General features: G+C 39.7%; 1 protein-coding gene across 1 annotated transcript; it reads left to right on the top strand.

The window, feature by feature from the left end:
• The first annotated feature begins 48,679 nt into the window (after window positions 1–48,679).
• Window positions 48,680–125,497, top strand: C6 (complement C6). Its single transcript, XM_052742809.1, has 18 exons — window positions 48,680–48,782; window positions 57,174–57,336; window positions 62,057–62,213; window positions 63,577–63,721; window positions 68,224–68,365; window positions 78,754–78,892; window positions 84,466–84,666; window positions 88,617–88,857; window positions 92,054–92,176; window positions 100,068–100,234; window positions 101,884–102,109; window positions 103,756–103,927; window positions 104,203–104,314; window positions 108,714–108,846; window positions 109,988–110,176; window positions 115,780–115,870; window positions 118,660–118,901; window positions 125,109–125,497. Exons 2-18 carry the CDS (start codon window positions 57,194–57,196, stop codon window positions 125,288–125,290), a joined length of 2,805 nt encoding a protein of 934 aa, XP_052598769.1. The 5' UTR covers window positions 48,680–48,782; window positions 57,174–57,193; the 3' UTR covers window positions 125,291–125,497.
• The last annotated feature ends 18,682 nt before the right edge of the window (window positions 125,498–144,179 follow it).

The following is a 144,179-nucleotide window of genomic DNA, read 5'->3' as shown; positions in this document are numbered from 1 at the left end:
TGATAATAATCAGTGCCATGTTCTGTGTCTGGGAAGACTAGAGATTGAGAAGACATGGGACAGAACAGGAAGAGCTTGCTTTTGTACACTGAAGGTGGCTGTCCTTTAGACACTGAGGGGTAGATTCTCTGTTCAATTGAATTTGGCTTTTGTGCTTACAAGAACCAGAGATGTTCCTTAAAGCCATTCAAATGAGTAAGATTGCCTCAGGAATATTTGAAGACCAAAGATAGTAAGAGACTAAGAACAGAGTCATGAGGAAAATCAATATTTTAGGGTTGAGTTGAGAACAAAAACATCACAAACACATCTGGAGAGAGAGAGAGAGAGAGAGAGAGAGAGAGAGAGAGAGAGAGAGAGAGAGAGAGAGAGAGAGAAGGAGCGCAAAACTAGGAGGATTTATGTAGTAGAGGGCTAGTCAAGCAACAGCCTGCTGGATCTTATTTCAGCCTCTGAGACATTAGGTTTCACCTTCTGACCAAGGTATAGCTACCAGGATGGGATAAAATCTTGGGGATAAAGGCTACTTTCAAGGCTACTGTAGCAGGCCCTCTCATAACAAGCTGTCTTTTTCATGTAGTGGTTCAGCTATCTGGAAGCCTTCTTTCCTCACTAGGGGAGAACACTTTTGGGTTTCACATGCAAGCAGAATAATCTTCTCCAGTCTCGGTGCACCAAGAGTCAGGTTTCTGAATTCCAACAGAAACATTACCTTCTTCTATGTAGTGCGGTTCACAGAAGCCAAAAGTGGGATTCCTGCAAAAAGAAGCGTCCTGCATTCCTTTTCATGATAGACTTGGGCATATCTGTGATCTATCTAGGTGGGCTTCTGTGGAGGCTGTTTCTTCAATCACAAATCAATTTGATGAACATGACAAACTTTATCTATAAATATTTAAGATGTCCTTTTTCAGTCAAAAACTTCTGATTAGATTTTCATTTATAGACTGGGTTCTCAAATATTTGCTGGAGCTTTGAGCTTCACTTGATTTGGATAGACACTTATCTAATCTGTCAGAGAAAACTTGTTACCTACAGAATCAATCAACCAATGGCTGTTTTAGCTGATTACTATGCCTACTGTGAATTCTCTGAGCTTTCTATATCAGTATGTCTTCTATACATACTGAACCTTGATATGCATATATTTTATTTCAAATTTTAGTATATATAAATTATTTAAAATGTGAAAGCCCAGAATCTCATATCCAAATGTCCTAATTTAGTAAATAAATCCCAGTCTTACTAAATTGCACTTGCTAAAGACTGATCTGCATCTAATAGAAAGCATTGAAATCCAATTTTGCTCTAAAATAAGGGCTATTACTTTCAGCACTAAGCATCAAAAAAATTACAAGAATCAGAAAAGCGTTTTTGTTATAAATGAAGAAAAGAGAATTATAAAAAGCAATGAGATTTTTCTTCCTTTATAAACTCTCAAGTATTATTTTCCAGTATTTCAGACATGCTCTCTTCATTATGAGATTTCAAACAAAATGTTAACTCAATGCTGAAGTCTCCTTCCAGAGCCCCAAAATACAATAAGAGGGTGAGGGGTGACATGGTAAGCTCCTAGATTACTTTGCTGCATTATGAACTCATTATGAAGGCAAGAATAATTTCCACTAGTCTTCAGATTCACAAAAGGCAGCTGAGGATAATGCCACCTGCTGCATTCTGATGGTGCCTGGGGTCTGTGCTGTAGACAGCTCACAAGCAATGCCTCTTCACATGAAAAATCCATCTGCTCCCATTTTTCTATGTGGGATGATTTCACCAATAGAGAAGTAAACAACTAAGCCTTTCCAAAATGTACATGAGAGGTACATGGGGTCTTCATATCTTCATTCTTGGCCTGGACTTGGTGAACAACTAATCTTAATAGGCAATCTAATCTAGGAAAAGAAAGGGGAGAGAGGAAGGGAGAGGGTAAAAACTGGTTACCAGTAACCAACTCCAAGTGAGCAGAATAATCAGGTTAATGACATGAATCTATGCAGACACTATAGATCATCACACCCAGAATCGCTTCAAATGGAAAATCTATTAATGACTTAATTAAAAGCTTGAAAAGAGGAAAAAGTATCCCAAATGAGTTGAAAAGTAAATTGGTTAGACATATAAACATACATGGCAAAGTTTAAGTAGCAGTTCTTACCAGGAAGGTTGTGTGCTATCGTCTGCACGGTAGCCTCATTCTAATAAGATTCTGTTTCTCAGTAGACTCTCAAGTTTTCTCTTTTCTTAATTTATTTAAGAGAGAGGACTTCCCTCCACCACCCAGTTGCCCAGTTCATGTCCTCTCAGAGTATTAATCTACTGTTTACTTATTCTGTTAGGACCTCCATTTCCTTACTTGTAAAAACAAAACAGATGGTAGCAGAACCAACCTCATTGTTGTCCTGAGGATTCACTAAATTAATGTGTATAAAATGTTCAGGAGAAAGTGTGTGGCACTTAGTGTCATCCAGATGTTCAAGGACAGTATTAGGCAGGGATATTTCAGCCGTATCATAGCAGATAGATGGAGTTTCACATTTTGCCAAATCATACACTAAACCCAAAATCATGACCCTCTTTTTGACCAAGGCACTAACAAAACCAACAATCCCAAGCTCAGAGTAGCAGAATTCAATCCACATTTACCCTAGAATCTGATCACATCTGAGTCTTGGAACCCTGAACTAAGGCTTTCATTTTGGCATTGTAGGCCTAAAACAGGCTCCTTCATACGGGCCAGTTATATCCAAAGTAGAAATATGACTGGAGTTGGCTTTTTTTAATTGTTGTTATTTTTTTCAATGCAGAGAAATGTCTTTGCAGGCCCTAACCTTCACTTTGGGTTTCTTTAGGTAAGGTAGCACACTGAGTGCCATTTGATGGCTCATGAGGCCATTTACCAAGTCTTGAGTAGAGACTTCCAATTTTCTTAAAAATATTACTGAAAATATCACTAAAGTTTTATTTTTTTAATTGTAGAAACTTAGCCAATAAGAAAAATTGCATTTTGCTCAACTTGTCTCATAGGTTATGCTAACATCATCCCCCTAACTACCAGTTTACAAGAGGTGATTTGCATTAAAATATGTATTACAGAAGAATAGACTAAAAATAATGAAAACCTCAGGGGATCTGAGAACTGTGTTGTAAATTTTTTCCTTATAGGTACAGCATCCCTAGGTAGTCTTTTCAATAGAGTTATAGGTAATAAGAACTAAATTGCTAGGGACTAACCATCACTGAAGTTTGGAACATGGGGTGTGTAGACCTCTGCCATATAGTAAAGGGCAGTCAGACAGGTTGTATCTAGCTAATGTCTTAACCAGGGAAGGTACCCATGCTGTTTTCAGTGCCTTTATATCTCATCCACCATAAGAGAAAGAAATAAAACTTCACTCTGAGCCTCAGATGATAAAGCCTTGTTATTATTGTGGTTTTCCTTCATTTAGTTATTACTCATTGCTTGTTTTATCCATTTCTATTAAACTGTGGAAGAAAATAAAAAAGAACTTCTAGTATTATTCTAAAGACGTAATTGTAGGTCTCAGATCTTTGGAGGGAAATGAATGGGACAATGCTGCTACGTCCACCATCATAGAGGCCCTCACAGTCACGACTGGACTCCTACAGACTTTTGGCCATGCCCACTCTTCCTGCCCTTCAGTGACCAGGGCAAATAGAAGCGAAGAACAGTATGGGTGAGGCATCAAACACTGTACTGTGAGCAAGAAAACAAGTGTTGTGATGTTTTATTAATCTTTTCTAGTACATGCACAACCACAGCTTATGTGGAAGAACTCGGCAAGCACATTCTGAGTATCCTGAGGGGGTAAATATCACATTGCAGCACGTGTCTTACTCCTCTCCATCTTTCCACAGCCCTCTGCAATGCACACTTCTTTGAAAACTTAAGTTAACATTTGTGCTAAGCTGTTATTTGTCCTCGTTATAGCTTGCCTTAAAGCCAGAAGTAACTGTGTGTCCACACGCTCACTTGATCCAGTGTACAGTACTGCATTGGAAAGCAAGAGTATATCCCAGAAGACAAACGTCTGAGTAGAGAATCTGCTTGGCCATAATCAAGTCAAAAGATGAACAGAGAATGGAGAGATGGGTGGTTCGGTTGATAAAAGAGTAAGGACCTTAGTTTGAATCAGCAGAGCCCATGGACAAGATGGATAAGCAGCAAAATGTCTGTAATTCCAGTACTCCGAAAAAGAGATGGGAAGCAGACAAGAGATTATATAAAAAATATAAAATTATACACAACACGATGCTTTCTACAAGAACCACAGACAAACAAACCACCAGAACCACAAGCTCACAAAAACCCCACTACCAGGCATGAGAAAATTCCTTTCAAATGGCTGATCAGGATAATACAAACATTCCCCCCCCAAAAAACAGACTTTTTTTTTCTTTTTTTAGATGCCTGTTTGTTTTCTGAGAAAGACCAAAAAAGGGTGTGGATTTGGATGAGTATGGGGTGGGGTGGGGTGGGTCTGGGAGAAGCTGTGGATGAGGAGGCCATAATCAGAATATATACTATAAAAAAAGATCTATGTATGTTTCTCTTCACAGCAAATGGAGACCATCAGAAAAAGCAAGAACTTGACACAATACAGAGATCAATGGATTGTGGGGAGTTCAGCCTTAATGAATGTACCTCTGTCACTGCTCCTAATCTATGACTCAGGGAACATGACAGAAGGCCCAGAAGAGTAAGATCCAGAATACCAGGAAGTCAGCTCTGAAACAGTCTGTTCTAGAAATAGCAGAATTAACAAGACCAGAACAATGGTGCTAACAATGGACATGCTAACAAGGAAGGGGGAAAATTTCATGGTGTTTCACCACTGGACAGAGAACTACAGGCAAATAATGACTCCTGGGAAAGGGAGAATTAGCTTCTCCTAGGCATGAAGCCCATAGTTGGTTATCCAATACAAGGTGGTCATCCCTGAAACAATATATATTCAAATAACAAAAACCATGTCAGCAGGTTGTATTTTTGTATTTGTGCGTGCTTACACACATACACACACATACATACATACACACATATACACATACATGCATATATACACACACACATAACAACGATGATCAAAGGAAAAGAGGTTATCAATGTAAGAAGGGGTCTTTGGAGGGGTTGTGGAGACGAAAGGGAATGGGAAAGTGATATAACTACATTTTAATTTAAAATGCGTTTTAAAAGAAAGGGGACGGAGAGGTGGCTCAGTGGTTAGGAGCACTGATATACAATCTAGAAAGGTCTTAGTGGTCTTTTCCTTATATGACTCCTATTGGTTCCTGTGACCTGGTGGTCTCTTGGCTGACCCAGAGAAGCTGAGAATACCTCATTTTAGGTCTTCTTCTCTTCACTGCGCATTCGTGGTAGATACAGATGATGGGAAAAGCTCCAAACTCTCTTTGCTCTATATTATCTGGGCCCTAGCACAGCTGTGGTACCTCATTGGACTCTGGCCTAATGGACTTTATGGAGTCAGATAATTATTCACAGGACTTATCTTCATTGAACATACACTGCAGAGAAAAAAAATAGCTGGTTATAGGAAACATTATCTGCCTCAGATTCAAAATAAGCTTCCAGCTATTTGGTTCTGGTTCATGTTATGAAAGAGAAATGAATACTCTGCTTTTTGTTGCTCTGAATGCTTTTCCTTAACCCCTCCTCTATAACTTCAAATTCAAACAGCATAAAAGAAAACCAGTGTTTTGTATTATTTCCTTAGTGATGCATTGGATAAGATCATAGAAACATCTGAGTTGTCTCTAGAGTAGATGATATCTGTACCTGAGCTTAGCTTACATGCCCTGGCTCAAGGTAGCCTCTATGAAAACACATGAATGTACCCAGAAGAGTGACTTGCCGATTCGTTGGACCCCCCAAAGAATATTTTCATGAGTTTAGGATTATGTCATCTTAATTCAATGCCACAAAAAGAGGCAAACATTTATTACCAAAGAATAAATTAAGGAATATTTGCTAGCTTTTCATATTTCATGTTCTAAAATATGCACAAATATGTATGTAACAGTTAATTAAAAAAATAGGTCATGAATCTGAAAAAGAACAAGGAGGGGTATGGGAGAGGTTTGGAAGGAGGAAAGGGAGCAGAATATGATGTAATCATATTATAATCTCAAAAAAAATGAAGGAAATTTTTAAGTAAGGATGTTTTCACTTAAGGACAGACCCTGAGCATCTCACTAGTGTTTAGAGAGAACCAACCCAGAAGACAGAAGGAGGAGAACCATGCTAGTGACTCAAGGGCTCATCACAGTAAGATAGCTCCAAAAGCAAGCCCTGCCTGAGATTCCCTTCAGTTTAAACTTTAAGAAAGTCAAATAACCTCAAAAAAGTAAACTTTATATCTATGCCATTTAAAATGTGGATTTGGGTTTTTTATGAGTTAGATAACCTTCAAATGAACAAATAAATGGCAACCAACTTCACTGGAAGTTTTGACTTATCCTTGTCAATGAAGACAGTGGGACTCTCAGACCAGAAGTCCCCAGTGGTCATTTATTCCTTTGGTCACTTTGAGACTTGTCGTTTCCTCCTATGGTAAACGTTGGGAAGCCAGTACCATGAAATACCCTCCTATCACACCCCTTGGTTTCCATTTGAGACATTTGGCAGTCTCATTGATGACTTCATAGTTTAATCTTGCCACAACTATAAATCATAGTGAGCTACATGTTCCAGTACATAATATCACAGTAACTGTTTTAAGTTTTCATTGAAAATTGATTCTTCTCTCATATATTATATCCTGGCCACAGTTTACCCTCCCTCCCCTCTTCCCAGAATTCTACAACCTCCCCTCTCCCCGAGATCCACTCTCCCTCTGTTTCATCTTCAGAAAAGAGCAGGCCTCCAAGAGACTTCAGCCAACCAGGACAAAACAAGACACAAAAAGACAAGGCAAAAGCTCCCAAAGGTTTTAGCTAAGACAAGATAAAAACACTTTACTCAAAGTGAAAAATAATCCATAAATCTCCTGACCATGAATAAAGAATCATGTACATTGGAGAAATCTGTCTTGTTGAAGGAATGATATTCGGGGAATGAGGAAAAGTAATTTGCTTTGCAGCCTATACCATTAATAGGTGAAAATAATTAATAGGTGATATGCTCAAACAGTGATTTTACTGACAGTTTGAACATATCACTTATTATTTTCATATCATTATTAACGATTTTCCTGATATTGCTCTGATGAGGTATCTGGTCATATTTCTTTAAACCATAGTTAATGGTAAGTTTTCCAATGCTTTCTTCTTATTATTTTATCTGTAGGCACATGTGTAAGAGTTGGGTTCCTTGAGAAATCTGTAAAAAAATTTTACTAGACAGTTACTAAACACTATAGACTATATTTTATGGATCATAAGTCTGTAATTTCTTTCATATTTTTGTTACATAATTTCTAGGTAATGATGTCTGAAAGATGAACAGAAAGTTCATTTTCACATTTTAAAAGTAAACCTTTGCAGGCAGCTTTTTCCACTACTAGTTGGAATAGAGCCTTGTTGAGCTAACGTGCTTATATTTTCCCTTAGGTCATTCTGTTTTCCTCCTATTCTCCGTATTCACCCGGTTTCTACATGGGACTGTCGCTTAAAATGAGAGAAGTGGTAGTGTGTTTTATTTTTATTATGTTTTCTTTTGTTTTGAACAATTCTGCATTTACTGAATGAGGAAGCCTAAGAGTTTTGTGTATTTATAACTCAGCAACTCAAAAATTTACAGTGTATCCTTTTTCTGAAGAAATTTAGGCAGCACCAAAAAAAAGCTGATGTGCGTGCACACACACGCAAGTGTGTGTGTGTGTGTGTGTGTGTGTGTGTGTGTGTGTGTGTGCATGCGCGCACGCCCAGACCTTAAGATTGTGAAAGAAATCCTGTCTCGAAAAAAAAAAAAAGATTGTGAAAGACATTCTATTTGTGCTATAAAGGTTATAGCAAGGTTGTGGTAGAAGAATTAGCCTGAATTACTTTGCAGGGGGCGGGGAGGGGAGTAAACCTGGCTGTAAATTATGAATGCTCTAGAAACCGTCTACCTGTAAGTGGTTAACCAGCCGAAACATTTGTAAAAATTAGTTCTCCCTCCTCAGAGACTTCCATCTCCATCTGGGAGTGTCTTGCTCCCCAAAGGACATCTGGAAATGTGTACAGGAAGCTTTTATTGCCACAATGTTATTGCCAGAGGCAGAAATGCCAAATAAGTTTCAATCCTTAGGAGGCATCATGGATTAATGACAACTTGTCACATTATGATGCCAATAGCACCCTGTGATAAGCTGATGCTGTCCCTACCTGTAATAGGAGCTACATATGAAAGATATTAGGAAAAGAAAGTAAGATAGTTAGGAAACGGGAATGTCCCGAGTTAGTACATACTGAAAGCAATCAGTGCCTTAAATTCTCAGACTGTGTACTAAGGGGCTTGGTGCTGGCTGTCTGTCAGAAATGTCTTAATTATTATGGACAAACAGCACTATTATTTCATAAAACCAAGGATTTCTTACAAGTTTGAGGGCTCCAAATTGGGACAACTATGAAGTTTTTAATGACATTGAGCCTGACTTGAAAAATAGGATTTGTAAGTAAAGATTAATGTCAATAGCCCCAAACACCATTATTCAAATCGATGGAATAAATATGAGTCTCTCTCTATAAATGCATAAATATATCGAGGAATGGAAAGTAAAGTAACTTCTGTATTTAGTTCACTCTTAACAAACTAAATATTTTACCATTTGTCTTCTCCATTAAGAACTATGCTTGATTGAATATCATTTTTAAATCTCATCAAATGTTTAATGGCTTTTAAATTGAAGAGTTATTTTTTTTCAAGTCCATTAGAGCAAAATCCCCCAAAGGCAGCATCAATTTATTATGCTCTTATTTTTTAAAGCTTTTAAGATATAATTTCTCATCTACAAGAGTGACCCAGAGTCCAGTTCTTTATTACTGAACTTAAAACCCATGAACATTTAATATATTTTTACCATAAATGTACAGCTGTGGCTACATTCATTCAACATGTCTCTAGATTTAAAATCTGTTTAATGAGAGCGAGAAAGAAAGCAGAGAGGAAGCAGAGTAAAGAGGGGAGAGAGGGAGGCCAAGGGAGAGGTAGGAAAAATGATGAGGGAGAAATGGAGGGAAAAGGGAGGGAGGGGGGAGGAAGAGGCAGAGGAGGGAAAACTTCATCAAGAAAGGAAGAGGTGTGTTGGACATTTGACAGTTAATACTATCCACAGAAGAAAGAACAGAATGAGGGCACACAGCTTCAGGTAGCTGAAGAGGTGTGGGAGTGGTCTGAGGATTTACTGTATTGATAATCTCTATATTCTTTTCTATTATTAATTTTTTCCCTACAATACATTTTGACCATGTTTTTCTCCTCCCCCAATTGCTCCCAGATCTTCCCCACTTCTCTACTCACACAACTCTCTGTTCTTTTTCTGTCTTTAAAAAAACAAACAAAAAAAGAAACACACATTAAAAAAAACCCACAAAAACAGAAATCAAAATAAGCAAGCAAAAAACCAGTAGTACAAAAAGAAAAATTCTCAAACAAAGAAAAGTGAGACAAAAAAAAACTATAAAAATACCACAGAGTTCTCTTTATGCTGGCTAGCTACTCCTGATTGTGGAACTGGTCTTGAAACGTGGTTAATGGACCCAATGGCACCGATTTTTCCTTTACCAGTGGGTATCAATTGGAAATAGCCTGTTAGTTATAAGTAGGAGTTCATATCCACTTCTCCCTCTCAGTGCTGAGACCCCATCTGGTTTGAACCTGTATGGGTCTGGTGTGCACCGCCATAGTCCCTGTGAGTTCATGTGCATAGCCTGTTAGTTATAAGTAGGAGTTCATATCCACTTCTCCCTCTCAGTGCTGAGACCCCATCTGGTTTGAACCTGTATGGGTCTGGTGTGCACCGCCATAGTCCCTGTGAGTTCATGTGCATTAACGTTGTTGTGTCTGGAAGACACTGTTTTGGCCTCTATATTCTTAATATAAGCTTTGCTTTAAACTTTTAAAAAATTGTTTGTATTTAAGACATTTTTTTATTCACAGATTCCCTCTCATCCCTCCTCCTGCTCCCCCTCCCTAGCCTGTGGTGATATTTTATTTGTGCTGAAATGTGGTGATATTTTATTTGTGCTTTAATATAGCTTGCCTGGAGATCGGGGGAAAGTCAGCCATTTTAAGTAAACAAGAAGTCAGGCAGCACACCACCTTAATCTGATCATCAGGCAGGGTCTCTGTATGTTCAAGGCCATACTAGGGAACAGAGCCAAGTGTGGTGACACATGCCTTTAATCCCAGTACCAACCATAGAGACCTGGAGGTCTGTATAGACAGGCAGTGACAAGGAAGTGAGGTAGTTGCGCTAAGATAGCCAATGAGAGGGCAGAACAGCAAGACAATAAAGGCATGGGTAAGGCAGGAAGTAGCTCACATAGTTGGTGAGGTAAGGTTGGCTGGTGGCTTTCCTTATTTCCCTGATCTCTGTAAGACTTTCACTCCTGTGTTTTTTATTTAATAAGACCATTTAGAAATTTGCCTTTCTCCCTTGACCCACCTTCCAATCCCTCCTCCAAAAGGGTAGGGACTCCCATGGGGAGCCAGCATAGGCTTTGCCTTACACTTAAATCCTGTGCTCTGTCATTCAAGAGGAAGGCATAATAAATAATAAAGACTAAAGTATTAACCTCTGTATAGTTATGACAAAGATGAAAGCCATTATTTAAATGGTGGAAAGAAAGCCCAGCTCCTTTGTACATGAAATGCAGCTGAGTTACACTTGGAGATGAAGGATCACCACCAGAACCTTCCACTGTTAGTAAATTTGGCCACAATTGTTCCTTTACCCACTTACATCAACGAGCTGGTTGTCCTTTGGCACTTTGAAGAAGTTGATCTTACATATAAAGCTCAGCCAATAAAAAACAAAGTTTGGTTTGAAATATGCAATTGTCGTTAAAATTATTTTCACAGAAGCAAAACTTTCTTGAGGAAGGAAAAACGCTTTATGTCATGACATTTAAATCCAGGATTGGGAAATCACTGTTGAACAAAAAAAACAGCTGTGCGGGCCCACAAAAGTTCCTCTGCAGTGCAGCACCAAGTGGGGTAGGCTGGGCCTTCTGGAGGATGAAACACAGTCTAAAGCCTGCCATGTCTGGCATCCCAAGCCCTTGAACCACACTGAATTTTTGTTCTTATTGCACAGCAATATTGTGATTTAAATTTCAAACTGATCATACAATTTCCCCTTTCTATTAATATGTCTCCATTCAGATATACACAGATTTCACAATGATTTTTCTCTTCTTTAGAAACTGTTCCTTGTGTAGATGTTAACTGTGGGGTGCCTTAGTTTCCTCTACCTACCTTCTGTATCCTTCCTGAAAAGCATAGAATGTCTTGATCAACTCTCTGACTTAGCCATCTGCAATTTTCCCCCATCAGGTTTGAGCTCAAACTGTGACCTTCATCATTCCCAACAGTTAATAAAGGTATCTGGGTCTTGAGAAAAACACTGAAAGAAACTAGTCCTGGCCTTGAATCAAATTCTTTAAAGCATCCTGTAAACCCCTTCCTTGGCTGTCTTCCTTAAGACAGAAGGAAGTAGAGCAACCCTCTCCTCCCACTGCATACCACAAGGATATGTAAACTCCCTTAGTCTGCTCTGACTTGATCTTTGTGGTTTCAGTGCTTCTTTCTTTGACATCCCAACAAACATCATTCAGCCACTTTTGGAGCAATCAATGTGGGTTTAAAATGGTGAAACACTAATTCACAGGGATGGTTTCTACATATCAATTTCATCTTTCCTTTGAACCATTAATGAACAGAACAAATTGGCCACTCATCTTCTGTCCTTTGGGAATTCTGAATTAGATTTGGGGATTTACCTTTATTCAACCTATCACATGCAAATTGCTTTTTGGAGTGCTAATTTCCCCTCAATGATTACTTAGAGGGAAAGGAGGTCAGTGCAGATGAAGAATGCTTATGGTAGGCAGAGAGGGGTCCATAAGCATTAGCCTTCATGGTTTCTTATTCCCTGGTTGAAATTTCCTGCCTAGGTGTGGCTTGCCATGGCACATTCCATGACTACATACCATTTCCTTCAAGAAAGCTATAGTTTCTGTTAATTGCAGCCAAAGATGGTCAACTTCTTTTCTACCAAGAATATCAAATAATGAGAACGGATCGGTCAGAAGCATGTCAAGATATTGACGGTTTTAAAGAGAAATCCCTGGGTGAATCCTCAAAGTATTCATTCCTTAGGAAGACGATGGGGATTAGTAAGAATGGACTCCCCACCCCCGCCCCCGTTGAACTCCAGGTTGTGCTCCATTTCCTACAAGGAAACAAGTGACCCACTGTTTCCTTCATTGACTTTTGTATTTATTATTTCAAATTTTATAGGTAGAAACAATGGGTTGTGATCACATTCAGTCCCTCCACACCCCTCCAATGTATATCTCTATCTCTGTTTCAAGCCCTTACTCTTATTAATGCTGCACACGTATAGAGGGATGTGGTACCATCCACTGGAGCATGTGTAACCTACTAGGAACTACATACTAAAGAAAGCTCACTACTGCCCCCTGAGTCTCCACTCACCAATAGCTCCTCATCTAGGGGTGCAGCACTGTGTGTCCCTTATGCTGGAAAGTGCAGAAGCAACCGCTGCTGTGGGTTCCTGAGCACAAAGGCTTTGGTTTGCACCAGTACTTGGTGACCTCTAGGCTTTAGAGACTTTCTGCCACCTTTCCCATGATGCTCCCTGGCCCTTGGCATAGAAGGTATATAGATACCTATTCAAGGGTGAGTGTCACTTACCCTCTGACCTTTGACCAATTCTGAATCTCTCTGTTAACTACTGCCCACTATGAAAAGATGCTTCTCCGATGAGGACTGGGAACTGAACTAATCTATGGGTAGAGAGATAAGTATTTAGAAGGCAGTTCAATACTGTGTTCACTTAGCAAAATAATAATAGTAGGTTCTCCCCTTGGGCTTTTGAACCCCTCACTAGCCTCAGACTCCTGGCCAGGAGTTGCCTCCTCTGAAGTAGACCTTTAATCCACTTTTTGAAATTGTTAGTTAGCCACATGATACTCATACCACTAGTGCATCAATGAGCATAACTTTCCTGGTTGGTCATTATTGTAGCTCACAGCTATGTAAGCATACTGATGACTTTTCTCCCTAAGCAGCCTGCATATCACTTTCTGGCCCAATGAAACCAACTTCTAGTTCAACATCAGCTTAATTTCTCCACATTGCACAACTAAAGTCTGCGGTGTCTTCCTCAACAAGATCATACCATCAAGGTCTGGTAAGCAACCAAGAACCTGTACTGTTTTGGAGGTCTCTGTGACTTCCCTGGTGAACAAGATCCCACACCTGGCACTGGGATCTTCATTTTATAATTTATGGCTTCTAGGAGGAACATTAACCATCTGGGTAGGGTACCTGTGCTGGAGAGGTCTATGTCAACTTGACACAAGCTAAAGTCATCTGAGAGGAGGGAATCTCCAATAAGAAAATGCCTCCCTGAGATCATCTCTTAGCAGGCCTGTATGGCATTTTCTTAATTAGTGATCAATAGGAGAGGGCCCAGCCCATTGTTGGTGGTGCCATCCCTGGGCTGGTGGTCCTGGGTTCTATAAGAAAGCAAGCTGAACAAGCCATGAGGAGCAATCCAGTAAACAGCACTGCTCCATGGCCTCTCCATCAGCTCCTGCCTCTAGGTTCCAGTCCTGTTTGAGTCCCTGTACTGACTTCCTTCGATGATGAACAATGATGTGGAAATGTAAGCCAAATAAACTCTTTTCTCCCCAGTATGCTTTTTGGTCATGGTGTTTCATCACAGCAAGAGAAATCTAAGACAGTATCTTCATTTAAAATTTTTAGTGAGTTTATAAAACAGTAGGTTTCTATATTTTTTTAAAGCTCCTTAGTGTTAGTTGTCCCCTTTCAATTCCGTTCTCTGCTTTACCATCCTTCTACATACCTTAAGCCCTCCCCACATCATATTCCCTGTGCTCTACTAACCCCCCTTCCCTACTTAAGATCTTTCATGTTTGTGAGCATGTGCATGAGCGCACACACACACACACACACACACACACACACACACACACACACAACTGTCCCTTGCTTGTTTTCTGGCTTCTAAAAGTTGATTCTTGGCTACTAATTCATAAAATCTCTCTAAGAAATCGAGATTCTGTCATGAGCCTCAGAGAGACAGAAATAGCACAGTGATAATGGAATTGGCCAGTGTATGTTCTTTACAAATCATGCTTTCTGGGTTGCTGCTGTTGTTCAGTCAAATATTCACAAAATTAAATATTCCCAATGTGAATAAAATGTATAACAATAATATTTTGTGATTTATTTACCAAAGCGCAGTTCTTCAACCTTCATTGCGAGTAAACATATATAGTGATAAGCTCTGATCCACTGGATGGTGATTTTAAAGCCCCCAAAGTGGCATGGATGACAAAGCTAAGTTTGCTTTTCCTAAGTAGCAACAATGCTGGACATATAATCTATAAGTATTATCTTAATTAGCCTCAAGAAGATGAAGCTATAGATGTAAGTCCTATAGAAGCCCTTAGAGATGTAAGTCCTATAGAAACTCCATTGTCCTGGCTGAGGAAAACATTCTTATTGCTCTCCTGTGTAGCAGTCACATTTACTATAGGCAAAGATTCATTTTCATATAGAAAGTTTCTCTAGGAACATACGTTAAATAAAGCCAACTTGTAAAATTTGCCCATATTTGCAACTTTTAAGTTTGAGGAGAGCTAAAACTACAAAAATCCTAAATTACACATCCCTTTGAGCATAATTATCAATTATACATTTTCTCTGTTCTATACAATGCAATTTTGAAATTCTAAAATGTCATCTGTTGGTTTAATTACAGCTTCAGAGAAACAACAAAATGTTTTGTTTTTAAAATACACGTTCTGTTATCAGTGTTGCTATGGACAATAACAATAGTGCAAATTATTCACTCAATTACATCGTTCTCAGGGCCAAGAAAGAGCAAGAAGTATCACCCAAAACAGAGATTGCACAGGATAGTGATCTATAGGAGAAAAAAAAAACAAATTAGGTGATTCTCACAATTGCCCTAGTTTATATCCTAGGTAACATTTTATAGAATTCAAGAAGAAAAAAATCCAACCTGGGAATCTCCCGGAGCCAAGGAGACGGTAGGAGGCTGGAGATCTCAAGCAGCCTGGAGTTCACAAGACTGCACACTAGACAGAAAGAACTCTGAAGGGCAGTCTGACAAGGTGTTCCTCCCATCTTCAGCAAGATGCTGATCAGCTCACATGAGAAAACCCCATCTGGCCTTCCAATGAATCACCCAAGACAGTAAAAGGGCACTAATCAATTATTACACATGATGAGTCTATTTTAATCCATAACTTTAAAGGATTTTTTAAAATCCTTACATTAGTAAGCTGCTCTGGTGAAATGGCAGAGAAAATGTAAACAATCTTATTCACTAGGCTTTATACTCAATTATGTAACATCCGTACACAGGTGCTGTGTTTTACTTAAGCACTGGTTTAACTGGCAAAACGTGAGATTGAATTTATAAATATTTACAAATAGGAGGTAGCCATCCTGATGGAAGGCTTTAAGGCATGTTGAGGAGTAAAGAGAATATTCTGGGACTTAGGGAAGAGTAGTTTACTTGTAGAATAATTGCCCGGCCAGAGAGATTGGGGGATGTGGGGACGGAGGCAGACAGAAAGACAGAGAGATAGAAAGAGAGAGAGAAAGAGATACACACAGAGAAAGAATATATTCTAAAAGACAAACATTCGCTACAACAGAGACATGCCATTTGTAGACAAAATCCAATATGGAGATGTCATAGAATTTTGGTTATTTGATCATAACAACTTCTCATTTCAGATTATTGCATTAGGTTTTACATAACCAGTTGACTCCTATTATGTGTTCCTTCAAAACTTGATCCAAAATTTAAATTTTTGCTAATTACTCAGAGAGAGCCTAATATGATACATTTACAGAGACAGTCTATTGATTAAATCTCCTTTGTCTCTGATTCAGCTTCCTTAAAAGCTATCTTCTAAAATGTTTTCAATGACCCCCAGCTTGATCAAAATTCTTTTTGGACAAGAAGGCTAGTTATTGTATCATAAACAGATTTAGGTGTTTAGGGCTGTTTTTTGTTTGTTGTTTATTTGTCTGAACAGTAGGGAAGACTTATTTAAGAACATCAGAATGAATTATTAGTTGCCAGATTCTTTTCATAAAATTTCTTCAGAATTATTATTTTAATAAAAAATTAAGGTTCATTTTCTTCAAATTTATTAAATATTTTGAGTAGATAAATTAACTATCTAGATCTTTTAAAATGTTATTTTGTTAAGATATTGTACTCATGCTCAATATAAATTTGAATTGTTTGTCTTAGTGTATTTACCAATGGAGCTCTAAAATTAATCTTTTTATTCGCAATTTTAAACAGGAAAAATAAAACACAGATTTGGAGAGATTTAGTGTACTGTTTCAAACAGCTACTGCATACCTGGGTTTTCAGCCTGTCCATTGCCTCACTGAGTTTCTCTAAGAGCTTGGATGTAAAATTCAGTTCAACACATAATAACTAAGATACTTATGCTTGTCATACAGGAGAATAACAGGTAAGATGAACACAGAGTTTGGATCCAAAGTCAGAATTACTAGATTTGAACCATAACTTTATCTATTCTACTGAGGTGATTTCAGGCAAGTAGCAAACCTTCTCTGAATCTTAATTTCCTCAGATATAATTCATAGAAAGTAGCATGATGAAATTACTGAGGGAATTAAAATAATTTAGTCCTAACTAGTCTAAACTAAATTTTTATCATGTCATAAATATATTTAAGCATGTGATATTTTTACGTTATATTATAATTATTTTTTAGAACATAACATTTTTGTCCACTGGGTTGTATAATCTACTGCATTAACTTCTGTACAACAAAATTCAAACACAAAACCTCACTTACAGGACTAAGGGTTGATAATGGCCTGGTTAACATATCTGGGCAGGGCTTAGAATCTGAGATGATCCAAGGGGTGTTCATGTTGGGTCAGATAAGTGATTGATGGCCCTTAAAGAGGAGCTAATTGTACTAGTCGGCTTTTTTTGCTGCTGTGATAAAACACCATGACCAAAGGCAAGTTAATAGAGCGTTTATTTCAGCTTACAGTTGCAGAGGGATCAGAGTCTGTGACGGTGGCATAAAGGGATGGCGACAAGAGGTCATGGTGGCAGGAACAGAAAACTGAGAGCCCCAAGAACCTCAAGCGTGAAGCAGAAAGAGTGAACTGGACGTGCTGCAGAGTCTTTACACTCTCAAAGCCCCTCTCCAGTGACACACTCCTCCAACAAGGCCACACCTCCTAACCCAGTGGTTCTCAATCTTCTGAATGCTGAGAGAGACCCTTTAATACAGTTTCTCATGTTGTGGTGATCCCCAACCATAAAATTATTTTCATTGCTATTTCATAACTGCAATTTGCTACTATTATGATTTGTAATATAAATATCTGATAGGCAGGATGTCTGATAAATGACCCCTGTGAAAGAACCAGTCCAACCTAAAGGGGTCACGATCCACAGAACCAGAACTACTGTAAACCTTCTCAAACACCAACTACGGACTGGGCACCAAGCCTTCAAATATGTGAGCCCATGGGGGACATTGTCACTCAAACCTCTATATTCATTGTATAGTGGATCGTAAGTGTACAAGAAGCCAAGGGAAACATCGTGACACTGAAAGCCTGCTCGGACGTGATGGTCAGAAGGCACTGACCAGGCACAATGTGCATTCCTCGTTACACAAAGTGGACATAGGCAAAGTCAATGTTTGTTTAACAAGAACACATCCTGACATGCTACAGAAAGCATCTGTAGCATTTTTTGTCTCAGCATCTCAATCCTAAATTAGTATAAATTAAATGTTTAAAGGATGTTTTCTCAGTAGAGTCACAATTTCCAGACCTATGGGTGACTAGACAATCACTGCGGAAGAGTTATTAGAACTCACACCATCCTTCCAACCAACTCCTTTAAAAACTGAAAGCTGAGACTTAATGTGGTCTGTGACTGTATACTAACTACCCTGACATAACCAATTTCATCTAATCTCAGGAGATTATGTAACAAATGCGTGTTCTTAGCTAGTGTCATGACTGTCTTTGTTGGTGATTGAGTACCAGGTAGCATGACTTCAGCCTCTACCTGTACCACCAGTACTCCCAGCTTGGCAGAAGGATTGAAGCAGAAAATACCCATTCTCTGATGCAAAGCTATCTAAGCTAAAGAATATCCAATATCATTAACCCAAACCCACTCCCCCATTACTATACACTATGGATAATCATTCCTTGGTTACAATCTGTTCTTGACAAGATGACAATGATGTGACTCCATGCACAAGTGTCGTTGGGTAAATGCAACTTCACCACAATTTAAAGAACCAAGGGCATAATGGCAAAATCTGATTGCTGAAGACACTACTCATTTTGGTCATAGAATTTGAAGAAATCAAGCTGGTACTGACTTGAAATCTTCATCCCTCATTTCGTGGTGTTAGAAGATACTATGGAGGCTGCTTGGGGAGAAAAGTCATCAGTATTCTTATCCAGCGGTAAACCTTGCAAGCTGTGGTAACAACCAGCTTAGTAAGATACGCCCATTAGTGGAATACTGCACTGATGTTAAAAAGTAACAACTTTCTGATTGAGTCTAAGGCCCACTCTATAGGAATGAATTCATGCCTGGTACATAATCCTGATCATGAATCCTAGGCTGGGCACTAGGAAGTCATAGGTGCTAAAAGAGAACCTACTACTATTATTTTGCTAAATGGACATAGTATTGAACTGCCTTCTAAATACATATCTCTATACCTATAGATTAGTTCAGTTCTCAGCCTCCATTAGAGATGCTTCTTTTTTTTGCAGTGGATAACAGTTATCATGAAGAGTCACAGTTGTTCAAAGTGCAGAGAAGTGCAAATGATTATAGAATGTTTAATCCTAAGTGAGACATATATATACTGCACCCCTTCCCTCAAGGCTCACAGAACATCAGAGGAGAAGGAGTCAGAAATAGAAGAGGAAAACTGTGAAACAAGGCCTTCTGGACATCCCAGAGCCCTTGCATTCATCACCTCACAGCTCCTGTGGTTGCCTGAAAAAGACTCTACAAAAATCAAGCCATGCACAAGACTGACACTCCAATATGGATGGAGGAAATACTCATGAGTGTCCACCATGGCCAAGGAACTATTTGCAGCTGATAGTTGCAGGGGAGGGAAAGTCCATTTTCTTCAGGAATGTGACTCCATGGTAGGTTGCTCATGCTCTACAGCCAGTCAATAGCTCTATACCCAGGCATGTTTGGGCAATATAATTGGAATCACTGGGTTATAAAAAATGAAGACATTAATTTGAGAAGGCAATATGGGGATGTGTATGGGGGAGGAGTGGAAGGAAGGAAGTGGAGCGGATGGATGTGATCTAAACACACTGTATGCATGTATGAAATTAACAAAAAATAAAAAAACAAGAGCACACAAACATTACTGTCTAAGATATTAATAAATAATGTGCTGGTCTATCTTATTATTATTGCTTCTTTGAAACACCCTGGTTAAAAGCTGTTACCCATAAGACTGAAAAGACGTGACTCCCATTTTCTTAGGAGTACTCTTGTATGTTGATCATGCTATCAGCTGAATTTCAGACCAGCCTATTTGTGTAAAAATTGAATCAACTAGAATGTACAATATGCATGGCTTTATTCGATCTGAATCCTAGATCTCAAACAAAATAATGCTTTTTCTTTACATGCAAAACTTCAGGCCATTAGCAATGAATAAAACAGAGGGTATGACAGATCGCACGCTGAGGACAACCAACCTGGGATATGGAGCACAACTGGCTAACCCCTAATGTTAGCATCTCTCATATGCTTTGCTGGAGGGTATGGCAGAGAGGTTACGGATAAAGGTGGTTTCTCCTCTGGTCCTCAATATTTGAGATTTATAATTCAAAGTGATTTATTATAGCAGAGAAAAGCAGAGACTTGGTACCCTGTATGCATCTGTTTTATATGTAACAGCAAATACAACGGGATAGCTCTGCTATCTTTGGTGCTTTCAAAAATCTGATTTTAATAATTATTTTACTGTTGAAAAAGTAGTACTCAAATATAGCTGCTCCTTTTTTTTTTCAAATCTTCAATTTCCGCCTCTAAAAAAGAAGAATCAATCTAAATTTGATCCACAGCCCAGTCAGTATCTTATTTGGCTTCTAAACACAAGGGAAGTAACAAGGTTATTTGCAATTGATTTAAATAAAATTAGAGGATAACATCTCATCAACATCAAATCCTTGGCTGATATCTGTCATTACTGCATGGACTTAAATATTTTTGAGTCTGGTTATACATTTATTGTCTTATGTCTATTGGTAAATTGTTTCATTGCTATTTGTCTCTAGAATGTAAAGATGTATTAGTTGATTTATCCTAAGTTTTGTTTTTTAAACTCAAACATCTTGACATGATTTTAGCATTCATCAACAAGTTTGCCTCTTTGCAATCACACTGGGGTTGCATTTAAGTGCTAGGAATAGAAATCCAATCAAATTAGGTTAATTACTCTATTCCAGTGGTTCTCAGCCTTCCTAATACTGTGACCCCTTACTACAGTTCCTCATGTTGTGGTGACCCCCAGACATACAATTATTTTCCTTGCTACTTCATAACTGGAATTTTGCTACTGTTATGAGTCATAATGTAAATATCTGATATGCAGGATATCTGATATGCGACCTCCCAGGGGGTTGTGACCCACAAGTTGAGAACCACTGCTTTAGGGGCTTTTCTCAGGACAGATCAGCCTAGAGTTAGATTTCACAGGACTGGTTTCAGGGCTCAACAGTGTCTCCAGACTCCTTCAAGAATTTCTTATTTTTGTTTCTTTTTGAGAATATCAGACATGAATACCATCATTACATAATTTCCAAGCTGCCCTTCTACAACTCCTTCTCAATTTCACAACCACTTCTTCTTTAGTGATTATTGTTACACACCTGCATGAGCATGTGCACACACACACACACACACACACACACACACACACACATACCACATGTCCTACTAAGTCCATTTCATGTTGCTTGTATGTACTTGTGTTTAGGCTACCCACTTGGAACTGGATAACCTATCAGAGGGTTCATCCCCCAAGAAAATTGATTCTCTCTCTCTCTCTCTCTCTCTCTCTCTCTCTCTCTCTCTCTCTCTCTCTCTCTCTCAGAAGGCATTGATTGCCTTTACCTCTTCAGCTAGGGGCAGGACCTTGTAAAACATCCCCCTACACACACCCACAATGGCATGTCAACTCCTTCAAGAATTCTTGTATAGAATTAATGAATGAGTCACCTCCAACTTATTTGTGAATCTGATATAGAATAGATTGCTTTATGGTCGCCATTAAATTATTTCCTCATGAAGATAACTTTGAACATTATTGACCTGCACATATGACCAAAGGGGTTATGTTACACTAGTGCCTCCACCAAGAATTACAAGGACACCTGATGTCACCTCAAGAACATTATGCATAAAGCATCAGTGAGGGTGTGAAGGACTGAGACCCCAGAGATAGCAAAGTGTAGAAGTGAATCTCGCCTGTGACCCAGCATTGAGCTAGCAAGCTTTCTTGATTTGTGTGCAGTGCCCCAGAGATTGAGACTACATCAATGCACCAAGAAATACAGAAACCAAGAGGAAAGCAGCCCCAATACCTAAGAGACTCAGAAGGATTTCTAATTGTGGGAAGAGGCAGACATTCAGGGTTTGCCACAAAGGAGACTCCCAGTAAACAACACAGCAGTCAGACTAGTCTATGTTTCAAACCTCCTGCCTTGCAAAAGCCTAAGACTTAGCTGTGGTGATATTGTGTTCCCTAACGGGAGCCATAAGCCTAAGTGACCTTTGACACACATGCTGCCATATTTAGGCTTCTCTCCTCTTTTCTTAGATCTAGGCCTTGCTTAAGTCTCCATAGCACCAGAACCTCTTCCCACAGATACCAGAACCTCTTCTCAGATATCAAGTGAATGAGCTGCAGTTAAGCAATTAGGCAGTTAGACAAGGGTAGATAGATAACCCTCAGAGCAACATTTCCTGCTGGCTGAACAGCCCATAATTAAGTCCCTTCCTGCTTGCAACCCCCTTTGCCTACCTATATATGCCCTGAGAGAAAAATAAAATTTTGGAGCTTGATCAGACGTCCTGTCTTGCTCTCATTCTTTGTGTCTCTTGTCCCTCTCATTCGCCCGCCCTCCCTTTAGGTCCCCGTTGAAGACCCTGCTAGCCGGGGCAGTTCCTCAAAATATTGTGTACCCTAATAAACTTATCTGGCGTCAGAGAACAGAACAGTCACTAGATATAGAGGCAAGAAAATGGTGGCACACACGCCTTTAATCCTATCACTTGGGAGGCAGAGATCCATCAAGATCTCTGTGAGTTTAAAGCCACACTGGAAACAGCCAGGCATGGTGACTCACACCTTTAATCCCAAGAAGTGATGGCAGAAAGCAGAAAGGTATTAAGGGCATGAGGACCAGGAACTAGGGCTGGTTAAGCTTTTAGGCCTTTAGGAGCAGTTCAGCTGAGATCTATTTGCATAAGGACACAGAGACTTCCAGTCTGAGGAAACAGGATCAGGTGAGGAATTGGCAAGGTGAGGTGGCTGTGGCTTGTTCTGTTTCTCTGATCTTCTAGCATTCACCCCAATAACTGGCCATGGGTTTGGTTTTATTAATAAGAACTTTTAAGATTCGTGCTACAACTGGTGCCCAACATGGGGCTCGAACCCATGACCCTGAGATTAAGCGTCTCATGCTCTACCGACTGAGCTAGACTCTGCCATGATTGTCTTTCAGAAAAGCTGCTGTCTTTCTCATCATATCAGGGTGCCAGTATAATCCCAACACCAAGGCTACAGTGAATGATTACAAAAATATAAGACAGCCCACTCTTCCTTGTGAGCCAAAATACAAACTCCTTACCAAAATATGATCAAACAAATTTGTAATAGTTGAAAAAGATAATACACACAACCAAATTTGGTTTGCTTTAGGTCACTAAATTTGGCATAAGGTGCAAAAGTCAACCATGGTAATTTGCCACATTATAAAGCAAGAGAGATAATACAACTGACGGCAATAGGTATTCAGTAGAAATTCCTAACTGTTCATCAATCTTCAAAATTTCTAAATAAGGGTACAACACTTGAATTCTTAACTAAAAACATTCTCAAACAATAATTTCAAGGTTAACATAGTGGTACTGGCATATTGTATTGAAAATTTAAAGAAGAAATAGTGTTGAAATTATACAAGTCTTTCACAAAACTAGATAAGGCAGCAGCATTTCCAAGTCATTCCATGAGGTCAGCCTTACTATACAGACAGCATGAGAAAAGAAGATATAAGAAAATCAATGGATAAATGAAAATAAAAATGTATGCAAATGCTGGGACTTGGAAGATGGCTCAGCAGTTAAGAGCACTTGTTGCTAATTGTATCACAACGCAGATATGATCTCTTCTTTCACGACGCTCATAATTTTGCAAGGAAACAGGAGATACAATGAAATAAATCATAATGTATGAAAGCAGCCGGCCACTTCAGACAAGACAGCATGTTCCAGAATTAAGAAATTTGAGTTTGAGAGTGAAATAGCAGGTGTTCTGACGATGCCACAGAGGTCTCTCTACAGTTTTTTATTTTTTATTTATTTATTTATTTTTTTTTTGGTTTTTCGAGACAGGGTTTCTCTGTGTAGCTTTGCGCCTTTCCTGGAACTCACTTGGTAGCCCAGGCTCTCTACAGTTTTGATGTGGTTATTTTGGCCCAAGACTTCATGGGTTGGCAGTGTGAGGCCCATGTGGGGATGGTAAGGGCTGGAAGGATCTAGCAGAAGATGGCAAGCTTGGCCACTTCCCTATACTTTGTCTCCATCTTCTGCTTTGTGGTGTCTTTCCTGCTGTAATACCACACAATGGAATGATTTGTCCAGGGGCCCTATTTCTGGAGTCAGTACCATATTTGGACTTTTAATCTGCAAAACAGTGAACTAAACAAATTTCTTTTCTTTCTGGATACCCTGGTTCAAATATTCAATTATAGTGGCAGAAAACGATCTAATAACAACTGATAACTCTCAACCTTGCAAAGGTAGACTGTCTTCATTTGCAAACAGAACAAACGTAGCCATTGTTAGGAATCAGAGGAGCCTCAAAATTGTAACTCCTTTTCAGTAAGTCTTCCTTGGCTTCCTGCCCCTATTCCAATGATTGAGAGAGAAAAGAAAATCTCAAACCTGGCAATTAGTATTATTCAAGTAACCCTTTAGTTAACTCAAAATTTAATGACCAAGTTTATTCTGTTCGCAAATGAAGAAAGTCAACCTTTACAATGTTAAGAAAGTTACCCACTGTGCTCGATCATTTTCTGCTACTATGATGAAATGATTGAGGCAGGGTACTTAGACAGAAAATGGATTTGTTTAGTAACAGTTTTGAAAGTCCAGTTCCAGCTCAGGATTCTTGTAATCCTCTTATGGTGTTTCTATTTGACTATCTGTGTTTCAAAGCTCATCTAAATATCCACAGTAGTATTGGGACAGGACTTCTGGCCTACAGACTGGCCCTTCACACTATGCTGGCTGCGTGGTATATTTTGTCCTGGCAAGGCAGCAAACATTCTTAACAAGCAACTGAGCCTCACCATCTGGTCTTGTAGGTTTTATAGTAACACTCTTGATGAAAGCCAGGTTTCCTGTCACAACATTGAGTTGAGGCCTTTTCTCAACATTTTCTCCTCACCCCAGCTGGTCACACAGAGCTTGTGGATATGACAAGAAAGTATCATGTGGTGGATAAAGCCATTCTGGCTATTTCCAGCACGGCTGCTTTTTGCTCTCAAAACCATGTCTTTTATGGTGCCATTCTGAATTCAGGGTTTTTCTATACAAGTCTATAATCATCTCGATTTTTATCTAGATAATGAGAGATTAATCTCTGATTTTTTTTTTATTCTTCCAAACTTAGTTGGATATTTTGCTTTATTCTAGAAGTTAAACTTTGGAAGAAGAGTGAATCCAGGATCCAGTAGGGATAAGTGAGCTCCCAGCTCATAAAAGCTGACTACTGAAATTTGAGTGGTTTTATCAGCCATCACTGAAACACAGACATTGTTTTAAATTAATGAACTTGGGGCTGGGTAAATGATTCAGTCATTAAAGTGTTTGCCATACCATCATAAGGACCTGAGTTCAACTTTTCACAGCTGCATAAAAAGCCAGGTGCAGCAGTGGTCCACACCTGTAATCTTAGCACTGAGGAAGCAGAAACGGGGATTCTTGGAGCTCACAGGCCAGCTTGTCTTGTGAAATTGGTCAGCTCAAGGTTCACACAGTGAGATCCCCTGTTTCAGAAGGTAAGTTGGAAAATGATAGAAAAAGACACCTGGCATCCGCATCTTACCCACCCCCCATAACATTCATACACACCTGCACAGACAGGTACACACATACATAAACTATACACCACACATGCATTTAAGCTTTTTTTTTCCTGGTTTTTCGAGACAGGGTTTCTCTGTGTAGCTTTGGAGCCTATCCTGGAACTCACTCTGTAGCCCAGGCTGGCCTCAAACTCATAGAGATCCACCTGCCTCTGCCTCCCGAGTGTTGGGATTAAAGGCATGCGCCACCACCGCCTGGCTCATTTAAGCTTTTAAACAAGCCATGAGTTCCTGAGTTTGGACCACTAACACCCACTTATAACCTAGGCATAGTTGTGCCTGTTACCCAGCTCTGGATGGGAGTAGAGATAAATGAAATTAATCTTTAAATTCAATGACCCATCAATTTAACCTAGTTAATGAGTTCCAGGATCTTGTCTCAAAAACAAAAACAAACAAACAAAAAAACAGTAAAAAACAATTAAGACATGCAAAGTCAACTGTTGTTAGCCTCCACACACACACAGATACAAACGATGTGTACCCACATGTGTATGTACATATACACACAAAGAACAACTGCATGCAACACACACACACACACACACACACACACACACACACACACACACACACACACACATCATTTTCCCTGACTGTACAGACATTAAAGGGAGGATTCGTGCACAGCAAGGATGGTGCCCTCCATGTGCTGTGTGTCTCAGGGCCCCTGGGCTGCTTTCTTAACGCTAGAGCCTCTGTAGCTCCAGTTGCTTCATGTTCTCTTAAAAGCCACGGTGAGCAGATAAAAATCCCGAAGAAAATGAACAGTCTTCTTGAAAATGCCCTCTTCTTTTTAACCTAATTCTAGGACTAGGTAAGTTTTATTCAGGGTCTAATCCAACTTTCTGTTGAAACACAGCAAACGTAATCGGTGGATGCTACGCTCCTCATCTTTATCTTGCAGATGACCTCCCTGACATAGAAATCCAATGATTTCACCTCATTTTCCATGAAATTTATCCTGATTCCACTTCAGCTAACAACTCTCAAGACAATAACCTGATTCCTCAGAAAGCTTAAGAACTCTGTGCTCTAGCAACATCCTACTCGCCTTCCACAGACTGTGTTTCTTTCCTTTACTTATTCCCAGCTGTTCCTGCTTTTCTTTCCCACAACCCATAGTGATTCATTCTTGCTTGTCTTATGTCAAGCCCAAATGCCTATGGCCCACTATTTGGATCACTGTCACCCCCCTCACATACCCTTCACACCCCTCACAACCCTTTTCTTCTGTTCCATGGGCTCTACAAAGGACCCCACAAATGTAGATTAATTCCAAAATCTGCTCCTAATCTTGATTTTCAAAATCTGTTAGAAAGACTTCAGTGAGTGAACTAGGGCCCCTTCAACCCAAACAGCTCCTCTTCCATTTCCACGTGCTGGTTCTTTACTCTCAACACAATATACTACAAGTTTTGCCAGTGATACATGTGGGGGCACCTCTTTGGTACCCTAGCTAGCACTTATTCCTCTTCTTTTTACTCAAGATTCTGAAGACAAACTCTTGCTTGATTTAATCTGAAAGAGAGGTGCACACAGTACTAAGACAGAGAATGAAGCTTATGTGGGGAGGATTAACAACACAAAATAAGCAGAACCAGTTGTCCAAATAGAGCACACCCCAGCAAGCAAACACGGATGGAAATAAGCGTTAGTGGGAAGCGACTTCTTTAAAGCTTTTGTAAGGTTCCCAGCGGGTTAAATTCCTCAACATAAGAAACTTGTTCCTCAACACTAGAGGGGAAAGGTAAAGAAAGCACCAATGCAAGGTTCTTGGTTCAGATTTGGCTCAAATGATGTAATAAAAACTATGAAGTTCTGATACTGCATTCAGTGTCCTTTAAGAATGCAAGGTTCTTGGGTGGGGGAGACAGATTACCTTACAAGCATGAGGACCTGAATTCAATCCCTTAGAACCTAATAAAAAGCCAACCATGGTGACATGCACCTGTAATCCCAGTGCTGGGGAGAGATAAACAGTCAAATCCCTGTGCTTCACTGGCCAGCTAGCTAGCCTAGCATACTGGTGAGGTCCAGGCCAATGTGAGATCCTGTCTCCAGGGATGTGGGTCAAAGCTCCTGAAATGACACTTTAAGCCTACATGTACAACACATAAAGAAAACAAAAGAATGGTAAGATTAGGAATTAGGAATTGTAATGTGTCTTGTTAATTTCTCTTTTGTACTATGATACAGTTCAGACTTCAGATTCACAATGTGAATTGAAGCACAATCATTACTATAAATTTTTTAATTTAAAAATAGTTTAAAACAACTGTATTTCTTAAATCAAATGTCATAAATGTAAAACAATACCACTTGATGAATTTTAAAAAGTGCTTCAGTTTACCACATCTTAATATCTTTCATGCATCCTTGGGTTTTTGGTATTTTACTGTTGAAATAGCATCCACTATGACCTATGTCATTGGGATTATTTGTGCTGTGTTTAGTTTTTGTCTTATCCACTCAATAACGTTGAACTGATAGTTTGAAATCATCCAGTACACAGGAAACTACAGCACCAAAGTCAGCAAAGGTTGTAACTGTTGAACAGTTACCAGCACATCTATAGTCATGGGTCAGCACTTCTCTCTTGTGATCAAAGACCACTTCTTTGACCTTCCTCTCTTCTTCCTCTCTTCTCTCCTTCTGCATGGTGTTCTAGCCATTGCTTTATTTCTGCTTCATGGTTGAAAAGACATTTCTTCATTTTCTTCTTTACTTTGATTAAAAAGACAATGACGGCGTTTGTTATTTATTAATAAAGGAAGGCAGCAAAGAGTCCAGGCTCTCTAAATTATTCTCATTGTTCAAACACTTCCTTGTCTTTCAAACCTCGTATTCAAAACGAATAGAAGAATAACTCCTAACCCAGACTTCAAACCACCCCAAACTTCAAATTAATGGAGTTATGTTAGAAAGGATTTACAAAAGCATCAAGTAGCAATAACTTGTTGGTTCTGAGCTTCGAATAATTCACAATGGCAACTGTGTCTCCATATTTTACTTCCTTGGCATTTATTCTCAACTCATCATAACCATCGTCATAACCATACCAATAAACTGTCCTGCTTTAATTGGTAATTAGTGAACATGAGTCATTGTGTCCCATTGACACCTTCTGTATCTGGACTCACTTCAGTACATAAATATAAAGGCGAAGAATTTTCTAGCTGTTTTTCTTATTGGAAAAAGGGGATTTTTTTCTCTCCAAACATTATGAGTGGGGTTTCTCTTAGTAAAAGACTCTAATCTAAGAGTGCTCAGCATTGATACAGTAATTTCTGTTTCTTTTTGAAAAGAAAGAATATGGAAGTCACCTGGAGAAATAACCTATGTGGGAAAGGGTTTCATTGGTGCATATTTTGAAAGCTTTGGTGGTGGTGGTGGTGGTTAAGTGAAGTCCTCCTATCCAGGTATCCCAAGTAGCAGCACTTAGAAGCTTTCATTTCAATCTCGGGAATTTTTCATTGAAAGAGAAATATTTGGAAAAATTACTGAAATGAATTTTGATGCTGACAATGCTGTCATATACTAAGATAACAGAATAATTGAATGAAAGGATTAAATAAACTGTGAGCATACACATGAATGAGGCTTCCTTGGTACACGTCAGCGGAGCTGGAGGTGCTTTGTTATTTTTCTTACAGTATTCCTTCAGGTCTTCTAAGATAGGATTGTTCTTTAGAGTTTGGGGCCTTTATTAATGATTGTAATTATTTTATCAATCATTGAGAAGCAACTCTTTATTATATCTTTGCTGATGCATTTACTTCCTTCCAAAATGCTCCAAAACTGTCTGCTTTGTTGTAGCAGGCATTAGAGCATCTTGTTGAAGTTCTCGCTCTTCTTTTCTCACTCAGCTGCTCAGTCATCCTTCCACCAGGATTTAATGTCTTTGCAAGAAGAGTTTCTTCATCTTTGGTGGAAAATGATAGTTACAGCTCCTTTTTAAATCAGAGGTGAACCTGGATTTCATCGTATAGCCCAGTTCTCCTTTTTAACAGACCTTCGTTGTTGCGATGATGATAACAACAGTTTAAGCTACCATTGCTAACCCATTTTATATCAACGACTTTTATACCACAAGTCCCTTGAAGGTTCATCATTTGCTTTGGAGGTGAGCAGAAGGAGCGATTAGAAAAGGGGTCTTTGGACTGTTTTACCATTGAGGAAACTAACTGCTAAAACATCTAGTTGATATTTTTCAAAGTCAAATAATTACTGACTAGGCTGATCTCAATAGCAAGACCTCAGGGCTGGAGATGTAGCTTAACTCTGTAGCACATAGCTAGAATGCAAAATCCTGGGTTCAGTCCCCAACACCTATCTGCTAATTTAAAAAAAAAAAAGCATGGAAAACCCCACATGACTAGGCATTGTGGTACATGCTTGTAATCACAGTATTTGGGAAGCAGTTATCAGAAAATCTTGAGTTAGCATGGCTACAGAGTTGAAGGCTGGGTGTACAGTGGCATCATGTCTTTAAAAAACAAAATAAAACAAAAAAGTGAGCAAACATCATACAGATAAATGGCTATATGTCTTAAAATATTTAATGCAAAAACTACAAAATTATATCCAACAATTTTGTAAATAATAGACTCTTAACTGAAAATGTGCATAAAGAACAGAAGTGATTGGGGGGAATGCACTTCATAAATTGCAGGGACGTACTGCACCCTAGGCTTTAGTACATACTGGGTTTACCGAGATGAACAGGCATGGCCCTCAACAGAGGCTTTAATAATTTAGTAACAGAGACAAATGCTAATCAAATAAACACAAAGCAAATACATAACTGCACATTGTGAAAAGTGTGAATAAAAACAGGCTGCTATGAATAGCATCTCATTAGTACAAATGACAACTGATGTGGCTTTGTGCAAATTAACTGAAGCTGAAAACCATTACTACAAATTAACCCGGTTGAAGGTGTTGGAGAAAAAGTTCATGAATGACTTTTTGAAATGTTTTCTTTCCCTTTCTGACTTAACAAATCTCTGCAAAATACATGTCATGTTGCTAATTAGAAACGAGGTAAAGTAGCTGCTTGGTGAAGCAAACTTGTCTGATTTCTAATTTCGTCTGAGTGCTTGGTAGAGAAGAAACCTCTTACCATAAATAACTCCACAAGCTGTCATTCAAAAGACTATATCCAAGAAGAAGAAGAGAAGGAGGAGGAAGAGTTTAGACACAAAGAAACATGAAGATGAAAAAATTCCATTATGGTAAAACAAAATAAAAAGACCCGACATTTTCCTTTTGTACGGAATTTTGAAGCCTTTAGCCTATGTTAGCATGGAGACCTCACAGGAAACAGCAGGTCCAGGCTCCCCACTGTCTACGATGGGATGGCAGGAAGACAAGGATGAGTACCGTTGAGGACTCAGGATGGAAGAGTACACAGGAAAGGGACAGCAGGGTGCCCAGACTCCACTCAGCTCTTCCTAGTCAAAGGATTCCTCCAAGGTTTTTATGATAACTGTTAGAGAAAGCAAAAAACTAAGAATTTTCAGAAATATTATAGTTCCACTGATAGTTCTGGACACATGACAAGGAATCTGGAGTCCTCACAAACAAAACGAACTTTAAAACTATTATTGGTGTATATTTGTACAAAGTAATGATTTGGGGACATAGGTCATAGTAGAGTACTCATCGAGCATGCATGGGGTCCTGTGTTCAGTTTCCAATACAAAAATAAATAAACATCTCTGCACATCCTCCCATCATGATCTCGACATCCCTGGCCTGCAGTATCTCTCCTCTCTCTCATCAATTGGATTCCTGGAGCTCAGCTTGGTGCCTGGCTGTGAATCTCTGCATCTGCCTCCATCAGTCACTTTACAAAGGCTCTATGATGACAGCTAGGTTATTTGCTAGGCTGGTCACCAGAGTAGACCAGTCCAGGCACCCTCTGGACCACTGCCAACAGACCAAGTTGGGGTCAACCTTGTGGATTCCTGAGAGCCTCCCCAGCACCCTGCCTCTTCCTATTCCCATGATGTCCTCATCTATCATGGTGTCTTCCTCCCTGCCCTCCCACTCTGTCCCTGTTCCAGCTTGACCCTCCCATTTCCCTATGTTCTTATCTCCCACTCCTCGCCCTCTGCCACCCCACCATATCCAGTCTGCTCATGTAGATCTCATCCACTTCTCCTTCACAGGGTCACCCATGTGTCCCTCCTAGGGTCTTTCCCTGTTAGCTTGCCACTCTGGAGTTGTGGGTTGCAGTCTGGCCATCCCTTCCCTCCCATTTAGTATCCACTTATGAGTGAGTGCATACTATGTTCTTCAGAAGAGTCTGGGTTACCTCACACAAGATGATATTTTCTAGATCCATCCATTTGCCTGCAAATTTCATGATATCATTGTTTCTTACTGCTGAGTAGTACTCCGTTGTGTATATGTGCCACATTTGCTTTATCCATTCTTCAGTTGAGGGGCGTCTAGGCTGTTTCCAGGTTCTGGCCATTACGAATAATGCTGATATGAACATAGTTAAGCATGTGGCCTTGTGGTATGATTGAGCATTCCCAAGGATGGTATAACTGGGTCTTGAGGAAGACTTATTCCCAATTTTCTGAGAAACTGCCATACTGATTTCCAGAGTGGTTATACAAGTTTGCATTCCCACCAACAGTGGAGGATGTTCCCCTTGCTCCACATCCTCTCCAACATAAGCTGTCTTCAGTGTTTTTGATCTTAGCCATTCTGACATGTGTAAGATGGTATCTCAGAGTTGTTTTGATTTGCATTTCCCTGATGACTAAGGATGTTAAGCAATTCCTTAAATGCCTTTCAGCCATTTGAGATTCTTCTGTTGAGAATTCTCTGTTAAGCTCTGTAGCCCATTTTTTTCATTGGATTGTTCAGTATTTTGAAGTCTAGCTTTTTGAGTTCTTTATATATTTTGGAGATCAGCCTTCTGTCAGATGTGGGGTTAGTGAAGATCTTTCCCATTCTGTAGGCTGTCGTTTTGTCTTATTGACCATGTCCTTTGCTCTACAAAAGCTTCTCATGAACTGTGAACTGGTGGCTGTGGAGCCCCCATGGGACTGGACTAGGCCCTCTGGATACAGAAGACGCTTGTTTGGCTCAAACTGTTTGGGGGGCACTCAGGCAGGGGATTGGGATCTCTCCCTGGTCTATGGGCAGGCTTCTGGGAATCCAGTGCCTGAGGTGTGACACCTTGAACAGCCTTGGTGCAGTGGGAAGGGGCTTGGACCTGCCTAGGCTCAGTGTGCTGGGCTCTGCTGACTCCCCATGGGAGACCTCAGTTTGGGGGATGTGGGGATGTGGGGTGGCTTGGGAAAGAGGGCTGGAGGGTGGGAGGAAGGAGGAGGGGGGATCTGTGGATAGTATGTGGAGTGAGTAGAAAATTTCTTAATTAAAAAAATGAAATAAATAATTAACAAAGTAAGATATATTTTATCAAAATAGCAGAAATTATGAACAAAATTGAAACAGAAAAGTAGCAGTGGATTAGCTGATATATACATACTGATTATATAAAATAACTCCTGTTTTATATAGTGTCTTAGATTCTTGTCCACTGCTGTGATAAAGTAGACTGACAAAATCAGCTTAAGAGACAAAGCATAGTACCCCAGACATGAGATCTTTTTGCCAAGTGGGCAGGGCTCCCCTCCTCAATTAATGTAACTGGGGACATGCCCAAAGACCCACCTCCCAGGTGACTCTAGATTCTGACAAGTTAACAATTAACACCATCACAAGGGGCAAAACAAAAATAAGATCTTGTACAACTGAAATTGGGCTGTCATCAGTTTAAAAGCAGCTGACACAACTGTAATTTATTGTTGAGGGGATGATTGGAGGAGACGCGGTTTTGGGAGTGAAAAGCTCGGAAGAATTTACCGAATTAATTAAAGACATCAAATCAGTCAGACAAAATTCAACATGCTCTAAATCTCAGGAAGAAAACACCCCTGGGCAAAATGAAAATATTAAAGCACATAAAGAAAAAGACACATTGCCTCCAAAGAAATAACAACAACAAAATCCAGCTGCATTTTCAACGGAAGCTATAGAAGGCAGAAATAATGACATGATGGTTTAGATGTCAAAAGTGATGAACTGCTAAGCAAGGATTTTTATAAACTTCTAAAATATACTTTAAAGAAGTATTTTCAAAAGAAGAAAAATGGAATTTTAGGCTATGGGCTATTGTTAAATAAACTAAAAATGCTTGTTTAGACATAAGGAAAGTGATTCCAGATAGAAGCACAAAAAGACAAGATTGGATTGAAATAGTCCGTATACAGCTGTATTTGAGTAGATACTAACTGGCTAAACCAGAAATAATAATAGTGTCTTCTCAGACTCAGTGTGTGTGTGTGTGTGTGTGTGTGTGTGTGTGTGTGTGTGTGTGTAAGGTAAAATAAAATACAACATGCTACAAATGCTAATTTATGTTAACTTAAGAAAAGCAAGAGGGTATGTGATGATTCCTTAGTGACCATTAAAAGAATAACAAAAAAAATTACAAACCTAATAAAATAGTAAAAAATATTCAATTTTTTCAAATTGCTTCTAAAAGAAAATAAAAAAGGGTATACAACGAATAGAATAGTAGATAGAAACTAAAATAAAAATTAAATCACCCCTTCAAAGAAAACCTAACAGCCTAGACAGAAAGCCTTAGAAGAGAACTCTTTTTTTGTTTTGTTTGGGGTTTTTTGTTTGTTTGTTTGTTTTTTATTGAGTTTTTTTATTCATTTTATATATCAACCACAGATTCCCCTGTCCTCCCTCCTCCCACCCCCCAGCCTTCTCTTAAAAAGTATAATGCGGCCGGGCGGTGGTGGCGCACGCCTTTAATCCCAGCACTCGGGAGGCAGAGCCAGGTGGATCTCTGTGAGTTCGAGGCCAGCCTGGTCTCCAAAGCGAGTTCTAGGAAAGGCGCAAAGCTACACAGAGAAACCCTGTCTCGAAAAACCAAAAAAAAAAAAAAAGTATAATGCGGATGCTGAAGTGTATCTGTCCACAACTGATGGTTTCTGCAGGGGAGAGGACTCAGTTCTGTTTAAGAGCTGGCCACTGAGAGTCTGACCGTGCTCCAGTGAGTACAGAGGCAACACAAAGTGGACTTTTTTGTTTTCCCTTGTTCTTTATTCTTTTTTATTTTTATTTTTTGGGTGGGTCACAAGGGTTGGGGGCAGACATGGAAGAACTGGGAAGTGAGTGTGATGGGGTGCTTGATATGAAATTCCTAGAGAATCATTAAAAATATTATGTTAAAACATGATTATATTAGATGTAAGCTGCATGAAAAGGCCCATTTGAATAAAAGTGAACTACTCTATGCTACTCTCAAGAGACATTACAAAAAAAATCAAAATAAAAGATATGAAGTAAATAGGTGGAAGAAGTTAGTTACTTAAAGAATGAGCAAGGAATTCCTAGATATTATCACTTCATTGTGATAGAAGAGCATAAGTTTCTCCATAACAGACTCCAAATGTGCAAACAGTGTAAGAACCCAAATGGCAAAAGAGAAGGGAGAAAAGAACAGAACATACACACTATGGAGAATTTTGATGCACTCCTTACAGACCTTTTCTAACAGGCAACCGAATTCATACAGATGCTAATATTCAAAGAACACCACACAAATTTGAAGGAAAATAAAATTGATATGAAACTGTGGCCTGAATTCCTCACATATGCTGTGACCAGACATTGAGTTCCTGTTTACATCTCCACAGCATATGGATCTGTGCATATTCTCAAATGCCAGGGAGATTAACTATGTGTATTTATCCCCAAATGTGTGCAAACTAAATTTCAAAATTATGAATGAATCTATGAGGGAATAGATATGGAAATTGGGACATATTTTAATTTGAATAACAAATCAACACTTCAGATCTTAGAATAGAGGTAAATCAGTGGTTAGAAGAAATTTAAAACATAATGTATATGTTAATAAAAAAGAAGACCTAAGCAAATGACATGAGTATATAATATTTTAAAACAATTAATTTTAAGATAAATTAAAAGAAAACAGAAGGAAGAGTGAAAAAAATTTAAAAAGGCAAAATGCTGAAGAGACAAAAAATCAACAAAATCTAAAGTTGGAGATTTAAAAATACTAACAAAATTGAGAATAAGAGGCCAATTAGTAACAATTTAAAAATCAGATAATTATATGATCATATTTTTGAACAGTTGTGAGCAAAATAGGCTGAAAAGATAAATGTAGCTAGAGTTTTCCTGCCTGGCCCACAGTCAGGGCAAATCTCTCTCACCTGCCAGTCCCACAGCCGTCAGACCCGACCAAGTAAACACAGAGACTTGTATTGGTTTCAAACTGTATGGCCATGGCAGGCTTCTTGCTAACTGTTCTTTCAGCTTAAATTAATCCATTTTTATAAATCGATACCTTGCCACATGGCTCATGGCTTACCGGCATCTTCACATGCTGTTTCTCATTGTGGTGGCTGGCAGTGTCTCTCTGACTCAGCCTTCCACTTCCCAGCTTTATTCTCCTCCTTGTCCCGCCTACACTTCCTACCTAGCCAATGGCCAATCAGTGTTTTAATTATTGACTAATCAGCAACACATTTGACATACAGAACATCCCACAGCAGATAAATTCTCGGAAAACTAAAATAAATTATTGAAAATGCCACAAGAAATAGGTTATCTGTGTGGTATTGTTTCCTGTTAGATAGAACCTACATTTGACTAAGTCTTGAAACTCTTCTAGAAAAGAAAATTTAAAAACCTTCTTCTTAAAATAAGGTCACCATAATCTCATATTAAATTCTGACAAATATAATTCAAGAGTAGAACATTATGGGACAAAGATACAAAATTCCTAAATACATACTGGAATATTAAAGAAAATAGGATCAAACTGTACTCATTCCCAAAATGTAACAGTTGTTTGAAATTCAAACTTCCATTGACATGATACTCTTAGACAAACCCAAAGGGAAGGGCTAGTCTAAAAATATCTGACCTTTATTTTTCAAAATGTCAAAGCCTTGAATCAAGACAGAAATATAGCACATCTCTCCACATGTTGAAGGACATAGAGCAACCTTTTAAGGAAATTAAACATGTGACCCTGAGCTAATCCTGCACAGAACAGAAAAAAAAGTCAATAAAAGATATTATTCCAATCATCAGTTCTAATGAAATATAAATTATACACTAAGTAAATGTTGTTTTTCCTAAATTTGTTCACTGTAGTTAGACAAAGAGTAGACTGGTAAACTGTGAACTTCCTATGGTATGACTTAACTTTGCTGTTTTTGATACATCTATCAAAGGAAAACTTACAGATTTAATTGTGAGTCTAATTGGCTTTTCTAGGTGCTTCAAGAATGGAGCCAGCCCCATTCTATAAAACTGAGTTCCCCATGGGTAACAAACAGTAGTGTAGCTGGAGAGTTTTCTCTCTAGCTCCTGCCAACTCTGCTAGTCTCGGAGCCCACTTATAAAATAAACACACAGAGACTCTTATATTATTTAAACTGTTTGGCCTAATGGCTCAGGCTTCTAGCCATCTACTTCTTCTATCTTAAATTTACCCATTTCTATTAATCTATAAGTTGCCACATGGCTCACGGCTTACCAGTACCTTACATCTTGCTCGTCATGGCGGCGGCTGGCAGTGTCTCCCTCCGCCTTCCGGTTCTCTCAGTTCTCCTCTCTGTTAGTCCCGCCTATACTTCCTGCCTGGCCACTGGCCAATCAGTGTTTTATTTATTGACCAATCAGAGCAACACATTTGACATATGACCATCCCACACCACAGTAGAACAAGCAGAGGAGGCACTAGGAGAGGGCGTGAAAACTCACTCTAGGTTACTTTTTGGTAAGGGTTCAAGCTGAAAGGGCTTCCTTGTTACCTAAATGGGGAGAGCAAAATCCCATTTTCAGGAAAGGGGGCAGTGAGGAGTTGTTTTGTTTTGTACTCCATCTGCTTTCATGATTATTCGACATTTAACAAGTATGAGTTGGTTTTGTGTGTTGTCTGATGAGGCCTTGTGCAGCTCATTCTAAAACAAGGGCCATTACGAATGTCTGCCTATGACTTCCAAGCCTAAAAGAACACATTGATTATATTATAAACTATTCACATCTACCTTCAACTTGCCAATTGGAAAATTGTGAGCCAATCTAAGCACATGCAAGGTCATATCAGGCGTATTCCATACTGCCAAGAAAAGGGATGAGCAGGCCTCCCTTCCCGTGAGCAGGGCTATGAATGTACTATGTCCAAACCATCTTGTGAATTTTGCATGGTGAGTTGGCTCTTGAGCTTTCCCACCCACCCTGTCTAGCGTATTAATGTTTTTCCCTGTTGCTTTTCTCTTGAATTACTCCCAAGACAGAAAAGGCATTTTTATTCAAGGACATTTTCATTCAACCATCCAGCCCTTGTAGAACAATGAAAGCACAGTTGTGTGACTCTAATTCTCTCGTGCTTCCTTTGCTTTCCTGCCTCCTCTGACATATACCTCCCTAGTGCCCAATGTGGGAATAGTACCTGCTAATCGCTAAATGTCAGCTAGAGGAGAAACCATAGAAACCAAAGCATTTGTTTATTACAGCAGTGCCTGAGGCAAGTTCAGCTTCAGGATAAACATGTATCTTTCCCTCACAGTAGTGTAAAGTGTATGATATATATAGATAGATAGATAGATAGATAGATAGATAGATAGATAGATAGATAGATAGATAGATATAGATAGATATAGATATATATAGATATATATATAGATATATCTTTGATCAAAATAGATTAGAAGACCTACTTAACAATAGAGGGCCAAAATAATCTGACCACGTGAAAGTAAGTGGCTTATGATGAAAGAGGGAGATAAGGGTGTATCTGCTTAAGTGGATATAGTCAAGAGATTAAATTCATGCCTATCGAAAGGTTGATATGGTATCTGAACACATGGACTCATGCTCATCAATCTCCCATTATAACAGAATGGGGAAAAAGTGCTACAGACCCAAAAAGACAGAGAGAATAGAGGAAGTCTCAACTGACATATTCCTACAACTTTCAGAAGGTAGAAAGCAAGCGGATGATGCTATGTGGTGCCTCAGATATGGGAAAGTACATGTTAAAAGGTGAATACTGAGGGAACAGTCGGTTTTCACCTGCTGACTGCTGAGACAAGGGACTGGGTTATCTGATTCAAACAGGCAATTACCTTTCCATCTTCCTCCAGCAGCAAATGCCAGGCTTGGAAAGTCAGATCTTACCCATGTAATGAAGAACACCAGAAACAATTTGAAAATTGCTGTAGTTATCACTCTGTATGCTGTGAATGTATTGCTCTGATTGGTTAAAGAAATGCTGATAGGCCAGTAGCAAGGCAGTAAGTATAGGCAGGACAAAGAGAGAGGAGAATTCTGGGAACAGGAAAGCTGAATCAGGAGTCACCAGCCAAAGACAGGAAGCAAGATGTGAAGGCAGAACTGAGAAAATGTACTAAGCCACGTGGTTAAACATAAATAAGAATTATGGGTTAGTTTAAATGTAAGAGCTAGTCAATGGTAGGCCTTAGCTAATAGCCAAGCAATTTTAATTAATATAAGCTTCTGAGTGATTATTTTATAAGAGGGATGTGGGGCTGTGGGGGCTTGGTGGGACCCAAAGAGAAACTTTCCAGCTACAGAAAATAATCTATAAAAATAAATGATTGTCCTTGTTAAATTTTAACAAATACAAAGAAATAACTAACATCAACTTTTCAACCTTTGTTATTTCCCTAAGGAGTCTTGACATTTTTCTTTTCTCCTAATCACCATCCTCCCACTTGGCAAGGACAGGAATGGCTGGGGAAAGAGACTGGCTATCCACAGAATGGGTGTCATCCTATCCACTTGATTATTGAACTCCTCCTCAGCTGAAGTCACTTTTGATGTGCATTTAAATGGGTCATGAGTATCTTCACATCTTTGGCCCATTTAGAGAGATCTATCCACAAACTTCTTCCCCCAATTTTCCAATCATGCTCTTTCTAAGTCCCTGACCATCCAGCCAATCCTTTGGCTACAGCCCATGAACCAGTGAACATTTGCTTATCTGGCCATTTCTCCTTCCCAAAGAAAATATATAGTCATATATACTGACCGAAGTTCTGACCACTGTAAAGATTTCCCTTTGCCAGTGCCTTTCAGGACTATGCCAAAAAGGGGTTGCAATGCTGCAGCTGCCTACTTCTGGGTAGTACCTGAATTGCATGGAGAATCATCAGTAAACCAGGCCCTAATCATCTCTTCCTCAACCAGCCAATCATAGGGCACACCCCATGAGGCTGTAGGTGCATGTTTGGCAGCAAACAGCATTTTAATAGGAGGAGAAACCATAAGCATTTGAACAAATTCTTTACTTGCTTGTGCCTTCAGGACCTGTTCAGGCCTGATCACAAACATACCACTTCCATTTGATAGTAGATTGCTGCTGTGCACATCCTACTTTATAACTTGATAGGTCAGATAATAATACCCAGCTCATGATTGGCAGTTCAGGTTGCATGGTAACTTGGTGGTCCACTGTCAATCATTCAGTTTCCACTAAGGCTCAATAGCAGGCCAAGACCTGTTTCTTAAAGGGAAAATAGTTTTTTGCAGATGATGTCAGAGCCTTGTTCCAAAATCCCAAAAACTCCTTTCTGTGATTCACCAATAGGAGCCTGCCAAAGGTTCCAAACAGCATCCCCATCTTCTATGAACACCTTAAGTTCTATCAGGTCTAATGCATCATATGGTCCAAGTGGTAGAGCAGCCTGTAGAGCAGCCTGGACCTGTTGAAGAGCCTTGTTCTGTTCCAGGCCCCACTCAAAGTAGGTGGCTTTCTGAGTCACTTAATGAGAAATATGCTATCTCCCGAATTTAAATAGGCCCACTAAATGTTATGCTTCTTTCTTGGTCATAGAAATGGCCAGGTTCAGTAACGTGTCCTTCACCATAGAAGGAATATCTCTCTGCATTCCCCCACACCACTAGAATCCTAAGAATTTCATAGAGGCAGAAGGTCCTTGAGTTCTGGTTGTATTTTTTTTGTTATCCTCTGATGTGTATATATGTTACCAGGAAGTCCAGAGTTGTTGCTACCTCCTACTCACTTGATCCAATCACCATTATGTCATTAAATGAGTGGACCAATGTGATATTGTGTGGAAGACACAGACGACCAAGGTTCCTTCTAACTAAATTATGACACAGAGCTGGAGGGTTAATATGTCCTTGAGATAAAAGTGTAAAGGTATAATGCTGGCCTTACCAACTGAAAGCAAATTGCTTCTGGTGATTCTTATATGCAGATACAGAGAAAACGGCATTTGCTAAACCAATATGTTTATACCTGTACCAGAAGGTATGTTAATCAGCTTGAGTAAGGACATCACATCTGGTACAGCAGGTGCCTTCAGAGTCACTACTTGACTGAGTTGTTCAGTTGTCAATGGTCATTCTCCGTGATCCATTTGTCTTCTGCACTGACCAGATAGGAGAGTTAAAGGGAGATGTGGTGGGAACCACCAGCCCTGCATCTTTCAAGTCTTTGATGGTGGCACTAGTTTCTGCAGTTCCTCCAGAGATGTGATACTGTTTTTGATTCACTGTTTTCCCTGGCAGAGGTAATTCTAATAGATTCTATTTCGCCTTTCCAACCATAGTAGCCCTCACTCTAAGTCTGAGAACCAATGTTAGAATTCTACCAACTGATTCTATCTATCCCAATTATACATCCTGGGACTTGGTAAATAGCCACAGGATGAGTTTGGGGTGCACTGGACCTACTGTGAGTCAGACTTCAGCTGAAACTTCATTAACCACCTGACTCCATAATCCCCTACTTTAACCGGAGGGCCACAATGTTTCTTGGCATATCCAGTAATCAGTGTCAATTCAGAACCAGTATCCAGTAGACCCTGGAAAGTCTGACTTTTTTTTTCCTTTCCCCGAGTGTACTGTTACCCTTGTAAAAGGCCTTAGGTCTCTCTGGGGGAAGGACTGGAAAATGGATAACAGTAAAACTCATGTATTTTTAGCTAAGTCCTTTCTCAGGGCTACCTGAACTTCCCTTTATTCAAGGGCTTCTGGGTTTGCAAACTGGCTCAAGTCTGGAAATTGGTTCACTGGCTGAGATTCCCTTTTAGCACAATCCCATGTAACCTGTCTTTCACTTGTCAGAGAATTTTACTGTTTACACAGATCAAACAAAAATGCAGCAGGCTTCTTATCTATTTCATGCCTGAAAATAACATCATTGATTAGCCAGTACCAAAGGTCCATGCTAATTGTGCCACCATAAAAATCACTTTGCCTGTGCTGCCTGTTACAGGTCAGGCCATTATGGACATTACTTTGTCTATGTTGCTCATTATGATAACAATGATCACCTTGCCTTTGATGATTCGATGCTGCCACCTGGCTCCTGCTACTTAGGAGCCCAATTAAGCCCATTCATCCAACTGAGTAGCAGTATCTCCAACCATAAGGTTGAGGGCTACAACAAAGCTCTTCAAATGTGCTGGTGCCCCTCTCACAAGTTTGAGTCTTACAGAATTAGTGAAGGGCCTGTCTTCTGTGCCTTCCCATTGTGGGGGATTAAGTTTTACACAGTGTACTCATTCTTGCATTGCAATTTCCCTGAACCTTAAAATCCCTTCATCAACACTAAGCCAAGCCAAGGGCTATCTGGCATCTCCAGCTCCTTTTCAGTAGGCCATCTTTTGACACATATTTCACCCAACCATTCAAACAAACTTTTGACACCTTTTTGAACAGTGCTAGTTTCTATAGTAAACCTAGAATCTCCACTCAGTGGGCCCACATCAATAAACTCGACCGGATCAATCCAGTTTTATGTTCCATCCACCATTATTCCACACCCTTAAAATCCATTCCCACATATATTCCCCAGACTTCCACTTGAATGAATTAGCAAACTCTTTAAGCTCTCTAGGAGTCTAATGCACTTCCTGGTGGACTAAAATTCCTACCTCCCCTCTAGGAGCCTGCTTAGCCTTTAGCCTGGTTATAGGTCTAGAGGCAAATATTGGTGGGCCCTGGGGGAATTCCATATTGTCTTTTCTGGCATTTCCTTCAGGGAAAGTCACTTCCGGTTTAGCAAAGAATGAAGTATTAATTTCTCAGTCATAAGCAGAAGAGATAATATTTCAAATGGTAGGAGTACATCTTCCACTGAGAGTGGAAAGACTACTTCCCCAGGTGAGATAAACTCTGAAAAATCTGAGGGTTCAAAGTTCTCAGCTTAAATCAGGTACTCCCACACATCTCCACCCCCTAGTTACAGAGTCTATTTACCAATTAACATCCTTTCTTTAACTGCCAGCACCCTCCAAGGCTGGGACTTGGATTTTCTTTGTAATTCAGACAGTCTTACAATGAGAGTTTCAGTTTGATTTTCTTCAACTTGAGTTCTGTGACTCCTTGAGAGAAGATTCTCATCCAGAGGGCACTTAGAAACCTTTAGACTCTCTATGCAAATCTGGAACTGGTCAGTTTCATCACTGAGTTCATTGTTGTCCTTCACCATATTCTGAGATGCTAGAAGCTGGTTAATTTTACCACATTCTTCTATTTGTCAGGGTATCCATAAATACTAGGAGGAATAAACCATCCTCATCATTTTGCTTATTTTCCCACAAATTGTCAAAAGTTTTATATTTAGAGTCACCCAACCCATTGCCTCTTGCAATTGGTGAATCATGTTAATCAAAGGCATTTGTCTCCTTAACTTTGTAAAGTAATTTACTTTATGGGCTTTCACTGCTCTCTGAGCTTCTAGAAGAGACTTCAGGAACTGGAGAGGCTACAGTAACTGCAGGTGTCAACAAATTGGAAAACCTATTCTAGATACTTTTTAAAAAATCTATTGCTCTAGAACCATTCCTAGTACCAAAATATGTATTTTCATGGTTCTCTAGAGGAGAAAGAATGGACTTCCCAGAGAGAATGAAAGCAAACGGACAAACAGCAAAGCTCCTTTCTTCCATATCCATTATGTAGGATGCTACCACAAGGTGGGACCCAGATTAAAGGTGGATCTTCCCACCTCAAAAGATCTGGATTGAAAGAGGGTCTTCCTCCATCAAGTGATTTAATTAAGAAAAAATCCTTTACAGGTATACCTAGCAACTTGGGCTTTAGTTAATAACAGATGTAGTCAAGCTGAAAACCAAGAAAAAAAAATCATAAATTATAACAGCATAGTTTGCAGTTTTCATTAAAGCTCTCCAAAAGACATGGAAGCAGGATAAATATAAGCATATGGTAGCAAGTGCAAAGAAACGCAGAGAGAGACAAGCAAAAAGAAATGTGCAGCTCTTATTTCAAGGTCATGAGTACTCGGGAGAAAAACTGAAGTGGAAGAAAGATTTGAAATAGTAGCTGTAGCTGGTTTGTTCCTTTAAGACTCATGTTTGTGTTCATTTTTACCTACATATATAGATTCTTTTAATAGATACTTTAATCAATATTAAAATCAATCTACTAAGAATGCACATTATACTTATTAATTTTATCTAGCTTACATAAAAGCCATAGCTCTGATTGCATACAATATGTTTCAAGTCTATTGAAGGAAAACAGCGCAATAGGCTAGCTGGTGTGACCAGGGAATACTTAAAGACAACGAGGAACAAAATGAAACAAGTGTTCTAAGAAACCAAGGACTTATAAATCCTCTCCTACCACTTATTTGTTGTATAATTTGGTTAATTGCTTAGATGTCTTGGTTCTTAAATTCTCCTTTATCAATAATATATACCTGCATAAAATATAGGGACAATCACAACAAAACTTTCAACAATTCTTCCAGCTTAAAAAGCATTAATTCTAGGAAACTTTGATCTTTCTCTAAATCCAAGCCACACACAAAAAAGGCTCAAGATCAAAAACAATAATTTACAAGGTAGTCAACCACATGCATTTGTGCATTGTGTTGCTTATGTGAGATTCAGGAAAACTCAACCAAAGTACTCTTATTTATTAAACACTATTGCTTAGTATCTCAGGTGGAACGTTTATCCTCTGTGTTTCCTGACCTGTTCCAACTCCATTCTGTACAATGTCTGTAGCATCCTATTATTTCATAGCCCAAGTCAAATTTATCATATACTTTTCATAAGTGCTTCTTTTTATGTAATCAGTTTTAACTCATTTACTATAAGTATGCCCACCAGAATAGTATTGATTTTACTCACAACTTATTTAAAGTTTAAAATGAACCCAGGCTTTCAAGATATTTTAATTTTGGACACTGAAATGGCTCTGCTCCTTAGTATTGGCCTGTGTAACATTGGTGGTTTTGTTACACTACGTATGCTCCTGCTGAGATATACTCCTTCACCAGATGCCCAAGGCTAGAAGAATAATCAGTCACAAATAGAGTTAAAATAAGCTTTCTCTTGTTATTACTTGCTTCAGATATTTGTTACAGGAATGGAAAGTTATCTAAAACAGAAAAATATATATATGATAATATATTCTTTCCATCTAAAAGAATTGCCAAAGCATTGACTATTTCCAATATTATTTGTTGTTCAAATTTCAACAACCATGCAAACAAAAACAATTCTTATATTACTTTGCTATATGAAAAAATGTTGCATCATATGCCAAATTTAAGAAAACCTACTTAGTGGAATCTAAATGAGGGCATGTATGTATACATATAAAGCAAACAGCAAGTTTCTCATAATTTGTTATGTTCAATTCAATCAACATTTATTGGATTTCTGTGTTAGTCAAATATAAAGATTATTACTATTCAGACCTGGTCTTTAAGGGACTTAGGCTCTGTTTAGTGGCGTGGAAGAGAATGATAACTAGTAAAGCTTCCAATGGTCATAATAATTAGCAAAATTAAGTGTGTTCCTAAGAAACATTCTAGAAAGCTATACAAGTTAAAAAATATAAAAAATAAGGTATTTGATCTAAACAGTAATGATGAATATGGAATACAGAAAGGATGTGAGAAAGAAACACATTTTAAATGGTCCATCAGGAAGAAATACACTAGCCTGATAAGATATGCTTACTGCTGCAATAGCGGCATGAATGTTATGGGAATAACCACTTTCTGATTGGATCTAAGGTTCATTCCATGAGATGGAACTAATACCTGGTACTGTTGAAAGGAGCAAGAACCTATGGCTAAATAGGTCATAGGCTCTATGCAAGAACCTACTGCTGTTATTCTGCTAAATGGTTACAGGATTAAAATTACTCCTGATGACTTATTCCTGCAGCCGTAGATCCAATCATCTTTCAACCCTCATCTGAGAAGTTTCTTCTTGAAGTAGATTATAATTAACACAGAGATTATAGTTAACACATAGACTGACAGAGACTGGACAATGTACAGAGAAGAAAAGGCTATGCAGTACTCAGTCCTGAATGGGATATCCATGTCACACTTGTCCTCACAAAACTCAGGTATCTTCATGGAAGAAGGAGAAGAAACATTGCAAGAACTAGAGGTGATAGAAAACAGTGCTTTCCAAACACATCAGGGCAGTTAAAATACCAACTCACAGAGATTGTGAACACACACACACACACACACACACACACACACACACACACACAAAACCTGTGTGAACTTCAGCCAGACAAAATCCAGGCAAAAAGAGTGAAAAGGGGACAGGAAATACATCATTAGCCAAGGAGCTTTTGGCACTTGACAGCTGCTGGGAGAGGAAGAGTCAGTTTTCTTCAACAGTATGACACCTGGTGGGTCAACCACATGCCAGGGCAGGTCCCATTCTGAAGACTAGCTGGTCAGCACAAACTGGACTTGATGGGCAAAATAAATAAATAAATAAATAAATAAATAAATAAATAAATAAATAATAAATAAATAAATAAATAAATAAATAAAACTTAAAAATCTCAAAGTTACATGTGAAAGGATGGGAGGGAAGTAATGGGAGTAGTTGAGAAGGAGGTGAAATTTTTCAAAATACATGATATGAAATTCTTAAAGAGTTAATTGAAATGTTTAAAAATAATAGACACATAATTCATTGACATTTTAAATTATGGAATTGGGAAAGAAAAATATTCAAGGAAGAAACACAGTTACAATGAAAAGCTGTAGCAATCATAACAAACAAGTTGTCCAACTTGGTTGGATGGAAGAGTATGCAAAGGAAAGGAGAGACAATGAAGAGGTGACATGGGACCAAAGTGCTCAAGATCCATCACTCATGATGAGTCTATTACTGTGGTGTAGCTTCCTTTAAAGATGTGCCTTGAAATTTTGTATAGGGCTGTGGTATTCATAGATGAGCTATAAAATATAAAGCCCTCAGGTTGGCAGATTTTAGGAATTAAAAGAGCCTTAAGGCACAAAGAGTAGGTAAGCTATTATGTGACCTCCAAAGTGTGAGTCCACAGGAGCTGGAAGTGGAGATGTAGCCACAGATGTGGAAGTAAATTAGAATAGACAGTGCAAATGCAGAGATTCCAAAAGAGGAACTACAAAGGTTGGCATCTGAAAGGAGAGGTGGGGTAGGAAAGGAGTTATGGCTCTGATACCTTTGTCTTCTTTTGATGTTATTAATGGGCACTATAATACTGAGACTGACGAATTAGGGAGCAACAGAGAAAAAGATGAATTGTAAAACTAAGAAATAGGTGGAATCTCACAAAGAAATAAATAGAAAGAGAGGAGGAAGGAAGGAGGGAAGTGGGGTGAAGATAAAATCACAGGTAGTTAAGGAAAAGGATCATAGGAGGGGGTAAAGGGAGTTTCTCACGTGTTCGAAGAAATGCAGACATTGTGTCATGTCTAGGAAACACAGTGGGTTAACAAGGGAGTGCTTTGGTTGGTAGTTTAAAGTTAGTGGAAGCCATTGAAAAAATGGCATGCAGGCTAATTGTATCAATAACCTAGCGCCAAGTGTGTGAGTGGTTGGTGGTGACATTAAGTGCAATTAATTTAAACTCGATTTCTGGTCATTTTAAAGTAACACCAAGAAGGGAAAGAACATGCCGGCACTTCTGTTTCCTCTAGGTGAGAGTTGTGATCTATGGTTTCGCGAGCAAAATAGTTCAATTTGTCACTCCACTTTACCTACTCCCATATTGACCAGCAAGGTGCACTCACTGGACAAATGAAGTAGAGTGATCAGCATTTTCTCTAATGAGAACCTATTGTATTTGTCTGCAATAATGATCAGTTGGCACGTGAGTACACAACAGGTGAAAAGCTTAGTAGATAGACTCAGAGTTTCCACTGTTCCTTGCCTTATATTTGGGATTTTCTTGGCAGAAAGTAACCCTTGGCTCTGAATCTATTGTCATTAGCAGAGAAATAATGGTTTGTAACTGAATGCATAGTCTCCTGGGGAGGGGAAGGTAATTGTTTCATCTTAGCTCTTAATTTCCTTTGCTGCCATTTTCTTCCTTTAAAATTATAGGTTGTGTCACTAACCAGTTGCCAACAACTTTCCACATTATGAAAATACAGGGCATTTTATATGATCTAGATTCTTTGGACTCTGTCAACACTTGAAACCTTATATTTGACTGAAACAGCTCAGCAAGTAAGTTTCCGGGTATGTTTGTTTTTCAGTAGCAAATATCCAAATATGCCTTACAGAGTACATATATTCATTGTACACACAGCTTCATACAAGCATTCGACCCCCATCCCTTGAGCAATCACTCACTCAACAGAACACGTAGGACCATGCTTACTTTCTGATTTCTCAGCAAGAGTGATTGCAACAACCCTGAATGTGGAAATCACTGAAACATTCAAGACCTTGTATAATTTGCTATGCTTAGAGTTTCAGGGTTTCTGTTTATTGGAGTAAAAATTAGTCAGAGTTTCAACACAGTGTTTATTTTGACAATGGTCTAAGTCACTGTAAGGGCTCTAGGACAGCACTATCTGCTGTTACCCAGCAGAGTAAAGAATGCCTTTCTGGACCATCACACAAACCCCTTCTCATCGTCTGCTCCTTTTGCTTCCTCGGCCATTCACAGCTTAGGTTCCGGAACACAGCAAATCCATTTAAAGGTAAGTGACCTAATCACTTCTATTTCAATTTAAATACTTCAAAATTGTAGATCAGTTTTCCAAGAAAATCCCAGGTCAAGAGTGAAAGCATATCCCTCAGACTATCACCATTTCTTTGTCTTTCTTTTGATCCAAGAAATAACTACTTTACTTAAATCTCAAAAGAAACAAAGGTTCATATACTTTGAAGAAATGTCCTTTTTTGGGGATATGTGAGATTAAGTCGCTTTATGAGTCAAACCACATTAGAAGAAGAGCAAATACACCCTTCAGCCAAGGTCAGCTATGTGTCTGGACTCCCAGCCTACAATCAGCAGTGTGAGTGTCTCTTTTTGAGCCTCTGGGGCACACACAGGAAAACATGCAAGAAATAAGAGATTCAAGAAGTCTGCAAGCAATTGAAAAAGGGGAAAGCACAGTTGAGGTTAAACTATAGCATCTGTTGAGATCTGCAAGGTCAGATTTGCTTGAACTGCCTTCCAGATACGTTGTTCATGTGAGTAAAGTGTGACCAAAGGTGACAGGGTGTGATGAACTTCTTTCTTAACCAGGATTCTCTAATGTTCACAAAGTCATCTTCATTGGTACAGCCAGATTGTTGACTTTTGGAGAGGTCAAGAGGGGAGAGCAATTACCAGAAAACTACAGAACAGCTGCTCTTCTACCATGACCTGGAGTGGAAGTTTCCCAACTATTCTCAACAATTCTCTCTCTCTCTCTCTCTCTCTCTCTCTCTCTCTCTCTCTCTCTCTCTCTCTCTCTAATCCTACTGAGCATTTGTTAATTTGATATTTCCATAAAAAATATGTGCCAGTGAGTCAAATATTTGCATTGACTATTAGCTACCCTAAAGCATTTAAAGAAATTGAGAATCAACAAACATGGAAATATTTGGTGTATGTTCAGCTGTGATGACAATAAATTAAAGAAATAGTTCTTTTTGTTGGGATGAGAATTGTCCTTTAAACATAAAATCGTATTTATTTCTAATTTATCTAGTGCTTGAGGAGCATACCCAGGGTCTTGCACATGCATGCTAGGCAAGTAGTCAAATGCTGTGCCACTGATTGACACCCCAACCCCAATATTGTTTCCTCAAAACAAAACTGTTATAAAAGGAGATGCTGCCAGCCAGCTGTGTTACTACCAGCTCATCAGATAAGTTCTGTTGCCACCATCTTCTTTCATGGCTGTCCAAATTTCCCCCCAGAAGAGTTAGAATCAAATAACAAGTCAGAATATTTTATATGAACCTTGTCCTGGAAGTTGTGACGATAATTGGTATGAAAATCCACCTATGATTTCAAACTTCCATAAATCAAGGCAGATTAGCATTTGCTGAGAGCAGATCTGATAACGTCCGTGCAGTTCCTCTTATCTCAATCCTTTGCGTGCTAGTTACACAGGAGAGTTAAGGGTTTTTTTCTTTTTAATATATGGGAAAATTCTGTAAGGCGTATGTCTCTGCAAAGACTGACTATTTTATACTTGCAGCATTTACTCTGATAACCACCCAGAGTCTCTCTGTTACCTGTCATCTCTGTGCTTCTGTGATGCTGGGGTGGGGGTGGGGGGAAACAGGAAATGTGAGAAGGCAAGTAGAGGCGTCTGTAAAGGAGACCCATTTTATTATTGAAATACGCTAAGGCTACAGCGGTTTGTGAGTTGGATTAAAGGAGTCTGAACAAAAGTGTGAGTAAGATCTTCAACATCTGCCTACCCTCTGCAGCCAGTGACAATGGATTCTGTTTATTTGTATCATGCTCACTGCCTAGCAGCATTGGATATCCATTTACATTGAGGCAAATATTTGGCATGGGCCAGTGGGTCTGGTTGCTGACTCCAGCCCTTTCAGCTAATCTTGGAGATAAGGTAAAAGAGTTTAGCAACTTCTTAACAGGAACTCCTCATTTCTGGAGAAACAATTCTAATATCCACCCTTCTCTATTGGCTTAAAATAAGATTTATTAAATAAGTAGCCCTGTCGTATTGTTCTTGACATATCCTTTTATCACAACTAAGAAATATAAGCTCACTACATTAAAACATAATCAGAAACTAACCCTCTGAGACAGTTAAAAGAACTATAATTCAGTAGGATAATTGGGCAAGATTAAAAGCTGTGTATTTAAAAGTAACTTGACAGCAGTTCTGCTGCAAGGAACATACTTGCTGTCTCTGTGGATATACATCTAAAGTATACTAACGCCTAATTACGAAGTCAATTGCTTACACTGACTCTCCACAGTGACTATAACGTTCAGTGTAATTAGAGCACCCATGTGGGTTAAAACTATGCATCCAATAGCAACAACAAAAAGAAATGTCCAGCATAGTGGCCCAAGCTTGTAATAAGAAGTATTAACTGTAAGAAGTCTAAGGCAAGAGGATCCTAAGTTCAAGGCCAGTCTTAGCTATAGAGTTAAGTGGGTTTAAGGCTAGAAAGAGTAACTTAGTGAGACCTTGTCTCTAAATAACAAGTAAAAGGAGCTCTGGAGGCATAATACAGTGCTAGAACATTTGTTTAACATACATGAAGCCCTATGTTCAATTAACAGTTCCAGAAAACCAAACAAAAATGAATGATATAAGTATTTCCCTATTAATCAGAAAGATCTTCCAAGTGTATTATGTCTTAAGAAAACTAAGCAGTGTCATAGGACTTCTTTGGCTGGACATGTTCAGTGCGTATGTACGCACACATATATGTAAGCAGATATATGGCAGAATTTTCTCTCTACTGAACACTCGTAAAACAGAGGAATCGAGGGTGGTCCTCTGGAGACAAGTAGAAAATATCCTAAGTTTCACACTTTTCATTGATATTTTATATTTTTCAAACAAAAACAGGATTGTATGTCTGTTTTAATGTCAGCAGAGGTTTTTCTATCTGGTTATAATGTCTTAAATTTCTTTGTATGTTTCTATATCTTATATGTGCGGTCTTTCTATCCAGTTCTGGCAGGCAACAAAGAGCAATGCCAATAGCCTGGTGCATCCAAATGGTGGCCCAGCAGATTCAGCAGGCCTGGCTGGTGCATAGGATGTGTACTGAGGGCCAAACTTCTCCACATGACATTGAAGTTTTTTTTTCTATTTCTGTGAAGAATTGAGTTGGGATTTTGATTGATACTGCATTCACTTTGTAGATTATTTTTGTTAGAACACACATTTTGGGGGTTAGAGAGGGAAGGAAAATGTTTACTCTACTCAAAGATCCCAGTCATAGTCATCACTGAGGGAACCCAAGGCAAGAAACTCAACCAGTAGGCAGGAACTGAAGCAGAGACCAAGAGCAATGCTGCTTACTGGCTTGTTCCTCATGGCTTAGTCAACTTGCATTTTTATCACTTGCTTGAGGATGACACTGCCCCAGTGAGGTCACTCCCACATCAATCATTAATCAAGAACTACCCTCACCCCTAACAGGCCAATCTGATGGAGGCATCTTCCTCAAGTGTGGTTCTCTTTTCTTTTTCCCAGATGACTCTAGATTGTAGAACACACATTTTTACAATATCGATCCCACCAATACATGACCATATGAGGTCCTTCCATCTTCTAGTGTCCTCTTCAATTTTTTCTTTCTTCGGTGTTTGGATATGTTCATGATAAAGAGATTTTACTCCATGGTAAGATTTATTCCAAAATTATTTTTGAGGCTATTGTGAATGAGATTGTTTCCCTGGTTTCTTTCTTAGTATCTTTCTGTCTTTTGGTTTGGTTTGGTTTGGTTTGGTTTGGTTTGGTTTTTTTGAGATGTGGTCTCTCTATGTAGCTTTGGTGGTCCTGAAACTCACTCTGTAGACCAACCAGGTTATCCCCAAGCACAGAGATCTTCCTGCTTCTGCCTCACAAGTGCTGAGATCAAAAGCATGGGCCACCACACCTGGCCTCATTGTGTTTCTTATTGGCATACATTGAAACTACCGAGATTTAATGTTAATGTTTTACTCTGCCACTTTGGTGTAAGCATTCATCAGCTATAAGGGCTTTTGTTGGAGTATTTGGAGTCTCTTGTGTATAGAATCATGATATCTCTAAATGGGGATATTTTGACTTCTGGCTTTCCTATTTATAACCCTTTTATTTCTTTCTCTTGTCATATCAGACTAGCTAAGATATCAAGCATTATATTGAATAGGAGTGGTGAGAATGAGCACCTTTGTCTTGTTTCTGATGTGAGACAGCTTTCAGGCTTTTCTTCATTTGACATGATGATGGCTACAGGTTTACAACATCTACCTTTTAACAAGTTGAGATATATTCCTTCCATCCCTGGTTTCTACAGTACTTTTACCATGAAGGGATATTAAATTTTGTCAATGGCCTTTTCTGTATCTATAGAGATGATTGTATGATTTCTACCTTTGAGTACATTTACTGAGATGAAGCCAACTTGATTATGATGGATGATCATTTTGATGTGCTCTTCAGTTTGGCTGATAAAGTATTTTATTGAGATTCTTTTCTTCTGTGTTCATCAGGGAGATTTGTCTGTAATCTTGGGTTTTGGTGGTGGTGGTATTGGTGGTCTTTGCCTGAAACTGGAATCAGGATAGAAAGAAGCTTGGATGTATCTCTTCCTTTTCTATTTTGTGGAAGAATCTGAGAAACGTTGGTGCTTGTTCTTCTTTGAGGGTCTAGTAGAATTCTGCACTGGATCCGTGGGCCTGGGCTTTTTATAGTGGAGGTTTTAGAATTTCTGCTTCAATCTCATTAATTGCTATAGGGCTACTTAAACTATTTATTTCATTTTGATTTAACTTTGACAGGTCACATGCATCTAACATTTATCCATTTCTTTTAGATTTCCCAGTCTCATGGAATATAAATTTTTAAGTTATGCCCTCATGATTTTCTGAATTTCTTTAGCATTTATTATAATATCTCTCTTCTCATCTCCAATTTTATTCATTTGCATCTTCTCACTTTTATTTGTATAATTTGGTTAGGAGTTGGCCAATCTTACCTATTCTTTCAAGAATTAATTTTAAGTTTGTTTTTTCTTGTTTTCCCAGTGTCTTGAATTGCATCATGGGGTTTTTTATTTGAGATCATTCTGATTTTTTTTTAATGTAGGCAGTTAGAACTACAAACTTCCCTGTTAGGACTGCTTATATCCTATCAAAATATGGTAAATTTGTTCATTAAACGAATGCCTTAAAATTTATTTTAAGTTGACTTAAAAATAACGTACATATTAGAGCAGACTGTATAAAAGAAAAATATAGTGATAGTAAAAGGGGCAGAAAACACTCAATGAGAATAGCAAATTCAAATATGATGGTCAGGAATCTTATTTTATTTGTAAAATGTAAGTGCTTCATACCATATTTCTAAACAGTTTGCACACAAATGGCTTTATTTAATGTCAGAATGTATTTTCAGTCTTCCTGTGCTGTACTTTGGAGAGGCCCTAATTTTGGAAGATAGGAGTGAGTAATAGCTGCTGAGTCTGCAAAGGTCGTCAAGCTATCAATCTGATAATTTAATATTTGTTAAGTGGCGATTCTACGCTAAACATGTTCTGAGCATTTTACATAAGCTTTCTATTGACATATAGCAAGAGTTAAACTATTTTTTTTTTTTTTTTTTTTTGGTTTTTCGAGACAGGGTTTCTCTGTGTAGCTTTGCGCCTGTCCTGGAACTCACTTGGTAGCCCAGGCTGGCCTCGAACTCACAGAGATCCGCCTGGCTCTGCCTCCCGAGTGCTGGGATTAAAGGCGTGCGCCACCACCGCCCGGCCAAGAGTTAAACTATTATTCCCATTTTACAGATAAATAAATTGAGACACAGAGCAACTAAGTCAATGTCCTTTTTTTGTTTTAGATGAAAGTGGCTGTATTAATTGCAGCAGCATTGTATACATGTTGTGTGTATTATTAGGTCTGTCAATATCCAATTGTGACTATCAGGGAGCAGTGATGACCTTGTAAATAACTCCTAGATGCTCAAGGCCCCACAGCACTCCAGTGGAACACACTTGTCATGGTTTTTATTCTAACATTAGATGTGTAAAACCTTCTTGTGCCCAGGGTAGTATAACTCTGTAAGTCTCAATGCTCCAGTAATCTGATAATTAGTGTTACTAGAAGAGTCCGGATTGAGTTCTTGTCAGGCTGACTCCATTTTACCTCCTTGAACATCACTGTCAGTGACGCAGAGAAGTATGACCTGGAGATTTCTTCCTCTTTTTTTTTCTGGTTTTTATTTAATTTAAAATAGATTGTTTTCACACAGTATATTCGGATTATAATTTCCTCTTCCTCTTCTCATCCCAGTTCTCCCGACTTCCCCTCCTGTTAAGATCCACACCCTTTCTGTCTCTCCTCAGAAAACAAACAGCCATCTACAGAATAAAATAAAATAAAATAGAATAAATAAAAAAACAAACAAATCAGAATATGACAAAACAACCAAAAAGAAAAAAAAAACACAAGACACACACACACACACACACACACACACACACACACACACACACACATTCACACACTCAGAAATCCCATTAAAAACCCCAAACTGGAAGCCATAATATATATGCAAAGGACCTACATGTTAGAAAGGAAAAAATGCTTTGACTTAACATCCTAAGACAAATAAACTCCAAAGATGTTTAGCTCATTTTGTGTTAGCCATCTACTGTTGGACGTGGGACCTATCCTTGGGAGTTTGTTCCCCAGTGAGACTTCCTTGGAGAAAACTAAATTTTCATTTGCAAGTGGTTATCAATTTGAGACAGCTTTTGGGTTAGTGATGAAGGCATATGACCTCATCTCCTTTCAGCTCTAGGACCCCATCTGGTGTAGACCATACAGGCCCTGTACATGCTGCCTCAGTCTCTGAGTTCATGTGTGCATTGGTCCTGTTAATTTAGAGGGCCTTGTTTTCTTGGTGTCCTCACGCCCCTCTGGCTCTTGCACTCTTCCTCGCCTCCTCGTCTACAGAGTTCTCTGAACTCTAAGGGGAAGGATTTGATGGTGGCACCACGTTTAGGGTTTAGTGTTTCAAGGTTTCTCACTGTGAATATTGTCTGGCTTGAGTCTTAATATTTGTTCCCATCTGCTACAGGAGGAAGCTTCTCTGATGATGGCAGGGTAAGACATTGCTCTATAGGTATAGCAGAATTTTATTGGGACTCATTTTATTGTTACCTTCCTTTAGCAGAACAGTAGTATTTGGTTTTACCTTAGGTCTCTGTCTTATCTAATTTCAGGTTCTTAACCACTCAGACAGCATTGGTTTGTGTTCCATCTCATGGAGTGAGCCTTAACTCAAATCAGATATTGGTTGGTTACTCCCAAAAGCTTTATACTATTTTACCAGTATATCTTGAAGGCTGTTCAGTCTTGTAGATCTAAGGGTTTGTAGCTGGGTTGGGTGTTCATGTTTCTCCTTTGATAGCCTGCAGAGTACCTTCCAGTACCATGAACACTTAACCACAGAGGTCAAGGCTCTGGGTAGGCAGCAGCTCAACCCCTCCATGTTCATTGAATGTGTAGGTGCTGTCTTCAGCAATAAGGCTTTATGGTCAGTTTGTAGAGAGCCATCAATAGCCTTGGCAAAGGCCAGGGTTGTTTGGAGATTCCTATGGGACCCCTTTGGCCAACAACTCAATTAGACATAACCCATTACAGATATTGGAAGCTTCATTTGGTGACAAGAAATGTCCAGTTGGGGCTCCATCTCCCACATTATTTGGTGGTATCATTTAGATCACATTCATATGTGTATATATTTTAGGAAGCTTTGACTGCAGTAGGTTTCCATACAACCCCTCAAAATGGTCATTAGCATTCCCTCACCCAAATCCCTCCCTCACCCCTTTCCACTCCCCTCTCATTTTGACCTCCCCATTCCTGTCCCCTCTCATTACCCATGTATTCTATTTCTTGACCTGGAGGTCTCTAAGATCTGTCCCACCTCTAGCTTTCTATGAACCATATGTAGAGGATTGAGGCAGTGAATTCCCCTTTAAAGATTCCTGAATAGTAGCCTAGACTTTTCCCTAAGTCCCCAGAAAGTATGAAACAGTGAATGTAACCAAGGTACCACAACATAAAATGAGTGGTTATTCTGAGAAATATATTATAAAAAATATCTATGTTGTAGTGAATTAAATGTCTTGCAAATATCTACTACACAATTTGTCTTGTGTATTATCACTAGTTACTGGACTATAATGGAGGTTACAACTTTCTTCATCTTTATCCTAAAAATCTTTAAAAATAACACATATGAATTCACATATAAATTTATGTGTTAACTTGCCCCAAGAAAGGAAGAGGAAGGAAAATGTTTTCTATAATCATGAGTCTGTAACTCAGCATAACTTCTAAAGTTTTATCCCCTACAAGCACTGAATACTTACGATGTCATTCATTTCAGGGCTTGGGAATTGTCAAAACATGGCCAGACATTGCACCTTGTGTTTCATTTTACTAATCTTACTGACTGACAAGAGTGAAGCCTGTTTTTGTGACCACTACCCATGGACTCACTGGTCCAGCTGTTCTAAATCCTGCAATTCTGGAACCCAGAGCAGACAGAGGTAGGTCTGAGATATGAGTACTGTGTGTTCTACGGGACCTCAAAGATGGAGTAAGTAATATCAAATAGATCACACAATGCAATGAAGGACTTCTATATCTCAAATGAGAACTTGGGACTTTAGACAGAATTTCAGATTAAGAATATGTGCAGAGGGAGATGATATGATAGTCTACATAAGTGACCCTAAAATTCTACCAGAGAATTCCTACAGCTGATAAACAGCTTCAACAATGTGGTGAGATACAAAATTAACTAAAAAAAATCAATAGCTCTCCTATATACATAAACATAAAAAGGACAAGAAAGAAATCAGAGAAACATCACCCTTAAAAATAGCCAAAAATAATATAAAAATACCTTGGAGTAACTCTAACAAAACAAATGAAAGACCTGTATGACAAGAACTTTAAGTCTCTGAAGAAAGAAATTGAAGAAGGTATCAGAAAATGGAAAGATGTCCCATGCTCATGGATAGGTAGACATAATAAAACGTAACAAAAATGGCAATCTTACTAAAAGCAATCTACAGATTCATTGCAATCCCCATCAAAATCCCAACACAATTTTTCACAGACTTAGAAAGAACAATACTCAACTTCATATAGAAAAACAAAAAACCCAAGGTACCTAAAACAATCCTATACAATAAAGCAATTTCTGGAAGCATCACCATCCCTGACCTCAAGCTTTACTATAGAGCTATAGTAATAAAAACAGCTTGATATTGGCATAAAAACCGACATGTGAACCAATGAAATTGAATTGAAGAACCTGACATTAACCCACACACCTATGAACACCTGATTTTTGACAAAGAAGCCAAGACCGTACAATGGAGAAAAGAAAGCATCTTCAACAAATGGTGCTTGCATAACTGGATATCAACATGTAGAAAAAGGCAAATAAATCCATATCTATTGCTATGCACAAAACTCAAGTCCAAGTGGATCAAAGACCTAAACATAAATCCAGTTACACTGAACCTGATAGAAGAGAAAGTGGGAGGTAGCCTTGAATGCATTGGCACAGGAGACCACTTTTTTTTTTTTTTTTTTTTTTTTTTTTTTGGTTTTTCGAGACAGGGCTTCTCTGTGTAGCTTTATGCCTCTCCTGGAACTCACTTGGTAGCCCAGGCTGGCCTCGAACTCACAGAGATCTGCCTGGCTCTGCCTCCCGAGTGCTGGGATTAAAGGCGTGCGCCGCCGCCGCCGCCGCCGCCGCCACCACCACCCGGTAGGAAACCACTTCTTAAATATAACACCAGGAGCACAGACACTGAGAGCAACAATTAATAAATGGGACCTCCTGAAATTGAGAAGCTTCTGTAAGGCAAAGGACATGGTCAATAAGATAAAACAACAGCCTACAGAATGGGAAAAGATCTTCACCAATCCCACATCTGACAGAGGCCTGATCTCCAAAATATATAAAGAACTCAAGAAACTAGACAGCAAAATACCAAACAATCCAATTAACAAATGAAGTACTGCTCTAAACAGAATTCTCAACAGAAGAATCTCAAATGACCAAAAGACATTTACAGAATTGCTAAACATCCTTAGTCATCAGGGAAGTGGAAATCAAAACAACTCTGAGATAACCTTCTTACACCCGTCAGAATGGCTAAGATCAAAAGCACTGATGACAGGCTGGGCGGTGGTGGTGCATGCCTTTAATCCCAGCACTCGGGAGGCAGGCAGAGGCAGGAGGATCTTTGTGAGTTCAAGGCCAGTCTGGTCTACAGAGTGAGCTCCAGGAAAAAAAAACACTAATGACAGCTTATGTTGAAGAGGAACACTCCTCTCCAAGGAGAACACTCCTCCACTGTTGGTGGGAGTGCAAACTTGTACAGCCACTTTGGAAATAAATATGGCAATTTCTCAGAAAATTGGGAAACAATTTACCTCAAGACCCAATGATAACACTCTTGGGCATATACTCAAGGAATGCTCAATCATACCACAAGGACACTTGCTCAACTATGTTCATAACAGCATTATTCATAATAGCCAGAACCTGGGAACAACCTAGTTGCCCCTCAACGAAAGAATGGATAAAGAAAATGTGGTACATGTATACAATGGAGTACTACTCAACAGTAAAAAATAATGGTATAATGAAATTTGCAGGAAAATGGATAGAGATAGAAAATATCATCCTGAGTGAGGTAACCCAGACTCAGAAAGACAAACATGGCTAGTATCTAGCAGACACTAGATATAAAGCAAAGGATAACCAGACTACAACCCACAGCTCCAGCAAGCTAGGTAACAAGGAGGACCCTAGGAGGGACACATGGAGTGCCCTTGGAAGAGGAAATATATGAGATCTCCTGAGTAAACTGGGAGTGATTGTAGGGCAATAGAGAGTAGGGGATGGGGGATGAGGACATAAAGGAATGGGATGGTTGAGCTGGAACAGGGATGGAGTGGGAGAGCAAAGAAAGAGATACCATGATAGAGGGAGACATCCATAATGAGGATAGGGAGAAACCAGGTGCTAGGGAAGTTCCCAGGAATCCACAAGGATGACCCCAGCTTAGACTACTAGCAATAGTGGAGAGGGTGCCTGAGCTGGCTTACCCCAGTAATCAGATTGGTGAATACCCTAACTGTCATGATAGAGCCTTCATCCAATAATTGATGGAAACAGATACAGAGATCCACAGCCAAGCACCAGGTGGAGCCCTGGAAGTCCAGTCGAAGAGAAAGAAAGAGGGATTTTATGAGCAAGGGGCATCAAGATAATGATGGGGAAACTTACCCAAGATAAAACCAAACCAAGGTAGTGGGAACTCACAAATGTAGCATGAATTTTAAAAGTTCTTATTAATAAAATCAAACCTGAGGTCAGTTATTGGGGTGAATGCTGGAAGATCAGAGAAGCAGAACAAGCCACAGCTTCCTCACCTCGACAGTTCCTCAGCTGATCCTGTTTCCTCAGACTGGAAGATTCTGTGTCCTCATCCCAATGGCTTTCAGCTGAACTGCTGTTCGAAAGCCTGAAGCTTAACCAACTAAAAGCTTAACCAGCCAAATGCTTCTAGTTTTTGGTTCTCATGCCTTATTATAACTTTCTGCTTTCTACCATCACTCCCTGGGATTAAAGGCATGAGTCACCATGCTTGGTTGTATCCTTGAACAGATGGATTTCTGCCTCTGGAATGCTAGGATTAAAGGCGTGTGCTACCACTGCCTAACCTTTATGTTTAATATTGTGGTTGTTCTGTCTCTGACCCCAGATAAGTTTATTAGGGTGCACAATATTTTGGGGAACACAAAACCACCACACACAAACTTTAGACCAACAGCTGTGGAGCCTCCATGGGACTGGACTAGACCCTCTGCATAGAGGAGATAGTTGTGTAGTTTGGTTTGTTTAAGGGATCCCTGGCAGTGTGGATAGGATCTATCTCTGGTGCAGGAACTGGCTTTATGGAGCCCATTACCTATGGTGGGACACCTTTACACAGCCTTGATTCAGGGGGAGGGGCTTGGACCTCAACTGAATGTACCAGGCTTTGCTGACTCCCCATGAGAGGCCTTACCTTTTCAGAGGAGGGGATTAGGGTGGGCTGTGGGGAAGACTGAGGGGGAGTGGGAGGAGGGATGAGAGGGAGATCTGTGATTGGTATGTAAAGCAAATAAAATTAATAAAAAAATAAAAATGCAAAAAAGAGTCTGTGCAGAAGAAAGAGAGGGGGATCTATGATTGGTATGTAAAAAGAATAAAAATGTCTTAATAAAAAATCATTAAAAAAGAATCTGTGCAGTATTTTTGGTTTTTTTTCAGTTAGTACATAATGCTGCTTGCCTATAGTTAGTGAGTTAATTATAGATAATTTTATAGTCATTAAACAGAGCCTAACAGGACCTCAGCTAAGCAGCACTACTAGCCATTTGTTTGATTGCTGGCATTATCAAAATGGCAAGGAAACTGTGCTTACTTACTAGTATTTAATAAATCAGTCTTTTCACAGTTCAGAATACTCACCTATACACCTGGTGTGTATCTATTAATGTTCTGTACAGTTGAAGTGCCCATATAGCTCTTTTAGAGAATTCTTTCAGAAAAGTAATTTTGTGAATCTCATTAAATGTACCAATTGACTTCCAATTAATGGTCCATGAAGTATGAGAAGAGAGTCCACTGTTGAAGAGTTCTTCTGAAGTTCTCAACTGCCTACCAAAACAATCATGATATAGCCCATCCCTTTCCGTCATGCACAGTTAGGCTTCTCCCCAGATACTCAAGCTCTCTTTAACTTCTAATTTTTACTGTTCCTTCTTATGTCCTTCCTTTTTCTACTAAGAGAATTTATATGAATTTTGTGAATTTCTACCCCTTATGTCAATATCCTAATCCAACTTAATCATTGTGTTTATGTGTTTGCATCTTTCAAACACAGGGTAATTCATGAACAGCCTGTACAGTCACACAGACCTGTATACTTGGAAGGGCTTTCTGCATGACTTAATGACCTGCCATCACTATCTTAGGATTCTCTACTTTGGACTCCCGTCTTCATCATGGTCCTGAGCTCTGTTAAGTTGTACAAAGTTCTACATAAGCCAATCTTCCTGATTTCTCTATGAAAATATTCTTTTACTCTTGGTAGCTAATGCTATCTGACCGATTTGTTATCAAATCCATTTTGTTGTTGATTTGAAGGCACCATGAAAACACAGACTCAGCCTAGTTCTTTCTCACTGTTACAGACAAATAGTAGTGAATGATTACTATTGGAATAACGCATGTGACCGGCTTTGTGCCAAGCAGGAGACCAGAGAGTGCAACTTGCAGACATGTCCCATCAACTGTGTCCTTGGAGACTATGGGCCATGGTCAGACTGTGACCCTTGTATTGAAAAACAGGTATGTGAGTCACAAGCATAACCAGATAGTCTGAATTACATCACAAGTGAGTTCCAGGGTCCCATGGCAAATTCAACATCAGAGACATGCTAAACTTCTTTAATTTCTGAAAATAAACTGCCTTAGTTTTCATTGAAAGAAAATTGTGTTTGTGTGGGGTGGTATTGGTGGTGGTGCTGGTGGTGGTGGTGCTGGTGGTGCTGGTGGTATTGATAGTGGTCGTTATTGTTGTGGTGGTGGTGGTATTGGTGATGGTGGTGGCGGTGGTTGTGGTGGTGGTGGTAGGGTTCATTTTACATTTTACATGCTCTTTGGCCATATGAACACCAAAAGGAAAGTCCACCTCTAACCATATCACACTTATCCATATCTGAATTTCACTGCTTACACTTCCTGAGACTTCTGAAAGCAAAAGTAAATGCTAAGAACTTCAGCTTTCATCCAGTGCCTAAAACTAAACAGAAATAAAAGAAATAAATCACAATCCTGGCTCTTTGCTTTTCCTCTAAACTCTGACTACCCATGGGGAAAGTCCACAGCTTGTTTGTTTTTCCCAGCTGCAATATTTACCCAGCTCATATGCTTTCCTGTAAGGGGCACATCATGTGACCTATGTCAGCTTCAATCAGAGTCCTGTGTTCCCAACAGCTGCACATTAGAGAGAAAAAAGAAACTCATTTGTAGAGAACAAACTGGGAACTGTGCGGAGTCCCTTATGTAAATCATACAAACTTCACGTTCTAGTGTCTTTCTATATGTTTACAGATCCTTAGGGGCTAAGGATTTTGAACGGGGAGGTACCACTGATTAATAATGGAACTGTGTTTGGAATGCAAGTTTTTCTGCAGTTTAAGTCAGCACTGGCGGATCCTGTCATATTTCTAGTCTCACTCTCCATCTTACTCCTCACCAAAATATTTCAAAGTATGGAGAATATGTCAACCCAGTTTCCATAGTGACTTTCTTATGCAAAAGAGTCTCAAAATCCTTTCCCATTTATAACTTCACAGTGTCTGAGATGTAAAAGTGCTACTTCATTGCCTGCACAGAGGAGATTCTCAGTAAACATTTTTCATTTGCCGTTAGTATAACTTAGAATCCTATGATTTCCGAGTGAGGAAAAGCTTTGGAAGCTTTTTTAGCCCAGTTTCTCATTTTGCTAGTTGGGAAACTGAGGCATGCCAAGTGGTGACTTACCTATATATGCAACATAGTGAAACTGGGGGAAAGTGTTAGCACAATTCAGGAGTTGTCACCATGGGGTTGATTACAACTGTGACTGGGAAAGCCATTCTTGGATGAATTTTCACTTTGACCTTGACCTTGTTTTGAAAGTATTCACCCTCCTCTACTTTTCTTTCAGATTAAAGTTAAATCTATCCTGCGCCCAAGTCAGTTTGGGGGACAGCCATGCACAGAGCCCCTGGTGACCTTTCAACCATGTATCCCATCCAAGCTTTGCAAAATCGAAGAGGCTGATTGCAAGAATAAATTCCTCTGTGACAGTGGTAATATACTCTGCTAAAATGTTCAGTCTCCATTAAAAACACTGAGTGTCCGCAAAAGCTATGAAAGAACAGTCCCTCCCCACTGAAAGCACATGGGGGCTGTTGCTATACTACACATTACCAAGGCATTCAGGGGTGAAGTTACAGCTCTCAAGACAGAATCATCTTGACCATTAACCTGACTCATTTGCTCAAGTAATAGTGTTCAGAGTCCTACTTTGTTATAGGGGTAGAGAGGGAAAGAGGAGGGCAAAGGGAAAAACACAAGCAGGTATTTTAATAAATGGATATTAATAATACAAATCTATAATGAGGATAACTGAAAAGTGACAGGTTGAGAACCAGAAAGATGACTCAGTGAATAAAAGTGCTTGTCACCCAGACTGACAACATGAGTTCAATTCCTAGAATCTCTGTGATAAAGAGAATTGACTGCTCAAATTTGCTCTGGCCTCTGCATGTATGTATGGCCTGCGCATGTGCATGCGCGCGCGTGCGCATACACACACACACACACACACACACACTCACATCAAATAAATAAATATAAAAACCAAGTTAAGTGAGAAGTGACAGATTAGGGTATATTTTTAATTGTTTGTTAGGAAAAAACTACTGAGATATTATTATGTCAGGTGAATCCTAAATAAGATAAAGTTTCACAATTGGTTCCAAAGTCTGCCTCCACCCCACAATAATGAGATATTATATTGGTTTAAATGTTAGCAACATTCAAGTATAATGCATGCTGAGATTTCTAAGAACTGATATTTAAGTTATATTAGAATATAGTCAAATCTTGAATACTTTATTTATAGATACTCATCTGTTAATTTCTAGCTCATTAAATCCCACCTCTTTGGACTGTTCATATCCAATTTCTACAAATGCTTTAGTGAACATCCAAATGGCCAATATCAGCTTTATGGTCCATGTGATTTCTATCTTGTTGTGATCACTCAACTGGCCTGTATCATCAATCCTCCTATATCAATATATGAGCATAGATGTGTTCCAGGAAAACTGTATTTACAAAAATGAATGCAGGTCAATTTTAGCATATGAACCGTAGTTCATTGAACTCCCACATAAATGTTCAACTTTCAGTTAGAAAAAAGAAAGAAATTTCAGATGGATAAGCCCCACATTGCTTTTGTGCACTCTGGGTACACAGAAAAGCAATTAGCAAATTTTAAATTTCACAGATAACTTACTTAAGACCCTAGGACTAAAATTCTTTCTTCTTTACACACTGCTTCCATCCTTCATCTTTGCCATCTTTTTCTAAATATAGATGATAATACTGATATCAAGGTTTTCCAAACCTGTAAAATGAGGGTAGGTGTTGGATAGAGAGGTATACCTTCTATCCCAGTGATGAGGTCACATCACAAATTAATGTAAGGAAGATAATAAAAACCTTGATGGAATGGCTGAGAATAATTCAGACTTGCACATTACATCCAACGTCCTAAAATAAAAATTTAGAACTGAAGGCAACTATTTCAGGCTTTAAATGGAGTTATTACAGTAAACAACTGAGAGAAACACTATTCAGCAGATGATAAACCTATGAAATTAGTTATAGGTTTCTGCAGATAAAATGTTCACAAGCCTGCAAAAGCCTTAGAGTCACATACTGATTACTAATTAACAATGGCTAATTTCAGACAAGTCAGAAACGACAGCCTCTGGTTTCCAGGTCAACAGTGAGCACTAGGTCCACAGCCAGTGTCTAAAAACTGGAGTGGCAAGATGGTTCAGTGGCCTGATGACCAGAGTTCAATTTCTGAGAATCACATGGTGGAAAGAGAGAACCAATTCCTGCAAATTGTCTTCTGGCCTCATGTGCCCACCATGGCTGGTGTGCCATCATATCTCCAATAGGAACTAACTAGAAGAGATGTAATAAAATCAACAATAAAAGATCCAAATTATTACAATGTCTGTAATTGTTGGTAAGCTGCTGTGACCCTGGACTCTGTGCTGCCCAAAACACGTCACCCTGAGTCTTCAATGACTCTATATTCCAGCTACCAATTGATAAATTCTGGCAACAATATGGTTGGCGTCCTTCCAGATTGGGTGATGCAATGGTCTTTTTGGTTGTTAAATGTTCCATTAAAAATGATATGCTACTGTCCTCTCCAAAAAACACCTACTATGAACAGGAATAAGAGAAGTTGGGTGGACATTGTTGGTCTGATTAGAGATGACACTTAGTCCCTTACTTAACAAATAATTAAAAAAAATTAGAATCATTATCCTGTCCCAAAAAGATAGGATACCTTACATGGCATTTCATGACAGCCTTACCACAGCATTAGTTACAATGTACTATGCCAACTTATCTCTCAGGGCCAACTTATCTCTCAGGGTTCTGATTTTAAGCATTGAATAAAATATTTAGCTTGTCTTTTAGATGTTTATAAAAATAATATACAATCACAATAACACAGCCAGTCTAAGTAGAAAAAAGAAAGGTGTACGACTTCTGCATGACTATATGGCTCCAACTAGCAGTCCTCTCACCCACAATTTCCCAATGTGATTACAGTCACTTGTGGTCAACCACAGTCTGATATCTTAGATGAAAAATTCCTGAAATAAGTCATTTTAGCTTTTAAATTCCATGTCAGAGTAGAAGGAGGAAACCGTGTGTCATCCCACTCTGTCCCTTCCAGGATATTCATCACCTCTTTCTATAGCATAAGCATAACACACACTACCTGCCCACCATAACACACACTACCTGCCCATTGTCTCAGTTATGAGATCAACATGTCGCTCAGCTGTAGCAGTTCACCTTTTCACGAACCCTTATTTTAACCTATTAATGGCCACAAAGTACAAAGGCTGTAGTGATGACGATTCATGTGAGCCTAAGAGAAGTGTGAAGTGCCACGATGAAAGTTCTCAACTTGAGGAAATCAAGAAAATCGTATGTTAGGGATGCTCAGACCCAGGGTAGGAATGGAGCTACCCCCCCCCCCCACTAACTTGTAGAGAAGTTCACAAGCTTTGCTGTCGTATCTCAAACTGGAGTTTTGAACAAAGTGTAGGATAGATGCTTAAGATGGACAAGGTATGAATTACAAGGCTTAGTGCTCCTTGTAGTCTTAGGCATGTGAGAGCTTTAAAAATTGTTCCTCACAAATAAAGGGGACTACTGCATATGTATGCACTGACCTCAGCAAATTCTGCAACATTCTAACTGCTCTTCAACTTCCCAGCCCCCACTCTGGTATAGGCTATATTAATGGCTTATAATGTCACATCTTTTTTGCTTTTTATTCCATTGCATCACTTATAGTCATTCTCAGCTATCTCCCATCTTGCCACTAAATATCACTCAAAAGATGTCTTTCTCCTTTCAGCTCAGCACTTATGCAGGTCCCTTCCAATGTCTAGAAATGTCGAAGTTTGGCAAATAGGAACTGAATGTTCCATGAGTCTCCATATACTATCTTGGAAAATAGAAAGCCCTTCTAAAAGGAACCACTACTCAAAATGGGATTTTTCTTCAATCTGTTAGGACTAAGAACAGAATTTAAAAATATGTACATCATGAGTAAAAACAACACTCTTCTTTGTTTCAAGTTAAATAACCTAAAACAAGATTTAAAAATACACAAAAAACAAAAACCCTAGGTATAGTTTTCTACAAGTAACCTCCTCTAGCCTGTATCTTAAAATTGACAGAAATACACCCTTATCTTTTAGTTTTGAATGATTACGATGCTCATAGTTATTATCATAATACCTGTCTAAACATAAGACAAGATTTTGAGTAACGTAAAGAATTATTTTGAATATGCTCTACCTTCTAAATGGAAATTATTAACCAAAAGATGTGAAACTAAAGGTTTTCAGGAGTCTCTTGTGGCAATAAAAATTAAAATTCAGCAGATACTCAGGTTCCCCCCTCCCCCCGAGCATTTATTTAGTCAAATTAGTGACACATGACTAAGTCAGACACCGGTCACAGCTTCAACGTGTCAAGCTTTTAATCTTGAGTAAGAAGTATATGAGATGACTGTTAAGTGTCTGGCTTCTTCCACTCATAAGCTTTTCGAGATTTGGAAATGTATTGTTTGCACAAGTAGGTTGCTTGTGTGCCTATAATTATAGGGTTTTTAAATAAAAATTATCTAGACTCTGCCATAGAAATCAAAACAAAATTCTGAACCTACTATCAACTTTCTTCAGACCAATATCTCTCCAGAAAGCTCACTCCAATGTAATTTTAAGATTCTCTTCTTCAAACAAAAAAGAAGAAGAAAAGAAAATTATCTTCTTGAAAATAGCCCAATAGCAACTAAATTGTCCTGTGGTGTTTCTTAGATGCTCCAGACCTAGAGGTGACATCAGTTTATTTCTTCATTTCATGTGTTCCTATACCTTACCTTTCTCTTGATGTTTAAAGCATCTGTGCTTCATCTTAATAAATGCTTTCCTAGTTGTAACATGTTGGTAATGCTGTGGTGTGCTTTCTTGACCAGGGCGCTGCATTCCCCGGAAGTTAGAATGCAATGGAGAAAATGACTGTGGAGACAATTCAGATGAAAGGGGCTGTGGGAGAACAAAGGCAGTATGCCCACGGACGTACGAGCCCATCCCTAATGTGCAGCTGATGGGCACTGGGTATGTAACAGTCTTCTATCACTTGGGAAAGAAAAGGTACCCCTGAAATAAGGAGAGGCACATCAACAACAGACACTACACAGAGAGAGATTCTCATCATCTTCAAATGGAAGAATCTCATTAAGAACAGTGCCCTGGGCTCCCCCACTGTCACTTCACCCTCATCAATGCCCAGGTCTAGCTTGGTGCTGTGGCAAAGATAGTTCCTACTGGGAAGGCTATGCCCTCTGTAGTTCTCCCCATGGTTTCCCAAGCAACTTTGACAGTTCCTCTCTCTCTCTCTCTCTCTCTCTCTCTCTCTCTCTCTCTCTCTCTCTCTCTCCTCCCCTCCCCTGATGTCTAGTGGCTTTTTCCTTCTCTCGTTTTCTTGTGCCTTAAGGCAGAAAAATTCCCTCCATCTCCTCCTCTCCTGGCAAGGTTGGGCATTGAGTATCATAGGGATAGTTGTTTTGTTTATTTAATTCTGATATTAAAGTATTAATAAAAACAAGAAGAAATAAGGAAGGGATTGGGGAAGGAAGGAAGAGTAGTTAAACAGTCATAAAAAAATACAGACTGATTATGACCAAGTGAAAAAAATAGAGTAATACGTATGTCGGTGTGGGTAGGGATCCTCTCCCTACGACAACGTGATTTATGGCTAGGTCAGTGGTTTTCAGGCAGAGGAGCAGCCTTGTGTTACCATCTGTTCTTACCTTAATAATGAGAAACTGAACTTCAGAAGAAGTCTGAAGTTTAGGTCTGCCAAGCCATGAATGGTGGAACCAGAACTCAAGGCCAGATTTCAAAACCAAATGTGTTTCTGTAGCTCCACAGCAGCACCCTCTTAAGAGAAAATACTGAAAGAAACCAGAGACCATGCGTTCCTTGTTGACTGGGACTCAAAAGTCCTAACGTTACTGTTTCAGGAGGGCACTGGCAATTTAGCAAGCGGTCTAACTTCATTAGGCTGTGTCTATGTTTTCAAATAGTTTAAAGAATATAAAACAAGTCAAGGAAAATGGAACTAAACGTCAGTTTGAAACATAAGCAAAAATTGATAAAAAATAGTCTCCTGTGTCCTCGATTCCCACGAGGAAGAACCCATCCTGTTATTTGGGGTTGAAGGAAGCCAATTGGCTGCCAGACTCTGATGTCTCATACTAGGATTTTAAAACATTTAACTCTTGGGAGAGAGAAATGGCTCCATGGGCAAAAAGCAACAGTGGCAGCCTGGTCACCCAAGTTTGGATCCACAGAACACACATATGAAGCCAGGAGTGGTAGTGTATATCCACAACCCAGGCCCTCTCCTGTGGCATGATGGTGCAGACAGGGACAGGAGCCTCTCTCTGCTGAAAGTTCACAGGCCAGATACTTGGAAGTTTTCAGTGCAGAATCACAAACAAAAGAATTCTGGTCTCAAAATAGTTGGAAGGCCCAAATGAGCTATTAATATTGTCCTCTGACCTTGACATGTGTGCACTGGTAGCACTCATGTGCACACACACACATACACACACATACACACACACACACAAACACACACACACACAAATGCAAAATGATGTTTTGAATTTAATTTAAAAAATGAATTCTTCACTGATGTTTTCAGCATTATTTTTGTTGCCACAGTCGCAGGACGTGGAATCTTGAAGTCTGAAAGACAAACAACAACTCAAATACAGCCTCATTTGATTTATCATAAAAACCAGTAACCAGTGGACCAGACTCAATGACACTTGTAGAGAAGACATTAGTCTGAAATAAGGGGAGTTGGATTCCACACATATTTCTACATTAACTGTCACAGTCAAGTAATTTAATACCATGGGCCTTGGTTTCCCCCTGTGTATCCGGCATGGCTATAGACTGATCGATCTGCAGTTCTGCCCTAATACTTTCTAATTGCTTCTCATGCACATAGGAATGATTTGACATCTTATTTTTTTTATCAACGTGCAGAAATGACTTCCCTATTATCCTTTTCCTGCAAGAAAATCATAGCTCTAAATGCCCACTGATGACCACAGTGTTTCTAACCTTCTGATTTTCAAGTGTTTTTAAGGTTCTGACCGGTGAATAGAACACTATAACTCATCTCTTTTTCTGTGGGTCTAGTCCACAGAGCTACAGATAAGGAAGACCACATGCTATGTGTACTTTGGCAGGCAAACTGTGTGGCCTTCTGACAACCAGAGCTGTTGTCCCAAGGATTCTTGGAAATGAGCAAAGGCTGCTGACTCCAGGACAGCCAGTCCTTTCTTTCTCTCCCCAGGGAGAGAGTCTTGAGATGTACTATAATTCCTTTCTAATCAGCTGGCCCTAGCAGCTCAGCCTCCTCTCCCTTCGCCTTCCAATATTTTTCTGCCCACAAAAGCTATCTTCTAGGTGTCTGGCTGTTTTTTAAAAATTACATCTTTCTGAGAAAAAAATTAACCATACTTATATTCCCAGCATCAATCACTAAGTCCCACACCTAAAGCAAGAATCAAACAATACACACATGTGGCTTGTTTTCTTATCATGCTCAGCCAAGGTGCACATGTAAACACATTTGGCCACGTTTATATATGCATATACTTGCATATGCATATCTTTTAGTTTATGTATTTTTAACTAGTACAAGGCCACTTGCCCAGCCTGTGTGAGACTCCAGTTTCTCTAGCACAGAAAAAAAAAAGGATGAACTATAAAGCAAATGAGATAAAAACACTCTAGAAAGCCAAAGTATTTATTGTCGGTGTGTATTTAAAACACAAAAACATGGGGCCAATATAAACATCTCAGAGGAGACTGAAAATACGAGAGCTAGAATCATCTGCATGGTTGGTTTGGCTCTGACCAAAAGCAACTTTAGAAGAAAGGGTTTAGTCTAGCTTATACATTATATAGTCTGTCGCCGAGGGTATCCAGGGAAGGAGCTAAAGGCAAGAACCTGGAGGCAGGAACTGAAGCAGAAATAGAAGTGTGTTGCTTGCTGCCTTGCTCCCTCCAGCTCACTCAGCTACATTTCTTATACAGCCCAAGCTCACCTGCCTAAGCATGGCACCACTCACAGTGGGCTGTGCCATCCTGTATCAATTAGCAATTAAGAAAATGCCTCGCAGACACAGCCACAAGCCAATCTGATCTGGGAAAATCTTCGGTTGAAGTTTCCCCTTTCCAGGTGACTCTAGGTTTCTGTCAAGTTGACAGCGGAAGCTAACCATGGCAAGCTCCAAAAGATTCCTTATGCCTGCTCTGATGAAGTGACCTTCATAGAAATCGTGTCTTTATACTCCACAAGCAGCTTCCTATATTCCTATAGGAGATAGTTTTCTTTTCTCAAACCCCTTCTCATTTGTTACAAACATAGGTACGTAGTGTAAGGCTGTTGTTCTGTGAGAACCGTTCTTTACTCCTCAGGTGTCCCTCTTAGCTTAGAATATGCAAGTGCATGAATGGCAGACACTTGTGCTAATCCTGCTGAGTACTTTAGAAAGCGCTTCCCAGATCAACTTTCCATAATTCTTCTTTCAAATACCCACTGATATAAATTCAAATGTGAACAAATGCAAATCTCTAGTTGTACTTGTACCTGTGTAGGTGTACTGTGCATTTCAGAGAACCCCTAGAAGCCATTCCTTGTCAAAATAACATTTATGATATATGATAGAATCCACGCTCACCATACAATTCAGCCATTTGAAGCATACATACTAGAAGTTGAACAAAAATATCATGGTTTGCAGGCCAGGCTAGACTACACAGCATGGTTCTGTCTTAAAACAGTTGGGAAATCTGTAATTTCTTAGTATATTCACAGATTTATATAGCCATCACCCGAATATAATTTTAGAATATTTCATACTGATTTTTCGGAGTGGCTGCAACATTTTATGTTTTCATTGTTATGTTTGATTGAAAATCAGTCTCTCTTCAGTTTGCCTAACTTTTTTTTTTATATAGCAAACCTTTAATTACTGCTAAGTGTTGGAATCATGTTACTGAGCAAATCCTATTTTGAATATGATACCCATTTATTTCAAATCATTAGTGGTACTTTCTGGTTTCTAAAAATTATTTATTTATTTACTTATTTAGTATGTGCGTGTGTGTGTGTGTGTGTGTGTGTGTGTGTGTGTGTGTGCGCGCGCGCGTGCGTGTATGAATATGGGCATCCATGAATCACAGGCCACATGTGGACACCAGAAGACCAGCTTTCTGGAGAGAGTTCTCCTGCTTCACCTTGTTGGAAGCAGGGTCTCTTTTGCTGTTTCTGCGGCTGCGCAGCAGACTCCAGGCCGGGTGTCTGGCCCACAACCTTCAGGCTAACTCTCCTATCCCGACTTCCCATCTGACATGAAGACCACTGGGATTGCAGACATGTGTCACCTCATACGACTTTTTGACAGGAGTTCCAGGGATCAAACTCGGGACACCATGTCATCTGGCTTGCTCAGCAGACACTTTACCCGCTGAGCCACCTCCCTATTCCCTGACGGTTGCTTTAACACCCCCTTTCATTAAGGCTATCTGTCCTAGTGGATGGGAAATGACTACTCGCTGTGGTTTTGAATTGTATTTCCTGACTGGGTCACAATATTGAACATCTTTTCCTGTGTTTATTAGTTGCTTCCATCTGTTCTTTAAAGAACTATCTATTCTGATACTTTGATCCCTTGCACACCATGAACTAATTTGTTCTTTATATCGTTGGCTTATAAGCATTCTTTGTATATTCTGGATATAGGTTCTTCAGCAGATAGGTAATTTATTTGTAAATATTTTCTCTTATTGGGTTGCTTTTGTTATTTTGATGGTATCCTTTTAAGTGTAAACTTTTTATAAAGACATTAGAGAGTGTGTGTGTGTGTGTGTGTGTGTGTGTGTGTGTGTGCGCGCGCGCGCGTGCGCGCGCGCCCTCGCACTGGCATGAGTTTATGTACACTACATGCATGTAGAAGCCAACTGAGACCAGAAAAGGGTATCGCATCTCATAGAACTGGAGTTTACATGTAGTTATAAGATGCCATGTGAGTACTGGAAATCAAATCTAGGTCCTCTGCAAGAGCACTAAGTGCTCTTAAAGACTAAGCTGTTTCTCCTGCCCTGAGGTATAAATTTTTAGTTCTGATAAACTCTAATATATCTACTTCTTCTGTTACATATGTTTTCAGCATCTCATCTAAGAAGACTTTGCCTGTATACAAGATCACAAAGATTTATTTTTATAGTTTTCCTTAGAATATTTGTAGTTTTAACCTTCGAATATAAATCTGTGAACTACTTTGAGTAAATTTTTATCATATGAGAAATGATTCAAAATTCATATATTTTCACATGATTATCAAATCATCACAAAACTGACCATTTGTTAGAAATAAATAAAAACCTGTTTAATTTCCCCTTGTTAAATTGTCTTGGCATGCTTATCAAAAATCTACTGACTACAGATATATGAATTTATTTCTGTATTCTTTTTTTAATTCATTGATGATATCTCTTTTTAGTACAAGGTTTGTTAGATTATTCACTTAGTAAACATTTATAAATATCATCAACAAATACTAGCCTTTAGTAAATTAAACACTGGTTATTGTATTAAAGAAGTTTTTTCTATCATTTAGTTTTTTTCCCACTAAAAGTTCATTGATGGTCCATTATAGAAATTCTACAGAAATATGAAATGTGCTACATTTCAAAACAAAAGAAATGTGTTACATTTCATAGCTTCTGTGTTCAATAAAGAGAGCAATTGCTAATTTGTCAGGTCACATTATAGGTGATGAATATCAAGCATTGAACTTGGAGCTGGTAGAAACAAGAGATTGTTGAGGTTATTTCTGTCTGATTGATCTATGTGTCTGTCTTCCCTAGTATCACACTATCTTGATCACTCAGATGCTTTAAGTATCCTTTATACCAGAAACTGTGATTCTTCTGATTTTATTCTTATTTCTCAAGATTCTTTCAGCTATTTCCAGATGATTTTTGGAATCAGTTTGCCAATTTCTATGAAAAAAAAATGTCAGCTTAGATTTTATATTACACTTTCCATTGTCGTAACAAAACATTTGATAGATTGGTGACTACCCAAATTATCATCAAAGAGCCTTTATCCAGTAACTGATGGAGGCAGATGCAGAGATCCACAGCCAAGCACTGGGCTGAGCTCCGGGAGTCCAGCTGAGGAGAGGGAGGAGGGATTGTATAAGCATGGGGGGTCAAGATCATGATGGGGGAGCTCACAGAGACTGCTGACCTGAGCTAGTGGGAACTCAGGGACTCTAGATGGACAGCTAGGGAGCCTGCATGGGACCAGCCTAGGCCCTCTGCATGTGGATGACAGTTGTATAACTTTGTCTATTTGTGGGGTTCCTAGCAGTGGGATTAAAACCTGTCCCTGGTGCATGAGCTGGCTTTTTGGAACCTATTCCCCATGCTGTGATGTTTCGCCCAGCCTTGATGCAGGGGGAGGAGCTTGGTCCTGCCTCAACTTGATATGCCATGCTTTGTTGACTCCATGGGAGGCCTGCTCCTTTCTGAACAGAGGAGGAGTGAATGGGGGTGGGAGGGGGGGTAGACGGAAGTGGGGGGAGGGGACGGGAAGAGAAGAGGGAGGGGAAACTGTGGTTGGTATATAAAATAAATGAAAAAACTAATAAAAAGAAAGAAACAAAACATCTGATAGAAACAACTAAAGGAAGATTTGTTTTCAGATCTTTCCCAGTTTCAGAAAGTTCAGTATATAGTCATTGGCTATTTATCCCAAGCCAATGATGAAACAGAACATCATACTGTTCTGGGCATGTGTCCAAGGCCACTTAACTTATATCTGGGAGAAAAAGAGAGAGAGATTAAGGGATACTGGGCAAGACTCAACTACAAGGACAAGTTCAACTAACCTTCCTCCTACCAGTCCTCTTCCCCTAAGGGAACCTGTGAAGGCAGTGCTGTGGCTGGGTACCAATCCTTCAGCCCATAAACCTTATAAGAGGACACTGCACATCCAAACCATAGCAGATCTTGATTGAATTGTTCCACATCCACATTTCAGTTTAGAAAGTACTGCCATCTTAATGATAAAAGTTCTTCCATAAATGTGAGGTGTCTTTCTACTTATTGACCCCTTATTGACTGCTCCACAATGTTTATATTTTTTAGGTCTTAGACTGCTCTGTTTTTTTCAGTGTGTTACTGAGACATTTCTTTTAAATGTCATTATAAATGGAATTGTTCTATTAATGTTCTTTCTTTTGGGAATATAAATGCATTTCATTTGTAATATTCAACATTTTAAATACATTTTAACCAGCATGTGGTAGTCATGAATATCTATGAGGTACAGTGTAGCATTTGAATACATACATACAATGTCTAATTATCAGATCAGGGAAATCGACACATCTGTTATCCAGACACTTCATTTCTTTGTGTTGGAAACACTCAAAGTACTTTCTACTAGATATTTTGAAATACTCAATTAATTCGATCGATGGCTTCCAAGTTTTCTAACTCTACCATACTGTAAACATAGAAGTTATCCCTTCTTTATGACTGTGTACCCATTAATCATCCTCTTACCATCCATTCCCAGACATTGTTAGCCATGATTCTATATTTTCCTGAAATCATCTTAGCTTCCACAACTAAGTGAGAACACGTGGCATTTGTCTTCTGTGCCTGCTTATTCTATTTACTGTCGTATCTTCCACTGTATATGTGAGTAATGTATTTTCATTGTATCCTCGTCTCTCACAGCACATCTAGGTTAGTTCCATCTCTTGACTGTTATAAATAGCACTGCAGTAAAATGAGTTCAGATATTTCTCTGACATACACAATGTCTATCCCTTTGAGTACATAGCCAATAGTAGGGATGCTCCATTGTGCGACAGTTCTAGTGTATTTCAGGATTCTCTATACTGCTTTCCACAGTGACTGTACTGATGAACACTCCCACTGTCCCCTTTTTTTGTTTCTCTGCCAACATTTCTTATTATCTTTTGAGTAATTGGCATTTTTAACTGGAGTAGAATCATTTCTTGTTGTGTTTTTGGTTTGCGTTAGATACACGGTTGACTTTTGTCCATGCAAGCAATCACTCTTGAAGTCAGTGTGCAACTCATTAAATGAAATTAAAGTCCACTTTCTCCATGGGAAAACTACAGAAACTAAAATATACTATTACATCGTGTAGCGCAGGCTAGCAGACTAGTCTTGTGCTAACTGTAGGATCCTTACATCTCTCGGAATGACTAGAAGACACCGATGCACAATAGCAGAAAGCAACTTTATTCCCAAGAAAAATCAGCATGCTGGGGACCCACCCAAAGTGGTTTCAACCCCAAGAGAGAGTAAAGCAGCCCTTTTTAAGCCTGCTTAGGGGAATTCTAGCTGTGGTCAAGTGTACTTTGAAGAATCGTCTTATTTGGCTCATGATCAGGTCATGGCTGGTCAGCAACTGTGGTTGCAATGTCTGTCTGCTGTGTCAGGGTCTGTCTGACTGAAAATAGCAAGAACAGTTCCTGCCTGGGTAGGATCCTGATTGGCTACCAGACCGGACATACTTCCTGAGGGTCTGGCTGAAGCCAGATATGAGTCAACATAGGATGGTGGGGTAATATGGGGCAGAGGTCTTAGCACACCAGCCCCTGGAAAAAAACAACTGGCCCTGGTCCCTTCACTAACCACTGTTAACTCCCCAAACTACCCGAAGGTAGCAATTGTTGCCTCCATTTTTAAGAGGCGAAAACAGGCTGGGTGGTGGTGGCGCACGCCTTTAATCCCAGCACTAGGGAGGCAGAGCCAGGCAGATCTCTGTGAGTTCAAGGCCAGCCTGAGCTACAGAGTGAGTTCCAGGAAAGGTGCAAAGCTACACAGAGAAACCCTGTCTCGAAAAACCAAAAAAATAAAAAATAAAAAAAGAGGAGAAAGCAATTGCAGATGTTTTAAAGTCATTTTGGTAGAAAAATCACAACTTTTTTATATTAGCCAATAATTTGTTTTTAATGTTCTAACTTTGTTTTATAACTTTCTAATTATAATTATCCTTGTTCCTCTCTTAACTTTCTTAGTCATTCTTATTAGGACTTTTAATTGCAGCTGTATTGTACTGTGCTTATATTTACCTCCTCAGCCCCCATCCCACCCTGTTTGCCCTCTTTTGTTCCTCCTCATATTGTTCACCTTCTTCTGGGGACATTGTGCCAACTGGTTAGAGTTAAATGTCTGCATAATTACTTCTATAATCTAAATCCAAATGCATTACAGCAGAGTACCCAAATCTACATATTGAACTGCTTCTTGATGCCTTCCCAGAGAAATGAATCTATTTGTCTTTTCTTGCGTAAGCATGAAGTTAATAATGCAACTCCTGAGGAAGGTGAAGCCCTTTACATACCGTTTGTTTTTTAAGTTAGCACTGTGGAGGTATAATGGAAGCACATGTAAGTGGCACGTGATCTTCTGGCGGATGCAGTATCCACTTGAGCACACACCACCGTCAGAACTGATAAGTGTACTTGTGTATCATGAGTGAGACAGGGTAGAGAGCACTTCCTCTACTACATGGAATTTCTCAATGTTATTCTCTAGAACTGTATTTTGTATCCTGTGGAAGACAAGGTTACCTGATCAAGCATATATGGAAACTGATTATTTGTATTTTTAAGGACTCTAGCATTATCTTTACAAAGACACTTTTTATCATCTATATAAATGCAACATTACCAAACTCTTGATCAAAAACCACTTTTCTTGGAGACTATATACTACAGTCTCTAAGAAATTGGAAGACTATATGAGATGAATAAAAAATTTCCTCAAGCTGCAAATAATTTCTTAAATACATGAATTTAACTAAGCTAATCTTTATGTGCCTCAATTTCTTTATTTGTAAAATAAGTATAAATAATCCTATCTATAAAATATAGTTATTGAATGCTAAATTGCTTAATGTTTGTAAAGCACTTACTATTGCTTAGTTTATAAGAGGTTAATAAATGATATATAAACATTTGATAAATAAAATACATTTTAAATGTAATTATACCATAGTATAGAACTATTATTACATTATTCAATTTTCACATTACTATTTCATAATTTACTCTATCAATATTCTTTTACCATATCATAATATACCTCCAATGTCTATTAACTTTATAAATGATAAAAATTATAAGCTCAAATTTTATTTCATATTGAAATCCCAGACCTTTTTGGGTTATTGGGGCTGAGTTTAAGACATCCAGTACTTTATGAATGCCTCATCATAAGAAAGAAAAAGTGAACCTTCCCCTTGGAGTCATTTGTCAGAAGTCAGGAAATGTCTAGAAAAAGGAATTTCTTTCATATAAGTAAGGTAAATTTTAAAGATTGCTCTACATCTATTGAATTTTTGAAAATTGCTTTGTTTCCAGGTTTCATTTTCTGGCAGGAGAGCCCAGAGGAGATGTCCTTGATAACTCTTTCACTGGAGGAATATGTAAAACTGTCAAAAGCATTCGAGCAAGTAATCCATACCGTGTTCCAGCCAATCTGGAAACTGTCAACTTCGAGGTATGGTGTTGTGGTGGCCACTCCAACACTGATAGCGGTTATAACCTAAGTTCCTAGTGGAGATTTTGATGCATGAAGGGACAGAAAGCAATGATAACAAACAATGTTAATCACACATTATATGTTTCTATTTAATCCTTCCAAAACCCATTGAGATCAGGATTATTTTCATTGGTTTAATGGAGAAAGAAAAAAAAAGGTAACTAACTTGCACAACATCAAATAAGCATCTTTACTCCATGAACATATAATTTTAAAATATACCCATACCCAAAAAACAGGATTATTTATTCAGAATATTCATTTGTCATAGTTTTTCCCTCACATAACCATGAGACTATTGTAAAACAGTCTCATGTTTCTACCAAAAAAACAAACAAACAAGCAAACAAAAGCATGATAATTCTGAGTACAAAACACATTGACTCATTTCCTGTCTATTTTACTAATTTGCTTGTTTTCCTATATAATAATGAGCACCACACTGCAGTGTTGGGTAGTAGCCTAGTAACTAAAAAATAAGTGAGTGTGGTGGTCTGAATAAGAATGATAAACTCATATACCTGAATGCTTGGCCACCAGGAAATGGAACTGTTCGGAAGGATTAGAAAGATTAGGAGGTGTGGGCTTGTTGAAGATAGTGTGTCACTGGGGGTGGGCTTTGAGGTTTCAAAAGCCCAGGCCCGGCTCAATGTCTTGCAGATCAGGATGTAGCTCTCAGCTACTTCTTCAGCACCATGCCTGCCTGATTATAATGGAGTAAACCTTTGAAATTGTAAGCCATCCCCCAATTAAATGCTTTCTTTTATAAGAGTTGCCTTGGTCATGGTGTTTCTTCACAGCAATCAAACAGTGATAAAGACAGTGACTAATACCTTTCTTTTGATTTTTGACCAGGGAAATACAAAATACATGGTTTTAGTTGTCATATTCTTGTATGCAGTTTTGACTGCTAATGAGAATTTCAGAATCTAATGATTTGTGAGACCTTCTTTATAGTAGTAGGTACTCAGGAAGAAATACTTCATCACTTCTTTAAAAAGACCTCTTTATTGCCAACAACGGCACTCGTGGGTAAAGGTGCTTGATGCCAAGTCCAAAGACCTAAGTTCAATCCACAGAACTTACACTGTGGAAGGACAGAACACACTTCTGTAAGTCATCCTCTGATGTCTAAATGTGCACTGTGGCATGAGGCTGTTCACACACATAAACACAGAATAAATGAATAAATGCATGCATCCATACATACATAAATGTTATATGTTAAAGTAAAAATGACATATTTATGCATCTAAATACAGGCATTTTCCAATCTAATACACTCAATCTAAAAACCATACAATATACTACTGGGTTTGGAAAGTGACTTGGGGTCCAATGCCACATTCTAATAACTCTGGAAGTCTAACAACAATATTCTTTGGATATACAATATTGAATAGGCTTTGAAGAAGGAAATGTGACTGTGATATTCTACTTGAGGGTGTTTTCTAGCTCCCAAATAAGCAGTCTATGAGCTTATTCTCAAATATAGGGTTTTCTTTTTTATTAAATTTTTTTAAATTTATTTTACATGCCAACCACAGTTTCCCCTCTCTCCTCTCATCCCATAGCCTTCCCCAACCTACTTTCTACCCCTCCCCCATCCACTCCTCAGAAAGGATAAGGCCTCACATGAGAGTCAAGAAAGCATGGCATAACAAGTTGAGACAGGACCAAGCTCCTGCCCCCTGCACCAAGGCTGAGTGAGACATCCCATTATAAGGAACAGGTTCCAAAACCCCAGCTCATGCACCAGGGACAGATCTTGGTCACACTGCTAGGGGCCACAAACAGACCAAGCTACACAAGTATAACCCACATACAAAGAGCTTAGGTCAGTCCCATGCAGGCTCCCTAGCTGTCGGTCTAGAGTCTGTGACCTCCCACAACCTGGGTCAGCTGTCTCTGTGGATTTTTCCCGTCATGATTATGACCTCCTTTGCTTATATATTCCCTCCTCCCTCTCTTCAACTTGACTTCTGGAGCTCAGCCCGGTGCTTGCTGTGGATCTCTGCATCTGCTTCCATCAGTTATTGGATGAAGGTTCTATGATGACAATTAAGGTAGTCACTAATCTGATTATAGGAAAAGGCCAGTCCAGGTACCCTCTTCACTATTGTTAGGAGTCCTAGCTGGGGTCATCCTTGTGGATTTCTGGGAGTTTCCCTGGCATCGGGTTTCTCCCTAACCCAATAATGGCCCCCTCTATCAAGCTCTATCTTTCGTTGTTCCCCCTCTCTGTCCCTCCCCTAAATCAGCCATCTTGATCCCTCATGTTCCCACCTCTATCTTTTCCCCTCTACCTCCATCCCACCCCCAGTTTACCCAGGAGATCTCATCTATTTCCCCTTCCCAAGGCAATCCATGCATCCCTCTTAGGGTCCTCCTTTTTATCTAGCTTCTCTGGGGCTTTGGGTTGTAGCCTGGTTATCATTTGCTTTATATCTAATATTCATGTACAAGTGACTATATATCATGTTTGTCTTTCTGTGTCTGGGTTACCGTACTCAGGATGATTTTTTTCTAGTTCCATCCATTTGCCTGCAAATTTCATGATGTCATTGTTTTTTACTGCTGAGTAATACTCCATTGTGTAAATGTACCACATTTTCTTTATCCATTCTTAGACTGAGGGGCATCTAGGATGTTTCCAGGTTCTGGCTATTATGAATCATGTTGCTATGATCATAGTTGCAGAAGTGTCCTTGTAGTATGATTGAGCATTCTTTAGGTGTATGCCCAAGAGTGGTATCATTGGGTCTTGAGGTAGATTGATTCCCAATTTTCTGAGAAACTGCCATACTGTTCTCCAAAGTGGCTGTACAAGTTTGCACTCCCACCAGCAGTGGAGGAGTGTTCCCCTTACTCCACATCCTTTCCAACATAAGCTGTCATCAGTGTTTTTGATCTTAGCCATTCTGACAGGTGTAAGATGGTATCTCAGTGTCATTTTGATTTGCATTTCCCTAATGACTAAGGATGTTGAGCAAGTCCTTAAATGTCTTTTGGCCATTTGAGATTCTTCTGTTGAGAATTCTGTTTAGAGCTGTACTTCATTTGTTAATTGGATTATTTGGTATTTTGATGTCTAGTTTCTTGAGTTCTTTATATATTTTGGAGATCAGCCCTCTGTCAGATGTGGGATTGGTGAAGATCTTCTCCCATTCTGTAGGCTAGCATTTTGTCTTATTGACCATGTCCTTTGCCTTACAGAAGATTCTCAGTTTCAGGAGATCCCAATTATTAATTTGTTACTCTCAGTATCTGTGCTACTAGTGCTACATTCAGGAAGTAGTCTCCTGTGCCAAAGCATTCAAGGCTACTTCCCATTAAACATTACAGGTGAAAAACAAATTCTCCCCAAGAATGCACATACAGTTAAACATTTATCTTTTAGATTTATCACAGATCAGGAGCCTTTCAGCCATACAGAGTCAGTAGTTTTTTTCTAACTGCCAGAAAAACAGGTTACTTTTTTTCACTTTTCACGTTTTCGAGTCCTGTCCAATTATTTTACCTAACCATGCAATTCTTTGTTTTCTAGTTACATGAAGTCAATTGTTTAAAGCTTTGTTTTAGCTATGGTGCACACTGAAACCTGTAAACACATTTCCCAATATCAAAAAAAAAAAACAAAACAAAACTTGAGCTAACTCCTGGGACTCAATTGTTTTCCTTAATTATTAACTTAACTACAGTCTATACAACTTCTCAAAAAACTCATAAGTCCTAGTTGTGTGGCATTTTCATGTTTCTATTTTCTTTCTCTGCAGATCCTGCTTTATCAGGGGCGGGGGCAACACTATATCCTACCTTTACCTAAATTAATTTTTCCACTAAGCTAACCTCTATCATAATCCCTTACTACCTTTGTTAAAAAAAAAACCTTAATCCTCAAAATTCTATTTAAATCAACACTATTATTGTATTAAATCATTACTTCATCTAAACAGTACAGCTTAAGAGGAAATCATCTTCACAGTAATCCACAAGTAAAAATACCCAGTAGAATGGCCTATTTCCATGAGATACTCACACTACACTAAATGCAGTGGGGATCTCCCCCCACCCATTCACACCATGCCAGATACCAGAGAAAAAACGGCCGTGGCAAGCATGGAAAGGCACGGTAGCATCAAGAGACATTCTAGAGCTGAAGCCCTTGGGTCTTTGCCCATCCAAGATTCACCCATCAGTGCCTGTCATTCTGATGGGCCAAACTCTTGAAGCTCCATTGCCACTGCTGTTCCCCTGACTGGCCATGGGCAAATAGAGTGCAGATAGGGTCATACAGCATCTCTTCCCACCCTCTTTTGTCTCAGTAGTAGATCTCTGAATATACTTTAAATTAAATCCCACACCACACTAGAATCCCAAGCAGTCTTAAAAATCAACCTCATCATTGGCAATATCATAAAGAAACACACTTTACTCTGCATAATTAAAACATGCAAAAATAGCCCCTTTGGGGACTGAAGAGATTTGGGCTCAGTGATTAAGAGCACTTACTGTTCTTGCAGGGAAGTTGAATTGGGTTCCCAGCACTGCATGATAGCTCGTGACCAGTTTCCACAGTCACTAGGCCTGCAAGTGGTGCATAGACACACACACAAGCAAAATACTCATACATGTAAAGTTATAAAAGGTAGAGGTCTGTGGCACATGCTGCTGCCGAAGATCATAAGGATGTCTGTGGTCTGTGCTGTTGCCAGAAACCATGTAGAAGTCCATGGTCCATGCTCCCACTGACTATAAAGAGCAAGGAAGGAAGCTACTGTTGCAGTGGAATAGATAACTCAAGACTCATAGTTGAGAAAAGGGGACATAGAAATCTTCTGTGACAACCCCTACCCCATCCCCAAAACAACAGCTAGACAAGAAGAGAAATCTTAAAATCATGATGAGGATACTCCAGCGTAGCTCTTTACAACTGATGGCTTCCAGAGGGAGTGTGGGCAGGGAAGGACTCAGTTTTCTTTAAGGGGCTGGTCACCAGGAGTTTGACCGTGCTCCAGTGAGTATATGGACAACACAAGTTGGACACATTTTGTGTTTTCTTCTTCTTCTTCTTCTTCTTCTTCTTCTTCTTCTTCTTCTTCTTCTTCTTCTTCTTCTTCTCCTTCTCCTCCTCCTCCTCCTCCCCCTCCTCCTCCTCCTCCTCCTTCTTTATAGGGGAGGTCACAAGGAGTAGACCTGGGAGGATGGGGAAGTGAATATGATCAGGGTTTGTGATGTGAAATTCCCAAATAGTCAATAAAAATATTATATATGTGTGTATATATATGCATATAGATGTGTGTGTACATATATGTATATATGTACACACACATCTATATACATATATGTAAATAAAATAGCTCTTGCAGCTTATCATCAAGTCTCAGGTTCTGTGTTCTTTCCTTAATCAAGCTGCTCAAAATATTGCCTCTCCAGATCTATGCTTATCTATGGAATCCCATTAGTATTGAAGCTACCACACTGGATTGTCTCCCTAACTGATGTTATTTTATATGTATTTTGTTGGCCAGGTACAAACTGTAGAAGATGATTTGAAAACAGATTTCTACAAGGATTTAATCAATATTGAAAATAAGAAGAATGATGCTCCTTTCTTGTTGGATGAACAGAAAAAGTCTTCTGGTGTGCCGATTTTGTTTTCCTCAAAGACAAGTAGAAGATTCCAACAAAACTCAGCCTTCAAGGAAGCTATCCAAGCCTCCCACAAAACGGTAAGGAAAACAGTTCCTCGTCATTCATTCTTTCTTCAAAATTAAGGCCTATCCAAGCAACAAGAAGCTGAACTTAAATAGACTCGCTTTTCATAACTCTCATTTTAGAACATAAAGGGATGCTGGGTCACCATGCTTCCCTTCTACAAATTGATCTGCGTGAGTTTCTTTTTTTTTTTTTCAGTTTTCTGTCCCATGCTGTGGTCAATGTGCTTTGTTTTCAATAAAATTTAAGGATTTTTTTTAATTTTTTTTATTTATGTGTATGGATGTATGAGTGAGTGTATGCCACATGTGTGTGGATACCCCCAGAGGCCAGAAAAGGATATGGGAACACCTTGAACCAGAATTACAAAACAACTGTGAGCTACCAGATGTAGGTGATGGAACCAAATTCAGGTCCTCTGGAAAAACAGCCAGTTCTCTCTCTCTCTCTCTCTCTCTCTCTCTCTCTCTCTCTCTCTCTCTCTCTAATTTTTTTATTCATTTTACACACCAATCAAAGATCCCCCTCTTCCCTCCTCCCACCCACCCCCAGCCTCCCCCCCAACCTACCTCCCCCAACTCCCCCTGACAAGAAGGCAAGTCCTCCCATGAGGAGGCACACCCAGTAGAGGCAAGTCCAAGCCCTTCCCCCTGCCTCGAGGCTGCATAAGGTATCCCATCATAGGTAGTGGGCTCCACAAAACCCACTCATTCACCAAAGATGGATTCTGATCCTACCACCAGGGGGTCCCCCAAGCAGATCAAGCTACACAATTGTCTCACCATGCAGAGGGCCTAGTCCAGTCCCATGCAGGCTCCACAGCCGTTGATGCAACTTTCATGAGTTCCCACTAGTTTGGTTTGGTCATCTCTGCAGGTTTGCCCATCATGATCCCGATGCACTTGCTCATAGAATCCCTCCTCTCTCTCCTACTGGACTCCTGGAGCTCTGCCTGGTGTTTCAGCCAGTTTTCTTAACTGCTGAGATGTCTCTCTAGCCTCAGAGAGGGCTTTTTTTAAAGCATCAATAAATTATACAAAGTAAAAGATTTAATTTCATTATGTAATTGCCAGTGATGAGGTTATTTTTTAGACCGCTTGTGATTTAAATGTATTTTCTTAGTTGTTAAAAATATTTTGAGACTTTCATATATGAGTATTTATATCATTTCTACCCTTCCTTCCCCTCTAACTCTTGCCCTGCCACTCTGCTCCCTCTCAAATTCAAGGCATTTTCTTCTTTAATTGTTACTGTTACAGAAGTCTTTAGCCTACTGAGTCCATTTAGTGTTGTTTACATGTACATGTATTTAGAGCTGATACTTTGAGATTTTATAACCTATTGGATGATTTGTCCCTGGGAAAAACTGATTCTGTCAGCAGCCATTGATTGCCTATAGATCTTAATCTAGGGGGTAGGGCCTTGTGAAATTTACCCCATTCACACTTGGGCATGTTGATTGGTGTAGTCATTATGCAGGTGTTGTTTAGGCAACAAATAATGTTGAGATCTCATGGACTGTAATTTCCTTGTCACGTTTAAAATTCCTTTTAAAAACTTATGCATTCATTTATTGTGTGTGTACATGTATGTGCGCATGTGTCCTCACATGTGAATGCACACCCTCCACAGTATATGTGTGGAGGTCAGAGCACAACTTGTTAGAGTTTATTCTTTCTTCCTATCACTCCAGTCTCAGGGATCAGACTCAGATCATCAGGCTTGCTTTAACTAACTGAATATGTTTCTTATAAATCATATATAATAACTGTCTTTTTTATGCAATCCGCTTCAGGCTTTCTATAGACATATATAGTCCCTTCTTTTAATCTATTAATTCATACTATCTAGGGATCTTGTCTTTGACCAAATCCTCATGTCACCCTAACAGAGCATCCATAGTTACACATAGTTGTCTCAAAGTGTAGCATAAAGAGGGAAGGAGGTGGGCAAACTGAAGAAATGCAGGTGATCTTCAGGTGGTGGCCTGACCTTAAGATAGACTTCACATAGTTGGATATAAATGTTTTAAACATGCTAGAAAGCACACATAAAAACCCTTTTCTGTGGTAAATAGCTAGTTTTTTATCTTAATATCTTCCCCAAAGTCAAAACCTTGGGTCTATTTACAGCTTAAAGTACATGAAATTGCTGCTTTTCAACCAGTCTGCCTTAAAATTGTCACCCTCGTATGGCTCAACTCAATATCATGATGAACATAGAAGACAGAGTCCATCTGAACAGAGCATGTCCTTATTCTAGTCTATCTAAGGAGAAAATGCTACTGTGGCCTTTCTTAGTCCGCAAGTACTGTGAGTTGAGCCAGAGCCTTCCAATGAACCCAATGTGTGCTGTGGTTTTGTTTTGTCAATCCCAGATCTGACTAAACTTATTCACTGGGCAGAGAATCGCTTCAGAGCCAAATCATAATCAGTTCTGTGAGGCTTGGTGAATATCTCATTTACTTTACACAACTGAAATCACACAATATAATCCAAGCACAGCAAGATCTCATAAACGGATGAAATGTGTTTACATTGCTTAAGACTCTGGTATAATGTACCTTCTTGGTCTAGACTAGACATTTCCAGCCCTCATACAGTTGCTGTGCATCATACCTGCGCTTCTGCTATGTTGAGCTGTCAAAGTCAAGCATATGTTTCCCTGGATGTCCTCTGTAAAGAAAACTGTAAATATTGAACCTCCAAAAGCTTTCGTTAAAGATGCTTGGCTCTTCACAAAAGCACAGAGATGCTCCGAGTTTGGGGGGTGGTTGACACAGTTCAAGTGTAAAAGTTCATAAGTAGAGTTGGTGGGCACACCCTAAAACATAAAATCCACAACGAAAAAGTCTTCCTCTGCCTTGTTCACTTCTACAGTGAGTGCCTCTGACATAACAGAACAAAAATTAAACTGAAGACAAGAACATATGAAGGGAAGAGAGTGGGGAGAAAGAGTAAATGATAGCTCCTTTTTATCCTTGCAGTGTTTTTGGTATTTGCATTAGCGGTTTTTGATGTCATAATTATAGCATGCAGGAAAATGACTGGTTTATAATTAACAGTTACAATAAAATCTTTTTAGCTAAAACATGGTAGCTATTCTGTTACCATCACTTACATAACACAATCTGTTAGAATTGAGAGATCAGATAGAATACATAATTTGTAAACACAGTGTACCTGAATATGCTCATAAATGCCAGGAGTTATGTGGGAGAATGTAAAGGCATGAGACCATAACACAGTATCAACTGTTTAACCTCAAATTAACCTACATAATAAGAAATGAAGAAACAAGCAGATGTGTTTGCAAAAACACAGCAATTAAAAAGAAAGCCTTCACACTTTTGCATATGGGTGGCAGAGATGGACTATAAAGAATTAGTTTAATGTCATTACTTAGTGACAGAAAATGCACTGTTCTTTGGCATTGAGAGTGTGAAATGTCATCTGGTACATATTTTCTTCATCTGGCAGAAGACAGCTGAAGTCTACAGAATTTAATGCTTCTTTGTGGTTAGTGAATATCACCTACAACACTTATAGCTGGATCTTTTTGTCATCTTTTTTTTTAATTTTCAACTATTTGCATTAGGGCATTCAATAAAAACTCACTGGTGGTACAGCTGTGCACAGACAGTCATAAAGACTGACGTTGCTGATCACTGATCTCTTCCTTGGTAGGGAAGGCATGCAAAGCTACGTGGTGTACATTATTGAGATAGTCTCATCTGTTTAACACTTTGAACATTGCAGGAAGAGATGCTGGAGTGAGGCACTGAGATTACAGCTTGTGTGTGAAAACCTGCAGTAGAGCTGAATTATTTTCATGCTGTGGGAGGAATGGGGCTAATGAGAAAATGACATTTCAAGAATGGATGCCTCACATTTTCATTATCTCTGTCTTCATTTCCTTAGTTTGACTTTTTTTTTCTTATGCTTTTTGCCCCTTTTTTTCTTAGGATTCTAGCTTTGTCAGGATCCATAAAGCAATCAAAGTCTTAAATTTCACAATGAAAACGACAGACCTGCAGCTTTCAGATGTCTTTCAGAAAGCCCTTCACCATCTGCCTTTAGAATACAACTCAGCTTTGTACAGTCGGATATTTGATGACTTCGGGACCCACTACTTCACTTCAGGCTCCCTTGGGGGCAAGTATGACCTTCTCTACCAATTTAGCAGCCAGGAGCTTAAGAACTCAGGTATGTGGGCTTTTCTTTGTTTGGTTTGACAATAACATGGGACACATCTCTTCTACTCCTTCCCTCTAATGACTCTGCTTTAATTTTATTTAGATCTTTTGTGTTGTTGGCAAAATTGAGATGAAGAATAATCAAAAGCAAACACACTGAAATAAACAAAATAAAATAAAAATAGTAAATAAGGACCAAAAGAAGAAGAAGAAAAAAGTATGTTTAGCCTCTGTGCCCCAATGTCAGACATGATCATTTAAGGGAGATGCTTGTCAATACCTCAGGAACAGGAAAAAAGATCTTCAAACTTTCACATAATTTACTTATAACATTTGATAACAAATAACATATCACAACAATTTACAGCAAATTCAATAGCAATTATTCTCTTTTAATGATTTTAGGTGATGACTGATGGTGTAAGACAAAGGCACAGTGAAAAAAAGGCTGAGATGAGAGAGGAAGCTTAAAATAAACCCTCACACATATTCATATACACTAGATATACACACAGACATTATATATATATATGTACATATATACATAGTATTTACAGCATACATATGCACATGGCTATAACCCATATATCGAAGACCACTGTGTTCAATATTCTTATGCTATGGATATTTTTATGTTCAGAAAACTTTTGAGCTACAGTAACACTGCCGTCCAATCTTAATTATGAGGAAAATGAAGTGGACTGGGCCAGAACAAATCCTACTAGAATGGAATTCTCCATGGGGTCGGCTTCCCTGCATGTCCCTCTCTGAATGAACCTTCTCTTTTTCTCACCTTCTTTATCTAGGACTAAGATTAAAGCTAGACTGAGATTTAAGGTATTGTTAAACTTTATTTAACAGCAATTATGCCTCTTGTCATTCCTTTTTGAAAATAGCTTGGGTGCTCCATGGTACTTCTCCCTCGAGAATACAATTAAACCGAACTGTGTTTTGTTTGCACCCCTTTACACTCTCTTTCCTCTGTTGTTCGGTGCCCCATCAGTATGCTAAAAACTTGAATAAAAGTTGATGTTACTTCAGCACACAAGGTGAAAGAATTTCGCAAACACAGTGTAAACTGTAAATAATGGAGATATTCTAAACAAGAGGGTAATTTTAAAGTCCCTTTGTGAGGAAGTCATCTTCTGCTCTGAATTTGAGGAGAAAAAATAATCACCTCAGTATTTCTCAGCATAATGTTTTTTAAATTATTTCTAAGCCTTTACTGTATGTTAATAAGACAAATCTTTGAGCATAGTGTTTTGACTGGTGCTGCTGGCCTGCTCATTCAGAAGAGACCGAAAGGCTACAGAAACACTCATTCCTTTGCCACAGCATAGAGACAGTCAGGTGTGACAGATCAGGTACCACAGCACCAGGGAGACTCCCCCAGTTAATATGTGCAGAGGCCATGCAGTGTACCGCTCTTAGGGACCAAAGATCATGTGCAGAAAGTCACTGATTCTTTAATCACTGACTTGTCAACACCATGAAACAGTCATCCTTCATTTCTTTAAGGGAGCATGCATGGTCCTCAAGTATATGAAATTAACTTTGCCTTCAGGTAAATCATTGTCTTATAATTAGTCACATAACATTTAATTCTAATTTATAACCTTTAAAAATCAAATGAAGGGACAAGAAAAAAGAACGGTAAACTGTAGATTCACAAAAGTGCTACCATTGCTTCATATTTTGACTTATAAAAACAATGTTACCAGATACACATATTTATTCCTCAAGACTGAATGAAATAGCATCTTCTGTGTTAGAGTTGAAAAGGCAAACACAAGGGCTTCAGACTATTTTTTTCTACTCCTAACACATAACATGTACCTTCAAATGTGTCAGACTTAAAACATAAAAAGTAAAAGAAAATTGAAGGCTGACCTAATTCACATCTACTTCCATCCCCTCTGGAAAATTTGTGCCTTCATGCCTTCACTTTGACATCAGACCCGATCTGATGTACGCTGCCACAAGCTCTCACAATACTTGTCTCTGTGCACTGTAATCTGTAACCATAAGTGCCAGAATTTGATAAAGCCTTTGCTCTAAAGTGGTTAAGAGCTGGTGTTACCGCCTATCTCCTGTACACAGTCAGATGTCTTGGAATGCTGGGAAGAAAATGGGAAGCCATCAATTCCCTTCACATTATCCCAGACAAGTAGTACCACCTCCACTCTCAGGTATGCTAGATCCATCTCTCTGTGCCATCCTAGCCTCACAGAGAGACTCTCAGGTCAGTGAGCATGATTACAGGCATTGTGATGGAAGTCATTTGGATATTCGAGTGTCAAAAGCTTTAACAACTGATGGTAAGACATTGGCAAAGGACAGGGATTGGTAAAGGTCTTCTAATGGAATGGTTTCAGCCTCCAAACATCAGGGTTTTTACATGATATATAGGACAGTAGAGAGCCACCCAATGAAAGCAGTACTGGGAATCTGGGAAGATGTTAATTCTAACTCCCAACCTGAAGAGACAGAAATTATGTAGTACTGTCTTCTTTGAGACAGCAGAAAAATGGCACCAAATATAGATTTGAATTCAGATAAGGAGACAAAACAGCCAACAAAAAAGAGTCTGAAGAATTCATCAGCCAAGACTTTAGAATTTCTATTATAATAAAAAAGCTTGAGGAGGAAGGAGGAGGGATGGAATGAGTAACCAGGTCATGGGAAGGAAGCCCAAATAAATATGAAAATGAACACTGAGTGAAGGATGGGTGGCACAGATTCATTCTTGAGACCGTGCACAAATGAAGTGACTCACACCTCACCAAGACAGCTCCGAGTCCAAAATGTGGGTCCCACAGTGAGACGCAGACTTAACGAGCAGGGCTACCCAGAAGCGGTGCACAGCAGAAAAGATACTCCGTAGGGTCCCTTGGGTACTGTGGCAACAAGGGCAGGCTGGGAGAGACAACAGCCCTGGGGGATGGGCTTCAGTGGCCTCACAGGTGCTTCCCGGGACCAGTATCAAGGGTGAAGATGATGGGAACTCACAGAACCTCTCCCATTTGGGATTTCCTCAGGACCTGTGTGAGGCTGAATCTCCAGGCAGAACTGTCCATTAGAGCTGAGCAGGTTAGAAGGTGACGACAGTATCCAGCCTCATGACAGTGGCCAGAGCCACGTGGCCGTCTTCCTTGAGTTCTCAAGGGTGCGTTCTCAGGGGCTTTTGCTTGTATTTCATTTTCTAGGTCTAACAGAGGAAGAAATCCGGACCTGTGTCCAGTATGAAACAAAGAAGCGCTTTTTCCTTTTTACAAGCACCAAGAGAGAACAACGGTGTACCACGAATAAGCTGTCTGAAAAATACGAAGGTAACAGCGCTCTCTCGGCGGCAGTTTGTCCCATGTGTCCCGAGGCTGCGCATCATTTACCATATCGCACATGACTGCTGTGTCTTCGTTGATATTATCTGTCTGCCTCAAAACACTACGTGCCCGTGAGGGAAGGTGAAAATAAAATATCATTAGCACTACTTAAAAAGTAGAAACTGGGTGGGGGTGGCGCAGGCCTTTAGTCCCAGCACTTGGAAGGCAGAGGCAGGCAGGGATCTCTGTGAGCTCAAGACCAGCCTGGTCTATAGAGCAAGTTCCAGCGTGTGCAGGACTACACAGAGAGAAATCCTGTCCTGAAAAACAAAAAAGTAGAAATGACTAAGGTGTTCTTTTCCTTATCTTTAGGCTGCTCAATTCAATGAACAGTATACTGAATTTTCCCATAGGTAGAACTCCTTATCAGACGCTTTATCAGGCATTGGAAAGTAAACATGAATATACACCAGACATCCCCTCTAAGAAACTTAGAAAGCAAGGATATGTAGGTAGCCAACCATTAAAAACACAGACTTGCGATCAGAATGCTGGAATCCATGCCACCTGTCACCAAAAGGCACATGTGCAAAAAAAAAAAAAAAAAAAAAAAAAAAAAAAGGCCGGGCGGTGGTGGCGCACGCCTTTAATCCCAGCACTCGGGAGGCAGAGCCAGGCGGATCTCTGTGAGTTCGAGGCCAGCCTGGGCTACCAAGTGAGTCCCAGGAAAGGCGCAAAGCTACACAGAGAAACCCTGTCTCGAAAAACCAAAAAAAAAAAAAAAAAAGGCACATGTGCAGAAGCAGGAATTGAATCTTGAAGTTTTCCTTTATTCAGACCTGAGATCTAAGGAGGCAAAAGACAAGTGTGTTTGTAGAAACCGTCTTATGTCTCTGACCCGCAAAATTTATAAGGATGAAGGAAATGGTTATGGCAACTAAAAAGCTGCTGATCATACCAGAGTTCAGTCCCATCCCTCTGGTCAGATGGTCATCCACATTTCTGAGACTTGTAGTGGATGTCTGCTGTTCTCATTCCTTGCACTACTCCCTTATGCTCTGAATGTCTGGACTCAGGCACTTCTTGGAACACTGAGTTTAATTAGAGTTTGCCTGATTCAGGCATGGGTTCCAGCAGCGGTATCTGGGCTGAAAAGTAGGATGGGGAGCTGAACTCAGAACACACCAATCGTTAACAATGTGGTATTAAAAACAAGTGTGTGCTGATTCCTTTTCATAATATTCCATCTTACCGAAGCATCTTTAGAACGCAGAATATGAAAGTGCCCCTTGTGACCTTGTCCCTCACTGACTCCCATTAACTCATATTTATAAGATCCATAATGTACAACGGACGGCATCCTGACACTATGCAAACTGGCTGATTGTCCCCAAAGCTCCTGACCATTAAGGCAATTCTCCAGCGTAATTGTGCATGTGGGAGCACACACAAGCACTTATACCTTAGTGTGAACACTTTTTAAACACCTCTATGTCTGAAACAAATATCATAAACACAATACAAGGAGCAGCCAAGATTAGAAGGCATTCAGTTAGTGTCAGGTAACCATGTGTGAAAACCATTTTTCCAAAACATCTTGGCTTTAGTTATTTTTGGAAAGACTGATACAGAAGCCTCTGTTCTTATTTTGGCTTTGAGAAAGGGTCTCACCATGAAGCCTGGACTGTCTCCTAACTCATTATCCTCCTGATTCAACTTCCTAAGTGGGAGGATTACAGACTAGTGCTACCATGCACAGTGTATACTTATTTCGATTCTGGCAATTTGTACTCTTATGTCTGAATAATTTTTTCTGAAGTCATTATTGATTTATCATCAATGGTTGGATCTTGATTGTCTCTCATTACCAAGGTGAGATGGTTTGATCTGATTCCATGTTGGGATATCTAAATTACATTCATGACATAATAAAACAAATTAAATCACTTGTTCGTATAGTTAAACTAAAAAGTTTTATTTTGTTTTGGGTTTTTTTTTAGAATCTCATACATGACTATTTTATTTACAATATTTCTGCCCCTTCCTGTAACCCCTCCAAATCCTCTCATGTCCCTCCTCCACACTCTCTTCTTCTATAATTATTATTACATATTTATACACATATATGTTTATTTATGTGCGTGTGTGTGTGTGTGTGTGTGTGTGTGTGTGTGTGTGTGTGTACATAAAACCTACTGAGTCCATACAGTGTTGCTGATATAGACATGTCTTTAGTGCTAACTATTTGAGATTGTATAACATAGGCGGACATTAATCCCTAAAGAAAATAATCTCCCCTCTCAGCAGTCACTGATTGCCTGTAGTTCTTCATCTAGAGGTGGAGCCTGGTGAAATCTCCCCATCCACCTGGCATGTTGACAAGTGTTGTCATTATAAGGTCTTGTTTCATCAACCATACTGAGATTTTTATGGGTTCAACTTCCCTGAGATGTCTAGGAGGAGTTTTATAGCAGCAAGAATTCTGGTTCTCTGGATTTGACAATCTTTCTGGCCCCTCTTCCCCAATATTCCCTCAGCCCTAGTGTAGGATTACATTAGATGTCCTAGTTGGCACTGGGCACCCCGTGACCACTTAGTCTCTTCTTTTTGGCCAATTGTAGATCTACATAACAGCCCCTGCTGTTGCAAAAGGAGGCTTCTTTGGTGAGGGATGAGAGCCAAGTTTCTCTGTGGATACAGGGATAACTATTTAGAGGGGGCTTGGTTGGATATAAACTGTAAAGTTTTGTTGTCGTTGTTGTAGGACTTAGGCAGGCTTTGTGGCTACTGCATTTTTAAAGACTCTTACCTATTAGTTTTTTTTGTTTCACAAAAGTCTGAGAGTTAGTCAGAATCCTACATTCTAATAAGTGTTGTCCAAGATAACAGAGACACCAGTGACCTTCGACAGTGAGCCATATTGTTGTATGAGGAAGAACCTAGAGGAGAGAAAACACAGAGAAAGCCAAACTTCTTTTTCTATCGACCTTGCTTAGGGTTGGAGATGCAAAGGGCGTTTGCTCTCTGAACAGCTGGGGGAGAAAGCAAATGGCCGCTGTTTCTTTTCCAGAAAGGCATAAGGACTGTCAGATCAATTTTTCAGGCTATTTTCCCAAGAGGCTGTCACAGCAATGAAGCCTGTGCCCCCCTTCTCAACAGTCATAGCTCTGAAATAAATCAAACTGAACTGACTGAACAGAAACGTACCCTTAAGAGGCCGTAGAGGTCTTAACCCAAAAAGGGAACAAAACAGGCCTGAAAGCATTTTTAAACCGGAGGCAAGGGTGTCACGATCTCATCTGGACTTGAGGCTAAGACCTTGCCTCTTTCTCTGCAAAGCTGAAGTTTTCCAATCATCTAAACAACTCACATTTTCTCATATGTCTTGGAACTATAAGAAACTACTTTTTATGAAATTTTTCTTCTCCTACTTTGCCTGACTTATTGATTGCTATTTATTCTGCTCCAAACATACAGGAGTACAATCACAGAAACTCCCACATCTGAAATTTACAATCTCATGAGGAATACAGATGAGAAACAAATACAAATATTTTTATTATAATAATTAATAGACAATTTTAAATATTGTATTTGACTATATCAGTGGTGTATATATGTGTGTTAAGCATAAACAAAATGAGAATAATAAACTGGCAACTACATTTATACCACAGTCCACCCCCCCAAAAAAATGAAAGAGAAAAAATAGTATGGAAAGCAGACAAGTAATTTCATAATATAACCTTAAAAACTGGATACTGTGCTGGATAGTTTTATGTCAACTTGACACAAGCTAGAGTCATTTTAGAAGAGAGAACCTCAACCGAGTCTCTCACAAGGCTGGCCTGTGGGCAAGCCTGGGAATTATTTTCCTCAATTGGTTCTACTGAACAACTTCCCACCAATGCTCAGAAACTGACTCTAATGAACTTAGTGTTCCATGCACAAAAAGAAGATGTGAAAGTAGGAGATAAATGCATTGAGAAGAAGAGAATCCATGGTGCAGAGAAGGGCATGAAAGAGAGGGATGGGGGCGTGTGAAATGACTAAAATTTATTATGCAGAGAACAGTCAACCATTTTTTTTTCAATTGAAGAAAAAGTAGGAAAATTCACACATTCACAGATAAGGTTTTCTATTTCCTAAACAGAACTAGCATATCCCTCAAATTCCCATTCCTTCTAAATAGTAGAAAAATATAAAATTACCAGTGTAACATAAATCTATTATTCTGGCTTTTATTTTTTAATTTTCAGTCAGATCTAGGACCATGACTCATCTCCTTTGTTAACCCCCAGGGCTAATCTCAGTTTGTACTTATCTGTGCACATGCACATTTGTTGAGGGAACATCAGGGCACTTAGCACCAGAGAACAAATTGGATCTTTGTTATTATGTTGTCCTCCCATATCCTGGTTTCTTCTCGCATGCCATCTCCCTGCTCTGGTCCCTGTTGCCATGCATAGGTACCCAGTCTCGTGTTGATGATCTTTCCTAGGCCTGTGAAGAGCCTCGGAACAGTCCTCATCCCAAGGAACATCAGGACAGTCTATGTCCATGCAGATTCTCACTCAAGACTCCCTCGCCTTCCTCTAGGTTTAAGAAAGTCTTGACTATGTTATGCACATAACAGAGAATTATTTATGGGTTTTTTTAATCAGCACTAATTTGTGTGCCATGTTAGATAAAAATATCCATTCACATACTAGAACTAGAGACAAATTAGATACAAATTTGTTTCTGTCAGATTTCCCTTATCCCAGCAAGCCCTCCTAAACTCACCTCCAAGTAATAGAACCCTTGTTCTCCACTGAGGAATTTATCAAATCTAAATTCTCATTCATCCTATTGCTCAAAACCTTTTTCTCCTTTTAAAAAGGAAAATGGCCCAAGGCATTGCGTATTTTTATCATCCTATAATTAGTATTTAAATTTCCTCTTCTGAGTCACAGGAGGCTTGGGTTTTGATATTTAAATTCAAACGTAAGAGCTGGACAATTACTTTTTTCTCTCAGGAGATTGGTCCTACACAGTGAAAACTGTGGCCTTCCAATCTTTGACTCCCACCAGACTTACAAAGGTGGGCTTGCGAGTTCAAAAGACAAAGCTTGCCTCTTTTTCCTCTGTTCTCTGACCCAGCGCTGTTTGTATGCAAAGTCCATGATGGCTTGAATCAGGACAGGAATGGAGAAAATGGAGTTTAGGAACATAAGCAAAATAATTAATATCAAGGGTTTAACCCAGCAAGTAAGTAAAGAACTGAAAGGGGGAAACAGGGGGTCCAAAGAGGCAGTGAGTAAAAACACTGAACAATGCACACCTTTAATCCCAGCACTCGGCAGGCAGATCTCTGTGAGTTCAAGGCCAGCCTAGGCTACAGAGTAAGTTCCAGGAAAGGTGCAAAACTACACAGAAAAACCCTGTCTCAAAAAACCAAAAAAAAAAAAAAAAAAAAACTGAACAAAGGGAATGAGTATTTCTGAACTTAAATGTTTACTACGCTAACAATGTGGTTTTTTTTCTTTGACGTCACCAAATCCTGAAATTGTAATTTTTGATAGGTGGTCTAGGATGGCTTTCCCAACTCCCACCTCCATCACTGTAGTTAGGGTCAGGTTCTTTCTGACTGGCTCACACTGTAAACTGTGTTCGCGATATCGTAGCATTCATCATATTGCATTGTGTTTACTTCTTATTTTTCTGTACTAACTTTTAAGAAAATCTAGGATGTTGTCATAGTCTCTATATTCTCTACACTCTAAATGCTTAATAGAGTCTTCAGTAAAGACTTCAGTAAAGGCAGAAAGAAAGAGAATTGAGGGAGGAAAGAGGAAAGAAGAGAGGAAGGGATTGGGGGAGGAGGGAATCAACATTGGTCAAGTCCTTACTGTATCCCAGGCACTGTTTTATTGTATGTGAGAACTGATCTTTGCTAATGTTTAATCCCCATGGCAGCCCTGTGAGACAGGTATCATTATGACAGCCAGTTTGTAGATGAAGAATGAAAGCTCAGAGAGACAAAGAATGAATATCCACAAACCAATAACAAGTGTGTCAATTTGACTCAAGCCTAACCTGGTAAAACAAAGCCAACTTTTGAAAACAGCTTTGCTAGAAATTAAACAGTACTTGCACCGCCCAGATAAAATATTTGGATTTAGTCCTAGTAAAGACTCGCACTATCCCACTTACAATCAGTATGATGTTTATAGGTGATAGGGGTAAAGCATGTTCCGTCTTTAGACTTGAAAACTGTGATGAGGTTAAAGGATTTTTTTTCTGAGTTCTTAAAACTATAAAGAGACTCTGACATATCCAGTAAGCTGACATGGTGTTCAGTGCTTCCTTCAACTCCAAATAAACAAAGAAAAAGCATTACCAAGAAATTCACAGACTTAATGTTGGACCGTACATTCTGCAGGAAAACAGAAGGGTGGGGAGGGTAAAAAGTCAAATCAGAGAAGTCAAAAGGGTGTTTTTCTGGTTGTGACATTTTTAACACGTTGAGATACTATCACCCTTGCAGGGCCCACTGCCTGAATTCAAACTTTGTCTCCAGTGTTGATTCACTATGTGACCACTATCAAGAGCTTAATCTTCCCTTGTCTAGGATTTCTCACACACAAAATGGAAATAATCATAGTGTTTACTTTAAGTGTGTATCTTGAGAATCCTCATTATGTGAGAAGAACAAAATCTGTCCTATATTAAACACTGAGTTTGTACCAGCTAGTTTGACTCTGTAGTTGACCATTCGACATACAACAAAAGGCTGCTAGGGATATAACTTCATGGTAGAATGTTTGCCTAGCAAGCAGAGGATCCTGGGTGTGGGGAAACTGAATTCTGTTAAAACCAGCTAATAGTATTCTACTAACATTTTTTACCCCTTAAGACCCCACGCCCAGCATATATAACTTTTACTGAGATCAATCTGTTTGTGAAATATATGGTACCAATCTGAAAATTAGCTACACGACACATCACTGTCCTGTCAATCAATACAACAACATCAATATAAGGTCACGTACTAATTTATCATCCCCTCAAACCTGCTGTTCTACCAAAATTAATATAAGAACGTCTAAACATTTTTTATGTCTTCCCTTTGAAAATGATGACACTTCTTTCTTCATGTGAGAGTACATCTTCTATTCCACACCATCTCACTTGAGAATTTCTGAACAGTAATGACATGGCTACCCTTACTGAAAGTCTAGAGTAGGTACCAGAGTGATGGGGCTGACTCTCACCCACATCACTGGCTGTCATGCCACTCAGTTTTGGTTCCCTCTTCTCACCTCCTACTCATGTTTGAAGTTGTAAGTTTAAAAACAACCTATCACTGTTTGGGAGGGGGGGGGTTGGCCTGCTATTGACCGTTTCTAGCATAGCAGTCAGCAAGAACGTGGTTTGTGTCATCCCATGGACCCCAAACTTAGGAGACTATTAATCCAAAGCTGGGAAGTTGGCTTCAAATAGTCAAGAGCAAAGCAGTCAGAGAGACTAAGATGCATTTCCGTCTCACGGCTGCCTGTTGCTAACTGCGTGCTTCAGAACAAATGACTTTCAGCCTTAGTATCTGCAGTGACACTAATACCTACTTAGGACTGTATCTACTTAGGACTGTCGAGAGAATTATGTAAGATAATGTGTGTAACGAGCCTGGTGTGTGCCCTGTGCTGACTAAATGGCACCTTGGCACCGTTACTGTAATCTGGATTATTAATTCCCCTATAGGGATAAGGAATGTTCCTTCCCTCTTTTCTCTGAGTTTACCCATTGGTACTACCTAGCCGTGCTCTCTACATGGCTGTCCTGCGAAGATTGACTTGTCTTTAAAGTATGAGTTTTCAATAAAATTAAATGGATCGTTTTCTTCAATATCTTGCAGGTTCCTTGTTGCAGGGAGCAGAGAAATCCATATCCCTGGTCCAGGGTGGGAGGAGTCAGCAAGCAGCAGCCTTGGCATGGGAGAAGGGGACCTCTGGTCCAGAGGAGAAAGTCTTTTCTGAGTGGTTAGAATCAGTGAAGGAAAACCCCGTTGTGATTGATTTTGAGGTGAGACCAGAGAATGTTAGGGGTTACAGGGGTACAGCAGTTTGTCACCAGCCCAGACTGCAAACCACACAATTCTCTTTCCATTTCCTTTTCAGATGATAAACAAAATGCCTGTTTTTAATATACAGGCATGACGTATCTTTTTAAAAAATGTTAAATTGCACATCTATTGCTTTTAAATTTTAAGTGAGCATTCTAGTACCATATTTAGAATTATTGGCATGCATGAAAGGCTGAGAAGTGGAATTTAGTGAATAACATTGCTCACACATGCCTGGGAGTAGCATTCTTCATCTCCCCATGGAACAGTAATATTCATTTTTGTGATTTTCATGCGACTCCACTTTTTGAACACATCAAGAAAATTTTAGATCCATTTGATTTCCAGTTTCCATAGCCATCGATTTGATTTTCCAGTTTTGTATTTGTTGTAATTAGACAAAAAGGTGAGTTTTGCTGTTCATTGGGTACTTTGTATAGTATTATGTCATGTAGAGTCAGATTTGCCTATGGCATAAGCACATTTTAAAAGGCTTCCCAAAGCTATTATGCTTATTCATTTAAATAGAGAAAGAACAGTTGAATTGTTACAAACACAGGAAAACATAAAGCAGAAAAACACATGAGTTCCACAGATGATGGTAGGAACAATATCAGCACTACACTACATGGTTGCTTCTTTCAGCATAGAGTAAGCACACTTCTCCTTTTCCTCCTGTTACCTGTGTTATCTGTTTCTACAATCCTCCCATTCACATGAATGGCAAGTTCACCTCTCCATTTCCTCCCGTGGTGCATTTCCTCAACTGACTCCTGTAGCTAGAGTTTTCCTGCCTGGCCCACAGTCAGGACAAATCTCTGTCACCGGCCAGTCCCACAGTCACTCAGACCCAACCAAATAAACACACAGATGCTTATATTATTTAAACTGTTTGGCCTAATGGCTCAGGCTTCTAGCTATCTAGTTCTTACATCTTAAATTAATCCATTTCTATAAATCTATACCTTGCCACGTGGCTTGGGGCTTACCGGCATCTTCACATGCTGCTTGTCATGGCGGCGGCTGGCAGTGTCCTCTTCCCTTCCTGTTTCCTCAATTCTCCTCTCTGTTAGTCCCGCCTATACTTCCTGCCTGGCCATTGGCCAGTCAGTGTTTTATTTATTGACCAATCAGAGAAATTTGACATACAGACCATCCCACAGCAGACTCCAACAACATCCAAGGCACATCCACAGACAGAAAGCAATGAAACCTCTCCTCATCCTCTCCAGATCTCCCTGCCTGAATCAGTTAATGAGGTAACGACAGAGCACTAATGAGCATTAGTAATTCTTGGTGACCTACCTCAGCACTTTAGCTACTTGTATTTGATGCTTAATAAATAACATGATACAAGCCCAAGTAAGCAACACGTGGCTTCCTCCTCTATGGACATGCAGCGATGCTTAATTCTACACAGTTTGCACCTGCCCCCAGGCACTGGGCTTTCTTCTTCTGGCTCAATAGCCAGAAATCTGTACTAGATTCTCTAAAAATCCCTCAGAAGTGTGAGGTTTTCTGGAAAGCACTGATTCGATGAGAACTAGATCGCGGTGGTAAAACAATGCCCATGTGGAAGTGACTAGAGCTCTCTGTCACCTGTCCTTAGCTCGCCCCGATCACCGACTTGGTCAGAAACATCCCGTGTGCGGTGACAAAACGGAACAACCTCAGGAAAGCGTTTCAAGACTATGCAGCCAAGTTTGACCCTTGCCAGTGTGCTCCGTGTCCCAATAATGGCCGTCCCAGGCTCTCAGGCACGGAGTGTTTGTGTGTGTGCCAGAGTGGCACCTACGGAGAGAACTGTGAGAGGCGATCTCCGGATTACAAGTCTGGTAAGTGCCAGGGATTGATTGTGAGGTCAGTGCCTTGCCCACTCAGAAATATATTATAGCTTGACAAATTTAAGCAAAGTAAAACTCACTTAGCAACCTCTACCTTACAAACAAGCCTCCAAAAATTAGATTCCAAAGGCAAAGAATCCCCAGCTCTGTGGTAACCTATGAGCAGCATGACACTGGAAAATTTATTTAACCTATCCAAAGTTACAATATCCTCATCCATAAGATAAGGATAATTCTATTATTACTTGTGGGTTGAAATGTATGCGTGTGTGCATGCACATGTGTGTGTTTAAACATTTTTAAGACACATATAAAGGGTTTATAATATACTGCCTATAATATTAGACATCATAAAGTTAGTACACGACATTGTGTCTTTGTTTCTCTTTGACTGTTGTGACCAAACACCATGAACAAAACAATTGATAGAAGAAAGGGTTTTTGGGGGGCTGACAGCCCCGGATGGTTGGAATGTTGTGGAGCAGTGGCAAAATCAGGTGGCAGGTGTCTAGAAGAGCAGCTGAGACCTTACATCTAGAACCGCAAACAGGAAGCAGAGAGAGAACACCAGAAACAGCACACAGCTTTTGAAACTTTGAAGTCCAACCCCAGCAACACACTTCCTCCAGCAAGGCCACCCCTCCTAACCCCCCCCCCAAAACAGGGATAGCAACTTGGGGTCAAATATTCAAATGTCTGAAACTATGGGGCATATTTATTATTCAAACCACCACATACTGTTACTGGAGAATTATATTATTATGTGTATTACAATGTATAAACAGGATGTTCATAAAGGGCTAAATTATGCCACAGGTAAAGTTTTCATACATGGCTAAATATATTAACTCATTTTCTTTAGAGGAGGGGAGAAGCCTAAGAGTGAGAATACGTTCTAATACCTATAAAAGTGTAATTTGATATTCATTTCTGTCTTATTCAGTGTTCTCTAGCTGTGAAGATACATCATGATAGCATTGCAACTCTTAGAAAGGAAGCATGTAATTGGGGCTTGCTTACAGTTTCTGATGTTCAGTCCATTAACAACATGGCAGGGAGCATGGTGGCGTGCAGGCAGACACGTTAGCTGGGAATTCTATATCTGAATCTGAAGGCAGCAGGAAAAAACAGTGGGCCTGGCCTGGGCTTTAGAATCCTCAAAGCCCATCCCCCAGTGACACACTTCCTTCAATAAGGCCACACCTACTCTGACAAGGCCACACTCCTAGTCCCTCTCAGGTAGTGTCACTCCCTGATGACCAAGCATTCCAATATATGAGCCTGTGGAGGCCATTCTTATTCAAACCACCATAATCTTGTTCAGAAAATTTTAGTATTCATACATATATGTGTATATATGCATATACATGTGTTTTTCAAACATGTATGTATAATATATTACTGATATGTTTATTGATGATTCAAGTGATTCATAGCTGTTGCTATTTTATTCATGCGTTTGAGAACAGGAAAAGTAATCAATGTATCAGACCCCTTCCGTAAGTAACTTCTTTCAGTCCTCACTGTAACATCCCACAAAGCATGTTGCAAAGCAAATGTGAAGAAACCAGGCTGTCCTAGTTTCAAAGCCCAGATTTTTTTGCAGCAGGATGGCAATGGGTTTTCCTCTGTTCCAGACGCAGTTGATGGAAACTGGAGCTGCTGGTCTTCCTGGAGCACGTGCAATGCGGCGTATAGGAGATCGAGAACTCGGGAGTGTAATAACCCTGCTCCCCAGCAAGGAGGGCAGCACTGTGAGGGCGAGCAGCGGCAAGAGGAAGACTGTACATTCTCAATAATGGAAAATGTGTAAGGTTGGGTGCGAGGGAACCAAGGATCGCTGGTTAGCACTGACTACTGTTAATAATTAAAAAAAAAAAAAAAAACACTTAGAATTTTAGATGTGCCTACACAATGTACTATTAAAGCACCAAATCTGCCCCTACGCTTAGTTCACTAAGCAGTGGGTTCTCTCTATTTAATCAGTATCTGTATATTATAAATATGCAGACAGAGTGGGCATATTGCTTTAATATATGCACATATATATGTGTGCAGGCACACTTATCTATTTTTCCCTTTAGTGGACAACCATGTATCAATGACAATGAAGAAATAAAAGAGGTAGACCTTGCCGAGAAAGAAACAGATTCAGGGTGTCCTCAGCCAGCTCTGCCAGAAAATGGATTTATCTGGGTAAGTATCCTAACCGTAACTTTTGACTTAAAGTTCAAAAACGGAACTTGAAACGTAAGGGTTTTCTCTTCATTGGAATTATTATTTTCCTGCTTTAAGAATATGTTGTCTCAAAAGTACAAAGGAATATCCAGAAATTCTGGGACACACTTTTATCGTAAATTCCCAGAGGTATCTTCATGCCTGCATGTTAGTCAAGGAAGAGCCAGGTGACATTCTCCTTTGTTCCACTCAGATCATAAGAAGGCAGTAGACTGTGTTTGTAGAGAATGGAGCTTCAGCACAGGGTAGGTTTGAATGGCTGTAACAGTCTGCAACTGAGACCTGGCTGTTTATTTCTGAGTCTGAGTGAACTAACACCCATCATCTAAGGCAGATTCTCTGAGATATAAAGGAGACTTGGATATAAGCATTTGAGGTGTTGAGTCTGTATTGTCTTTTTAGGTTAGAAATCTGTAGAATCCTTGAGCAATCAATACAAGTCATATATATATATATATATATATATATATATATATATATATATATGGGGTATCTATATGGGGGGGGGATAGAGTTCCAAGTCAGGGGTTCTCTGTGTTGTCCTGGCTGTCCTCAAACTCACTCTGTAGAACAGGTTGGCCTCGAACTCATGTAGATCCACCTGCCTGTGCCTCCCAAGTTCTGGGACTAAAGGTATGTGCCACTACTGCCTGGCCTAATGTTTTTTAATTTCATGTTTTTCATCAAACCACATTATGTTCCTATGCTTTTTATAAGAATTGAGCATTCACTGTCACAAATGTCTGTGACTTTAGATATAAATCTTTATATATATATATATATATATATATATATATGTGTGTGTGTGTGTGTGTGTGTGTGTGTGTGTGTGTGTGTGTGTAATGTTAAAATTGATCACAAAAGGCATGCTCTCTATCCATTTTACATTTTTAAACTGAATAAAACCTTTAAATCAATCCTTTTCCAATAGTACATTTACTATGAAAACTCAGTAACACAAATCTCTAAACTCACTCTCACAGATATCCATGGCCAATAGCCCATATTGTATGTTCTAATGTACTGTGCCTAAAGGTCTTAGGAGGAGGCATTTTGGAAGGAGGTAATTTCAATCAGTCTTTATTCCAGAGTGGAGACCTCAGTCTCACCAATGCAATGGAGGGCATATTAAAACACAGATCAGCCACTTCCATTTTTACAGTTTCTGCTTCACTAGCTCTCAGGTGAAGCCCTGTCTTGGTCAGGGTTTCTATTGCTGTGAAGAGACACCATGACCATGGCAACTTTTGTAAAGGAAAAACATTTAATGCTGGTCTAGCTTACCGTTCAGAGGTTTAGTCCATTATTTTTATGGCTGGAAGCATGACAGCATGTAGGAAGACATGGTACTGGAGAAGGAGCTGAGAGTTCTACATCCTGATTGGTAGGCATCAGGAAGTGAGCTGTGAGCCACTAGGCCTAGCTTGAGCTTCTAAGACATCAAAGTCCACCACCCTAGTGACACACTTCCTCCAACAAAGCCACAACTATTCCAACAAGGCCACACCTCCTAAAAATGTCACTCCCTGTGAGCCTATGGGGGCCATTTTCTTTCAAACCACCACAGGCACCCGAAAAGCCAATATCCACAAACTCCCATCCAGTACTAATGCTTCTAGGTTGGGAGTCATAGAGTGGAGACCAATTCTTTAGAACAGGTGTCAGCAAACTACAGCCTAGAGGCTCAATCTAGCTTGTTACTTTAAAAATCTAAATTTTACAACACAGCCACATTCATTTATTTACATAATACCTTTGACTGCTTCCAGGCAGTACTAGAAAACATGAATAACTATGACAGATGCTCTATGACCAACAACTGACAGATACAGGCCCTTTATAGAAAAACATTTTCTGGTGTCTGCTTTAGAACAGAGATGTCAAAATTATATATTATCAGATCTAACTGCCTAAATAATGTTTAACATATTCATATCAGCTGCATGTAAGAACTATTAAAAATTTCTTGTTGTTTAATTTTAAAAACCCACTGAGGCTTTAAAGAGGAATTCATTATGCTTATGGATCTTCTTATAAAAATGAGATTATGTCTCTTACTCTATTCCCTGATGCTGTAACCAAGTCCCACAGACTGGAACAATATATGTATTAGAAAAAGAGTTATTTAAACCTGGTGTGGTGAAGCACTTCTTTAATCCCACCACTCAGGAGGCAGAGGCAAGTGGATCTATGTAAGTTCAAGGCCAGCTTGGTGTACATAGTGAGTTACAGGCCAGCCAAGGCTATCTAATGCAATATTGTCTCAAAAACAAACAAACAAAACCAAGCAAACAACCCAAACAGTTATTTAGCAGACAGTTGTGGAGTTCGGAGAGTAAGCTCAATGATGGCAATATATTTTTATAAGTTATTGCTTCATTAGAGAAATGGAGACAGAAGTTCAAAGCAATAACTTGTTTCAAGAGAAATGCATGAATGAAAAGCATGCAGCCGTTAGCTAGTGAGAGGGGTCAGCAGGTAAAAGCACTTACTGTACAAGGCCTGGCCAAGTACAATCCGTGAAACCCAAGGCAGAAGAATGGAACCAACTCCCAAAAGTGGTTCTTTGACTTCTACACAGGAACTATGGCATGCTTACACATACACACATCATATCACATCACAACACACACACACACCAGTAATAAGTAAAATAATTTTTAAAGTGTGCAGTTAATAAAAAAAAAGATCCAAGTCATCAATATTTCTTAACAGTTCACTTCCCTTGGAAACAAAGACACATCAATAATAACCAACAGGATAGTCTTTTTGTATCCAAGACATTAAGACTCTTCTAGGATGTAATATGGACAAGTCATGACAAAGGCTGATTGCTCAGTTTTCACCTTCCGTCAGATTGTCAAGTTTGGTTCTGAGAAGAACTTTCTAATAAAAACTTAGTATTCTTCTCCCTCCTGGTAAAGGAATAGGGGACTCCTTTACCAGCTCTCCTAGGAAGGATGATGCTTTTCACAATTTCAAAGAGCTCCTAAGGCTTCTGTAAGTGTATGTGTGTGTGTGTGTGTGTGTGTGTGTGTGTGTGTGTGTGAGAGAGAGAGAGAGAGAGAGAGAGAGAGAGAGAGAGAGAGAGAGAGAGAGTTGTGAAGTTGCCACTTGTTTCAGCATCAAAGCAGCTAAATGTGATAAAAGCTAGATAAAGCATTGTTCAAGATGCTTCAGAGTGGAAAGTTCGGTGCACCTTAGGAAGCTGGAGTTTGCTAAGAGGGTGTTCTGCATGAGCTGGGTCTTGAGAGAAAGGCAGAAAGAAGGTGGGCAGGACAGATGGACTAGCCAGTGGAAGATAGCATAGGGCATGGACAACAAAAGAGACTACTAGGATCAAAGAAGGAAAGGTGGCGTTGTTTCTTTAGAATACAGATTCTGCAGAAGGAAATGGCAGGAGGTGAGGATAGTAGCATGGGTTAGTTTAAACTAACAGTCAAGAAGTGCAAGACCTGCTTTTATCTTGAAATTTTTAGTGAGCCCGCATAAGGCAATGCTTTATCTATTATCTGGGAAAATATATGATAACTAATCAGTTGCTAGAAAAGGAACAGTTTTGAACTGATCTGCAGTCCATTTATCTCAATAACAATGGCACATGCTTATAATTGTAGGATGATCACACAGTGTATAGCCATAACACTGAGAGCAGAAACCCTTTCTATTCTAGCAACACTAGGTATTTTTGTCACTTTTCTCATTGCTGTGACACGTGTTCAAGAAAAAAATATATATAGGGAGATAAAATTGAAAATGAATAAATCTTTGAATGATTAAGCATCAGAAGTAACTCAGGGGAGGAAGGATGTGTTTTTGCTCATGGTTTCAGGTGAGAAAGTTGTGGCTGAACAGACGACAGCAAGGAGGCTCCTGTCCATGGTGAAAAGAGCATGAGGAGATGCTCACATCTCCACAGACTAGGAAGCACACAGAGCTCAGGCAGAAAGTGCAACTGGCTATAGTCTGTAAGGCCTGCACACCAGCCCCATCATGGAGTCCTGGCTGGACTTAAACTCATGGAGATCTACCTCTGCCTCTCAAGTGCTGGGATTAAAGGCATGTACCATCATGCCCCCAAAGGAGTAGGTTTTTACAAAAATGGCAATTTATTTAGAGCAGAAAAATTAACTCAGAGGATGAACAGCTGAAAAGTTATCTGTGAACAAAGATGCTGATGAAAAGGAGGAATGAAAAGAACGATGTTTGGGCTGTGTTGAGGAGTAGACTCTTAAGAAGACAGTGTGAGTGAATATATACCAAGAGTATGAAATGGGCAGGATCCAGAAAGACCCTCCGATATTCAGAGATGACAATCAATCACACTCATAATTTCTGCTTTCGGTTTTAATTGTAGAATGAAAAGAAATTTTACTCCATTGGGGAGGAAGTTGAAATTTCCTGTCTTACTGGATTCAATGCTGTGGGATACCAGTACTACAGATGTTTACCAGACAGAACCTGGAGGCAAGGAGATGTCGAATGCCAACGTGAGAGCGGGACAAGCATTTGCATGACTCCCCTGCAGAATGAATGTGCCCAGTACAAATAGAGCAAAATCGGTTCAGTTCATTTTACTATTTTTTTAGTAACTGTGGTGTAAAGACTCAATGAAGCAGTAAATGGGGTTCATTTGCTAAAGTGATATTTCAAAATACCAGATTTCAGCTCTCCTGCCCTTGCATATTATTAGCCTCATGCACATAGCACTATGAAGTATGTCTCTAAACAAGAAATGCATGGAACCAGAAAACTTATCTGACCACAGGAATCTGCCTTGGGTGATGTAAAAATTGAAACAAACGGACAAATCCCCCAAAAAAGGTAATGCTCAGGTTTGGGGTTTTGTATGAGTTGCCATTATCTCCAAACCACTATTCTTGAAGGAGGGGTACAATCACATCCTTTACTGGAAAAGATTAAATAAACATGTTTCCTGTGACTACCCATGCTGTGGAAAGGTAAAAACTGAGATGCAAACAAGACTCATAAATGGACCTCATATACCTTATGGGACTACTTACATTTAAAATGTCCTGCACCTGTCACTCAACAGTGTTGTGATTTACCTTAAGAAAAACACAAAAAGGAGATAGAGGGATGCTTTGGAAGGTAAGAGCACTTGCTACTCATGCAGAGGATCCAAATTTTATTCCAAGAACCTCATGGCAGTTCTCAACCATCTATATATTTATAGTTCCAGGAGATCTAGCACCCTCTTCTGACTCCTTAGGCATGGCATTAGGCACACATGTGGTTCACACACACACATGCACGCAAACACACATCTACATAAAATAAAAATAAATCTTTAAAGAGAAATAAAAACTCAAGGGTATAAGAGTAAAATAAATATTTCTTGAAAGAAAAATATTAAAAAGCTGTAACAGGAGTCAGATGTTTCTGGGGCTAATGCCTTGGCAAAGAGAGCTCAACTGTCAGAACAAAAGGCTTTTTAGTGGTGTTTCTGAGAAGCTGGGGGTCCAAATTTCACTGACTAAGAGGAGGTACCATGGCTGGACAAACAGAGTAAAGCTCACTAGCATTACCTCTTTGGTCACATATCATCTGCCTACACTTGTTAACTATTCTGCTCCACTGAACACATCTGAGGTATTTCTCTCCCTGCAGGGACCGAGTGCCTCAAGCCAGTTGTTCAAGATGTCCTGACAATCTCCCCATTTCAGAGAGTGTATAAGATTGGTGAATCCATTGAGCTGACATGCCCCAAAGGCTTTGTTGTTTCTGGGCCATCAACATACACATGCAAGGGAGACTCCTGGACACCTCCCATTGCAAATTCGTTGACCTGCGAAAAAGGTGAGCTGCAACTCAGGATTTGGTATTCTAATATGGTTTGGCTCCACAGGATGGGTAATTCAGCATCTGCAACATTGATGCTTCTCAAGTGCATTTTAGATGACAGGGGACACTGTGTCAATGATGAGATAGCACCTCACTAATCAAGTGAAGGTCTTTACATCTTAGAGAGTGAGTTTAATTTCCCATTCCAATAGAAAACTTGGTTATTTACAGACAGTCCAAGGAGTGCAAGATCTGTCATCTAACAAGATTAAAACTGATAGCTAACTGAAAATTTTGGTTCAAATAGAGAACAATCAGAAGTGGGAGGCATATAATTAGGCATTGTATTAATTACCCATATCTGAAATTTCCTAGTGGCTTTTAGTCCATCATCTGATTCTTCCTATATCAGTTTCTCTAAACAATGTCTTTCAGTTCTGGGTGGCATCCTTTTAAAATCTGCCCAAGCCCCATCTTTCTGATATTGATGTTACTGAACTGGAAAGAAATCAGTGTCTGATATTTGCTTAAAATGCTCCCAGCTAGAGAAGATTTTGAATATTTTTCCCACAAAGAAGTAGAAGAAATAGATCTGTTAACCTTGATTACAACACTAATTTGTGCATGTACCAAAATGTCACATGGAACACCGAGAACATAAACACATTTTATATATCAATTTTAAAAGTTTTTAGTCAATATAAAATTTTAAGAAACCTTCCTTGGCAAATCCCATGTCCCTAGAGATGAGAACAATTGTTTTGAAGAAAAAAAATAGAGAGAAATATCTTTGAAACAACTAACTAGAGAACACTACTGAATTTTCATATTTTCCTAGATCTTTTTAGTGATCTCATCCACAACTAATTTAAAAATGGGTTTTGTAAATCACTTTTATTTAACTATTTAAAGCCTTTGTCTTAAAAATAAGTCCATTTTTTCTTTATTTTGACATTTTACAGGTTGAATCAATTTATATAATAACAAGGATAGTTAGCTTTTTCAAATGTCTAATTACTTTTTGGAGTGTTGTGTGTGTATGTGTGTGAGAGAGAGAGAGAGAAGGGGCAGGGGGAAGAGAGAGAGAAAGAGAGTATTTCTGTATTACACATGTATGTGAGTGTGTATATATGCACATGTGTCTGAAGGCCAGAAGTTGATATGGATGTTTTCCTTGGCCACTGTCCATCTCATTTTTTTTTAAAGAAAGAAACTTTCACTAAACCTGTAGCTCATCTATTTGGTTAGGCTCACTGACCAGGGAGCTCCAGGAATCTGCCTGTCTCTGCTTCCCCAGTGAATGCAGGAAGACCCTGCCACATTCAACTCTCTATAGCAATGCTGGGGGTCCCAACTCAGGTCCTCATACTTGTGTGACAAGCACTCTACCAACTGAGCATGTCCCCAGCCCTAAGTTTATAAGCTTTCCTTAAACTGACGTTTCAGTTGGTGTCATCATGACCTTTTTGCTTATGTATACATCGTTGTTTCTGGCTCCTGTTTGTCCCCACTTCTCCACCCCCGTGCTCTCTCTCCTCTCTACCTCTTGTTGGTCACCTTCCTCCCCCCTTTTATTCCTCATCCTGCTTCCCTGCCACATATGGAATATATATTCGTGATATAGATAAATCTAACCCTGAGGGAAAATACATTATTATTTGTTTTTCATCTGGCCATTCCCCTCTTTTGTACCCACTCCCTATGACAGAAAGCATGTGATACTTGTACTTTTGAGTAATGTCCCACTTTTAATCAGAATTCTCAAGGATGCATCTGAGATAAGATATTAAGCTAATTTCGCTTTTGAAAAGAACAGAAACCCACAGGGGGAAAATGAGCCCAAGCTTATGCATCAGCTCTCCTAACTCCCTGTGGGCCTTGCTGCCCTCATCCTTTGTTCTCTTCTGAGCTTTCACAGTGTTTGAGGGAAGGGGAGAAAGTTAACCTTTCAACTAACCTTAAGTAGATAGATCCTATGGGAACTGGTGAGAACTTCAGATGAGTGCTGTGTCTTAGATCACAGGTTCCCGAGCTTAATAATGATAAATAATATGCACATCAGAAGAGGAGATATGCTTGGACATTTCAGGCTTCCAAAGTTAAGATGCTGTGAGTAGTATTTTGTTCATAAGAGCAGGAGTGTATACATACATACATACATATACACACACACACACATACATACATACATACATACACACACATACATACATACGTACATACATACACATATACATACATACATATGTACATACCCAACTCTGTCTTTGGAAATTTAAATTATAAACAAAGAGACATGAGATATCTTATATCTAGATAAAGGAAATAAAATATCTCCTATACTATGTCTCCTATGACTGTAATAGAAAGGCCATAGTCAAAGAAAGAAAAATAAAATTTTTTTAAATAGTCAAAGTGAGGTAAAGACACTTTCAGGCTGTCACTTGGCCAAAGACAGACTCTTGGCCCTTCCCGTGTGGAAAGGTATTTTCACCGTGAAGAAACAAGGTGATCGACACTTTCCTCCACAGTCACTTCCTTCCTTCCTTTGAGGACCAACCCTCTGCACACCACCTCAGAAAGTCCTCCTGCTCCCAGCATTTCAAAGATTGGGAAGTGTTCTCCTTTACGTTGCTCCTGAGTTTGGCCTTCTGGATGACTCACTTCCAGCACCAGCTTCCTCCTGAAGAATCAGAGGCCAGAGACACGAAAAGCTCGTGTGTGGCCACCGAGTACTTCAAAGTGACAGTGACAAGATGATGCTCCACACCACTTGAAGTTGATTTCTCACTGCAGACAGGCTCCGGGCCTCCCTGTAGCCTGTGTGAGAAGGGCGTAGAACAATTGTGTAAAAAACAATGGTGCCCTCTCCATGTCAGTGTGCATCTGCACAGCTGCAGCCTACCCCACTCACCTCTTCTGACATGCACGCTACTTACCACATTAGAGCTACAATCCCCCAAGTTTGTCTAGGTTCTTGGCTACTTTTCACCACATGGAATGAAGGTTCCAAAAGAAGATAATGGTAGAAAAATAGAAATAGCAAAAAAGAAAAGTCACCCCATGGCTCTTTTCAGTACTCAGTTGGGTCTCTAACAAAAACCTCATTTCGTCAAATCTTGTGCACAATAGGCTAAGTGGGAAACTGGGAGCCAGATCTCCTGTTCTGCTATGTAATTTAATGAATATCTGCATGTGGCTGTTTACTTACTATCGTAACAATTAACTTGTTCACAAAAGCATTCTGGTCCTGTGGATGCTGATGAATCAGATCCAGCTCAGGGAAGTTTGGCTCATCCAACATGCTTGGGATGTAAGCTTTATATCTAAGGCAGCTATTGTAAAAATCCCTCTGGGTAGCCTTCCCTGGAAACAAAGATAACCAAGGTTTTTCCTTATAGAGACTATACCTCAAGCATCAACTGCGCACTCTAGTCCCCTTCCTTCACGTGGACTCTAGTCCCCTTCCTTCACGTGGACTCTAGTCCCCTTCCTTCACGTGGACTCTAGTCCCCTTCCTTCACGTGGACTCTGCTCAATTCTTCATCCTAGTTCAAGCATATTCCTTTTTGAATCTTTCCTACTTTTCTCAGTTGAGATCTGTATGGTATACAGTCTCCTGAATACATGTTGCCTGTTTAAAAAACTGCCCCTACTTTCATTTACAAACCCATGGATATACTATTTTATGCACATGAGATTAAAAAGTCTCGAATGTATCTACTTCTCTCCAGTTCTGTGTCTGGTACCTTGGTCCAAATTGCTATCTTCTTTCTCCTGAATTTCTAACAAACCCCCCTTTAAATTCATCAAAGAACCACTGTGGTTTCCTTCCTCCGTCTTCATTGAAATCTCTCTTCCCCCCCCCACCTCCCCTTATTCTTTTCCTCCTTCTCTTCCTTCTTTCCTTTTCAGTTAACCATAGAATCCTAGTACACAGAGTACATAAACGGATCAATTGCTACATCATCTTGTATGAAAATCGGACTTTCAAGACATTAACTACCCCGACCCCCCTACACACACACCAAATTGCAAGATTCTCATAGTTAATACCCATAATGCTAGATCTCCGGGATGTTACATTTGTTTTTGTCTTTGGCCTCCCAGCAGGTTTCCACCGGGTTGACTTTCTCACATTAGTTCCTCCCTCCCTAGCTTGTTTCTCACAGGTTCCTGCCCATGCAGGAATGCTCCATGCTCGAGTCCCCCTAGACTGCCATTTGCCCCACACCTCATGCTGCACTCCTGTGCACGGCACCCTACTCATACCTGCAGCCTTAACGACTCCCTTGATGAGTTTAATCCTTAATACAGATTTCTCTGCCAAGCTCTAAACAGGGATACCCGAACCCCCACTAAGTCTATTTGTCTGGATAGGCAAAGGGTACCACAAATTCAACATGGGCAGAAAGAGGTCTGATTCATCATCATCCCCTGCCTAAAATCAACCATCCTCTGATACTTTCCCTTTCAGAAAAGGCCCCAGTGCCTCTTCTCTTATGTAAACTAGACATTAAGATTTAAGCTTGACTGCTGTCGTAACTTACAATATTGACAGAATTTATTCTAACACACACACACACACACACACACACACACACACACACACACACACACTTGCCTACTTCATTCTAGTTTGCCACATACACACATGTAACTTACCAACTTCTCTCTTCTTTCACATCCGGACCCTTGTTCTAAACTACCATCCCTTTTGTACCGGAATCACTATAATAACACCATAGATTATATACCATAGCCATCTTCTCTATACCTCTCCAAAACTGTTTTTCTACTAAAGTCAGACCTTATCTCTTTTTAAAAATCCAAACCTGCTCTTGTTACATGCTTCCTTGCCTAAAAACAATCAGTTGTACTACTTAGAAAATAAAGGGGGAATGGCCTTATTAGACAACTTAATTCCCATCGTGTACCAACCACTTCTGGGGCTACAGCTTGTTGCATGCTTATGTTTTTCTGCATTCAGCCACACTGGCCTTCTCTCAGTTCCAGGGAAGTCACATGCTGTCTTGTTTTGAACATTTTCAAGCATGATGTTCCCTCTGCTTCTAACAGTCCCCATGTCCTCTTCCTGACACACATATCTCCCTGTTCCTAACCTTCCTGCTAACATCAATTTTTCTGATTGCATGCTTTCTCTTTAATAACACCAATATTGTTAGCAATTTTCTGTGTATCCCTGTGCTTGTTTGATCAGCATCTGTCTGCCCCCACAAGGTGCAGAATGTGAGACTGGATTTGCTCAGTCCAGTCTCGGAACCTAGCAGAGTGCTCAGAGCATCAGAAATGATTCATAAAGATCTGAAAGACAAAGGAACAAAACTCTCACCATTCCCATTTTTTTGTTTGTTTGTTTGTTTTCGTTTTCTGAGCTCAACAGCAATTTTAGGTTGAAAACTAGCAAAGGAAGTGAGCTGGAAAGGACATTTCAGATGGACTGTTTCATGACACCTTCTTTAGGGAAGCCCCAATGAAAGATCTGACGCAGGAGACAAATGAGAAGCCTTCCCTACCGCCTGCTCTCCTGAACTCAAGCTTAGCACTTGAAACCCTCGAGGACACTGTTCTCCTCTCTCTCTTGTCTTTTGTTTCAGATGTTCTGACAAAACCAAAGGGCCATTGTCAACCAGGACAAAAACAGTCAGGATCCGAGTGTGTTTGTATGTCTCCAGAAGAAGACTGCAGGTATGAAGCACTCTCAAGTGTGCTTGCAAATTGAGAAAACCAATCTAGCGCAGCCAGTTTGATGGAGAGGGCTGACCTTGACACACAAACCACAAAACATTAATTTTCACATAACTGAAACTCCTGTGTTCAGTAGAATTCATCTTTTCCTATTGCGGAGCAAGCTCTTTTTAATTATTTCTTTTATTTTCAAGATTAGAGTATAATTGTCATTTCCCCCTTCACTTTCATAACCTCCAAGGGAGCGAGTTTTTTAAATGTCTCAGCCTGGCTCCCTAAGTTCCTGTTGTTCTTGTCTATGTAAGCAGTCTAATTTTTGTGTGTTAAAAAATTACTCTTGCCCATTTAAAACTTTCGAACTTGACTATGTCATAGCCTTCCCTTCCTTACTGAATATAATTTAAGGTAGTAATTCCAATAAGTTGAAGTAAAGAAAGTGTTATGAGTATGGACTACAGACACACACACACACACACACTTCCTGGTTATTTCTTTCTTGCTGGGCAGAAAGCAGAAAAACTAGACGTTCTCAGGTGATTATTGTCAGTTCCCTGTTGCTATAACTCCCTTCTCTTCACTGAATAGATCCAGAGGTATCAATTTTGCTTTTTACTTTTAAGGACTCATCTCAGCTGAATGTAAAAGAAATCCCAAGTATCATTTGCTTTTAAAAACTTTATTTCTCTATCTCACACAAAAAAAAAGTGAAAAAACATGGTAGGTTGTGGTGGTTTGAATGGGAATGGCCCTCACAGGCTCATATAGTTGAATACTTGGTCCCAGTTTGCGGAACTGTTTGGGAAAGGTTGGGAGGTAGGGTACTGCAACTTCTTTTATTGTTTTGTTAAAAAATAAAACTCAGGAGTTAAATATTAGAAAGTAAACCTGAGAGATCTACTGAGTAACAGAGACTGACCCTCCTTTCCCACTTCCCAGACAGAACTAGCCACGCGTCTCTTTGGTCCCCTCCTTATTCCTCCTGTGTGTCCCTCTATCTTCCTCTGAGTCCGCCAGAAAACTCTATGGTCAACTCCAGCCGGCTGAATGTGGACTCCACCCTCCGAACTAGGGTCCGACTCTATTGGTGGTCTCAGAGAAACAACACAAACAAATCTTCTGCAACAGTTTGCTCTTATTGAGGGAGGTTTGTCACAGGGGTGGTTCTTGAGGGTTGAAAAGCCCACACACACCATTCCCAGTTAGCTGGCTCTATGCTTCATGCTTATGAATCAAGATGTGAGCTCTGCTATTGTTCCAGCACCACACCTACCTACCTTGATGCGCTCCGCCACCCTGGTGGTCATGGACTCCAACCCTCTGGAAGAGTTAGTCCCAAATTAAACACTTCATTTATAAGCTGTGTTATTCATGGTGTTTTATCACAGCAGGAGAAAAGTAATTAAGGCATGGGTCTCTCATTTCAGGTAAGACAGGGACTCCTCCTTTTTGTATGGTTTTCCACCTTTAAGATTATTTCGTGGTCAGAGATTCTCTGCTAGAGCAGGAAGGAAGACGCCAAGTGGAAACATTCTTCTTTTGTTTAGTTCTCTTTTCCTGGAAGACCCATCTCTTGCTTCATCTTGCTAACTTTCTCTGAGTCAAATTAGATTCATTTCCTGAGATAGTAACAGAACGTATATATGTTGCTGAGGAAGTCAACAGACTATAACCTTTGTGAATGTGTCACTTTTAACACTCATTAGCTCCCAGATTCCTCTGTACAAATGTGGACAAACTTTTGTAAATGCTCAGTCCCCATTATTTGGGAGAGCACAGTAGGCCTTTTTATCTACAGTCCCTCCAATGTACATGAGCCCAAAGGGGGCTCAATTTGTGCTCCTCAGTTTTTTCCACAAATGGCTTCTTCCTTTTGGAGTCTTGTCACCAGAAGAAGCTTTCTGGAAACTACTCAAAGTATCCACATTGTCCTGTTAACACAGGAAGCTTCTTTCTGTGTCTGTGCAACACAAAATCTTAAGCATATACGCTACCCCTGGAGATCCCATCATAACTGTGCGACACCTTCCCATCCTTCCTCTGCCCATCATTTCTCCTCACATGGAGTGCAGGTGTTGAGAGTGGCTAGCACATGGCTTATATGTTCTGAACAGAGAAAGCTCTACTTTCTGGAAATAACTTTACATATTGGTGCACTGACTGTTAACTCTGAAGCAGACACCACAAAAAGAACTCCGATTTGAAGTAATCTAAGAGATCTGTGCTCTCAGCCAAGAGAAAAACTGATCTCATATTACATTCATAGTAGCAGGATGTATCCTCTTATCTGTGGAGATGAAGCGAGTCAGCCAAGGATTGACTTAAAGCCTCGCGCTCTAAAGCACAGCACAAACGCATTTAAAACGTTATATAGTGATATAGATACAGTACAGCAGCAATTGATTAGTTATTTAGAGTTCCCAGGAGATACAGACTCTGGGCTACATAGATCAGCAAAGAGAAAGAATGCAATGCCTATGGGTGCTAGCAAGAGTTTAGAGATATGATTGATAATTGCCAGATACTAAAGAGGGGGGAGGGGAAATAAAACAGGGCAGATGATTGGAGCTAATCATAGAAAGTCTTTGTTGTTCAATTGTTTGGACTTAAACTTGAATTCAGTTGTAAGCAATGCCAAGGTTAATATGGACGTTCAAAAAGATGAGTCTCAGCAACAATACAAGATGAAATGGGGAGGGGAAGACAACTTGAGTGATGAGTCATTAAATTGGCGACATGTCATATGTGTTTTCCTGCCCTCACATATAGGCTTGCTTTCCTTCCTTGCACAGAAATTATTCAGAAGATCTCTGCATATTTGATGTGGGATCCAGCCAATACTCCACTTCATCTGCTTGCAAATTTTTGGCTGAAAAATGTTTAAACAACAGCCAGTTCCATTTTGTGCATACTGGTTCTTGCCAAGAAGGCCCACAGTTAGAATGGGGTCTTGAGAGGCTACAACTCGCATTGAATAGCACAAAGAGAGTGTCCTGTGGATATGACACCTGCTATGACTGGGAAAAATGCTCAGGTAAGCTACTGTGGGAAACATGTACTAGAAATGCTCTTACTTGAGTTCTACTCAGATGGCGTGGTCTATTTCCTCCACATTTATACATCGTATTTCTAGAACAGCCTGACTTTAATCAAAAATTATTCATTTTTATTAAAGTTTTAATGATCTAAATAGAAAAGACAAAAGATGACCAACCAGAAATTAAAAGTAACTACCTTATTATTCAGTTGTGTATCTTTCCAGTCTTTTCCTGTGTACCTGTAGACAGTGTTATCCTTAGATTCCAGTAAGAGGAATACTTTTCTGCTCTCTAGCTTCAGGCAGGCCCTGCCATACCCCAGCTGAAGAGTCTTCATGAGAATTATCTAATTTTTTTCCCTGTTGGTTCAGACTCAATAGAGTCAACTGTGCTATCCAGATAAGAGTAGGTTTCAATGTGGATACCAGTTGCTGCAACTTTTTCCGTAAATTTCTTTAATTCCTCTGCTAGTGACTGGGAATATGCAGGATTGGCAGTATTTTTCAATCAGACATTCTGAGCCCAAGTTCAGGGTCCCATGGACTCGAGCACTGTTTTTCCCCTATGGAACAATCTTTGATCTTCTACTGCTTCTCTTCCTCACCTGACCTGTAAGGTCAACCAGATCTCCACAAAAAGCTCCATGACCCATGGGTACAGTGTCATTTCTGTTCCAGAGGTAGATTCTAACTCTCAGAGCACAAGCTAGCAAGTAAATAATTCAGAAAGGACGATTTGCTCAAAATTGCTTGAAATTGGACTACCAATATTGTACTGACATTCTCATTTGGATCACTACTTATAGAGACAGCCAAATCCATTTAAAAAATTGACCCTGGTGCCTCACATATCTCAGGTGTTGCCCTGCATACAATACATATACATAAAAGATAAAATGGGAACATACTATAGAGGATATTTTATAAATTGATGTGTTCATTTAATATAACATGATTTAAATAGAATTTTTCTGTGCTCTGATGTTATTGTCACATAATTTTAATGTCTACAAAAGTCTGTGCAAATATTAACTATGATTTATTTATCCAATGTTTAATTAGTTTAAATTTTCTCTGATATGTTGGTGTTATAAACAGTGCTATGACAGAAAAATTTATCACAGATGGTTCTGCTAATCCAAAATTATTTCTTTAACATATGCCTTGGAAAATGAAACTTATGAATAAATAATATTTAATGATGTTTTTAATCTATATCTTGACAATTTCTTACAATATACTTTTATCATATTCTTCCCCTTCCCCAAACTCCTCCCAGATTCTCTCCCTAAATATTAGCTTTAAAGTATAAAATGTTAACTGATACAACAAATTAACCTACTATCTAGAAATATTTTTATGATACTATGTTCTACGTTATCGCATATACTACTCACCTGCTGACACCCTCACCAAGCCTTGAGGTTATTACTCCTTTATAGCCTGACAATTTATTCTTGAGATGTGGCACTCCATTCTCATTCTCCTTAAGTGTATTGCTGTTGGCATTATTTGTGAGAACTGAAAGGAAGCAGAGACCTCATGGTGGTGCATTTGCTCCAAGATAACATCTGCCCCTGAAATGGGCAGTTTCATATAATGTACAAAATGGTTAGAGATTAGGAGTTAACAAAACTCAAATGGGCATCTAGATTCCCCTTATGACACAGTTTTAAGAAATGTATCTGAAACTTGGAAGTGGAGCCCACAGTAGCAACCTGTGGGGTTGTTTCATCTAAAGCTACCTGATGTTCATAAGTATGCCCTTTCAGTTCCCAAGACCAAGGTTCTTCCTCTGAGAGAAGAAGAAAATGTCTTACTCAAGTCCACACTCCTTCTGATCAGTTTGAAACTGATAACCAAAATCATCTTCTTCATGGCTTTACAGAGCACAGGTCATCTCATTTAGCCCTCATTCAGGAGAAAAAAAAATACCCAAGTCTTTAACATCCAATGCCACATCTGAACAGGGCAATTCCACACAAGAGACAGAAAACGGGGGTCTGCTTCAGAAGCCACCCAGTGCTGGTCACTATAAAATCTCATAGATTAAAATCTCTAGAATCTATATTTTAGTTGTTTGGCCAACAACGTTAACCATTTGACGTCTCTCTCAGAAACAGTATTTTGTGTTAGAAAAGAGCTGCGAGTATTGTGCAGAATCCTTTCTATGTTTAAATAGAAACATTTTCACTGAGAACTGTAGTACATGGATATTATTGCCAGAAACAGAGAGCCAGGCATGGGAGCTCAAACCTGCAATCCTAGGACTTGAAAGGCTGGTGCAGGAGGATTTAATGAGTTCAAGACCAACCAGGGCTGCAAGGTGATTTCCAGGCCAGACTGGGTTGCAGCGTGAGATTCTGTCTCAAAATCCCTTCTACAAAAAAAAAAAAAATAGAAGGGGATTTGGATAGCTGGGTGATTTTTTTAAATGGTCTCTGACTTTACTGGGTAAGTTGGGATTTAGGGAGATGTTTACAGTTATTTTGCTTTCTTCCTCCCAATAATGAAGGTCTTTGTGGAATTGTTCCTTTAAAAAGATTTTGTTTTGCTATTTTTCCATAAACCATTCTTTTCAAATCTGGGCGACTTGAAAAATAATTGTTGCAATGCAACTTTATCGAAACGTCGGTTCTTCACTGGTGTCCCTTTATGAAATATCAGCTTAATAAGTGCCCACAGACTCTACTAACACAAGTTCATTTTCAAAAGAAATACTAAAATGTTTGAATACTTAATCAGTATTGCTCAAGTTAATAGAATGTTTGGGGGCAATAAAGTCAATATATAAGCATGTCTTAATGAAAAGATTTGCTTATATAATTAAAAGACAATTTGGGTTCTGTACATAGTCAAGCAACTAAAAGCACCTTTTTCTAAAGAAATGATCAGCCTCAGACAGTATTATTTTATATTTTTATTTATTCCTTGACAACTTTGTACACGTATAGAGTGTCTCTTCATCATATCCAAGTCAAACTTCCCTCTCTCACTCCCCTTAGCCATGCTCCAAGTGTTTTCCCCTCCAGCCTCCATGTCTCCTCCTCCTCATCACGCTCCATAACCCACTAAGTACAGTACTGCATGGTCGTGGGGCCATCTACCTGAGCATGGACAGCCATCCACCTGAGCATGGACAGCCCACCAATAGCCACCCACAAGAAGAAAAAATAATTCCCTTTCCCCCAGCAAGCATCAATTGCCAATAGTGCCTTATCTCATGAGCCTTTCTCCCTTTTGACTGGTTTGTCCATGCAGGCCTTACGCGGTTCCCTATGCCTGCCCTGGGTGCACGAGTGCAATGGTCACATTGTTTTCAGAAGGCAGCATTTCACAGTAGTCCTTCCATCCTCCAGCTCTTACATCCCTTCCACCCTGTCTTTTTTGATGATCCCTGAGCTTTCCAGGTGGGGTGGGGCAATAGAAATGTCCTGTTTAGGGCTGAGGATACACCAGTGTCTTATTCTCAGCACATTAAACAGCTCTGAGTCTTCGCATTGACTGACTGCCCATGGCAAAAAGAGGCTTCTCGGATCACGGTGAGATCTACAACACTAATCTACAGGTATAAACATAAATATTTAGAAGGCAGTTTGACAATATGTCCACTTAACAAAACAACATCAGGGACACCTCTCTACCTCTCTCTCTCTCTCTCTCTCTCTCTCTCTCTCTCTCTCTCTCTCTCTCTCTCTCACACACACACACACACACACACACACACACACATACACACACACACACACACACACACACACACACACACACACACACACACACACACACACTGCTCCTAGAGCCTAGGACCTTCCCAGCTATATGCTTTTAACCAGTTTTAGTATACCAGGCATGAAATGCCTCCTGTGGATTAGACCTCAAATCCAAACAGAAAGTAGCCGATTATGCTTCTGTCAGTCTTTAACTGATGACCAAATGTCAGCATCACAGTGAATAACATTGGGAGTAGCACCACCAAATAGTACAAGCTAATGCATTTACAAAGAAAGAGGATTTAGAAACGTATTTTATACCCAACCCACTCGCCGCAAGCTGTGGTCCTCGTAATGTTAAGTTGAACTGAATTCCATCTTCCTTAAACTATGTTCATGATTACACTGGACTCCACTACTCCTGTCCTTCCCCATCTAAAAGGAAATTATAAAAGAGTCTAAAGTGGAATATCAAAGTAACAAGATGTTCTCTTTTCAAAACTTAGAAAAGAAATGACTCCCTTAGGGGATCTATTTTTATGGATATTAAATGTTCTGTCTGAATTACAAAAATATCCACTACCAACAAACCAGCCAACAGAAAGGGGAAATTCATTCACCAAAACCCCATTTAGCATCCTACCTATGGAAGCTCCTGTACAGTCTGGTGAGGGGGCTGAGCATAAAGGACTCTTTGTTCCCCCTCAGACTATTCACAGTCCTTGGAGAACTTGCCTTAACAGTTCTTGCATGACTCACTTTAACGCAAAGCAGTGTGATAAGAACTGTAAGAGAGAGAAGAGTCTTCCGACCTGGATTTTATGAGCATGGAAGTGTGAGGACTGAGTGTTGAAGGATTCCTGGCTAGACGTGGTGGGAACGGCCCTCAGGTGCTGAAAATAAACAGACTTGGTGTAAGTCACAATGACATAAAAAAAGAGTGAAGATGTCATCTTTCCAAAACCTGAAAGTTTGCTTATGCAAGGTGGAACAATCCCTTGGCCTTCTCCAACACTGACAATGAACGAGATGTTCCCACTACCCTTACCTTCTCCAGCTGGCTACAGATTAGTTAAAATAGGCAAGTTCCAAGTTCAACAAGACACTCTGTTTCTGTAAGATAAGGTAAAGAGCAATCCAGGAAGATACCTGATGGCAACCTCTCCCTTCTACACACACACACACACACACACACACACACACACATACAAAAACACATGTGGAGATTCACAGAGGCTTCCTAGTGAGACCTTACTCAGGGTCAAAGAATCTGAGCTTGCTTTACCCAACAGAGCTGCGTAATGGATGATTTGGCCATGGATGTGGTTACCAGGTGTTTTGAAAGGTCTACACTTGGCTCTATGTTGTGCTTTGATCTTGAAAGGGGGAGGTCTTTTGCCTCGCCCCTTGGCATTGTACAAAAAGCCCTTTGGAATAAACCTCAAGGCAACTGGGTATTGACCCAGGGCCCTCCCAAAGCTATCCTGTGTTTTTGTCTTTTTGTTTTGTTTTGTTTTGTTTTTTGAGACAGGATTTCGCTGTGTAGCTTTAGAGCCTGTTCTGGAACTCACTTTGTAGACCAGGCTGGCCTCGAACTCCCTGCCACCTGGTGTCTCTGTCTTTCTTATCATCTCTTTCTATCTTTCCATCTATCATGTCCTCATTCCTCTCTCCTCCCCCCACCCCAAGAACCCTTTAACAGGTCAGAGCTAGACTCCAGCAGACACACACACACACACACACACACACACACGAAAAGGAAGATGATTTCATGAATGCAATATTTGTTTGAATTATGCAGTGATTAGGTGCCTCCAAAACTGGCTCTTACAGGAGAATCACCCATATTAACTGCTTATTAAAAATACAGACGACAGGTACAACCAAGTAATATTCTAGTATGAAATGAGTAAATATGACATAGAGTTATGTCAACATGCTGAGGCTTGTACGTCATTTATTAAAATATCTTCCCCTACTGTTTACTAACTGTTTGATCACAGGTAAACTCTTGAGTTCAGTTTGTTCATCTGTAGAACTGGTGCAGGATAGATCATAGACTTGTAAGGATTCAATAAAGTGTGTAAAATGCTTGGCACAATGTATTGTCTCAGAGTTCATGTCCAATAAATAATAACAATAATGTTAATAAGAAGTGCCCCGGGAAAAGATACATCACAGACCTTGTATAAATGGTTTAATGGAGTGAGTGAGAGAAACAGCTCAAATCCTGATTGGATGTAGGCCGCGAGTCCCAGAAGGTGTCAGCAATGGCCCAGTTCCGGAATCCTGCTAGCGTAGGAGGGCACTCTGCTGTCTCCAAGTCTCCTCTCGCCATCCAGCAACTGTTAGGTCCTTTGGAATGTCATCCTAGTTCCAGCTTTCTCTTGATCGCCATCAAGGAACTCAGTACTATGGGAAAGGCTTAAGTAAAACCAAGCCATGAACGACTGACTGTCTGCGATGACTCACACTGTCTCTTTCGTTGCAGCCCACACTTCCAACTGTGTCTGCCTGCTGCCCTCACAGTGCTCCAAGGATGGAAACCAACTCTACTGTGTCAAAATGGGATCATCACCACATGGGAAAACAGTAAACATCTGTACCGTGGGAGCGGTGAGGTGTGCAAACAGGAAGGTGGAAATACTGAACCTCGGCAGGTGTTTGGATTAGCATAGTTACCGATAAATGAATTTCCTATTCATTGTTTTTGAAACCCCAAAAGCAGGAATGGGAACAGGGACAGGAAGTGGGGAAGCAAATGGATGGAAACAAAGTATAATGATGCATATATTCAAGGATGCCGTGATAAAACCCATTACTTTGTATGATAACCTAAAAAAAACAATTTTTAAAAGCATTATATGAAGAGAAAACTGACATGGCCATAAATTACTGGAAAAAATTCTTTTGTGTGGTTTATATATCATTACCCTCCCACCAACTCACCATTTGATCACCCCCCCCATCAAATTCTGCATATGTTGTCCTGTGTCATATTTCTGAATTGAAACGTCCATATCAATCTGGTAAATTATCTTACACTGCACAAAACACACTGGGACTTCTGAGGACCTTTGAAGTCTGTGATAAACGTTATTCTCACAATTAAAAACAATAAAACCTGTAACATTTTCCAATAGATCAATAGACGGAAAGCTTCAGAGTCCATAACACACATTACAAATACCCAACCTTCGTGTATTCATTTCCCAAGCAATTTCTTAGTTTCCACAGTGTAGAAAGCACTGTTCTGTGTCCTTGATGGTACAGCTGGCAACCACCCGGGATCACATTTTAAGAACAGCTAGTTTTGAGATGAACCACACGGCTGACCCTGATTTCGTAGTTGATGTCAAAACCTTGGTCTCTAACTTCTTACTCACTCAAGTAGATGTGTAGATGCTGCTTTCCTACATCTCCAACCCAGGGGGAAGGGGGGGCTTCTGCTTCAGGGAAGGAAGTAAAGAGCCGCAAGGACCTGGTAGAAATCTTCCTAGGCTTTGCATGTTAAATGCAGACAGACCTTCCTCCTTTCATTAATCATAATGCGTTGACAACATCTAAAGACCTTGTCATAAAAAATGAGAAAAAGGAGGAAGGAAAAACCCCGAGAAAACGTATTTTCGTAGCGTAATTAGAGTTGAGTGAGACTTCTCCCTAGGATTCCCTGGCCCATCGTCTTCCTGCTCAAGCCACCCACCTGACTCTGGCAGTGAGAGTGGTGAAGGCTGTATGCACTTCCTGCCCTCAGCATTCCTGAGACACTGAAGAGTAAGGTGCATTAAATAGGCCTGCCTGCCAAAGAGAGTCAAGAAACTTCCTTCAAAGCTGAACTGGCCCTGCTCCACCCAGCTCTCCTGTGAGTCCCATAACTCTTCCCTCTGAAACAGATCTCAGAAAGGAAAGGAACACAGCGGGGGAGGGGGATGGTCCTGCAGGCGTATGCATTCAGTGTTCATGGTGGAAGTTTTAGTTCCCTCCTCTCTCCTGGGTGAAAAAGGAAGAAGATGTTAAATATATATACATGCGGCCCCCACCCAGACACATGACCAAAGCCACCATGGGGTCATTGGTGGAGCAAAGGACATCTCCATCTACAGTCAAATGTGAGCAGGCACAGTGAGAAACCACCAAACACAGCCATTCTCCATGGACAGAACAGTTTTAATAAAAAGAAAACTGCCCGGCTGTCTTGCAAGGTAGAGAAAGGCATCCAGCTGCAAACGCTTATTAGGTTGTAGAGGGGCATACGCTGTGTGGGAGGGGCGCTCAGACAGAGGAGGTGTACACTTGTGGTCAGAAGCATTGGAGTGCCGACTGACCGCTGTGGTCGGAATCATTCGGTTATGGCTTCTGAAAAGGACTCCGGTTTCTGTTTCTCTGACACACCATGTTCAGGTAGGGAGGAGTCATTGCTATCGGCACTGCGACTTCAGGAAACCACTTTTCTGTGACCTAACGGCAAGGACCCGCTGCATGCCATGAAATGTCAGCAATGCCGATGGTGATGGGGTTTCTCTCTTTTTTTTCTTTCATTTTTCTTTATTAAGAAATTTTCTACTCACCCCACATACCATCCACAGATCCCCCTTCTCCTTCCTCCCACCCCCCAGCCCTCTTTCCCAAGCCACCCCACATCCCCACATCCCCCAAATCGAGGTCTCCCATGGGGAGTCAGCAGAGCTCAACACACTGAGCCTAGGCAGGTCCAAGCCCCTTCCCACTGCACCAAGGCTGTGGAAGGTGTCACACTACAGGCACCAGGTTCCAGAAGCCTGCCCATAGACCAGGGACAGATCCCGATCCCCCTGCCTGGGTGCCCCCCAAACAGTTCCAGCCAAACAACCATCTTCCGTATCCAGAGGGCCTAGTCCAGTCCCATGGGGGCTCCACAGCCACCAGTCCACAGTTCACAGGCTTCCACTAGTGTGGCCGGTCATTCTGCAAGTCCTCCTGGTGATGGGGTTTCTAAGAGGGTCCTGAAGGTTCTGGTCCAAGCTAAAGCACTTCCCCCTCCAGTGAGCTGAGAGCACTTCCTGTCCAGTGCTGAAAGCAAGATGCTTACAAGAATGGCTGAGCACTCAGAGAAAGAGTGAGAGAAGAGTGAGGAAGTGTGTCTAGGGGTAAGAGTGGAACAACCCTTTCTGTACCTCAGTCCCAAGGCACAGAAAAGGACTGGAAGATTGGTAAGTGTCATGGTTCTGATTAAAGGACCACACACAGAAGGACAGGCAGGCGGTGGCCAGACGTGAAGTTAGGTTATGAAATGAACATCAGCTGTGAGACGGAAGACCAAACCTGAACCAACTTTTTTTTTTTTTTTTTTTTGGTTTTTTTCGAGACAGGGTTTCTCTGTGTAGCTTTGCGCCTTTCCTGGAACTCACTTGGTAGCTCAGGCTGGCCTTGAACTCACAGAGATCCGCCTGGCTCTGCCTCCCGAGTGCTGGGATTAAAGGCGTGCGCCACCACCGCCCGGCCTGAACCAACTTTTAAAAACAGAAAATGACTGGAAATCTATTTGATCTGTTCCAGACTTAATTCACGGAAGCAGAAACAAATTTGACAGACCATAGCAAAAGTGGGAGCTGTCAGATTCAAGGGCTACAAACTGGTTGGCCGAAACGACAAGCATCTATTCTCTGACGGTTCTGCCGCTAGCAACTGGACGGTATCTTAAGGAACAGTTCACTCTGAACCAGAAATCCTTCCTTGCCTCTTCTAGCTTCCAATAATTGCCAGCAGTCCTTGCCAGGCTTTGGTTTAAGGATGCATGACTGCCTCCATCACCACATAATCCTGTCCATCTCTTCTTTCTACAAATGCCTAGATCCAACACACTCTCTCCTAGGACTCCTTTGGGTGCCTGCATTTACATGTGCAAACTTACACAGAGACATACATGCATACAGATCATTAAAAACAGGGCAAATCTTTTAAAAGTTTGTTGTCCACAGTATAATCAAATGTCACACCAGCAATAGCATGCTTTTGACTGAAAACAAGTCACCCTTGCTTTAAAGTATTTTTCTTTTCCTTGTAACAATCTTCCCTTTTAATGATGATTAGTTGATCTTTTACCTCTTCAGTTACTTTTGTCTCAAAGAACTTTTTTAGTGCACTAACCCATTATAGTCTGCATTAAGCTAATTTGCATACCATTTACCCGTTGAATTCTTCACACTCTGATATTAATATTAATACATCAATTTAGTACAATAGGTGTTAAGAGCTGGTAATAAAATTATCATCGTGAAGCTGAGAGGCGCACCAGAGCATATTAAATACCTGGAATTTAGATTGGGAATCTCCAACTCTGTCCTAGAAGATTAAGTAAATTCTAGATCAAAGTAAGAGGTTTATCCTCCAAGGCTAATGGAGAAGAGCGCTGAGCATCTCTGTGGCTTGCCTGGGAGATTTTGATTTTGTTGATTCCGCAATCTGCTGACAAAATAACAGAACTCCCCCATTTAAAAGATTGTTTGAATTTGTCAAGGTCCTGGGATGTTGCAGGAATATGATCTTAAAGTTCCAATAGTCTAGTGGCATGGTATTTCAGCATAACTGAAGGGCTCCTCTTTCTATCTTTAGTAAAGATCACATATTAGGTGTTTTTCCCCCTTTCTACAAAAGACTTCCACAATACTCAATGCTGCTTAGCTTTGAAGGTTGAGCTTCTCCGATGTTTGCAAGAGCTCAGCCAAAAGCTCCACCTCATCCACATCCTCATCTAAAGCCTCCTTCTCAATGAGAAGCTGAAAGATTGTGATGATTCTCATTGGCCTTGGGTGCCAAGCTGCCCTGAAGCTCGATTAATTGGCTTCCAAATGGCTGGTTTCCCCAAAGGTCACTTCTGTTCTTTTGGAATAAGCTGCAAGTGTAATCAATGAGGCATCCTACTTCTAACCAAACAAATGGCCTGCAAAATCGTAGTTGTACCCAGTCTGTTTATGCATGTGAGAGAGGCCACTGCTTCCCTATTTGTCTCCTTGACAAGTTCTGGCTGCAGAGTTTTAGCTCCACATGTCCACTGTCAGTTAGTGAAGGTAGATGTCACCAATCAGGGGGCTCCAGGGGACAGATGGTACACGGAAAGTCATACTCACAGAGATTTATATAGAAGGATGTTTATCACAACATTATTTATAATAGCAAACGATGACAGATCTTAAATATCCAATAATAAATTATGGTCACAGCAGAGGATAGCAAAGTATGAGGTCGCTGATAGCTTTTTTATTGACTTTAATGAGCATGGTGAAAACTTAAAACCCAGACTGTGAAATTTCTGGATGTATGTAAATGGCTTTCAACCAGGCATTGTGATACATACCTGTAATCCCATCACTTGGGAGATGGACACAGGAAGATTAGAGGTTCAAGGTCAGCCTCAGTTATATAGTAAGTTTGAGACCAGCCTGGACCCCATAAGACCTTTGCTCAAACAAAACAAAAATAAAATAAAATGAAATAAAATCATTCCTGGAAGAATAATGACAGGGAAAATATGTATTGCTAAAATGTGGAGTAAGTTTTCTTTGCCTCTATTTTTATGAAGTCTAGATTTTTTTCTTCTAAATTTTATCCAAACTGCATGCATTTTTTAACTGGACATGAAAATTCATTTTTGCCTTCTTCTTGTGAAAACAGAGAGTTAATTCTGCTGTGCACAAAGACTGATAGCTTGGGTAGTACAGGCCTTCCTCTTCTGGATTTACTCATATGAGGAATGTTTGGCAGTTTTTAGCCAAACTTGTGAGTCTTACTTACATCATTCATTCATTTCTAAGTATCTCCTAAATTCCTGCTAGTTCAGAAGAGTTGGGTTTATAATCATGCAGATATTAGGGATGAACTTAGAGGCTAATGTAGAGATTTTGAGGGTATACTTAAACGAGTATTATACATAGTAGGAAGCAGTGAGTGAGTGACTATTAAATGTTATAGATACAAATAATGGCATTAAGAAATAAAAAAAAATTTATACTAAACAGTTAAGTTTAAAAATCAAGACTAGCCCAAAGAGAGGTGCATGGATTTCCCTGAGAATGGGAAATAGAAGAGATCTCCCAGGTAAACTTGGGGCGGGGGTGAGGGAGATATAGGAATGGAAACTTGAGGGCGCAGGTTAGGGGTGTCAGGCATGGGAGGTGAGTTGGAGGCAGGATGGAGGGAGGAAGTAACAAAAGAGACATCTTGATGGGGGGGGGGGGGCGCATTTCAGGGTTAAGGAGAAACCTGGTGCCCAGGGAAACTCCCAGGAATCCACAAGGATGACCCCAGATAAGATTCCTAGCAATAGTGGATAAGGTGCCTGAACTGGCTATCTACTGTAACCAGATTGGTGACTACCCTAACTGTCATCAGAGAGTCTTTATCCAGTAACTGATGGAGGCAGATGCAGAGATCCACAGCCAAGCACTGGCTGAGTTCCGGGAGTCCTACTGAAGAAAGGGAGGAGAGATTGTACAAACCAGGGAGGTCAACGTTGTGACAAAATTACTCACAGAAATAGCTAACCTGAGCTCACGGGAGCACATGGACTCGGGACCAACAATTAAAGAGCCTTCATGGGACCGACCTAGGCCCTCTGCATGTGTGTGACAGTTGTGTAGCTTGATCTCTTTATAAAGCTCCTAGCAGTGAGATCAGGACCTGTCCCTGGCACTTAGCTGGATTTTGGGAACCTACTCCCCGTGCTGGATTACCTCACCCAGCCTTGATGAAGGGGAAGGAGCTTGGTCCTACCTCAGCTTGGTATGCCTTGCTTTGTTCAAGCCCATGGGAGGCCTGCCCCTTTCTGAATGGAGATGAGGAGGGAGGAGAAGTTGATGAATGAGGATGGGGGTAGATGGGAGTTGGGGGAGGAGAGGGTATGGGAGAAGAGGAAGGGGAAACTGCGGTCAGTATGTAAAATAAATGAAAAAAATTTAACTAAATAAAATAAAATTTAAAGAAGGAGTGGTAGTTGAGAGTGGGTGTGACCTTGCTTGGAAGTGCACTGGTAGGCCTGAATGCTCTGCTTGCCCAGGAGGACCACAAGGCAGTCCCTCAAAGTGCTGCCTCAGCTGAAGCCCAGCGCCAACCTGTCCAGGTTCTTCCTGTTTCTTTTGTGTGTGTGTCTCACTCTCTAGCCCAAGCTAGCTTCAAATTTCAAAGCTTCCTCTCAGCCTTTCCAGGGCTGGGATTCTGGGCACACACCACCACACTTGGTTCTGCCTCATCCTTTGCACCCTCCTGCTGCTGCTGCTGCTGCTGCTGCTGCTGCTGCTTACTGCTGAGCTGGCCCACCCTGAGGAAGGTGGGGCAGTCTTGGTGCTCGGAATGCCACTGCCCATTGTCTGTGGCCTCTTGGAAGAGCCCTATGAAAAGCCAGCTGCTCTCTGGAGCCCACATCAAACCTCATCTGCTTTCCTTGCCCCATCCATTCAAACACACACACACACACACACACACACACAAAAATCAAGCCTAGGAGCTGGGGAGATTTCTCAGCCATTAAAGTGTTTGCCATGCAAACATGAGATCCTGAATTTGGATCCTTAGCACTCATATAAAAAAAGCAAAGTATGGACCTAACAGACACCTACAGAACATTTCACCCACACTTCTCAGCACCTCATACAACATTCTCTAAAACTGACCACATACTTGGTCACAAAGCAAGTTTCAACAGATACAAGAAATTTGAAATAATCCCCTGTATCTTATCAAAACACCGTGAATTAAAGCTGGACTTCAACAACAACAGAAACAAAAGAAAGCTTACAAACTCATGGAAATTGAACAACTCTCTACTTGAATAACCACTGGGACAAAATAAAGAAAGAAATTAAAGACTTCCTAGAATTCAATGAAAATGAATACACAACATCCCCAAACTTATGGGACATAAGGACCACAAAGACTCAGCAAAGAAGGAGAATTACAGACCAATCTCCCTAATGAACACTGATGCAAAAATACTCAATAAAATATTCACAAACCAAATCCAACACCACATCAAAAAGACCATCACCTATGATCAAGTAGGCTTCATTCCAGAGATGCAGGGATGGTTCAACATATGAAAATTTGTCAGGGTAATTCACATATAAATTAACTGAAAGAAAAAAAACACATGATCATCTCCTTAGATGCAGAAAATGCCTTTGTCAAAATCTAACACCCCTTCATGATAAAAAATTTTGGACAGATCAGGCATACTGGTTTCATCCAGTAACTAATAGAGACATGCAGAGACCCATAGCCAAACATTAGGCTGAGCTTGGGGAATCCTGAAGAAGAGAGGAAGGAAAGACTGTAAGCCAGAGGGGTCAAGAATATCACAATAAAACCCACAGAATAAACTAACATGGGCTCATAGAGGCTCACAAAGTCTGAACCGACAACCAGAGAAGCTGCATGGGACCAACCTAGGCCCTGTACATATGTGTTACAGTTGTGTAGCTTGGTCTTCTTGTGGGACTCCTAACAGTGGGAGCAGGGGCCATTTCTGACTCTTTTGCTGTCTTTTGGGACCCTTTTCCTCATACTGGGTTCCCCTGCCTAGCCTTAATACAAGGGGAGGTACCTAGTCTTACTGCAGCTTGATATGCCATGTTTGGTTGATATCCATGGGAGGCCTACCCTTTTCTGAAAGAAACAGAGGAGGAGTGGATGAGGGTGGGTACAGAGGGGAGGTGGGGGAGAGGGAATGGGAGGAGAGAAGGGAGAGGAAACTGCAGTCGGGATGTAATAAATAATGGATAAAATTGAAAAAAAAACAAACAAACAAACAGCAAAGAATGGTGGAGCTAACATCTGTAATCCAGACAGAAGAATTCCTGGAATTTGGTAGCTAATCAGTGTGGATGAATCAGTGAGCTCCAGATTCAGTGAGATATCCTGATGGAGAGCAATAGAGGAAGCCATCCATTGTCCACCTGCAGCTCCCATACAGATGCATATGCACCCAAACATGCATGGACGTTACACATACAAATGTACACACAAAATTCAAGCCTAAACCCCAACATTGCTAACAAATCCTGAGTGGCTATTGAAGCTTAAATAAACCTAACTGAAGTCTAGTTTCCACGGGTAAAAGTAGTAATAGTAAGTAAGATAAAAGACCAGCTCACTCTATTTCTTCTGAAATGTGATTGGGGTGTGTGTGTGTGTGTGTGTGTGTGTATTTGAGTGTGTTGTAATGTAGCTCTGCACAGAGCTTAGAAGAAGATTCACCCATAGTCCCCAACCCCATATCACATTGAGATGGCAGGTGCTCCATCATTCCATGTCCCTTGGTCACTAACGTGAATCAAGCTCCAGCCCTCTGTTGAATTCCTGTGGATATGTGGAGTAAGCAAAAGAAAGAAAAGAAAATCAAAAATAGTTGCAGTGACCAACATCAGTTTCTTGTTTTCAGCTGCTGAAATTGAGGGATGATTTGTTATGACTTCACCTAACCTATCTGTGTGGTTTTAGCACGAGTTTGGCAAACGGCCTGATGCCACGAAAGGACAAACTCTTTCACTTTCTCAGATTGTGTTCCAGCATACTCTGTCTTCTCTGGGCCTTGCTGAGAATGGGAACTGATGCTTTTTAACATGACCTATAATCACTAGCGTACTTGGGGGGAAATAGAGAAATGAAATCAAAATAGAATAAAGGAATGATGATATCTCATTTTTAAGCATACGTTAAATTGCATCCATCAATCTATAGAGAAATTGATTAGGAGAATTAAGATGCGATGATTAAATCCTTGTATAGAGAATTTACCTAATAGAATTGAAAAAGAAAAACAGGAATGCAAAAATGTTGAACATTGTGCTTGGAAACTGTTAGATTTCAATATTACTATGGAATCTCGGAAATGCTTATTGTTTTTACAAGCATTGTAGAGTTAATTAGATCTGCTTTATATTTTTTGATTACCAAATCATTCCCTAAGCATATTTTATACTGATTGCTGATCTAGAGAACTCTGGAACTCTTTTACAATAATGTAGAAGTAGAAACTTAATTCCAATTTCTAACAGTGTGGTAGAGCTTAAAAATCTAATATATATGCAGTCGCAGGCAGTATTTAGTTCCCTGTCTTCCTCCAAATCCATTCATTCTCCCATCTAAAGGCCAGCATTTAAGGAGAGACTATTTCTAATCTCTGCCCTAGATTCAAGGAGTGAATCTCAATTGGTTCAAGTCAGTCAACAAGGTCCCATCTCCCCACCTATAGGGCTTAGACAAGTGTGTGGGATGCAGGTCCCTGACTCAGGTGAGGGGAATCATCAGTATGACTTCTGAGAAGAATTTTCTCATTATTATTTTTTTATTGAATAAATTTACTCTTTGCCACTTATACTCAAAGTATCTTAATTTAGACGTAACTGTGTTCTTAATAGCACACACCTTGTTCTTAAATTACTATACAAGTTACAAGTGACAAGTTATATTAATACTTCAGAGACTGTCAATAAAAAAATAAAGACTCAAGTTTTTGCTTATTCACAGAAAAACTTGTGCTGGGTGACCTGAATGGCATGGCAGAAATCCAATGACCCTGAGATTGTCATACTATAAGGAAAGCAAAGACACACAGAGAAGCCACATGCTCCAACAAAAAAGGCATGACTTAGCTCAGATCTTGGTCCAGATATCAACTATTTGAATGAAGAAGGCTCCAGATATTCACAGTTTCCAAGTGCTGAAACACCTTCTGATGTTTATGCCTTTCTCTAGATTGTGTGAGGCAGAGGCAACCCACTTCAGTGTTCTCACTCCAAATTCTTGATTCACAGAACCCACGAGAAGTACAAAGCAACTGTTGCTTTATACCAGTGAGTTTAAATTGGCTTCTTATATAACAACAGACAACCAAAAACAGTTCTGTAAGGAGTGTCTGCTCTTAGGATAAATACAATGCAGTCAGCATGTGTAAGAAAAAGGAAGAGAATGTCCATCTCATACCCGAGTGGCTCAGAAAAAATATATATTATGTAAATATAATACAAAATGTATGTATGTGTATGTGATGTGATTCTAAGCACCCAAACATACACACACCACATACACACACACACACACACACACACACACACACACACACACACACACACACACACACAAATATGGAGAGAAACAGATAGACAGACAGACAGAGAACTGATGAATCTAAATGAATCTTACCTGGAGATATTCTAATTATTTTTTTATTTTTTCTATGATTTAGAAAGTATTTAATAAGTTAAAAAGAAAACCCATAGGTTGTCCATTATAACATGGATAGAATGCCCTATCTGTGGAAAACCACAACTAACAACTTGAACCAATATCCAATTTCTGTTAAGCCAGCTGGTATAAGACCACATAATTCCATTGTTATGCATTACTATTCTCCTGGAAAGAACATAATCAGAGTAAGATAAGGTTTTTCCATCTCAGAGTAACAGACCAGAATCACAAAAGCACTGTAATTTTATCCAGAATATAGGATATGTTTTAATATGTATTTATTTTCTATCTGGAAAAAAAGATGCCTTTGCAGCTGCACAGCTGTGGATCACAGCACCTGTTTGTATAATTATTTAGAGGTTGATAGGCATCCAAGAAACTGGGTAGACTTAGACCTGGAACACTCAGCCCTAAATGGGATGTCTGCATCCAATCACTCCCCTTAGGGTTCAGGGATCCCTGTAGAAGGGGAGGCAGAAAGAGTGTAAGACCCAGAAGAGATAGAGGGCACCATTCCTCTAAATCAGCAGGACTGGTGCACAGATGAATTCAGAGAGACTGAGGCAGCATGCACAGGGCCTGCACTAAATTGGGTCTTAGAGCTAAAAGGGGAAGTGGACACATGCCTCCATCCCTAACCCAGAAACTGTCTCCAATTGGAAACTTAATTTTCTCCAAGGGAGTCTCACCAGGGAAACCAACTACTCCTAAAGGTAGACTGCATGCCCAGCTGAAGATGGCCAACAGAAAATGAACTTACCGACATCTTTTGGAGGTTCCTAGTCTCAGAATGTCATGTCAGGGCTTTTTCTTTTAAACTTATTTTATATATATAATTTTTTTCTCTCCTTTTACCCAACAGGTCCTTTGTGTATGCATTATGGCTTTTAGTTTAGTGTGCTGATGATGTTTCTGAGTGTGAATGACTGGGTCTCTGCATCTGTATCTGCTTCTTGTGTCTTTTCTTGGGCTCTTTTCCCTCTGTTTACTTTGTCCTATTCTGGCATGTTAGTTTTTATTTTATCTTATGTTTTTTATTATTATCTCTTAGAATCCTGTTTGTTTTCTAATGAGAGACAGAAAGGGGTGGATCCAGATGGGAGTGGGGAGGAACTGGGAGAAGTAAAGTGAGAGGAAATCATAATTAGGAGATATTATATGAGAAAAAAGTCTGTTTTCAATAAAAGGAAAAAGATGTTTTGTGTTCTTTGGCTGCACTTATGACTACTGAGCATTGAGGATCACAGCCCCACTGTGCACAAGCCTGCAGTTTAGGACCCTGGGCACATAGATTGACAGAAGAGCTATGGAGCTGAGTTTCCTGTATGAAGTTGTTGACTTATTATAATCCATGCATCCATTTTACTAACAACTAGAAATTTCATTTTCCATCTTGCCGTGGTGTTTTGTACTTTGTTCCAAAGAACGCCTTTAGTTTCAGAGGACCACACTGTTGATTTCCTTTTTCAAAAAGAGTAACTGAACGGGAACAAAAGAGAGCTGAGTCCAAACTGGGGATCTTTTGTCGATATGAGGTCAACAAAATCAATGATCATCAGATGTGTTTTCATGGACCATGAGCAACTGAATGGAGGGCAAGTAAGGAAAAGTAGTTGTTCAGCACCACAAGATGGACAATTCACTAGCACTAAGAAACTTCTGATCATTCCTCTGTTTTTACCTGATACACTGGTCTTCAATTGCTGCTATAGTAAATTAGCTCAAAACAACCCACCTTTTATTATTTGGGGGGAGAGGTCAAAAAAGGATCTTGTTGGGCTAAAAGCATGTTGTCAACAAAACTGCATTCCTTTTGGAGTCTCTAGAGAATAGACTCTTTCCTTGCCATTGTTACCATTCTGAGGCCATGTCCATTTCTTGGCTCATGCATCTCTTATATTTTTGATTATGAGCCTAGCCTTTAATGGCTGAGCCCTCTCTCCAGTCCTGTGGATCTCTTTCTTTATCCAGCCTCTGCATCTGTCACACATTTCTCTTCTCTACTGCTCTTTTTTTACTTTGTCTCACCAGAACCTGTGTGGTTGTATGGGATCTATCCAGAGAATCCAGGCTACTTTTCCAAACTGTAATCACCTGTACAGTCTTTTTTTGCCAAGAAACATAATGTATTCACAGGTTCCGGAGACTGGAAAGGTGTGTTTGGGAAAGCATGATCTGCCTACTCCGCCTGTCGTAACTGAAAAATCCTCCATTGTGATAGGTTTGGGATCTTGGAATTTTTAAATTAATTATGAACCATTTCAGAAGCAGAAGACCAAAATTGTCCCTAGTAAAACTAATGCTATCCTGAAAGCTGACTTCACTGCTCCCATGAAGTGAGACCAGAGCTCCAAGAATCCTCAAAATCCTCAAACACTAGAAGAACTATCTTTCTCTATCGTATGTCAATCTTATTACGCATTCTTCTTGATTCTCATTCCCTAGAGGAAAACACAGCAGTCAGAAGTTAAAGTGGAAAATAACTAAAGCTATATCTTCTTTCTCTGAGCCTCAAGTTAAAATATCAGAAGATGCTCACCAGTCTTGCTTCAGTAAAGTGTTGATTGTCTCCTTGACCAACTGATCAAAGGAAAGGCCATGTGAGGAAGTAGCAGCTTGGACACTAACTGGCTTACCATTAGCGGTGTGGCTGACACAGGGAGGGAGAGATTGATGGCCTTCTTCTGAGTACCACAATACAATGGGCACAATCAAGCTTCAAATTCCCCACCACCCTCTTAGCAAACAAAGGGGCTTGAATTACGGTATCAGTGCTTTAAGGGGAAAAAAGACACACTGTAAATACAATAAAGATCTGGTAATGACTCGTGTTAAAAGACTTTCCACCACTCTAGCAAATAACTGAAATGATGTATACATGGATAATTTTTATTTTGGCTTTCTTAAAGATTGCAGTCCGTAATTGGCTGGTCCATGGTATTTGAGCTTGTGAAAAGCAGTACATTAAGATTTAAAAGCAAGACTAGGATGAAGCAATGGTGTGCTCAATATGCAATATATTTTATTTAAGACAAGAAATATGTATGTGCTCACTCCATAGCTAAAAACCAGAAGAAAAAGGAACAGACAAAGCCACAGTCCTCCTGTCCCCCTTGGAGGCATCTTCCAAGAACCGGAAAGTTTCCCACCAAGCCTATCTCTTCAAAGTTTCCACTGTCTGTCAATCACACCCAAAGTAGGGGACAAGCCTTTAACATGGGACTTTGAGAGACAGTTACCCAAGCTACAATATTTTTCAAATCCAGTTATCATGAAAATCACTTGGAAATCTTTTTAAGTATATGACTTCCAAAGTGCCACCCAGACATAGTAAAATAGAGTCTAAGAACCTGAATAAAGACTCAATAAAATCCCAATCAAAAAAACTAAGGCAAGCAATTTATGCCAGAGCCTGTACTGTCTGCCTGCCTGTTCCAAATCCTCCATCCCTCATCCTTTTCCTCCCACCCATATGAAAACCTCTATGCCTTTCCCTAGTTTGTGCTAAAGTAGTCAGATCACAAGCTGCCAACGCTTTTTTTCTAAAGCTTTACTGCTTTAAATTTCATATCTGAGCTGGAGAGTGGCTCAGTAGTTAAGAGCATGCACTGCTCTTTCAGAAGTCATGACTTTGGCTCCCATATTAAAAATCTCATGACCACCTGTAATTCTAGCCCCAAGGGATCTAATGCCTTTGACATCCACAACTCCTGCACTCGTATGCACATCATACACATAATTTAAACTAATAAAATAAATCTTTAACAAATGTCATGTCTGCATGCTCTATTGTTAATTGTATTGGCCAACTCTACCTTCAGCTTTGGATTCCAGAATCACAGAAATTCACAGCCATTCATTACATGAACTGTTTCATCCCTACTCAAAATATCCACGATGTTTATAATTAAAGATTACTAAAGAATAGAGGAAGAATCAGAAGAAGAAATGACAGACAATGAAGATAATTAGACTGCTGCAACAAATGTGTCAAGTTAAGGAGTGTGCAATTTATAATTCAAGTTATTATTTCTCCAAAGGTGGAAGCAAGATCATCTGTACCAAAATAACCTTGATTAATCCTGTGCCACATGAACTCTACATACTTCCTTCCCTATGGCCCCCACAGGATAATGATGCAGCACCAAAATTTAGACCAGCAAATCACTACTTTTATCCACAACAAAAAGTTAAACCAAGCACTATAATTAGTGTATATGCACTCTGACACAGAGATCTTGACCCATGAGAACCAGCAAAATGTGTTCCTCAGAGGCATTCTGACCTGAGGTATTACTTACCTTATAGTAATAATAATGTATTTACCATTGACTGTGTGAGAACCTTACATGGGTCAATACATTGAAACTTGACTATAATTCTTTGAGATAAGTATTTTCCACATTTTTAAAACTTGTGAAAAACAAACATAAATAATTCAAGGGCATAAGAAGTTAGGAATATCTTCTGTTCTTATTCTAAGTCTACTGAACCTAAATTTCTTATTTTAACTAGATCTCCAGATTGTCAGCTCTGTGAAGGCAATCCTTGAATACAGTAGAACAGGAAATAAGATAATTGAAATTTTTGATTAGACAGTTAACTCTTTGCCTAAGAGTCTAGCTTGATGTAGGAAAAAAAATCAACAATTCTAAGAATGCCTAGAGGACTCTCTTATAATAAATCCATGAAGATAAAGAAGGTATCACCAAGGCAGAAGAAATCAAAACAAAAGGACAGATATAAATATATGCTGAGGACAAAATTTAGTAGAATCATTCACTAAGCATTCTCCTTTGCCAGGCACTGCATGCATTTTTTATGTATAATCTTAACAGTAAGTAAATTCTAATGGACAATGTTTTATTATCTTAGGTCCACCATGAAGCTGAAAATGGCCTATTATCACATCTCAAGAGAATATTACTAACTAACACAGATTTAAGAAAAAGCTTGATGGAGTTTCAGGTATTATGCCCCAATCCACAAAGACTAGGAATGCTGAAAGGACCCTACATTCTTCCAAAAAGTCATTAGCTGCTGCTCATGCTGGCCACAGTCATGTCCTTATTTTCAGGCCCTCTTGCAGCTGTGCTCTGGCTCCTCTGTGTCTATCATGGATGCAAAATGAATGCAGATCAGCTTTCGACAGACTCTAAGTGGTAGCATATTTTCATCCCCCAACTCAGTTTTTCTGAACAACATACACATACCTTCTTTCTTGGGCACAGTGAGGCTCCAGGTTACTGTTTTATCTACGCTTTCGAATTTATTTTTCATAACTCAGGACTGATCCACAACTAGACACTCACAGGGATACTGCAGGTGTTTATGTTTGGCCTCAGGCTACCAGTTGGAGCCCTGTTCTGCCACTTCAATAAAAACTGGAGATGCCATTAAAACTATAATCAATGTCTATCCTAAATTATCTGGGGTTAGCATTGGGAAAAGCAACAAGTAAGACAGCTTAATGACCGCAGAGGCTCACGTTCTGTACACTGATCAGTCAGTACACTGATCAAGACAGGGGCAGCTCATCCTCCCCTGGGAACCCTTACCTTATGTCACTCAAGAGTGACAGATATTAGCAGCTGGCATTCTCTGATATGAACCACCAGAGCCCCTGAGCCCCCAATGGAATTTCTCTGCATATGTGGTTATTCTATCAAAGTACAAAGAGAAGGGGTAGGAAAATAAAGGGAGAAAGCAAGGACCCTTCTAGAAGACAGCCCACTAGCTGAAGGCTTCTTACACTGAATGTTCACTAGAAAAATTGTGGGAAAAAAATCTATACGCTAATGCAATCATGTAATATATGTCATGGTAGGAAAAATACTTTTCTCATATGTTCCGTATTTTGGCCCACGTGTTAAATATGAAGTGGACTTTACCATCTCCAAATTTCTAGATGAAGCTCTAAGATGACTTTCCCAAGCACAAGAGCAGACTATCTAAAATTTTAACACAGGTCATTTTAATCTACAAAATGAGAGAAAATCTCTGCCAGCCATATGTTTGACAGAGGGTTGATATCTAGAACATAACAAGAACTCAAATATTTAAATGAGAAATGAAACAACTCAATAAATAAATGGGCTAATGAATAAATGGTTCTGAAAAGATGAATGTACACAATGAATAAACGTAAGAAAAGATGCTCAACTTCACCAGGCATTAGAGAAATACAGATCCAAACTACATCGAGAGTCCAGCTCAGCCCAGTCAGAAGGGCAAGCCTTTAGAAAACAAATAGTAACGCATTTTATCTACACACCACTGTAGACAAAAAAGAACTCCTATAAGCTACTGATAGGAATACAAGCTGACCCAGTCACTACAGAAATCAGCAAGGCAGGATCAAAAACCAAATGCAGATCTGCCACATAACATCCACTTGATGTTTATCCAAGACTCCAAGTCTGTATCTCACAAAGATACATGCACATCTATGTTTCTTTCAGCCCCACTCACAACAGACGACTGGTGGAACCAGCCTAGGTGTCCAAAAAGTTGAGAAATGGGTAAAGTGATGGCTTATAGACCACGGAAGTATTTTCAGCCAAGAACAAAAACAAAGTTATGCTGTTTGTAGGAAAATAGATGTGACTGGGTTCATCTCACTTGTGATTCCTAGATTGCATATAGATATATGAAATTAAGTTTGTACATAAAAGCAGCAGCAGAGCTGACTGAGGGAACAAAAGGAGACTGTGTGAAGGGGAAGAAATAGAAAGGGAAAGGTGGGGTGGGCACAGGAGAGAGAAGACTACGATAAATGTATAATGTATGATTGTATGATCTAATGTAACACAGTACCACATACAACGAATATACATTATGGAAAGAAACTAAAACACTTCTCTTAGACTTTGAGGAATGAGGAGACCAAAGAATAGTCTTTGAACTGTCTTAATCTAGTACCTAGAACAACAAGGATCGAAGTCTATAAACAGTAGAGGGACAAAATATTTTAGGATGAAAAAATAAATCTAGATTTGGAAATCTTAAGAGACATTTGTAAATGGAGACTGTAAGCTTTGTCAACTGTTTTTCTTCAAATAAGTGACAATAGCTATGGAGAAGGTAGTTCTGATAAAAAGGTTCTCAAATACTGTTTTTTGAGATAATTTTTTATCTCAAAATAATATTGCACACAGTTTTACATGGTGGGTGTTAAAACTATATTTAATAGACTGAGATTGAAACAAAGAAATATTAAGTTAGAAAATAAATTTTGATCATCCACCAATAACTCAAAGACTACATAAAAATATTGCCCCAATATATTAAAGCTCAATTTATTCACTAATTTATTTCAGAATCTATTCATTCAATTAAAAATTTACTAAAGTCATTATTAAGAATATGTAATTCTCATCGTCAAAGAGTGTAATCTTATCTTTATTGTTGGAGGGGATAAAAAGTAAATTATTTATTATTAGTAGTATATTACAAACCACAAATGGTGTTGTAAAGAAAAGGGATGCTGGGATAAAGAATGATGATGAGAAAGGAAAACCTGCTTTAAACAGGAGTCAGAGACATTCTGGAGAAGGAGCCACTCAGGATGAGAACTGAAGGTTTGGATGGAGCCACACCCAGAAGCCTCAGGAGGACGGACTCTGAAAGAGCACGCACAAGGAACACAGGGTGAGAACGAGTCTGAGGTTTTATCCAAGAAATGAACCTGATTGACTTCTGCTGTCACAAAGGTGAAAGACCAATGTGGTGCTGAAAACAAAAATCCAGACCAACTTTAAAAACATATATTTAAGCCACAAGGCTGCTCTAGAAGCAAAAGGAATGAAGAGCTAACAGCGCAAAGAGCCATTAAGAGAGGCGCTGAGGATCTGCCGCAGGCCGCCATGACAAATAAAGACGATCTTGCTTTTTCCTTTAATTTCTTTTTTCCTTGTTCTTCCTTTTCTTCTCCACTATATTTCTAGTGGTATTTTAATGGGGTATTTTTCTAAACTCATGTCCTTATTTTTTTATTCTGTTTCCCATATTTCCCTAATTTTGCCACAATGCTGTTTTAGCACTCCAATTTCTCAACATCTATTGTTCAGACCCTGTGTCTAATAGTTCTGAAAAAAATTAAGAATTCTCTAGTTTAAAGTGTAAATCATGCAAATAAATGGCCATAGGTCCCTTCATAGAAGAACTAGATAGAGATATATTTCCAGAATGTTCTTGGTATGATGTTGCAAGGCAGTAAATGGCCATAGCTACATTCAGAGGAAAACTAGAGATGAATTTATAGTATGTCATTGTGGTGTTATAGGTCATCCTTTGGACCTGGTCACCTCTAGGCTCTCTGAATTTTTTATCTGACAATTTCCTC

Source organism: Peromyscus californicus, unplaced genomic scaffold (genome assembly GCF_007827085.1).
Source record: "Peromyscus californicus insignis strain IS unplaced genomic scaffold, ASM782708v3 Scaffold_18__1_contigs__length_77618521, whole genome shotgun sequence".
Classification (NCBI taxonomy): Eukaryota; Metazoa; Chordata; class Mammalia; order Rodentia; family Cricetidae; genus Peromyscus; species Peromyscus californicus.
Note: the sequence above shows the minus strand (reverse complement) of the source record. Positions and strands in the feature narration are given on the sequence as shown.

What these genes read in the sequence shown, in the direction of transcription:
- C6 (XM_052742809.1), top strand. Translation starts at nt 57,194, where the DNA reads ATGGCCAGACATTGCACCTTGTGTTTCATTTTACTAATCTTACTGACT. An exon ending in TTCTCAATAATGGAAAATGT is followed by an intron (nt 103,928 to 104,202) that starts GTAAGGTTGGGT and finishes TTTTCCCTTTAG; the next exon opens with TGGACAACCATGTATCAATG. An exon ending in TTCGTTGACCTGCGAAAAAG is followed by an intron (nt 110,177 to 115,779) that starts GTGAGCTGCAAC and finishes CTTTTGTTTCAG; the next exon opens with ATGTTCTGACAAAACCAAAG.